The sequence below is a fragment of the Xenopus laevis genome, chromosome 3L (genome assembly GCF_017654675.1).
Source record: "Xenopus laevis strain J_2021 chromosome 3L, Xenopus_laevis_v10.1, whole genome shotgun sequence".
NCBI lineage: Eukaryota > Metazoa > Chordata > Amphibia > Anura > Pipidae > Xenopus > Xenopus laevis.
The window spans coordinates 34,723,843-34,868,021 of record NC_054375.1 but is presented as its reverse complement, the minus strand read 5'-3'; the positions used below and the strand labels follow the sequence as shown (position 1 = coordinate 34,868,021).

The window sequence follows — 144,179 nt, the reverse complement described above, 5'->3', positions numbered from 1 at the left end:
GCACAAGGAGGATATTGGCGCTCCTATCCGCAACAATATCCCCCACAACGGTATCCCTCTCAGCAGTACTCGAGCGATTACAGTGAACAAACGTCAATCGAAGAGCTACTAGATTCGTCAGCAGACCGAGGAGCGGCACAATGTGTTTCTTTTCCTTTTTTAGGTCAAAGTCAGGCGGACCAAGATGTGGGACCCGCAAGAGAGAACAGTACAAGAGGCAAAGGGCATCGAAAGAATCCCAGGGCCCCTCTTCAGAGGGAAGATTATCCACGCAGAACACAATCGTACAAGAGGTAAATCTTGTGGTGAACATTTCCTCATACAAACTGTCGGAGTATGAACAATCTGTTCTTAATAGGGGCTTAAGTTTTGTACCGACTTATTGTGGGGACGTGATTGATTGGGATATAGAGGTTAAAAAATTTGTACGTAGCCTAAAACTGAAAATGTATTTTGCCAATGTACCAACTGTAGAACAAACTAAAGAGGTGGTTGGAAAGTTTACCCAGCGGAGTGAATTTATGCCTGAAATAGAGAACGTTTCCCTGGATATGTTTGAACATATGGTTGGTATGGAGGTTAAGCATATTTGGGAACAAATGGAGCAAAAAAAACTTAGATACAACTTAACGTTAAATGAAAAAAAGGAACTTGATGGGTTAAAAAGGAATAAAAATATAGTAATCAAGAAGGCCGATAAAGGCGGTGCATTGGTAGTAATGGACCATACAATGTATGTAAATGAGGCCAATAGACAATTGATGATGCCTGGACATTACGAAAAAGTGGGTTATAATCCAACAGGTGAGATAAAGGAAGCGGTCGATTTAATGGTTACAGAGGCATTTGACAACAATGTTATTCCTAAAAATGTTAAAGATTTCTTGATTAATGCCCATCCAAAGATACCAGTACTGTATCTTCTTCCTAAAATACATAAATCTTTGCTCAATCCACCAGGGCGCCCTATAGTATCCGGCGTGGGGTCAGTTTTAGAGCCTCTTGCACAGTTTGTGGATGCCTACTTACAACCAATGGTTACAGATATTTCTACGTGTTTGAAAGATACGAATGATCTATTGTGCAGGCTCGAGGACCTACCCCCTTTACCTAATGGTATAGTTCTAGCCAGTATAGACATTCAGAGTCTTTATACTTCCATTCCCCAGGAAGAAGGGATTAGGTATATTGAGGAAGCACTATTGGATACCACGATCGATAACCAGTTGGTATACTTTTTGTTGGATTGCTTGACAATGGTGTTGTGTAAAAACTATTTCAGACTTGGAGGGGAATACTATTGGCAGAGACAGGGGACCTCGATGGGTGCCCCGGTCGCCCCCTCTTTTGCCAATTTGTTTGTTCGCAGATTAGAGGAGAAATTTTTCCTGAGACATAGGTTAAGTAAACATATCATATTATATCTTAGATATGTGGATGATATCCTGATACTATGGAATGGGACCATGGATGCATTAAATGAGATGGTTAATGAAGCAAATGGGTCACACGAGACTATACAATTTACGGTTGAAATGTCCGATAAGGAGTTATACTTCCTAGATGTTCAACTCACTATTTGTAATGGGGCGATTAGTACTAACTTGTATAGAAAAGGAACGGATAGAAATAACTTACTCCATGCCCAGAGTTTTCATAACCCAAGTACCGTTAAAGCAATCCCTAAGGGTCAGTTTCTAAGGGCCAAAAGGATTGCCTCTACAGATGATGATTATAGAAGGGCTGGCCAGTCCTTAAGTGAGCGGTTTGTACAAAGGGGATATGAGTCTAAGCACGTCAAAAAAGTAATGGAGGAAGTAAAGTCTATACCAAGGAAAGAACTGTTACAAAAAAGTCGGCATGTTAGACAGAAGGATAACCAGAGTATGTTTGTGTCCAAATTCGTTAGACATAGTAAAAATATAGAAAAGGTTATAAAGAAATATTGGCCTGTTCTCCAACGAGATAAGACTTTTGGGAAGTTATTTAAGGATCCCCCACGGTTCTGTTACAGGAAGGGAATGAGTATTAGGGACTTGCTATGCCCTTCAGAGTTACCTATAGAAAAGAAACAGATGTTCCTGGGAATACAGAAGAAGGGTACCTTTCCGTGCTTGAATTGTGTCTGTTGCGCCTCGATAATAAAAGGGTCAAGCATTAATCACCCCACTAAAGGCAATAAACTGAATTTGAATGACTATGCCACATGTGAATCGAAAGGGGTCATATACATGTTGAAGTGCCCATGTGGCCTAGTCTATGTGGGGCAAACAATGAGAAATGTAAAAACTAGGATTAAAGAGCATAAAGGGGACATAAGGAATTATAAACCAGGATCTCAGACAAATACGACTGTAGCCCGACATTTTAATGAGGCAAAACATAGCCACGGGCAATTGAAATGGGTGATCCTCGAAGTAGTACAACCATTAAGTCGAGGTGGTAACTTTAAGCAAAAGATGCTACAACGTGAAGCCAAATGGATTTCTAAATTGAATTCACTAGCCCCAGTTGGGCTTAATGATGCCTGGAGTTTGAAATGCTTTTTATAAGAATTGTAATATTGTACTCTTATTTATTTCAGATATTAAGTGGTGCCTATCCTCTCAGCTGGGGGTAAGGTAAGGGAGAAGCGATTGCTTTAAGACGTAAATCGTATTGTAAAGTGTAATAGTCTAATATGAATGTATCTCTAGAATAATTGTGGAAAGGCACAGTTATGCATGTATTCTTGGATTGTCAGGACAGGTAGATCCAAAAAAAGGATAGTACCACCTTTCTTATGTGAATATTTATTTTAAATGTTTTTAAATTAAATAGCGGTTGTCCATTTTTTGTGGACTAAGGTGATGTGTTTTTTTGGATTTTTTGTCTTTATTATAGAGTGTACCTGAAGATATGGAACTTTGGCACTTGGACACTACATGTTCACTGGAGATCACTGGGACTTTTAAACGTTTTATACGTTTTATGTTTTCTACCTGTTTTACACTTTTACTCTGGACTAATGAGTTAATTGGTGGGAGGAGGAGCACTGTTTGGCAATTAAGGTTATAAGATGTGGTTTGATCATGTGATTGTTACACTTGAGAAAGGGTCCATGTGACTCGAAACATGTCGTGTGTACAATAAAGCACTAACGCAGCAGAGCTCTGCAGTCTATGGCATCCTTTCACTATTCTTTTGTTGATGCTAATTGAGGTCTATACGGTGTGACCTTTGAAAGGAGTGCCTGCTATTGCAAAGATTGGGGATAAGCTGGTAATTAGTTTGTTGAAGATACTGTTTTAGTATTACAGAGAAAAAGGAAATAATTTTAAAAAATGTGGATTATTTGAATACAATTGAGTCTATGGGAGACAGCCTTTCTGTAATTCCAAGCTTTCTGGATAATGGGTTTCTTGATAACAGATCCCATTTCTGTAGCACCTTCGGTAGAGAAAGGAAACTTTCAGATAATGTTAGTGAAATTTCTGTTTATAGCAGAGCACTTAAAAGCACACTAACCTCAATTGAATTGTAAATGGATCAAGCAAGTAATAATGTAGAAAAGTAAAACTGAAACACTGCATGTCAAAGAAAATTTAACCTTAAACAAGATCCATTTATCCAACAGTAATGTTAGAGAATTGGAAAGATCTATTTCCATATTATTTGCAATACTATCAGTACATTTTTTAGCATTATAAAGTACAAGGTTTCACGTTTTACATCTGTGGGAAGAAACCCACATTCTTTTAGAGTTAATAGATTGTTTGCACTTATCAATTTAAAGGTGCAGTATACCCCTGTGCAGCTGGGGTGGAGGGCCCAGAGACTGAGGGGTTTTCGGCTGGGGCGGAGGGCATGGGGGTGGTGTGAGCCCCTAGATCTCAGAACCCCCCAGTCCAATGCTGGTCAATAGATGATGTCAATAAAGTCATGGCAACTATGTGGAAGAGTGTGTTTGGGTTCAAGTACCTTAATGAATTGCATTAGCATGTGCTCTCATTGCGTCCATTTTAGTACATAAATAATCAGTGTTGAGCCAAGCAACATGTGAAGAAACATCCATTTATAATGTGGTTGGATATGTCCATGTATATGATCAGGAGCCAAATGGGCTTCTGGGCCAATTTAACCTATGGCCAATTTGCCATTAAACTTGTTGGAATGTTGGTTTGCCATGCAGTAATATTCAAATGTGACATTTTTTGTGCATGAAAAAAATTATTTTAGAATCTATAGCCGGTCATCAGTTTAAATTGTCTATTAAAGGCGACCAGTGAAGTATTTTAGATCGAGTCCAGTTCCCAATGCGCTAAGTACGCTGTCATCATCTTTTAGTTACATTTTCTACAAAACATGTCAACACGTACAAATCAATAAGAAAGGTTTAATAACAACACGGCACCCTGTTATTTCTCCATGGAAGAAACAAAAATGTATTGCAATTGTTAATGTGCTGCTTATTTACTAGCTGCCATTGCAAAGTGAATATCAGTTGACAAGCCTATACAATCAATTCTATACATTTTTAAAGACGTTCCAGGCTCATATAATGCCGGGGACATTGATATTTGCATAAGTGTATGAGATGTTTAAATAAACGACATTTCCCGTTAGCAGTAACTCAGAGAAGGTAAGAAAAAGGGCAAAAGAATATGAATTGCTTTGTGCAAGAACTCATTAAGCACTGTGTGTGTGTATATGGACTGAATGTTCATTAAATATTTTTCCCCCAGGAATAGCCTGCTGCTAGCTAAAACCTCCTTCAACTCCACAAACCCCAGTGCAATAAAAGAAAAAAAGTTTGGACAGAAACAATAAAAAAGCAGTTTCTTTTTTTTCCTTGTTAAAATTACCTTTCTGCCTCCGATTACAAACCATTCTGGGTTGCTTCACCAATGACCTATCATCCTATCATTGTCTTGAATGCTTGTCAGTCATTGTCAGTCTTCCTTAAATCGTTCCATCTCAGTGATGCCTTTTTTTTTTATTTTCTCTTGGAGGAGATTATCAAACATGTCAACTGTTTTGTCTAAATGAATGAAAGGCGGAAAAAAGACATGGTCGATTCACAATAATTAAATCTGAATAAGGCAGGACAACATTAAATTTAATTAGAAGAGGGACCAGGAAAGAGTTTCTGTTTTTGCTTCTACTCGTTTTTTTTGTTGAAACTGAAGTCAACAACATTGGAATGTTAAAACACTGATCTGAAAAGAAGAATCAGGTCGGTCTTCATTGTAACTTGTGTAATGTGATGTGCTGTCTCTGCCTCTTTGGCTTTGGTTGGGTTTGTTTAGCAGCTTAAAAACACTGTTTTCAGCTAAGAAGGCTCCCAAGGGAAATGAGCAGTCAGAATGTAGGAATATGAGGAACTCTAAAAACAAGCAAAGTTGTTAAAACCAACACAAAAATGAAGACTATAAAATAATTAAAACTTTATTTTCATCTGTCAACTTCCTCAAAATAATGTATCCTTATAAAAAATATTGTATGTGAAGAGCAGCAGTTAGCTTGGAACAGGAGTCAGAGGAGGATACCTTGCACAATGAAACAGCACCAGAAAATGTGAATAAGGCTGGTCACGTGGAGACCTGGCTATTCAGAGAAAAAGTAGTCACTTATGGCACATCAGCAGGCAAAACTGTGGAACAACTATGAGGCTGAAGCAGGCGTTTACAACGTGGCTCTGTTCAGGAGTCCAAACCAGAAGAAGCAGCAAATCCAGGAGAAGATAAATGTTGACTAACAGATAATTAAGCATAGTGAGTGAATTAGTGTTCCAGTGTCTGAGCATGTGCTGCATTCCTACTTATTATTCCTACTTGACTTATGCACAGAATAGGGCATATGCAGTGAAGTATGCATGCCACTGACCCCCCTGAAAAGTGCATACAAATAACATTGCTGAGAAGCCACAAGCCTGAGAGGACCTGTCATAAACGTTTTCAAACTTTGATCTTTGGACTTTTTTTGTCAATATGAGGCCAAGATTTCCAGTGAGGATGCAAGAGGTGAACATGGCAATCATCAAGGGGCAGATTTATAAGTGAAAGTGAAAATTCTAATTTTTTTTGGTCAAAACTCTCAAATTCAAATTGTGAAGTATACAAACTCGATTTGAGTTTTAATTCAAATTTGAATTTCGATATGTATCATACACTGGCCCTTTAAGAACTCGAATTAGACTATTTGCCACCTAAAACTTGGTGAATTACTGTAAAAGTCAAAGTGAGAGGTCCAGGGATCAATTTCTTTGATGGATGACATTGTATGACATTATAAAATATGTAATTTGATAGCTCGGAGCAGAAAGTGGTGCTCTTCTAGGTCTACAGGAAATGTTGCAGCCACTTCCACTCACACCTTTTTCTAGTCAGGGAACCAAAAATACAAAAAGGGAGTTAGAGATGTACTAGCCTGGGTATTATACATGATCGCAGATTATTAGCATGTATTCCTCAATATTGTAAGGTCTGCTTGGAGATTAGAATGCAGTGATGAGCTAATTTATTCACCAGCCATGGATTCATGGCGAAATTCCAAATTTCGCCATGTGCGAATTTTTTCGTGAAAATTTGCAGCGGAAAAATTTGCAGAGAAAAAATGCCCGTAAGAAAAAACGCCTATTGACTTTTATGCATTTGGACAAAAAAAGTCTCCATGATAAAAAATGCCCTTTGACTTTAATGCATTATGAGTAAAAACAAATTGTTGGGCCCATAAAAAAAGTTGTGCATAAAAACGTCCATTGACTTCAATTAGTTTTGAGAATTTTTCCGCAGTTTTGCTGATTTATTTGCAGTTTTGTGAATTTTCCACTGAAGTGAAACGGGACAGATTCGATCATCACTATTAGGATGACAAAAACTTTGTAAGATCCCCCTTGCAGAGACTGATGTGATGATTATCCTGCATTACATGTAAGCACTATGTAAATAAAGTGTAATAATAAGTAGTAAAACCAATAAGCACTAGCAGTGCTGATCCATACATGAGTCCCTGGGTCCTCAACACCCAGTGAGCAAGAAATTAGGAAAATCTGCTTTATTAGGAGTCTCAACACAAAATAATTTCCTAGGAAGATGTTATGACACAGAGGCAATAAAAGTAAAAAAGCAGAGGCATTCTGTTATAGTACAAAGAAATAAATGAATATCTGCAGGTGTTAGAGGTGGGGATTAGGGAGGAGGACAGATGTAGTTCCTTGGCAGAGAGCTATTAGGATATATTTGTTGACAAAAACAACGATATTAGAAGAAGCTTTGATATTTAAAGCTTGGAAAAGTAAAAAGTTACACTAAATCTTGAGAGAAACAAACAGGCAGTGTAAGGATTTACAATATTTTTTTAGCTGTAGCACTACATACTATTGAAAGGCAACTATTGCTTTTAATTTATTACTTTTGTTTAAATTGTTTAGAGTTACTTTTTCAGCTTAAATATATTTCATCCAGCCGGTAACTTCAGAAAAGTAATATTTATAGATTCTTTATTGTTGCGATGAGAATACTCATAATATCTTAAAAACTGTAATTGCTACACTGGCTTCAATCCCTCTGATATACTTATCATTCCCTTTTAAATAAAGTAAAAAAAACCTAAAGTAGAATGCCTTTAGGCCTATGTCACACAAGGCACTTTGACTGCCATAGTTCGGTAGTCAACAGCAGATGTCAAATGGTTCTCTTGAGTGTTATGCATGCACCAGGCTGGGCACTTTCCACTAAAGAACAATACAATCAACTGTGTAAAAAATACCCCATGTGCCAAAAGCCTTACGCATTAAAAAGTTTGGATCAGACCAAGGGAGTCTACTGCAGGAGTAGGAATATTAAGTATTCATAGATGTTGTGGTTACAGACAGTATGTATGGCCTTTAAAAGTTTGGATCAGACTAATGGACTCTATGGCAGGAGTAGGAATATTAAGTATATACAGCTGTTGTGTTTACAGACAACAATGCTACTGGTAAAGATAGTTTAAAGTATGTATATAATTAACTTTTACAACAAAAAAGCCTAAAAACAAGGGTCAAAAAAGTCTGGAGATAAGAAGAACCATTAGTTGAAAGCCTTAAAGGGATACTGTCAAGGGAAAAAAACATTTTTCAAAATGAATCAGTTAATAGTGCTGCTCCAGCAGAATTCTGCACTGAAATCCATTTCTCAAAAGAGCAAACAGATTTTTTTATATTCAGGTTTGAAATCTGACATGGGGCTAGACATATTGTCAATTTTCCAGCTGCCCCAAGTCATGTGACTTGTGCTCTGATAAACTTCAATCACTCTTTACTTCTGTACTGCAAGTTGGAGTGATATCACCCCCAGCAGCCAAACAAAAGAACAATGGGAAGGTAACCAGATAACAGCCTCCTAACACAAGATAACAGCTGCCTGGTAGATCTAAGAACAACACTCAATAGTAAAAACCCATGTCCCACTGAGACTCCTTCAGTTACTTTGAGAAGGAAAAACAGCAGCCTGCCAGAAAGCATTTCTCTCCTAAAGTGCAGGCACAAGTCACATGACATGGGGCAGCTGGGAAATTGACAAAATGTCTAGCCCCATGTCAGATTTCAAAATTAAATATAAAAAAATCTGTTTGCTCATTTGAGAAATGGATTTCAGTGCAGAAGTCTGCTGGAGTAGCACTATTAACTGATGCGTTTTGAAAACAAAACACGTTTTCCGATGACAGGATCCCTTTAATGATCAATAAGGGAGACGAGGAGCATTGTTGTGTTGGTGGTATCTTCTTTGAGGTAAGAGTAGAGATTAGAGATGTTTATGGTGGGTTTGAGAGTAAAAGATACAGCAGAACTGACAATGTCTGAAAAGGTACAAGTTTACAAATTCTTGTTCGTACTCAGTGTGGTGTGCAAGGCAATACTGTAAAATGAATCATATGTAAAGCCAAGTCTATAGGCTTTATTGCATGATTAATTATAAAGTTACCCACAGAAAAAGTAATTTAACATTAAGTTGTTACAGTTTCAGTGGTCATCTACAAGCATAACGCAATGTGCAATTTCAGTCCAAATCACCATGGTCCTTACTCTGAAGATTTCTTCATAATTTAGGAATAACTGCTCCTGTGCTCAGATGGGTGTCATACAACTGCCCCCAATGTGCCAACAGATGCAACGATGCTTGTCTTCTGATGAAAATTAGATTCAAGTTGAATTTAGCTTTCTCAGAGTGGGGGCACTTGCAACGCACACTTTTTTGGGGTCAAAGACAATAGTGCCGGCACTTGTTCTGATTCTGGGCATGACTACTGAGGCATATTAAGGCTTGGCAAGGTATTCAAGAAGCTTCCCATTTTTCTCACCTTTGTCAAATGTGCATTGTGTAGCATATAAGAGCTTTTTTAGTTCTAGCCCGATCATGCGTGGACTGTGCAGATACATATTCCCAAACTGTAGGAGGAGTGGTTATAACTGTTTACGGTCCAAATGTAGTAAAATCAACGTACACTGGTGGTCCAGTGGTGTGGCAGGGACGCCTGCCACACCGCTCCGGGCACCATCTTGGATCCATAAGGGCACGTGCACCTCTTCGCTATTTAAAGGCGCCCTGGCGCCAAATTTGAATGTATAAAAGGCTCATTAAAGCCACATGACCTTGCCCATGATAGGATCTCTTTTCTGTGGTTCTTGAGCTTAAAGCTATTGTTTATCTGTCTGATTCCTGTTTTGACCCCTGCCTGACTAACTACTATTCTGAACTCCTGATTCCTGACCATTGCCTGTTATACGACTACCCTTTCCGCTGTATTCCTTACTCCCAAAGCCAAAGGCAGCTGCTACAGGCAGAAGCACGAGCCGAGGGTGCTTGCCATCGGTTCTAGATTAGGGTGCCAACCGTTACACCAATACTCCTTGAGGGATGCTGAAATATTATCTGAAATTATATTATAAAATAATATCTGTTTTAATTAGCAAAAGTGGGCTTGGATGCCAGGTTCTGCTGCCTGCTGCTGCAGGAAGCATCACTAATCTAATTGGTAGTGGAGTGTGGTCTGATACCATGCAGGGCAGATATTGCGCATGGTCAACCTAATTAATTAGTTAGTAGATCAACTACACACATCTAAGTGGAAACTGAAATAAGTGTTAAAAGTTTTTGAGCGACAATTTATCAGCAGATTGGCATCCATTTTCCTTGGCAAGCTGAACCTTTAAGAAGAAAACTACCGTAAACCCTGTGTTTCCACAAAAGCATAATAAAGACTTAAAATAAGGTTTTCATAAATTGTGAACTATCATACAATTTTGCAGTATAGAGAAATAAAAAGATCATGCTTTTACAATGCAACGAGCAAATGTAAAATGTTATTTTCCCAACTTCCTAGTTACATTCTTGCCAGCACCTATGAATCAAGCCAACTCTATTAACACCCTCCAGTATGTGAGTGATTTACTATCTTCTCTTTCAGCATCCACGTCAAATGTAAGAAATTTGTTTATTACATTTCATACATCTGATACAAATCTTTTAGTCAGATAGGATTACATCAGCCCAAACATGGCAGTTTATTTGATGCATGGAAAAACAAGAGAGATGATAGCAAGACATGCCGGAATTGATCAGCTCATTAATATAAAAGCACTAAATAAAACTATGTCGCTTCACTTAAAGGGCAACTAACTGGAAAGTCTAGGGTTTTTTTTTCAAGTAAATCTTGTTTCTTCGTTTATGCAATACAACCCAACAAGGACACCTGTCACCCCAAACATGGTTTCCCCCACCAGAGGTAAGTAATATACTGTAGGAGCTGTGCTCTTTTTTCACAACAGCATAGAAGTTTGCAAGTTACCTCTATTGACCATGATGAAACTTTTTGTACCAATAAATATACAGAGTAGAATATATGGCAGAACCAAAATACATAAAAAGGAAACAGTGGTAGACTGGGGAAACATGGAGATAGTGCAGTGTTTTGTGATGCTTTTGGTTTACCATTTATTGAATAGGGAAGGTGCTGATGTATAACAAATGCATAATTTACTGTCCTCTAACATAAACACAGGTAAGTCTGGTATGTGCCATATAAAACCCTTTTAATTATCTCATCTGAGTAAAGGTGGCCATTCATAATATGGGCACAATTGGGTAACACATATTCAGGTCCAAATCATTTCATTATTCATTGGGGTCTACGGAAACAGAAAACTGCATGTCATCCTTGATGGAATTGCTTCATCCACTTGTAAAGGTCAATGTCTAAAAGGATAACAACAATTCTTCTCCCATCAGAAGACATCGTGGATTAATCTTTAGAAACCAGCAATTCCCCCCGCCACAGGCTCAACCACCTCCTCAGTTGGCCTACCCACACCAGGCACAACCCCTCCAATGGCCAGAGCCCTGTACCTACCTTTCTTTCTTCAAGGCGTGAGGTAGTCGGGGCCAGGAGAAAAAATCAGGGAGAGGCACAGGGACCATGTCTGGGCCAGTGAGGCCTACAAAGGGCCAGGGACCACTGGGACATTTCCCTGTGCGTTGCCGGCCCAGTCCAACCCTGTAACCAACTAAATATAGTTATGGGACTTATGCAGAATGTTTTGGACCAGGGGTTTTCCGGATAAGGGATCTTTCCATAATTTGAAACTTCATAAGTCTGCTAAACATTTAAACATTAAATAACCCCAATTGTTGTTATTGATTATATCTTAGCTGGGATCAAGTACAAGGCACTGTTTCGTTATTACAGAGAAAAGGTAATTATATGTTTTACAATTTTGAATTATTTGATTAAAATGGAGTCTATGATAGACAACCTTCCCATAATTCAGGAACTTTCTGGATAACAGGTTTCCTGATAACAGATCCTATGCCTGTAGTAGAAAGCAGACAGTAAATAGTTTAAATAATATACATCTTATAGGCAGGGTATGGGACACATTGTTCTCCACCAAGAAGGAAGATGCATTAGCCCTTCAGCACTTTTTAAAAAGTAAAATCACTATCCCCAACACTTGTTGCACTTGAAGTTTTATACCCTGTCTGTGTGGATTAACATTGTCTACAGCTACTCATCACCTTGTGTGGTAGTCAGGCTGTGGAGGTTTGGCATTTGTTGAACATTGGTTAACTCAGAGTATTGATGAACTTTTTGATCTTTTTATTTATTGTTCCTTTGTAACACAGTGCAGGCTTTGCGTACCTCCACATTCTGATAATATATTGTACAATCTCTCTGATAATACAAGAGATTGTACAATATATAAGTGACACTAGGCTTTAATAGTTCAGAGACCATTGGCTATTATCGTCAACGTGTATAAATTGTATTAGGAAAAAAACTGCTAGATTTGCTTTGTTTGTTTCTTTGCAGACATATACCTACCTCATAGATATTTATCAGCTGACAGTCCGTGGAATAAGCCTCTGACTGCTGTCTGGAATTCCTGCAGAGATCCTGTCTGAAGAAATGTGTTAATATTGTCATGCTTGGCATAACAGAAGATAGCACTCTGCAATGGAATGGAATGAGATATGGTGACTTGATGATGCAAAGAGAATCAACCAAAACATAAAAGTAAGCCTGACTGGAAATTCAGTTTGCTCTATATTTACATTCATTTGTGATGTGCAGTATGTATCAGGCTTCCTCCCCCCCCTATATTTAAAAAAATAAACTCAACAAAGGAACACAGCAATAAGTTGATATATATTATATAGATAATATTTAAACATCTCTATGTCACATGTCCATGATGCTGCAGCATGAAAAAGTGACACGTTTTAGCCTCTCCAGTGTTTCATTGGGCCAGTCCTCCAAAATCTAATTCAGCAGTGCCCTCCTATAAATAAATTGTCAAGTTTGTCCAAATGTTGACATTCTGGGTACCTTGCACCTAGTTCACGTGTGATACCTCTTAACAAAATACTTGATATACCAAAGAAGTCCAGGCAACCAAAATTTCCTGTGGACCAGCTTTGAAAAACCTCTTTGTACCCTGCCATGGTGGAAGAATGAAGAACCACTGGGTGAAGACTCTTAAGAACAAAGAAGCAGATTTACTAAAGGGTGAATTGACCGTTTCGAACACTCTGCACCACCTCGCCAGACGCAAATTCATTACCACTATGATAAGTCATTAAAATGCGAAGTTGCGTCCTGGGCACAAACGCTGGCGACTTTTTGCTAGCAATAATTCTTCAGTGCGAGCATTTCATACTGAAGATTTGCAAGCATTTGTTTATGCCTAGCGAAAAGTCGCTAGTGATCTTACTCTTAGGTCAATTTGAATAGGGCTAGTGATGGGGGAATTTGCGGCGTTTCGATTTGCCGAAAAATTTACAAATTTCCTGCGAAATCCGTGAAACAGCAAAAAGTTCGCGAAACGGCACCGGTGTATCGTTTTTGATGCCGATGTCTCGTTTTTGATGCCAGCATCAGTTTTTTTGGACGCGGGCATTCCATTTTTGGCAAAATTGTGCCGGCGTCCAAAGAAACAGATGCCGGCGTCCATTTTTTTTTACACCGGCGAATTTTAGCTGGTGAATTTTCACTGCGGTTTCGTGAATTTATTCGCCGGCGACAAATCACGGGAATTCGCCACCAATTCGCACCTGGTGAATAAATTCGCCCATCACTTAATAGGGCTGGTACATTAAAGTTATATGGACTTCTTTATTAGAAATGTTGGTGCAAATGCTTGAAGTGGCCACTTTTTATTACAAATATCCAAGGAACCTTAATAAAGACAAAAGAGATCAGATAATGTCCTAGACATGAAACCACTGTAAAATGAATGTTCCATGGCCCTCAAATGTCTGGGGGAAAATTTAACCCAAAAAAAGGTTACGTTAGGACTTTTGCAGGCAATCCTGATTAAAAAAAGGCAAAGTCTTTAATAAATCTGCCCCAAAGAGTTGATCATTGTAAGAAAAGAACACAATTGCACAGATTCAAAACCCCATTCTTGAAGATCCTGCACCTCATCTAGACAAGCTCTTTGTTTAGTTATCACATAAATTCAAACATACAGTATTTTGTGGAAAAAAGAAAGTAACTCTTGTCAAATATGGAAATATTGACTTTCAGGTAATCTGGTCCAAGACTTGGAGTCCATGAAAGAAAATCAATTTTCCCATTCTTAATTTTAGGAGGGTAAAAACTATAAGTACAAAATTAAATCTAGAGAAAGAAATGAGAGACCACCTAGCTCTATTGATTTTAGATTTTTTTTATTAATCTAAATATATATTTTTATGGTCAGTCAGGGCCATAATAAGATGAAAACCTAATTTTAAAATGTGCAGCCATTCAAAAAAAGCATCTTTGATGGCTACAAGCTTTGTTGCCAATATCATAGTTCCTCTCTGTCTGACTGAGCTTACACGAAAGTAATGCATAAGGATGAAGAAGACCCATAATTCCTTGTCTTTGAGGAAGTACTGTAGGGCTCCAACAGCAATATTGGATGCAACAACGTCAACAATGAAGGAAGTTTAGGTGTTAGGGTGAACCACAATAGGGCAGAACTAATTATAGCCTTAAGTTTAATGAATGCAGTTTGGACAGGGCCAGTCCATCTAAATGGAGTATTTTTATGAGTTTAATTGGGCTGATAATTGTAGAAAATCCACAGATAAAACTTCAATAAAAGTTAAAAAAAAATTAAATCCTGCATTTATTTAACTGAGGTGGGAACTGGCCACTGACAATTGTTTCAACTTTGTCTTTATCTATAGAAATACCCTGAGAAAAAAGAATTGGATAGATAGGGGTTGTACCAGGAACAGAGGAAGTGATTATTGCGTTTCTGCTTTTATTATAATTAATATTAGAAATTAATAAGGTTGCCTTGACCCAAACAATTATAGGATTATTTTTAACCAGCCATAGAAATCTGAAAATGATATCAAGGGTTAAGGAAGGAAAGATATTAAGGATCAGGATACATTTTAGAATATTGTTTATTTTGTACAAAATGAAAGTAACACATCTCTGACTTCAGAACATATGGGGCCTGACTGGAATGGGAAGCCACCTGCTACTTTTCCAGATATGGGCCAAATCTTGAGACTGCATAAATTCAGATTATGCCCACTGCATAAATTCAGAAGAAAGAATATTCCCCACTGCACCAGAATTGATTAAAGCAGTTCCCTTAATGTCGTGGCTTCCTTGCTGCAATAAAACAACCACTGGTAAATATTTATTTTGAGGGTTTTTGGCAGAAAAAATCATGACTAGTAGAATTTTGGGGACTGACCCAAAGAATCAAAGGTTGGTTTATTTTTGAAATCTTGGTTCCTGTGCTTTTTCAAACAGGCAGCTGCAAAATTACCCTCTCCACAACAAAACAGGGAAAAAAAGATTGGGGAAGTTGTCTGGCAACTCTCCCGGCCAATTCATCTTTAATAGTCTTAGCCAAACCCTTAGTAAAAAATTAATTTCTGTGCAGCCTCCAGGCAGTATCAGCCCTATTACCATCTAAATAAGGCAGCATATTGTGCCTGCATAAGGTTTAAAAAAGTAGTTTCAACGGTTACACAGAGATTAAAATCAACTATAACTGACATAGCAGCCATAAATTCCCTATAATCATTTAATAAAGGACTTCTCTTTTCAAATAAAGGGGGAGCCCACGCTAGTTCATCACCCTGATGAATAAATCCAACCTCTGAAGCATCATTAGGGACATGATCAGAAAATGGAGTTCATACTGACTGATAAAGCCCCAAAATATAGCCCTATACATTTTAAAAGGGAAACATTAGAAACAACTGGGAGAGCAGCCACCACCCCCTAAGCAACGTGACCTTGTAATTGTTGCACTTGAGTTTGTAGACTTTTCATTTGCTTGAGCCAAGGTGGTAATTTGCTGCAGGAGGGTGTTCAGAATTTGTTTAAACCCAGTATGATCCATTTTCGAAGCAAAAATGTTAGGATTTTATGATCAGAATATGCAGTTAATCCCAGGACTGATTCCTTAGGGACTAGATTTTAGTTTAGAACAGCAGGCAGAATGTGCAAGTGATTGGAATTTATCCCCAACTGGAAAACACTGTAGTGCTACTATAACTCTCAAAAAACACCTCTTTAGCTTGGCAGCATGGATCCAGGTAGACATGGACTAGAGAAAGGTTGAGAGCACAAGGAATCACAGCCCTGTGTATAAAGGGACTGCTCAGTGTATTAATTAGCAGGGGTTGGTGTAACAGCATAGGAAGTATAATAAGGCAGAGGGGTAAGTCAGACAGTCTGGGTCATACATGGGAAGGCAGAAGTGCACAGTACCAGGGTTATAGCTGAGAGCAGAAACCAGGGAACAAAGCTGATCATACGCAGAGGAGCATATACAAATGCCAGTACCAAAGGATTTCGATTATACAATGCCAGACAGACACAGTTTAACACACAAATTAAATGACTCCCTCAAGCTAAATTGCAGGAACACCCTTCCTCTAACCTAAAGAACCTGTTTAATTAGGCAATGAGCTAAGAGGGGCAGGATCTATAAAAAGCCTCCTTCCGCAGCTGATTGGAGGAAACCAGCAGGTAGTTTAACCCCTATGCTTGCTGAATCTTTATCCTGACAGTTACAGACCTAAACCTCGATTGTCAATTGACAAGTATGTGGCGCAGGTGCCATATACAATCATACAGTAATAAAAAATAAAAGTGAACTATATACATGCAGTATACCTGCATGTTAATGACAGGGATGGGCGAATTTGACCCATTTCGTTTGGCCAAAAATTTGCCACTGACGAAATGTCACCGACGGCCATTAAAGTCTATGGGCGTCAAAATTTTTTGTTGTGCGGCATTCGATGGGCGAATTTGACCTGTTTCGTTTGGCCAAAAATTCACTGCTGGCAAAATGTCGCACGCCGCCATACAAGTCTATGGGCATCATTTTTGCGGCGAAACAAGGCGAAAAAATTCACCCATCCCTAATGGCTACTCTGATCCATTCATCCATAGATTAAATAGGTGGTTAACCTTCAAGTTGACGTTTAGTATTTTATAGAATGGCCATTTCTAGGCAACTTTGGCCTTTATTATTTTTTTTATTTATTTGCCTGTTTCTTCTGACTTTTTCCAGCTTTCACTGACCCCATCAAAAAAAAATTCTCTGTAAGGCTACACATGTATTGTTATTGCTTCTTTATTTTGCTTATCTTTCTATATAGGCCTCTCCTCTTCATATTCCAGTCTTTTATTTAAATCAATGCATGGTTGCTAGGTGAGTTTTTACCATATCTAACAGATTGGTGAAATTGCAAACTAGAGAGTTGCTGAATAAAATGCTAAATAAATGAAAACTCACAAATAATAAAAACGAAAACCAGGTGCAAATCTTCTCAGAACATCACTCTTTATATCATACTAAAAGTTAACTCACAGCCAAGCAACTCCTTCAATTGTACATCAGAACCAATTTCTCAAGTGCCCATAAAAGCTGTAGACTACATATTTTACAATAATACACAAAAGCCATGAATATCTTGTAAATTATATCCTTATAAACGGTGAGTAGTGATGTCATCAGTTATAAACGGTGAGTAGTGATGCAATTTCTGTCACATGACTCACTAAAATTTGTGTATTATAATTAATAAAGTACCCCCAGTTGTAAAATATGAGGATATTAGAAGTTACCTCGGAGTTCCATGACCTGTATAAAAACACTCGGCCTTCGGCCTCGTGTTTTTATATGGTCATGAAACTCCTCGGTAACTTATAATATCCTTATATTTTACAAGAGGGGGTACTTTATTCACTATTTATTCGTTATATGCAGGGCCGCTCCTGTGAAGAGGCAATGTGAGAACCTTGCCTCAGGTGGCACGGATCGGCCAGTTACCAGGGGCGGCAAAAAGAATGGTTTATGAAAACGGAAATTCGGCTCTGCTAGTGCAGCGAGCACACTATCAATGCGGCCCCCCCTCGAACCTCTCTGGCGTTAGAAGCACAGAGTGGGGGCGGCATCGGGGCTGCTGCCTCAGGCACCAGCAGCAGCCCCTAAAACGCCCCTAGTCATACTAACAGCAAGAAACATAAACATCCTATTTAGAATTACATATACAAATCTTGCATTCTTTTACCTGTGCATGTATGTCTGACATTGTCACGTATCTGCAATAACCACAGTTCAAACATAGTGATGGGCGAATTTATTCGGCAGGCGCGAATTTGCGGCGAATTTGCGCGATTCGCCGCCAGCGAATAAATTGCGAAACGCCCGCGAAAATTCGCGACAAAAATTCGCCGGCGTCAAAATTTTTTTTCTCTAAAAAACGGGCGCCGGCGTCAAAAACGCCAGCGCAATTTCGCTAATTTTTCACAGTTTTGCGAAATTCGTGAATTTTACAGCGAAGCGAAACGGCGCAAATTCGCCCATCACTATTCAAACAAGGAAAAACAAGGCCTTTCTGTGGTCTTGAATGGAAAGTCTCAAGCAGAGGTCTCTCGTTGTCTTCTTCTACTGTTGGTCAATGAGAAGTGTACATCAGTCACTACTTCTTTACTTACAACCTATAAATCACAATAGCTGACATTTGGACAAAATATCAAGTAAAGTGTACTTTTACCCAGTAGTAAATCTAAAGCAACCTGACTTGATATCCTCATCATATAAGATCTTCCAATAATGCAATCGCAATGGTGTAGTGTAACTATCCAAAGAGGTGACAACTGAAACTCACAGACAGGCCCGGGCCAAGCCGGCTGGGTACCTGTTATGGCTAGTAGTGTAGATAAGCCCAAAACTGCCGGGACTTACCCCCTACTCCGGAACTTTCTGCTGCGAAGCAGGCAGGGATCCTACACACAGCCAAGGTAGTCGGAAGTGTGGTACCAAAGGGTCAGGCAAGGTCAGAGTCGTTATCCAGGAAATGGTCAGTGGCAGGTTGGCAAGGTGCAGTAGTCAAAAACAGGTAAGTAGTCAAAAACTAGTATAGATGCAGGAAAATAGCTTGAGCAGGAATACTGAAGACCTGCTTGGGCAAAGAATGCACCATGTGTCAATCTGGACGAGACGCAAGCATCATTGCGCATGCGCGCACCTCTTGATCCGGATGCCCGCCTCAAGGAAGCCTGGGAACCAGAGTGACTAGACGTAAGTGCATGCGCCGGTCTCCTCGGGCTTCTTACAGTACCCTAGGCAACCCGGAGCGCTGGAGACGAGTGTGGGTGGGGGGCGAAGGCCAGTGGTAGGTGAAAAAATAGGTATGTGCTTGGCACCCCCTCTTCGTTGTGACCTAGGCACATTCTTTTTCTGCCTACCCCTAGTTCTGGCCCTGCTCACAGATGTTGTGAATGCTGTTTAGTTACTATGATAGAATTACCAATGTGTCATGCAACTCAAGAGACAACTGTTGAGTTGCATGAATGGAGGTGTGAAGTTTTGTAAATCCACTGGGGTAAAGAAGTTAGAACAGCATTTTATGTAGCAGACTAGTGGTGTTGAAGGCCCCCTCCTCTATTTAAGCATTTTTTCTCTACCTTAACATGAATACCTATTTTACGCCTCGTTCAGTCCTGTCTCATAATGAATTGGCTCACTTGGGATGATAATGATGGCTGAACATCAGAACATACTGATTATTGTAGTGACAAGGTTAGTTTTTCTCTGTAAATGCTTTTAGAAGTTGACAAGTAAATACGTACATATGTATTCATCAGATGCCATTCTCAATTTCACAATAAAGAGACTGGTGTGGTTTTGTTTGCATTCAAGCAGACTTTCTATTCTTATGGGAGAATGTAATAAAAGTCAGTAAGGGAAAAACTATTTGCAAGGAGAAAAGTTATGCCTTTGCACAAAAATTTTTCCTTTGCGCAGATTTAATCTAGCTTTTGCAAACCCAGAAACTGTTTAGCGACCACTTCCAACAGTGGAAGATAGTTTGCAAATTTTAGAGTTTGCGCCAGCAGGGAATGTAATAAAACTTCATACTGAAAAAGTTGTTATGTTTGCTCCTTCGAGCACTTCTTAAAAGTGGGCAATTGAAATTTGCAATGCAACAACATTTTAAGCATGAATACTAATTACATTGCAAGATGTGAATATTTATTCTTATTGGTGCAAATTGTTTCTCTCTTTGCAAATTTTGTTACCTTTCCCCATTAATGTCTTCCAGTGTTACCTACTCAATGGCACAAGGATAAAGAAGGTGGTTGTGAGGCATTCCTGATGGTGCATCCTCTTAATCTGATTAATGTTCTGGTTCCTGACACTCCTGCCTGATTTTGATAATTCTGATTTCTGGCTGTGCCTGAAGTTCAATTTAGAGACTCTTAGGGGTAAATTTATCAAAGAGTAAAGTTCTGCCACTAGAGTGAAATTCCGCAGCTCTCAATTCATTTCTATGGGATTTTGAAAGGCGTATTTATAAATAGGTGAAGTGAAAGTTCACCCTTTGATAAATACGCCTATAAAAATCCCATAGAAATGAATGGAGAGTGGCGGAATTTCACTCTAGTGGCGGAACTTCACTATTAACTTCACTCTTTGATAAATATACCCCATAACCTTTTGGACACAGTGAATTGGACTTTAACAACTTGGCTGTACGTTGCTTCCTCCTTGGTCTTGACTTATACTTTGGTAAGCACTGCATTGGCCTTAACAGACAGTATTTGGTGCTTTATTGGTGTATGCCCCTTAAATACATTTCTAGGTGTAATTCTCTGAAAAGACATTTCTAGTTCCATACAGACCTGGAAACTTGCAACTAGAAGCAGTGTCTGTCAGCATCCTTATTTTCTACATATAGTGTATTCCTTTAAGCAGCAGAATATTACTCCTATTTTTTGGGTCCTGGATAGGGATGAGCGATATATATTGTCACGTTTCGCTGAGTTTTACAGAGAGAAAAAACACTCATAGACTCAAATGTATAGTAAAAAAAAATGGTGCATGGTTTATAACATGTTGTATGGTTTGAAAAACTAGTGCCCACCCATTGACTTCAATGTGTTTGGCAATTTTTTTTGCCTTGCGCGAATTGTTGGCGAAAACTGGTCAGATTCTCCTGTCATTAGTCCTGGAGAAGTTTTTTTTTCTGGTGAAGGTATTAGGATGTGTCTAGTCCAGAACTGGGAACTTTGCAGATAATTCCCAGCTAAGGACCCTCTTCCTTTTCACTATGCTGGATAATTGAACTATTTCCTGTGATCAAGTCTTGAGCTCCTAGCTCCTATTAGTGAGTCTATTTTTCTTCTTTCCCAGTATTGTTACCAATAACCCCTAGCCTGTATCAAGGACTTTGTTTTTTTGCCACCTGCCTGACCTAATGCTTTCCCATGGACTTGTATTAAAGCCTGTGGGTAGACTAGCGATGAGTGAACCTTCTGCAAGTCTGCGCCATGTAAAAGTCAATGGGAAGGTGAAATTACACATCAATTAAGATGTTTTAGCTCCAATCTAATTGGTTGATGTAAAAGGCAAGGAAAATATAATAGCAATGCCTATTTTGGTTAAATTTTGGCTAAATTCTAGCATGGATTCCCCCTAAAAATTTCACAGCAGCGAAAACCATAAATTTCAAAACAAAACTAAACCAGGTGAAAAAGCTCATCCCTAGTAAAGACTATAATTTGTTTTTGAAAATTCATGACTGAATAATTATCACTCCAGTGACAAATGGCATGTGGTTAGTTGAACGTGCTGTAAGTGACAAACACATGCAGGAAACTTGCCTGAAAACAATACTGAATTGGTTGCAGAGAAGCCAACATTTAGTGTTTAAAAGCATTTCCTATTAAAAGTGGTTGCTCAGCATATTTCTAGGCAGCCCAGAATAGTTTTTTTGTTTACGTTTTTTGTAGTATTTTTGTGTTTAGTACTACATTCCCTAATGATCAAATGATGGGGTCCATATAATACTAGTTATTGTCAAATGAAAATGTAGATCTTTAATCAGCTTTGCCACCATGGTAAATAGTGGAATATAAAATTGTAAGCACAAAAAAAGGAGCTTTGAACAAATCTTTTCCAGTTTCTCCAAAAAATTGTTGTTTTTGGTATTCCTAACACGTAAAAACTGTGCACAGATTGACCGTTTTATGACAAAAAAAAGAAAGGCATTTGTAAAAAGGTTTTTTGATGACAAATTCTCCCTTATTCCAATTTCTCGAAGAGTAATGCCCAATGTGTGAGTTTTAAAATGTTTGCTTCAAAATCTTTGGCAACGAATGTTTGTGTTTCATGCTTAAAAGGGGAATGAAGAGCAAAAAAATAGGATGTGGATAACTTTTCATAAATTCTATCCCTAAAAAGGCAGAGAGAGAGGGACACACACACACTGGACAGAGATGTCAAAAACAAATGTGTAGGCTTATGGAAATTGGTGATAAAACAAAATCACAACATAGAGTTAATTTCTACTAAAAACATATACATGAAAGTAAAAAGATATTTGCAGCTGTCAGACTCTCTCTTACATCTTTCTTAAATAATGCATACACATCTGTCAGTTCTAAGGGGTTTTACAGAGAAATCGAGATGCTGGGCACAAGACCAACGTTGTATGTGACACCTAAAATCAGGGATTCTGCAAAAATCAGAGAATGTTACAAAGTGTAAATGTAAAAATACTTTTTGCCAAATCCAACTGCTTATTGGAAAGAGACAACATAACCGGAACATGTTGGCGATTTCTCCGTCATTACAAATATAGAAATAATGCAGGATGTGATTGTACTTATAGATAACACAAGACTGTATGAACAAGGTTAACTTGATTATTGAACATAATGACATCTGGCCTACTGGTACTTGACGGCATGGTATTTGAAATATAATAATGAGGAAAGCTCAATGTTTTGGTAAAACAGGGTTTTTATAATTACCAGCCCTTGGAATCAGCAGAGTTAATTTGTTGAGACATAATGAGCCCATAGTCTCAATGGACAAGATCTGCTTGGCCATATTTGTGCAATATATTGGCTCCCAAGTGGTGAGCCAGACTGGGCTGAAGTTACAGAGAGCAAAATCTATGTGTGTGTGTGTGTGTGGAAGGGGGGGGGGGGGGTCAGCAAATCAACAGCTGATGCATCTCCATGTTTAATAGGAAAGGTATGGGACCTGTTATCCAGAATATTTAGGACCTGGGGTTATCTGCATCTGTTATCTGCATCTGTACTTTGGATCACCATACTCTGCTAAAAATATTTAAACAGTAAGATTAATTATATCTTAGTTAGGGTCAAATGTGAGGTACTGTTTTAATATTACGGAGAAAAAAGCAAATCAATTTAAAAAATGTTAAGGATTTTATACAAATGGAGTCTATGGGAGGCATTCCTGTAATTCGGAGCTTTCTGGATAATGGGTTTCCACATAATGGATCCCATACCTGTAGTAGGAAATGATGAACATGATACAAAATGATAGGGGCGCACACCCATGCAGTAGTATATTTTTTCATACAAACCACTGAAGACTGGCAGGTCCAGCACAGTTTCTTGAACCCTACCAGGATCCATGCCCTAGTGGAACTAGTATTTAGCTGTCTTTCAACAATTTAAAAAATAATAAATTAACTGCAGGCTGAGCAATTTAGCACAGGTCATGGAATTCCAAGGTATCTACTAATATTTTAGATTAAAATACTATTGACATTATTATTATCATTGCGTCTTTTTAATACATCAGCATATTCCGCAGCACTTCAGAATATTTATACATTTGTTTTATGTAACGTTTATTTCAACAGGTTTAAATATCTACTTTTAGTTTCATTACATTTATCCAATATACCAGAGCTTCCTACTGGACCTAAACAAGCTTGTGATTCAAAACTGTTGGTTTAGTATTATTATTATCAACTTCTTTTTCTAAGTAATTAGCACACTCCATTTAGATTATGTGTATATTTTGTTATATGCTCCAGTAGGAAGGCATCAATGTGCACTTCCCTGATATAGTGGGTATTTGTATAAAAATGGTCTTGCATGTTGACTTCACCAGCGAATTGCATCATTAAGCAATTAATTGGAAATTTAGCCCAAAAAGCCCAGAGCCTGGGACAGGTGTGCTGCAGGGGCTATGACCGGGGAAGTGTATAAGGTACAGGAAGTGTAAAGGGAGGTGATGGGATGTCGTTTGTAAGGGGTTGGAGACAAGGAAAGCGTGCAGTTTATAGGCAGGAAACAGGAAAAGGTCTCAATAGACAGCAGCAGTGAAGACCACTTCCTACCCGTCTGCTCCCTTTTAAGTTAGGTTTGGAGATGGTAGGGTGGCTGGGCTCCCCTGGTGGGCAGCCAAAAGGGGGAAAATAGATTAAATTGCAAGTGTTTTCGCGAGGGGCAGGCCAGGGACTAGGCTTGGGGGGAAACAGGCACAGTACGTAGAGGAGGCTTGGAGGTTTAGAGGTGGATGCTAAGTCATAGGCTTGGTATTGGATTGTGTTAATGCTTATGTTAACATTAAATTATTGTAAGTTTGATAAATGTCATGCAGCTTTCAGTGGCTAATTGTTACATAATGTTAAATGACTACTAGTTGTGTTGATGTTAATAAATTAAGCTGCTGCCTTTCCACCCTATTGCAGTGTGTATGAATTTGTGCGGGGTATAACGGTAATGGGATGGCACCAAATATTGCAATCTCCAAGAGCAATATAATTTCACAAGAAAAGGGTATCTCGAGTTCCTCACCAAGATACACTTTTTCTGTAAACCATGAAACATAAGACAAAGGTCACAGTGCTGATTTACTATTGCAGATGCAACATATTAACCATAGAAATGAATTGTCAATGAGGTTAAACCAATCTACAATGAAGTTAGAGAATGAAATCAAACATCTGCCTTTAAGAGTGGCTTGGATGATTTCTTAGATAAAAATAAGGGCAAATTTACTAAAGGGCGAAATGACTAACACTGGCGAAAATTCGCCAGCGTGACGTCATTTCGGAACTTTGCCGATTTACTAATGGTCGCTGGCGTAATTTTATTAAGCGAAGGAGATAGACTCTAGCGGTACTTCACTCCCTAACACCAGGCGAATTTGCGCTCTGTGTGCGTAACTACGCAAATTTATGAAGATGCGGATTTTACTGAACGTTACCTCTTGTGCCAGACTTGCCTTCTCCACCTCGGACCAGGCGAAGTGCAATAGAGTAGATAGGACGTCCTCAAAATTTTCTAATTTCCAAAAAACGATAGCGTCTTTTCCTTTTTTGAGGGTGATAGGCTGCAAAAAAGCGTAAACATTTTTTGGGGTAACCCATTTCCCCCCTAAATTTCCTAACATATGGCACATAAACTATACACTTGGCTCATGTGTAGGACAATATAACAACTTTATTTTATTTTATTACGGTTTCCTGGGCTTGTGTAGTGTAATGTATTTGCTGCAGCATATACAGTACTGTACGTCCATTGAACTTTAACTTCCCGCCGTATTCAAATTAGGCAATGCTAGCGCAACTTCGCTTGGCACAGTAACGCTAGTGCAACTTCGCCAGCATTTCATGCCCTGTATGCAACTTTGGATTTCAGTTAATTAGCTTTGTCCTGGCAAATCTACGCCTGGCGAAGTGTTGCGCTGTGAATGAAGCCGTCGATGGCGAATTTTAAGAGGGTAGTGAATTTGCCCCATAATATCAAAGTCTATTGTGATACTAAGCTCTACAGTTAGTATAGATATTGGTATATATAATTTATGTGAAAGTATGGAGGGGTGTGTGTATGGATATTGGGTTTTCATTTGGAAGGGTTGAACTTGATGGACTTTGTCTTTTTTCAACCCGATTTAGCTATGTAACTATCTGCGATTTAACTATGTAACTATCTGCTGCCAAACCATCTTTAGAATTTCAAGTCATCAATGGAGATCCTAGAAGTCTGATGACTAAAAAATAATAAACAAGAATGTGATTTTTATCCTATAGAATTCCCCCTGAAGCTACTGCAGCACAAACATGGGCCTTCTGTGATTATACAGAGGTAATACAAGCAGCACATTGGGATGGAGAACTATTGGGATAACATGGTTAAAGTTCTACCCAAGCATAGTAAAGGACATCAAGTAAAATTCTTACATGTTAAAGTATTTTTAAAAGTAACCATTTAATCTACACTGAGTTATGACATGCCTCATATGCACATGTACCTCCAGGCTCTGTTCTCTCTCTCTCTCTGCAAACAACTCCATCTGGGTGGCACAAGCAAGAATAAAGGGATATCAAAGAGTGGAGGCACTGTAGATCTTTTTTTCTGAAATTAGAGTCAACTCATTCTAATCTGAAGTATCTTCACTGCTTCTTCTTCTATTCAACTCTTCTGATGGATACTCTTTCTTTAATATATTCACTTTGCCTGGACTTGTATCTGAGTCTTTCAGCAGAGATTCGGTCTCTATCAATACAGTAGTGATTGGGTCTATGAAATCCTGTAAATAGGATTATATTCAGACCAGGTGAATGAATTGGTTGAAGGACCAACTGTGATTATTTCTACAAATATTTCCATCAAATGACACTTCTGCTTCTATGTTTTAAAAGTGACATGAAGAGAACAAGCAAACTTTGTTTTCATCTTCATCAGTATCGTTCTTTTTATTTTCTTCCCACTTTCCTTTCCCCTATCCAGTGGTTCAGTACAGAAAGCAGTTAAGGCAGTAGCAGGAGCTATTTCTGGAGTATATTCTGTAAAAACAGAAGTTAAATTTCATTAGGGTTTTTATTAGTAACTAGAAACATTGTTGGTAGTGGTTCTAAAGCAGAAAAGTAAAAGATAAAAGTGGCTAATTTGTGAGAATTCTCTTATTGCTTAGTTTGTTTTCTTTGCCTTTCATAAATCCAAGCTGATGGTAAATTGAGCATTTTTGGGGATGTTGTTTTAATTAGCAACAAGTTCATGGCTGCAAATATCAGTGACAAACAAAGGATTCTGTTAGCAGAAACTTAATAAGTATTTTCTCTTACACTTGTACCAATTAGAACACACAGGAAAGGCGACATGAATCATTTTTGCAGCAGATATATTTGTACTGGAATACAGTAACATCCAGTTTGTTGAATACTTAATGGTGATACCATTAACAGTTTGGTTACTCGTAATACTGCAATAAATAACATTAGAACTCACCAATTCAGGTACACTTGTAGGGGAACATATTTTGGTTGCAAATAATCCATCTAGAAAGAGAAAAAAGGATGATTTTACAAAGAATGTATATAAAATACTCTCTTGACACTTCTATAGTGTCTGTAGCAATCTCATCGGGAAGCACATTGTTTTCTACTTACTCATAATTTGCTATTTCTTCTGACTCAACTTCCACATCTTTCTCTCTATGGGGCAAATTCACTAAGATTCGAAGTTGTGCCAGGCGCAACTTCGCCGCACTTCGCCGCACTTCGCCAGGCGTAGTTTCGCCAGCGCTCCGCAAATTCACTAAAATCCGAAGTTGCGCTCAGGGGTAGCGTAAGGTTGCGAAGTTGCGCTAGCGTTGATTCGCTATGTAAAGCGAAGTTACGCTAGCGAAGGCTAATTTGCATACGGCGCCAAATTCAAATTTCAATGGAGGAATACGTATCAGCACTACAAATGCCAAGAAAACCTTCAAACCTTCAAATCATCAAATAAAAATTTTATTTTGCCCTACACATGTGCCCAGTGTCTAGGTAAGTTGCCATGAGTCAGGAAATGTAGGGGAGAAGGAGGGGAGCCCCAAAAATTTTTTCGATCTTTTTCAGCCTATCACCCATCATGTAGAAAACACGCCAGCGTTTTTTGGGACTTAGAAAAAAATAGTTTTTTTGAAACAATCCCTATCTACTCTATTGCGCTTCGCCAGGTCTGAGGTGGCGAAGGAAGTCTACGTAAAAGGTAGCGTTCAGTACCCTGCGCAAGTTAGTGAATTTGCGTAGTTACGTCGCTAGCGAAAATTCGCCTGGCGTAAGGGTGCGAAGTAACATTAGCGAAACTACGCCAGCGTTCGTTAGTGAATTTGCGCAGTAACGAAAATGCCAAACGCTAGCGAATTAACGCTAGCGTTCGGCGCTTAGTGAATTTGCCCCTATGTGCATATTTGGTAACAGAACCGTAATATGGTATTATACAACATACATATTGTAATATAGGGATGACTGGGCATATCTGGAGCTGCAAGTGCAAAGGGAAGAATCAGCGGTGCAAAATACCTGAATTAATAAAAGGTAAGGATACCACACTAAATATATATATACAGATGAAGCCACTTGGATTTGTCGGTTAAATGCGTCATGACGAGATAAACTGAAGAAACTGTGTTATCTAAAGTCATCTAAGCTCATTTAATGCATTTAACCTTTTCATTAGCATACCAAACCACCATTGTTCTCAAATGGTAAATCCAACCAGAAAATTAGAAATAAAGGAAGTTCTCATAGTTCACCCCAGTCTAAGGGTGCAAACTGCCAACTGAAAAATGGAAATGTGGTGTCAGACTCCCAAAAATATACAGTATATGCAACTGCAAGAAAGATTGCTTTAAAATTAATTGCAATTAATGTATGTATTTTTTTTAAAATATAATGACAAAGAGTGAGGATCACTAAATTGGTTACTCAAGCTCTGCACTGTTTTATGGGCCCTGTAGAGATCAATGGATTGCCTGTCAATCATAGGGGCTTTTGAGAAGGATTGTTTGGCAAAGACATAAATCAGAATTCACCAAAAGTCCTGACACCAGGAATAAAAGAGAAATAACCACTAGAAAAATACAAATGAAAAGAAATCTACCCTAGTGTGACTGACAGTAGCCTTGTCGATCACAGGTTCATTGTGCAAATAAGTAAGAAATAAGTGTCAGTAAGAAATCTTCCCTTATACTGCTTGTATACTGCATCTTAGTAACAAAACAATATTAAAGATTTTCAGATAATTCAAATGTATTTGCTTTTATTAAAATAAATAATGTGCTCTATCCTATAAATTCATATAATTCATATTAGACCTGGCCATATTAATTCCATCTATGTGTAATTCATGTTGCAAAGAAAAAATTTCAGAGGCTTAACTTAATTTTACATTCAAATAGGTTAGGTTTGCGCATTATCATCAAATTCTTCTAAACAATGTTGGACTACTTATTGATTAACATTTACATTGTTATTTCCTAAAATTCGAATTTATCTCATCTATTTTTCAGATTTTATGCCCGAATCTCTCAATCTTTTCAGGTTATTGCCTGAAAACCAAACATTTGTTTCTGGATTATTGGAGGAAACCCTGCACAGATCAAATTGTAGAAGGGATATCTTCCATTAACTTCTACATGACCTTGGCAGATTTGAAATGGCAGATTTTCAGGTTTGGACTTTGGGGTATAATAAATTTAGAAAAGATTAGTTATTTTTTATCTAAAAATTCGAGTTTTTGTCAAAACAAACCTCAACCAGAAAAAAGTCAAGGTTTAATGAATAACCCCTTAATATCTAACTATTTCTTATACTGTATCATTTGGAAACAACATATGTGTTAAAATGGTACCTTCAAGTTAACTTCCACTTCAGAAAAAACATTTAGAGGATTAAAAAAGATAATTAGCAGTCTAGAACTTCCATGTCTCTACCCCAGCAGAACCCCAACCTCTTATTTGGTGGAACCGTTATTCCCAGTTTTTAAATTAACTTAAGCAATATTAAACACTGAGAAGCCATGTAGGAAAGAGTGGGAGTGCATAAATTCTCTCTGCCCCATTTCCCCAGAATGCTTTGCTTTATGCACAAACAGGATATAAGATGCCCTGCCTGTATTATCCAAATGCAGATGATAGCATTCCACATTACCTAATACAGTAGTACAGGAGAATGGTAGAATCAAACATGTCAGTACTCCCAGTTAGGAACCCCATACACAGTGTATAATGGTATGGGCGACAAGTGATGGATAAAAAAGAGGGCAGGAGTGTTCACACAACCCTCGGTGAATAGGCACATATCTTACCTGGTTATTGGTACTGCTTACAATATAGTCAATATAAGTCCCAACAACCTGTAAGCCGCTAGCACTGCAGCCTCTTGAATAAGGCCCTAGTATACAGTGAAATTCTTATTTTTAACAGATATTGCACCCATCTGGTAAAGCACAATTATGGTGGTACTAGCTAGATTGGTAGTATTCGCTGGTCTCGAGGAGTTTGGAGGTGGATTAATTAAAGTTGAGTCAACATACAGTTCATGACACATCGTGGCACCTGCATTTCATGACAGTGTTTCAAAACTGTATCACAGTTTCAAAATGTAGAACCTATGTTAGTAAATAAACTGAAGATATTGTACATGTGTATAGGCCATACACCTGTAGTAGATACAAAACAGAATATAACTGAGAAAAAGACAGGAGAGCAAGCCAGAGCAGCACATTCCAGGGGCCACAACCACATGGCACTGTGTCACTCTAGCTAGCCTGCTGATACTGCACAGGTATAAAGTTGTCCAGATGAGCCAGTTCCATTTGCTGTAATCGTGTCTGCTCCCCCCATAAGCAAAGACTGCAGCAGATGTTAGAGAGACATAAATGTTATTAGGAGAGAGAAACAAAGATCTAACTTTCACATTGTGTTTAGGAGCACTAGTTGTGTCTCAATTTTATCTAAGAGGTGCAAAGTCCAGGCAAAGCATATGTGTGGCACATAATTTATACATGCTTTCATCACGTCACCTACCATTCCTCACAGCCAGTACTACACCTGAGATTAATCCTGAGTGCTTTGAAGAATGTTTCCTTGTTCATTCTCTTTAATCAGTAAGGTATGGAAGCTCAGATGTAAGAAACTGAAAAATAATGTGTCTTTGGACAAACATTTTTTAGTGAGGTTGCTTCCCTTGGAGACTCGCCCTGGTAATTTGCAGCAGACTCCATTCCATAGCAAAGATTATCAACCAGTTAGCTTTGGCGTTAAGTCTAGGAATTCATCCTCTAACGCTAATGAATCTCATTTTGAAGCACACATTACTTTCCTAAGTATTTAACCTTTTTGGAGGAAGAGGACACACATTTTCAGTATTTACCTACCCCTAAACTTATGTTGTGGCTTCTATACTTAATCGTTTTAGGATGTTTTTGGGAAGACAGTTTACTTTCAAGTGGGATAAGCCAACCAAGTGACCTAGGCTACCCAGCCTGCCAACTCATTCCCTTTGTGTGCACACGCATAAGCAGTTATAAGGAGTGTGTAATGACAAGTTGGGGGTGCAGCCGCAGGAGCAAGAGATCCCGGACTAGGGATAGGCAGAAACTCTTCAAAGGGTACCTGTCCAGTGCCTCCTCATTGTTGCACTCTAGGCAGGTGCCTCTTCTGCCTACCACTAGTTCCAGTCCTGGGTGGCATCTTCATGCAGTTTGTTTTAGAGATTAATAGAGACCTATCTAAGTTTTCTGGTATAGGTTTCCCACCTCAGGACCTGCTGGTTACTTCACCCACATAATTAGTGCCAAGAAATACATGAAGGTGGCATACATGTCCTATGCTAAATGGATTTGATATTGTTTATTGAAAATTTTAAACAATTTGATTATCAGAGCTCAGGTTGACATGCGGATCGATGGTACAAATATTACAAACAATCACATGCCCCAGTCTACTGGCCAGAAGTCCTGATGAAGGACTGTAGATTCAAGACAAGAATCAAGCACGGAATTTTAAAACTCTTGAAGCTCAACAGGAGACTGACACCATGTATTGCAGTTTTCTACTTTCATAATGACGCATAAATCAAATATCACTGCTGCAATTCTCCTTAGAAGCAAAAAAAAAAGAAAAATCATTTTTATTTCAAGTTTCTTCTTGCCTGGCTTAACAAATTTACAGTTACATTCTTGCAGGTTGGCCTGATGCAGTATAAATGATGTAACTCAACGTTACAGCTGATACTTTAATCTGGCTAGATGGCACAGAGGTTATTTTACTTTCGGCGTTACTTGAAATAGTGATAGTGGATCTCTGCTTGACTGCTGCATAATATTAAGATTGAATACTACACATCGCTAGTCATGGAAACCTTAGTTGCTTTATACTAACAACTGATATAAATAAATGGCATTTCCAGCTTTTCGAAATTATAGCATTTTTCTTGTGGTTGTAGAAAGATATTTTTTGTTAAAAAAAATTGAATACAAAATTCAAAATTCAATAAATGGCTTGGTTGTAGCGATTCAGTGTGTATTCTAAAATCTGGTTGTTTCATTTACAGAATGCATCCTCTTTTCAAACGTACCCATTTCCCTTGCACAAGCAGGAAACTCATTATTATGGGTTTCTTCACCCCATAATGATGACAGTATTACGGGTCCTATTTATCAGGCTGTACAAACTGTTTTAATCAAATAAACAGACCAGTGTAAAAGGCACATATAAAAAAGTGAAAAGAGAAGTGAAAAAAGAAGTTCCCGAGTAAAAAATGGCAAAGTGCCAATGTATGGTGTATTCTACTGTATCGTTTTTACACAACCTTATAATTATGCCTTAATTATTGTTTTTATGGAAAGTAAATGCCTATTATTCTGGCAACAATATTTCTTTAATTCGTTTTCAGGCACCCAAACAAAAGCGGGAAAATCAGAACTTATAGCAAGAGATCTATTTTGCTTAAGAGGGTCATGGGTGCTTGGGTCAATCGGCATGTTGTTTTGTTGTTACATTAGCGCACTGGTGCGTGGCGTCAGCAAACCATGGTTTGGAGACAAATTTTAAATAAAAAGACACCAAAGACCAGAGTTCAATACCTGAATATAGGTTCTACTCCTGAGTGTTCCTGTGTGACATATAATTTCCAATAGACTGATTCCTGGCTTATGACCTTCTTGCTTTGACTCCAGACTATTATTGACAGATGCCTGCCCTGATCTTTTGCCTAGATATGACTACGAACTTTCTGAAACCCCTTGCATACCACAAATCAAACTATTTTGGCCTGTACAACTTCTAGGAGTTACTAAACAACATCAGATGGATTAATAGAGGAAGATGTAGTAAGGAGCTGTAGGGCAGCAATTAAAGACCTTTATGAGGAACTGGAGCCTTACCTACTACCACTATCACATTTTCATGATACCTTGGGCAGCTCCAGAATGCGCTGCGTTCTGTGTCATGGAATTATATTGTTTCCCAGGGAAAGGAATGACTAGAATACTGTATAAAGAGGCTTCTACTCTGCCAGTGGTATCCCGATTGTCTTAAGTGCTATAAATTGCACTAATTGTGTGTGACTATATCAAATGCCCTTAAATATCGCACAAAATAACGCATGCTATAAATAAATAAAAAAATATCACTTCTTAAGTTAGACAAGTAAACTTTTAGTGAATCGATCATTAATTCTAAAAATATGAGAATTGATAAAATTTGTACGCCATGCTATAAATAACACTCACTTTATCAACCTTTATTGAGTCTGCCCCATAGACTCCAATGGGTGCAAAAGATTGTTGCTTGTCAAAAAAATGATGTCGCCCATAAACATTTCGGCAAATTTTTGCCATTTCATGAATTTTTGGTGAAGTGATGGGTCAGATTCGCCCATCACTACTGGTCTGCCCTCAGTGGAGGGCAGAGGGCACAGAGTGTGACAAAGGGCGCAAAAAAGTGAAATACTACTGTTTAACTGGTCACAGCTATTATACAGTATATATTTGTTCTGTGTTGCATATATTATATGTATACTATACTTTATTTGCATAATATTTTATTGTATTAAAAATATTATATATTATAAAAACGTTTGTATTGATTAAGCCTTCACAGGTTTTAATCATTTTTATTTAAAAACAGCTAAAAAATTAAGTACTTTTTACTCTTTTCACTGTGGTCTTTGTAACCCTAATTTGCATATACTTTATTCAACCTAGTTTGTCAGAGTACTGACAGCGATGTTCTTTTGCACAAATGACTGGAGCTAATGCGGAACTTGGTACTTCTCAGAGCCCTCGTTTCCTGCTGGGTAGTCGTACAGGTGTACACTCCGATTCAATAGCCCCCTTAGAATTTGCTGTGTGAAGAAACCTATTAAAATGCCTTTGAAAGGGAAAAGAAGAAAGGGAATCTGAAGAGAAAAAAAGAGGAGCCAGAGCTGCTTGTTTTTCTAAGTCCTGCAGGAACTGGCAGAGTTTGCGCCTGGTATCTCACTGTGCACATGGGCTGACTTTATTGTGGAACACTCGGCAGGATATAAGTGGACATCAACATAATGCCATCCTGACAAATACATCCTCCCTTGAATTTCAAAAGCCGCTTTTAGGAAACAGAACAAAACATTAGCTGTCATTTTTCTTTAATACTTTCTATCACCCCCTTTTCCTCCTTTCCCTGCAACCCCTCCTTTTCTTCTTTTCTTCTCTCTACTGGTTACATAAGAGAGTTGGAAGAGCTTACACAAAGAATAATGATTAATTACCAGTGTGGATTCATTATTTTGTACCCCTGCTGCCTCGCACTTACTGGCCGTAGGAGGTGTTAGGCACTATTCCGTTGGGATGATTCTCAGCCTAAGCTTCTTGTGCAGTGAGCACTGTTGGAAAAGCTGTAATTGGCCATTGTCCAAGGCTTTGCCATTCAGCATAGAGACAAAATGGCAATGCCATTCAAGAAATCATGGCAATCTAACTTGGCAGCCACACAAGAAACCCCCCTTCTATGTTTGTTTATTTCCTCCCAACTGGTGTTCATTAATTGGTGCCTTTACGGTTTATATAGCAGCCTGCAGCAACCAAGCTTGTGTTCTCTTTTTCTTCTTATTTCAGTAATCCCTCCAATGAAAGTAAAATATTTTTGTTTTCTTCCGAGCAAGCTCGTCTTCATTTTTCCTTAAGGATTCGCTCCCTGAAGGGGCTAGAGATATGCATTCTTGGTATTATTTTCTCCATCAGTGAAGCACATTGGTGTCTTTTATGGACAGGAGAAACATTTGTATTTGAAATGTTTAATATAGTGATCAAATCAGCTGGTGCTCATCAATAAAAGCTGTGACAGTGATAGAGATACCTCCGTGATTGTTTTTGTTTTGATACATGAGAGATAGTAGTATATATACTGTAAAAATGTTATATAAAAAAAGTGTATGTGTATTTTGCTAAAACACATTGTGCTACAGTATTTATCTATCAGTCCTTATGGCAATGTAAATATGTAATAATTGAATTGAAGACCTATATCACCTTTGGAAAGTAATTTACTGAAGGAACAAGCTTTACTAATACAACCTTTGCACACGGCACATCATTCATGTCTTTCAGAGACAGGGGCCAAAAGTGAGTTGTGATAAGGAAAGCACATAGGCCCTTCTTCTGTTTTGTCTTGGGTGACTGGGGTGTCTTAACTTGCAAAAAAGTTAAAACTGTTTTGAAGATATACAAGATCTTTAGGTGTTAGGTCCAGATTAAGGTTCAGCACTGCATACATTTTCTATTGTCTTGTTCTATGTATATAAGGACACAATGCCAACAGGAAAATGACACAATATCAAGACAACAAACAGATTAAGAGTTATTCATCACTGGGACATTAAAATTATGATGTTGAGTACTGAAGTTCTTTTCATGAGTTACCCATTATCTGCAGATAAGATTTAACAAATCCTTTCAAATAGTGATGGGCGAATCGGTGCCGTTTCGCTTTACTGAAAAATTCACGAAACGCATTGAAGTCAATGGGCGTTAAAATTGTTTTGAGCGACAATTTTTAGAAGCACGGCTATTTGGTCCAAATGTATTAAAGTCAATGGGCGTCCGCAGCGGATTTTTCACCAGCGAATGGAAGCCGCAGTTTCATGAATGAATTTGCTTGCAGCGAAAAGTGAATTCGTGCCTGGCACATGTATTCCCCCATCACCGCTACCTCCTAAGGACTCTTCAATGCAGATCATGTTTGTGCAAGCAACACTGCACTGTGGAATATGCCGCACCACTCCTGCATCAGCCAAACTTTCCTGTAGGTACTTGAAAGTTCTATGAGGGGGGTTACCTTTACCTTTCTAGGCAGAAACAAGCAGTCCTTTACAGTTTTCCTACTTGTTCCACAGTTCCCCTTAACTGCCATTCTTTTGCACATCAGTGTAAAGCCAGATATATTCAGTTGAAAAACAAAGATGAAAGTATTTAGACAGTATAGTTAGTACATGTATCCCCTTTCATGAAACTTGTTAGACTCGTGCTATTTGAAACTTAGATGGATAGTTATTTTCCACCACATTTTTCACCAAAAAAAGACTGCAATTATTCTGAGCAACTGTCGATGTGAACCATTGTAACTAAGTAAATAGGATGCACACAGCAAGTGATTTTAAATAGTATAACTACGTCTAGGCACATTATTGTATTTGATACCTAGAGATAATGCCATTACAATTTTCAGGCTTCCACAACACACTGCGGTAAACCGATTAGGTGCTTGGCTCATGTCATCTTGCAAGCAAGCATTATAAAGCATTATCAGATAAAAAAAGGTTTATATGGAACGTATATATTGTCGCACACAAAGAGTCATTTGAAAGAGAATTTCAAGCAGTGATTTGTATTTTTAAAAATATTATTAATGCCAGAAGTGGGAAAAGAGACATTTTTGTGAACATGATGCATTTTGGCAATGATGAAAAACTAAAAACAATTAATAACGTGAAGAAATTCCTAAGAACTGTCTTACTTCATGAATTAACTAAAGCATTTTAGAAAGGTACCTTTTGCACACTTGTTACTTCAGTGTGTATTGCACATTTATGTGCAACGTGTTTCAACATTAGTGCTGTATTTGTACACTATAAGTAGTATGAGAAATTTTTTGTGGCACCAATATTTACGTGAATTTTTAAATGTTGTATTGCCAAGGCTTCATAAATCAACACCCACATATTATTATTATTATTATTATTATATGTGTGAGCCTTTGGACGTACAGTATATTGATTCCTCTCACCTTGGCATGTTGGAAGTGGCACCATTCGTCCAAATACCCCTTAGTGTTAGAAAATGAACCCTTAAGCTACAGGATCTAAGCACAGCGCTTTAACTTGGGTACTAAATTTGTCATGGTGGCAGACAATTGGGTCCCTTTTCAGTCCAATTAAACTAATATACAGTAGAACCCCCATTTTACATTTTTTCAGGGGACCAGGAAAAAATTATGTAAAATCCGGAGAAATGTAAGATTAGGGAAATGTGTTAAAGTAACTTTTTCTTCAAGTACTGAAAGTATAAGCACAGGAGTCCGTTTTACTTTGAGATACAATATTTACTGTGTTAATAACAAGGGTTAAACATTACCATGTTAACGTTACACTATGGGGGGCATGTGCAAGGCCTCTCTGTCAGTCACATACACAAGCTAAAGCAATAAGTGATTGGTGCAGGACTGTATAAGGGGCAGACTAATTGGAATGGACCATTTACAGGTAGAACTATGACAAAATATACATCTGGTTAGTATTTTAGTTAGTATTTTAAACCTCTTTATTTCACAAATAACATTCATAGAGGAAAAATCTGTTTTTGGTACACAATTTTGATGTAAAATCTGGGAAAACATTACTTAAAATCAAAATGAAATGCATCCATTGAAATACATTATAAATTGAGGGTACTATAAATAAAAAATGTAAAATGCGGGAAAACTTAGGGGCATATTTATCATGGGTCGAATTTCAAATTGAAAAAACTTCGAAATTCGAATTAAAAAAGACCAACTGAAATTAAGTCAACTTTTTTTTTTTTTGGTCGAATAGGTCAGTTTTTGATAGAATAGGTCCGTATTCCGCCGAATTAGAATCGTACGAATTACATTAATATTGCATTCGATTAAAAGTTTTTCCCAAAAAGAACAATTTTTTCAAAGTCCACCAATTGACTCCAAATAGGTTCTAGGAGGTCCCCCATAGGCTAAAACAGCAATTCGGCAGGTTTTAGATGGCGAATGGTCGAATTAGAATTTTTAAAGAGACAGTACATGATAAATTTCAAAATTCGAATTTTTGAATTTTTTGCAAATTCAAATCAAATTTGGACTATTCCCCAGTCGAGGTACACAAAAATAACTCGAAATTCAATTTTTTTTTTAAAATTCACCTTGACTTTTGATAAATCTGCTCATTAAAATCAAGGGACTTAAAATTGAGGTTTCACTGTAATGTTCCAACCGTCAGGCCTAGGGCCTTCCTAAAGCTTTTGAACAGCTGCATTAGCTAAACAAATAATTTATTCTTTATCAAGAAACTCTTTAAATGTCATTTTTCATAGTGTCATATTGAACAATTCTTCATTTATGTTTTCAGTAGTCTTATGGCATGATGCTTCACATTACAGAAGGATACATTTGCAAGAAAATCCCTGGTTCCAAGCATTCCTCATAATTTCCAAGCATTCCTCATAATAGATCACCTGTAGTACTGCATAATTAAATAATTACTAGAGCTATGTGCTTCCATGACAATAGAAGGACTGTGATGACAAAAAATGTTAAGGAAATACTGTATACCCCAGTAGAGATACCCAAAATGAGTCGCCAGACATCTAGTGGATGGACAGATCTGTAGACTTCATCCTAGAAGGTGAGAGACAGTGTAGGCATGCTAGCTGAGCAGCTTGGGCTCCAACAAAGAGCTCCATGGGTTACAACCACAACCAGGTCACCTATTAGTACAGAGACCAATGTGATAGGGCCAGGGATAGTGAGATGCTTATAAACTGGTTTAGACCTCTTAGATTGTGCCAGGTAGGACAAACACACTTTTAGACCAGTAGGGTCCCTGAGAAAGGAGCCTAAGGATCTGGTGAGGCGGCACCCCTTAATGGTTAATGGTGAAATACAAGGAGAGTGAGCCCCAAGATAGTACTGTGTTCTTGTGGATGACTTAGCAGTCATCTTAGTAGCATATGAAGCTATGAATGAGCTCTATGTAAGACAATTAAGAAAAGAAGTAGGTGAGAAAGTTGCCAATTGTTCATTAAAATGTTCATATATTCATCTGCAAGGAAAAAAGGTGGTACTCCAATGTATTCACCATCCAAGTGTTCATTAGCTTTCCTCTAAAATGATGAAGTATTTGCACTACCTTGCATTATACCATTACATAAACCTGAAGGGATCAAAACAATATGGAACAGTGAGTTTGCGTGATACTGGATTCAGCTGGAAAGTACCATTAAGGCCAAGCAGATGGAGATGGCAATAGTTTTGTGGCCTAAGCTAGGGGATTCAGTGAATTCAGTCAATGCACCCTATGAAAAGTGTGGTTGTGATGACAAGTCCAGCATAGTAATGACCAACGCAGGTTTACATAAACGTGGAGAAACATAGAGAGAGTAGCAATAAAAGTGTTAGAGGAAGCATGAGGTAGAAGTTCCCCTAAAGTTGTAGGGTAATAGGAACCAATCTGGGCCAGTGTGTTGGGCAAGAGAGCAGTTTTGGAAAACTGTTGTGTCCACTTGTGTTGGGTGTCAATTGTAAACAGGAGGTTGTAGACTGGACCCTTTCTTTAAGTACCCAAGAAGTCTTATGCCAATGTGGAGCATATCATTTTATTGGTGGTATTGATACTGAGAGATGTTAAATTGCACATATTTAGGCAATGGAGGTACAAACACTACATCCCAGTCTGGATTTATTAGCAATGGGACGCTGTGTATAAAGGTTGACTTTACAGTGACACAAGTAGAAAAAGGCAATACATCTGTTTTTTAATAGATGCATATTTCTGAAGTCATTGTTTAAAGAATATCCTCATGCAAATGCGATATCTACACCTTTGTTATGCTGAATATATTAACAGAGATTGATTGTAAAAGTGGATATTTGTGGCTTTAAAGTTGTTTATATTTTTCTACCTCCCATTTTGTAAGTCAGATGCATGCGTGGATTGCTTGTAGTTAGAAATGCAATTTTGGTCTGACTTACAATACTGTATCATAAACTATCTTGCCAGTGAATGCTATAACAATAAGTCACTGTCTTTAATTTAGCTATCCTATTAAAGTGCTTTATTATACCAACCAAAGTTGATTAACTCAGTGGGTATTCCTGAGTTTATGAACCTGAAGTAGTACAACTTTCTTTTCTGGGAAAGAAAAAAAAACAGCAGAAAAGTAGTAACTTTCTTGTTAGTAAAGCAATACATTTGTCTTACACTGTGTCCGGCACAGAAGCTGATAAATGAACAAAGGCCCAGAGTGCACCGAGACGGATGTATTTATAATGATCGTAGTACCCAAGCCAGCAATATATAAAGTAGCCCGCTAGCTGACAGTGAAACTAGCTTTGAAATATATGTTCCTTTAATTCCAACAGTATAGTTTTAAATTAGTAAGTACATATATCATAATTCCCTAAATGAAACGTTGGTATTAATGAATGGGCTAAATTTTATTAATGTCTAAAGCTCACTTTATAGGTTGAACCCCTGCAGTTGGGTGTGTTGGTGGGTTCCTAATCCACTGAGCAGCTAGTAGAGTGAACTCAGAGCTGGGGAACATATCTGCTGGAAAATTACCCCAATGGAGGCAGGTTGATAAAACTCCTTTTTAGAGATATTAGAGTTACATTAAGAAACCTAGATATGTAAGAAATATCACTATATCTGGATCTGCTGCACCATCAGAGAGGACCTCCAATAACTCCAAACTACTACTACAAACAGGGGTTCATGCAGTATTTGGCATACAGCATACTATCACAACTGGACCCAAATAAATATACATGGATCAGAGGTATCACTTGCTATTAGTCTTTAGGAAAAATAGTTTTGTCATTTAAGATTTACTTGACTGTTTCATGGTGCAGCAGAGCCCTTTCTATTGAATGTATAATAAAGTAATATAGAAAAAAAAAACAATTTGATACAAATTGTATTTGATACAATAATTGATATTTTGGTTTAAATTGTATCAATGTCAGGGAACTGGGAGTTCCCTCTGGGGAGGTTGTCTGGATCTAGGAGGAAGCCCCTCAGGAGGGATCAGGAACGTGGTATCCAGGGATTAAGCAGAAGGGGTAGTCAAGTTCGGGCAACTGGTCAAAAGGCAGGCAGAATACCAACAGAGTCCAAAGTCCAGGCAGGTAGTCAACAACAAGAGATCAATCAAGAATATCCTCAGGGATAACAGGAATAGCAACAGGGAACCCAGGAATCTACTCAGGAACAAGATCCTATTTTCGGGCGCCATCTTGGCGCCTCAGGCGTCCTTTTAAAGGGGTTTTTTGGCGCCCTTGCGTCGGCGTCAGCACGTCTGCGACCGACGCGCTGCGCCTGCGTCCGTCGCGACGTTGTGACGTCTTCGCGCCTGCGCACTTGCGCGCAGGCGTCTCTGGGCCGGCCGGCGCCGCTACCCACGTGGCGGCCATGGGCGCCGCCATTTTGGGAGCGGCGTCGGAAGAGGTAGTTGCGCCGCCCGGAGCTCCTGGTCCTGCTCCGGGCGGCGATCGTGACAGTACCCCCCCCCTCACAGGGGGCCTCAGGACCACCGGGACAAGGCTTCTGGGGAAACTTGGCGTGAAAATCCCTCACCAGACGAGGAGCGTGAACATCACGGTGTCCTTCCCAGGAGCATTCTTCAGGGCCAAAGCCCCTCCACTGAATGAGGTACTGAAGGGACCCTCTGGAGATCCTGGAGTCTAGGATTTTCTCCACCTCGTACTCGAGTTGACCCTCCACAGAGATGGCAGGAGGAGGAGACTGACCGCCAGAGAACCGGTTGGTGATGGCGGGTTTCACCAGAGACACGTGGAACACGTTGGGGATTCTCATCTCTGGTGGAAGCTGGAGTCTGACAGCCACAGGGTTGATTATCTCCAAGATGGGAAATGGACCCACGAATTTTGGACCCAACTTGGGAGATGGTATCTTCAACCGGATATTCCTGGAAGAGAGCCAGACATTATCACCCACCTTGTAGGGAGGAGAGGATCTTCGACGACGATCCGCGAAAGTCTTATGAACAAGAGCGCTCTTCTCTAGGTTCAACTTGGTAGCAGCCCAAATAGCAGACATATGGGCTGCGGAATCGTCAGCAGCCGGGACGTCAGATAACACAAAGTCTTGGGGAAAAGCTTGAGGATGCTGACCATACACCGACATGAACGGAGACATTCCTGTAGAGGAATGACAAGCATTATTATGAGCGAATTCCGCCCATGGGAGGAGATCAGACCAGTCATCCTGGCAGAGGGATACGTGGTTCCTCAGGAACTGTTCCAGGGCTTGGTTGACACGTTGAGCTGCCCCATTCGTCTGCGGATGGTATGCAGAAGAAAACTGAAGAACAATTCCCAAGTCTTTGCATAGTGAACGCCAGAATTTGGCAGTAAACTGGGTGCCTCTATCGGAGACGATCTCCACCGGGAAACCATGCAGGCGGAAGATGTACTGGATAAATAGCTGGGACAACTCCACCGCAGAGGGCAACTTCTTCAAAGGGATGAAATGGGCCATTTTGGAGAATCGATCAATGACAACCCAGATCACAGTGTTCCCACAAGAGGGAGGAAGTTCGACAATGAAGTCCATGGACAGGTGGGTCCAGGGACGGGAAGGAACCGGCAAAGGCTGTAGTAACCCACTGGGGCGAGAGTGGCTTGACTTAGATGTGGCACAAACATTACAAGCAGCAACAAAGTCCTTCACATCTTTGCGGATATCAGGCCACCAAACCAGGCGTCGTAAGAGTTCAAGAGTCTTATCTGGGCCTGGGTGTCCGGCTTGCCTGGAGCAATGGGTCTGTTGCAGGATAGGCAGACGCAGCTCAAGAGGAACAAATGCCATTCCAATGGGTGTATCTGAAGGAGCAGAAGACTGACCAGCCAGGATTTGGTCAGCAAACTGTGGATACAGGGAGGCAATAATCTTGATTGGAGGGATGATTGGCTCTTGTCTCTCAGGAGAGCGGTCCACTGGAGTGAAGCTACGAGACAAGGCATCGGCCTTCTAATTCTTGGAGCCTGGGCGATAAGACAAGATAAAATTAAATCGAGAGAAGAAGAGAGCCCACCTTGCTTGTCTGGGATTTAGCCTCTTGAGGGACTGGATGAACTCGAGATTCTTATGATCGGTGTAAATCTGAACAGGAAACCCTCCAGGAGGTGACGCCACTCTTCAAGGGCAAGTTTAACAGCCAAGAGTTCTCGGTTCCCGACATCGTAGTTCTGCTCCGCGGACGAGAACTTCTTGGAGAAATAAGCACAGGGATGCAACTTCCCATCAGTGGGGTGTCTCTGAGACAGGATGGCTCCGGCTCCGACTTCAGAAGCATCAACTTCGATGCAGAAGGGTAGTTCGGGATTGGGGTGTCGGAGGACAGAAGCGGACGTGAAGGCCTCTTTCAAGGACTGAAAAGCTTCAATGGCAGATGGAGGCCACAAGCTGGGTTTACCCCCTTTCCGGATGAGGGCCAGGATAGGTGCAATGCGGGAAGAGAACCCCCGGATGAACTGCGATAGTAGTTAGCAAATCCGATAAATCTCTGGATTGCCTTGGTACTCAGCGGGAGAGGCCACTCCTGGATGGCAGACACTTTCACGGGATCCATCTCAAATCCCTCAGGAGAGATAATGTATCCTAGGAAGGGGATCTTGGACACCTCGAAGACGCACTTCTCCAACTTGGCGAAGAGAGAGTTCTTCCTCAGATGAGAGAGTACCTCCTTCACCTGGGAGCGATGGCTTTCTAGGTCTTTAGAAAAGATCAGGATGTCGTCCAGGTACACGACTACGAACCTTCCTAGGAGATCCCGGAACACATCGTTAACAAACTCCTGGAAGACGGCAGGGGCATTGCAGAGGCCGAAGGGCATAACGAGATATTCATAGTGCCCGTCACGAGTGTTGAAAGCCGTCTTCCATTCATCACCCTCACGGATGCGAATGAGGTTGTACGCCCCCCGGAGATCCAACTTAGAGAATATCTTCGCCCCTTCAGCTGGTCGAAGAGCTCTACGATCAAGGGCAGAGGGTACCTGTTCTTTACAGTGATTTTATTCAGGCCCCGGTAGTCTATGCATGGCCGAAGGCCTCCGTCCTTCTTCTCCACGAAGAAGAACCCAGCCCCTGCAGGAGAGGTGGAAGGGCGGATAAACCCCCGCTGGAGATTTTCTTGGATGTATTCCTTCATTGCGGTAGTCTCAGCAGGAGAGAGGGGGTAAGTGCGGCCTCTGGGGGGCATGGCTCCTGGCAGGAGTTCGACAGGACAGTCGTAGGAGCGATGTGGAGGAAGGAATTCCGCAGACTTCTTACAGAACACATCGGAGAATTCTTTATAACAGGAGGGAAGATACTTTAACTCGGTTGAGGAGATAGTTACCTTCTTGAGGGGTTTAGCAGGAAGGCAATGCTGTAGGCAGAATGGGCTCCAACGAGAAACCTGCCCTGTGGACCAGTCTATGGTGGGATTGTGCAGGCGTAGCCAGGGGAGACCCAAAACAACTGGAACAGCGGGACAAGGAATAATAAGAAACGAAAGTCTCTCTTTATGCAGGGTCCCAACCTGCACAAGTAGTTCACCAGTGGTCATCGTGATTACAGACTCCAGGGGTTTATCATCTATGGCGACGATCCTCATGGGAGAAGGCAAAGGAAATAAGGGAATTCCCATGTACTTAGCAAAGAGAGCGTCCATGAAGTTACCCCCGGCTCCGGAATCGATGAAAGCATTCCCGAAGATGGTCTTTTCAGTCAGACGAATCTGGAAGGGAAGGAGAAACCTGTGTGAGTTTCCTTGGGTCTTCCCCTGAGACCTATCTCGAGACTTTTGAGTAGTGCCCCCTACATGAGTTACCATAGACATACCTCGGGGTACAAAACTCTTAGCCTTTGCAGGACAGGCATTGGCGAAGTGGGAATGTCCGCCACAATACAGACACAGGCCTGACATCCGTCTGCGGAGTCTCTCTTGTTCAGTGAGGCGAGTTCTTCCCACTTGCATGGGTTCCTCCTGGAGAGAAATGGATGCTTGAGCAGGTGGGGTGACAGGAGCCTGCAGGAAAGGCCTTTTGAAGCGGGGTGCCAACATGGGTTGAAACCTCCTGACACGATCTCTCAGGGTTTGATGCTCTCTCCGAAGAGTGTCCACCTTGACAGCCAAGGCGATGAGGTCTTCAACTTGCGTGGGTAATTCACGGGAGACCAGGTCATCTTTGATGCGGAGGGAGAGACCATTATAAAATGCAGTATGGTATGCGTCGTTGTTCCAACGAGTCTCAGCAGCAAGTGTACGGAATTCGATAGCATACTCCGCTACACTGCGACTCCCTTGGCGGATTTGGAACAGACGGGAAGCAGCGGATGTCACCCGGCCGGGAGCATCGAAGACGACCCGGAATTCTTTGAGAAATGCTTCTGCGTCATCCATCAGTGGGGACTGCTTCTCCCAGTGTGGAGATGCCCACTCGAGAGCTTTCCCTGCCAGACGAGTAATCACGAACCCCACCTTGGCACGTTCAGAGTCAAATTCAGTGGGGTGTAGGGCAAATCGAATCTGGCACTGATTCACGAATCCTCGACAGGCTTGAGGATCGCCATCGTAGAGAGGCGGAGCAGGAGTATGTGCACCAGAAGAGGAGGACTGGGTAGCCTTGGCAGCAGCCGCTTGCGGAGGAGGTGCCGGCAGGGGGGTCGCTGGTGTCAACAAGGAGAGCTTTTCCAGGATCGCCTCCAGTGTGTGTCCCACGTAATTCTGCCGGGCTTCATACGCCTCCATGCGGGAATGCAGGCCCCGAAAGGCCCTGCCGAAATCAGGCTGAGCTTCCTCAGTGGGATCCATGGCCCGAAAATAATGTCAGGGAACTGGGAGTTCCCTCTGGGGAGGTTGTCTGGATCTAGGAGGAAGCCCCTCAGGAGGGATCAGGAACGTGGTATCCAGGGATTAAGCAGAAGGGGTAGTCAAGTTCGGGCAACTGGTCAAAAGGCAGGCAGAATACCAACAGAGTCCAAAGTCCAGGCAGGTAGTCAACAACAAGAGATCAATCAAGAATATCCTCAGGGATAACAGGAATGGCAACAGGGAACTCAGGAATCTACTCAGGAACAAGATCCTATTTTCGGGCGCCATCTTGGCGCCTCAGGCGTCCTTTTAAAGGGGTTTTTTGGCGCCCTTGCGTCGGCGTCAGCACGTCTGCGACCGACGCGCTGCGCCTGCGTCCGTCGCGACGTTGTGACGTCTTCGCGCCTGCGCACTTGCGCGCAGGCGTCTCTGCGCCGGCGCCGCTACCCACGTGGCGGCCATGGGCGCCGCCATTTTGGGAGCGGCGTCGGAAGAGGTAGTTGCGCCGCCCGGAGCTCCTGGTCCTGCTCCGGGCGGCGATCGTGACAATCATTAATGAAAACTGTAGTTTAGGGTCTGCAAGTAGAAATAAGTAACTCACCACACTTGGGAAGTGGCTCAAGTGTGCCACCCTGAGCCCTCAGCACGGGGAGCGGACAAGCCGAACAAAAACTTTATGGAGCAGGAACTCAATGAAGGCAATCTTCAACAGGCAGATACATATCAAAGTGAAGTTTATTGGGTCCACAGCCTTACGCGTTTCGTGATAAACACAATCATAGGCTGATGAAACACTTAATCATAGCCAATCACGAAACGCATAAGGCTGTGGACACAATAAACTTCACTTTGATATTTATCTGCCTGGTGGAAGATTGCCTTCATTGAGTGCCTGCTCCATAAAGTAAATTGTATCATTGTTCTTGTTTATGGGACTGTGCATTTCATAGATTAAGTTTATAAAAGAGAACTATACACCAAACTATCCAACCAGATTTCAAGCCATTAGCAGATTTGTACAGCAAACATTTTGAATTTGAAACAAAACAAGAGAAACTACCTATTCTGTTCAGTTTCGCTGGTTGGTTGGCTGGCTGGACAGAATTTCAGAAGTAACATCTCTTGATGCTGAAAGTTTCTTCTTCTGCATCAGAAGATGCCTCCTGCATTAGTAACTAGAGATTCTAGAATTCTGTCAAGCTAATTGTCACGTTTGGCACCCTAAATCTAAAACCAGGGCTAAGATCCCCGGTCTTGGCTTTTGCTTCTGCCTAAAACAGCAGCCTTTCACTTCGGGAGGAGCCCACCACTAATTGGATGCCGCCAGGTCTTAATAAAAGAGGAACAAAGCAAAAGGTTCTGGACAAGCAAAGGGGCGCAATCATTTTAACAAGGATACTGGATGGAAGAAAACACAGCTCGGAAGACAGGCCAGACAGACAAGCAGAGTACAAGAATAGTCAGACAGGTCGGGTCGGTGCAGGCAGAGTTCAAGGAATGATCAGACAGGCCAGGTTCATGATTGGAGAGTGTAGAATAGTCAGGCAGGCAAGGGTCAGCTTGGAGAAGTCAAAGTAGTCAACAACAGGCAGGCAAGGGACAAACCAGGATAATCAGAAAGGATTCACTAGAAATATACATCCAGGAACCAACTAAGTTGAACCTAACAATGGGCAATGTCTACTAGCCGAATCCCCTTTTTATACTTTTGAATTACGCGCCATTGCGATATGACATCATCGTGCCATCACATAAACCCGGAAGCACGCGGTTGAACACCATAGGAGAACTGGTGCCAAAGGAACAGAGAGGAACCATGTGGCAGGCATTCCCCCCTGCGCTGCGGCGAGCATCCCCACCGGCCACTAGACCACCAGGGTATGGGATCCTTACACTAGCCAACCAGACAGACAGACAGAACAGCAGGGGGATCCTGTTCAAATTCAGAATATCATAAGAGAAGACAAATTGTACAGGCATTTCTTGTACAAGGCACAGTTCATGGATCCATCTTTGTTTTTACAGAAGAAAAACTAAATTTCGGGTTTGTCTCCATGTACTGAAGTCTAAGACTATGAAGAATAGGTGCACTCCATACAGATATGTATTGCACGTAGTCAGGGTCAAACTGGGGAACCAGAAGCCTACTGGGGCAACTGCTTCAGGGGACTCACAAACCCTCGGACCCACCACCCCAACAACAAAGACACGTTAGGCACCTCAGACCACCCCGCCCAAGCTGACAAAATGATAGGGCGACTAAACAAGGGTGTTCCTGCCACCCCACTAGACCACCAGGTATCGTAAAATGTTTTGGGAAGCTGTCGAGAACCTAAATTTTTGAGGCAATCACAAATTATCAAACAGAAAGTCTGGTTTGCCTGTCTTAAAAGCTGATGGTATAGTGCTGAGACTTTGTAGCTTTAGGTCTCCTTTAAGATAACCAGTGTACCCAAGTTTGGAAGAATAGGGACAATCTGCGAGTTTCACATTAGTCCACAAAAACAGCATTAAATGAGGGTGATTTTGTTCTCTTTTAGATGCCTAACTCAAAAGAGGCCCACAAAATAGTTCAGAAAGAGAAAGTAGCCCTGAAAACTATATACAGCATTTGTACTTCTGACAGCCGTAACCTCTACAAAAGAGTTTACATGCATCACACAACTGTTCCCTATTTAACTTGGCATTTTTCTAGGTTCATTTTTCTTTTGCATTGTCAGAAAAAAACTACTACAATAAATGAACTCACTCTCTGAAACTGCAAAAGTAAAGGTAAATTTGATTGCTTCTTATGGTACATTGGTTGTCTGTCCAATATGAGGCTACGGAAATTGGCTTAATGGTGCCTGCATAGCATTACAGTACAATAGGATTTGATTCTGAACGTTGACCTTTTCCATTGTGAGGTCGACTTTGAAGCCGACGTTTGATTTTTTTTTTTTGTGCACTTAAGAACTCACTCTTAAGAAGTATTAACAGTCTTTCCAGATACATTAATTGGGGGGTGAAAGTCAGCTCTTCAATCTAAAGCCTTGTAAATTGATAGAGTTTTCTGTAGGAGTGAACATCATATTTCTGACATAAATTTGACACTGCAACTGCTACCAACAGATCTAATGCCACTTCTGCTCTATCCCTTAACAAATGTGATTTCCAACCTCCAATTTGCGAGCAAAAATAGCTGGAATTTCATAGTTTTTTCACTCTTTTAATACAGCCAGCTGGGACTTAATATTTCCTACATTTCTTGTCTATGAAGTTAATAGAGATTTCAAATAGTACATTTTATTTACAATGCCAGCAAATCATTTACATAAAGAATCTGTTCATGGACAACCCAAACAAAGACCCTTGAGCTACAACAATAACTATAATGGGAATTTATCACCAGCCTAACATTTCTGTTGGTCATAGAATGTCAGAAATGTGTGTTAGTGTGATGACGACAATAGCTTTTGATGCTAAAGAATCAATAACATTTAACGAATTTCTAAATTCACCAACTCTTATTATCTACAACAGTGATCCCCAGTCAGTGGTTCATGAGCAACATGTTACTCACCAACCCCTTGGATGTTCTTCCAAGTGGTCTTAAAGCAGGTGCTTATTTTTGAATTCATAGTTTGTAGTCAAGTTTTGGCTGCATAAAAAACAGGAGTACTGCCAAACAGAGCCAACAGTCCAAATGGGAACTAACAAATGACCAATTGCAGCACTTATGTTGCACCACCCAGGATAATTTTCATGCTAGCATTACTCAACTTCAACTATTCTTACATCTGTATGTTGCTCATGGGTAAAAAAAAAAAAAGTTGGGGACCCCTGATCTACAGAGTGCAGAGACATCCAACATTTGATTCTGAACATTCACCTTTTTCCATTGTGAGGTCAACTTTGAAACCAATGTTTGATTTTTTTTTGTGCACTTAAGAACTCACTCTTAAGAAGTATTAACAGCCTTTCCAGATACATTAATTGGGGGTGTTAGTCAGCTCTTCAAACTATAACTATTATACCATTACAGTTATTATTGTATCTCAAGGATCTTACCTTCTAAAAAGGGTGGAGGATTTTAACTATGAGGGGAGACTGTGAAAGTTGGGGGTTATTTTATCTGGAACAAAATGCTTACAATGGGACATGATTAGATTAGAAGGCATTATAAATGCATAGCGGGGGGTTCCCATAAGAAGGATTACCGCACCAGAGGCCACCCCTTTAGACTAGAAGAACAGAACTTTCATTTGAAGCAACGTAGGCGGCTCTTCTCAGTGAGGACAGTGAGTTTGTGGAATGCACTGCCAGATGATGTTGTGATGGCTGATTCTGTTAATGGTTTTAAGAGGGGTTTGGGTAAAAGCTATTGTCATATAGGTATCAGATCCGTTATCCAGAAACCCGTTACACAGAAAGCTCCTAATTATGGAAAGGCTCCCATAAACTCCATTCTGAAAAATACAAATTTTTAAAAAGGATTTCCTTTTTCTCTGTAATAATACAGTAAAACAGTAGATTGTACTTGATCCCAACTAAGATATCACTAATCCTTTGTGGAAGCAAAACAATCCTATTAGGTTTATTTAATTTTTACGTGACTTAAGACTTTGACATGAATATCCAAATTATGGAAAGATACATTATCTGGAAAACCCCAGGTGCCGAGCATTCTGGATAAAAGGTACCATACATGTACTAAAATCTAAAATTAGTAGATTAAGTTTTTGTTTGGCAATATATGCCATCTCCTCTGGACTATAGCACTTTTTAATGAGTAAGATCAAGTGACGCAACATATTACATTATGTCATCCAGCTTGTGTACAAGGCACATAGTAGGTAGTGCCAGGCAACAAAATTCCAGATATATCCTATCCATACATCATGGTAACTTGATTCAAGCTTGTAATATCAGACAAGCAATATTTCAAGAATTATTAAGGATGTGACTATTTTCACTAGGTATAATGTGTTGCAGACTCATTGTGATATAGCATATGTACATAAGCCTGGGTCTATGGACTAGGTAAGAAGAAAAAAAATTAAATATACATACAAATAAATCCCAGTAGTAGGGTAATCACACATGGGATGTTTTATTTATGTGCTTACACTTGAAAAATATCCAACAAATGGATTGGTAAATTGTTGCTAGAAGTGTCTCATAAAGATCCTAAAACAACTAGTCAGCATGTCTGGAATTCTGATTTCATTTAAATAGATGAAAACTGCCAGCCGTTATATGTCTGGTATTGTTATCTTAACAATGTTAATTATTCTACTGTGGATGAATAGTAGACTATTTCATAACTCAGAAACTAAAGGGATAGTTTACTTTGTGGTTGCAGAGTTTAAGCAATGAGCCCCTTTTCATTTCTTTTCATAATTAAAGTGAAGCTGAAAAATATTCTTGGACCAAAGGAAGTAATTTTATAAACTGGATGTAGCATATATTTATGGACGTTTGGGATTCAAAACAACAGTTAGTTTATATATTTGCCTATTTCAGCAAAATACATGAAGTGTGTAGAATTTGCCCATCTTTTCTGCACCTAAAGAGTAAGTGAGGGAACGCAATGGCATCCTCCGCTGGGGGGGGGTACCAGACATTGCTACTGTTATGGTATACCCTTTGGCAGAAAACCTCAGAACACCACAGAAAAACTCACCCACTTTCTATTCATTCCTATGGAATTTTTAAAATCGTAGTTATCAATGGAGTTCACCATTTGATAAATATGCTTTTAAAAACCCCAAAGGAATGAATAGAAAGTGAGTGGGTTATCTGTGGTGAGCTCCAATTTCATACTTTGATAAATACAGTATTTATGTATATGAATAGAAAGATAAGTAATGAAGTAGCAATAAAAATTTGTAGCCTTACAGAGCTTTTGTTTTTTAGATGGGGCCAGCAACCCCCATTTGAAAGTTGGAAAGGGTCAGAAGAAGAAGGCAAATAATAAAAAACCTATACAAAATAAAATAAAAAATTGCAAATGACAATATGCTGCCTCTTCCCCCATTGAATTTGCTACCTTAAGTGCTCATGGCCAATATGAGCTATTTCTGCAAACATGACAACTAGATACTGTAGGATTCTGGGATTGTAGTTTAGTAAGAGTAAAAGTTTAGTATCACAGGTAACCCAACTTTTGTGTAGTTTTTCTCAACTAAAGATGCAGTATCATCACATGTGGTAAGGTAAGCAGTCCCTGGAGGTATAGGGGCCCCATGAGGCCCTAATTCATGTACAATTTCAATAAATATTGGTAAAACAGGTCAACCTCTAGACATTTTTGGGGCCTGAAAAATAAGTTGCTGTGGGGCCCAGTAATATCCAGTTATGCCACTGGCAGATTCCATTATTGGGTGCCACATCATGTGTCAACAAAAGAGAAGCATGTCTTATCCAATTATTGCCTAGTACCTGCATTAGCTATCAGAATCATGTAATCCTCCTGGATAATATAAAGGTGCTCAATAAACTGCTATAGGGTTAATCAATACACAATTTAGTGAGCATTTACCATGACATCACAAACATATCTCTAGTGTCTCTCTCTCACTTCTCACTTCTTGTAAACTATTATATCAATAAATAGTCATCAATGGATCAGCCACTCTGATCTATTTCTGGTGCACTTTGAATGATATTTTTTTTTCTTAGAGGTGTATAAGTGATTTGTCTACTATGCACATTTCTGATATTTGTTTTACACAGCCAGTGCATTATTTTGGTCCAGTACTAGACCTCAGTGCACCCCATCAGCATGTGAACATTATGAGAATGACTTAGGGGCAAATTTACTTATGGTCAAATATCGAGGGTTAATTAACCCTCGATATTCGACTGCCAAATTGAAATCCTTCGACTTCAAATATCAAAGTCAAAGGATTTACCGTAATTCGTTCGAACGGAAAATTGTTCGATTCGAAGGATTTTAATCCATCGATTGAATGATTTTTCTTCGACCTAAAAAAGCTAGCAAAGCCTATGGGGACCTTCCTATGGGGGACCTTCCCCATAGGCTAACATCGAATTTTGTAGGTTTTAGGTGGCAAACTAGGAGGTCGAAGTTTTTTTTAAAGAGACATTACTTCGACTATCGAATGGTCGAATAGTCGAACAATTTTTAGTTCAAAGTCGTAGTCAAAGTAGCCCATTCGATGGTTGAAGCAGCCAAAAAAAAAAACATTTGAAATTCAAAGTTCTTTTTCTTCTATTCCTTCACTTGAGCTAAGTAAATGGGCCCCCCAATGTGCATGAGGAGAAGTGACATATTCTGAGTGCATACTACTTCACTTCCATCTGCTATGGGCCAGCCAGGTACCCCCTACCCCCCTCATCCACCTTTGGCTTTAGTTGGGAAGTAACTGGCAGTGACAGGATTTAGGAATTTCTTTCTTTACCATATAAGCTTCTGTCCTAGGCACAGACCCTCGAATACAACCCTGTACACAACATGAGACTTCAGTATTGTGTACGTAGTGACATCAGCACAATAATAAACTAAAGAACAACATTAGTTTCAGTGTGACATTTAATATGACTGGTATTCATCATAGATATAAATGAAGAGATATCATTATATCCTTCCCCTCTCCTTCCACACCAACCAAAGGGATCTGAGCCATCCTACTGCCTATATAAGGACATATACATAAAGGACATATACATAAATATATGGTTTATTTATTTAAATGTGGGATACAAAGCACCCAGATATTATGTGTTGGTGGTCAGATGTATTATTAGTTGCTAGTTATAGTTATAGATACCATTACCAGTCAACCAGCGGTAATGTCAAAAATCAAAGACATGTTTTTAAAAAATTGGCAACATGAGAGCCTCTCTTTCTATTGAAAAAGCAGTTGTAGCATAATGAATAGGAGGTTCTCTAACAATGTAGGGCATGTGTGTAGCAGTAAACTGAGCGAAAAATGCATGTGATTTTGCCATCCCAAAGCAGAAACAAGGTGCTACAAAAAAATGGCCTTAGACTCTAAAGTAGTTTGCTACAAAAATTATGTGCAATATTGCGCAACAAAAAAGTTTAGCTCATTTTTTGCCTTTTCGTCATTTTTACGATGAAGCCAAATCGGACAGATTTGCTCAACACTAATAGAGAATTTCAGTGGTCAAGGACTACCTAATGATTCATATAGAGCATTTCAACTTCTTATAAACTGTTCTAAAGGCTTTCTAGAAGGTAAGCATCAAAGGTCCCACTAAATAGGGATTCCAGCTACATTTCCCTTGTTAAACTATTCATAAAGACTAGCCATTTTCTTCCATACCATAGATTTGTTGATCATCTGCATGTGCCTGCAACTGAGCCAATACAATGGTGCAGGTAGGGCAAAAGGCTAATGGCAGCATATGGGCTAATTCTTCAGCAGGACGATTTCAGCCCCTTTGTGAAATTAGCCAAAGAGTAGGGATAGGGAGGAAAGAATGTGGTCAAGTGTGCCAGATGCATCAAATAGCCTGTTTCATCTCAATGCCAATACAGGAGGAGTTCAGCTTAACCTAAATTCTGGAACATACTGCAACACTTTTTTACAGTTAATTAGTGGTAAATGCTGTCTCATGTAAGTCAAAACAAGAAAATAAAGTGAGATTAATATTTTCTGTAAAAGAATTGTGTGTAAGCGTGTAACCCCCTATATAATATTTTGGAATATTTTGCAATCAGAACCTTTAAAGCCCATCATAAATGTGAGTTACTATCTACCCCATCCTAATGGACAGTTCTTGGATAAGGAACCTCCTTCTATTAGATTATGGTGTGCAGAAGAAGTCATATTATACATTTTTATATGAAATTATAAACTACTCTTCAATGAGCACTTTATAGGTCATATATATCATCCGTATGATTCATTAAAAAATATTTACAGAAAAGTTTTGCCAGTTTTAGCCACAAAGTACCACAACCATTTCTGTATTAGTTATGGGCGAATAAATTCGGCATTCAATAATTAGCGGGGAATTTCCATGTTTTGCCGTCGGCAAATAAATTTGTGAAACTGTGGCGAAAATCCACTGTGGTGGAAAAATTTGGGCGCACGCTTAAATATTGTCGCACGTCAAAATTATTCGAACGCCTATTGACTTTAATGAATTTGACCAAAATAGGCGTGCGTATAACAATTGTCGCGGGCGCCAAAATTGATGGACGTCAAAATAATTGTAACGCCCATTGACTTCAATGTGTTTCCAAATTTTTCTCTGGTTCGTGAATTTCTGCAAAATTCGCAATTTTTTCAGCAAAGCGAAATGGGACACATGCTTCCATCACTATTCTGTATATATTCTGTAAATGCTTTGCTAGCTTGCCTTTATTGTATAAGACAAAAAAATCACCTTTCTTTAAAACAAAACGATTAACTATGATGACAGAAATAGAAGAAGTTGTATAAATGTATAGCACAAGAAATGCGTAAAAATCTGATCAAGACTTCCGTATCTCAGGAGCTCTTCACAAAGGTAAACAGAAGTTTATATCTGAGTCATAAATATTACACAAGCTGAACTTTTCAACCTACTCCCGACTGACTTCTATAGCCAATCAAAATCAAATAAAAGCAATGTTCACCAGATAATAGGATAAAAAACATCTTGAATTTAGACAAAGCTCTATTGTCTTTATCTGTGAAAGGCAAGGTGTTGCTTTCCATTAGAACGAAGTTGCCAATCATGTCATGAACAAAATAGATAGTAGTACTGTACACAGACATTATAACAAAGCCATGATGTTAAAATGAGCCCTACAAGAAGCCATTAATCCAATATAATGCTCAAAATTTTTAATGTAAAAAATATCAGAAAAAAAAGATTAAAGAGAAAAAAATTGTCAAAGGTTCTATTTGGTGGCTACATAACAAAGCAATGAAAATAAATAATATATTGATGTCTATTGTCTACAAAGATTGAAAAATGAGAATGGGCTATCTTAAATTCTCAGCTTTATCTATGTCTTGAAAGGACCAACATTTTATAGGATATGATCCAAACATGGGAAAGGGTGCTCCAAGTAGACTTCAAATAGATCTTTTTTACTGTGATTTGTAAAGGTAGAGCATTTTTCCTACATGGTATCAAATTACCAAATTTCTCAGAATTCAGTTTTGAGTTCTTAAGATCCCATGAGTTAATAATTATTCTGTATATTTGAACCTTAAAACCATTAAAACTTAAGCTATAGTAAGAAGGTTAAGAAAAAGGAACATTTTATAATGTAATGGTGAAAAAAAAACATTGTTACTTATGTACCACATGAGTTTTATAGGAGAACTATCGTGAAAGCAAAATATATACTATGCTCTATTTCACAGAAATATATAAATATGATCAATACAAATGTATGTTCTGTGTCACGGTCAGCACCCTAAATTCAGAACCAATGCTAAGCAGCCGGTTCTCAGCTCTTGCTTCCGCCTTTAACAGCCGCCTTTCACCTAGGGAGGAGCCCTCAGCTAATCGTATGCCGCCAGGTCTTATTAAGAGAGGTGCCAAGCAAGGGGTTCTGAATGAGCAAAGGGGCACGACGGTAAAGCAAAGTCTTTTGGGCAGACGGTCACGGTACAAGGTGTAGACAGAATCGTAGTCAGATCAGGATGGGTTCGGGGCAGGCAGAGTACAAACGGAGTCAGGCAGACAAGGTCAAACCAGGAGATCGATCAGAAAGGGATACAGATACAGCGGAGTTGGTTATCAGGCACGGGTCAGGACCATCAGTGGCAGGCAGGGGTCATCAGAAGAGAGTATCAGATCGCAGAATACAGAAGCTTAGATAGCACAGAGGCACCAGGAATTCACAATGAGGAAACCTATAATGGGCAAAGTTCTGCAGCCCAAATGTGCCTTTTAAACCATTTGAATTTCATGCCATTGCGCAATGATTCAATCATGCCAGCGTGATTGCGCACAGAAAACCCAGAAGTTTGCTCAGCGCACACCCTAAGGCAGTGTATCGCAGGACGCCAAAGGATCAATACCACGGGGCGGGCGTCCCCGCCGGCCCACTGGACCACCAGGGTGAGTGGCCCTTACATTCTGTTTCTGTTATAACCATGTTAATCTTTACTATCACTGTTTCTCTTCAAGAAGGCTTTGCAACACAGTTGGGGTTTTTGAAAGACAGCTTAAGTACATCATCTAGGCTAAGGGGACATGGACATTCAAACATTAGAGATAACTGTCCATCAAAACTGACTCCAAAGCAAAACCTTGATGTAGAGAGACAGATTGCTGAGAGGGGAATAGTGAAGAGTACAAAGCAGTGCAGAATGTTTAATTGAATTCATATTTCCATGAGCTGAACTTATATTACATTTTGGATTTCATGACAGATTCCCTTTAAAGCGTTGCTTAATGTTTGTGGCAGAGGCTGAAACTGTTTGTTCCATCGCTATAAAGAATATAAAGAAATGGAGAACCCATAATTCTACAACATGATTTGTGAAATCAATTTAACATATTCAGCATATAGATTACATACAAAAATACAAAGGAGAAAGTGGGTCCTGCTTACTATGTAAAAGGATTGACTGATGTTGAATGAAATAGCCAGTGAGAATATTATTGCTCATCCAGATAATAAATTACCTGAAATTCAATGGAATTAAAGTTGTTGTTAAGTCTATGGTGCATGCAAATCTATAAATTGTCCCTATTAATGATCAAAATAGAATTTTTTAGACTCATTTTAATTTGTTCCCCAAATGAGCTACATTACCAATTTCTATTCTAAATACTGGATATAATGTACATAATGCATATATCTCTTAAAGGTAAAAAAATGTTCTATAACTTGTGCAACCTTTCTAGAACCCAAATGAGGGATAAAAGTGTCCCACAAAAACTGATGATGATGGTACAGTCTTGGTAAATAAATGTGTGTGCTGATAAACTTTCTAATGGCACCTGAGACATTTAGTTGCCTGTGCTAAATCATGTAATCACATGAAAATGCAGTGGAAGGCATTCAATAATAGTGATAACAAGAGATATTTTATGGAATAATTTACAAATGGAAAACAAATAATTTTTAGCTTGGCTGTTCTGCAGGTATTAAAAACATCTAGAATGTCTACATAGGGGTCTTCTAGACTTTTGCATAATCTTTTGCCAAAGTGTCTTAGTTTTGAAACACAGAACCCTTCAGCTACCCCCTTGATTACAATGTTGCCTGCATTCAAAAGCACTATATTGGAGAGGGACAGACAGAGGCATGTAGGCATCCTGTTACCTAACTTGCAAGTCATTTAGATGTGCAAGTTTGGGAATGGTAGAAAATTTAGTTGACAATGATCTATTCTTTTTATCTAGTGCAGACCACAATCAGATTGGGTATAGTGCTGGCTAATTAAACACTAATATGTGCTCTATAGTGCCCCCCATTGGTCTGTCATTCTTCCCATGCTCTGAATTTTGGCAAAGTGCTTTGCTGTTCTCTTTGTTGCTAAAAGGCAAAGACATCATCCCAATAACAGTGCGTATTTGGTCTAGGTCTGCATGTTTATTAGGAGCAGTGTGTTTTATTCTTAGTCCTTTTTATCCACATTTTGTTATGTTTGTATTTCAGACTAAAATTACATTTGCTTTATATTTTAAATATTACTCCTGCTTTAAAGCTATGGGAGCAATATGAAGACAGCTTGAGTGAGTGCTTTAATCAGACAGATCAATAGGTGACAAATTGACCAATGTCCCATGGCTGCCAAATTAAGCTGTTTATGGAAAGTAACCTAACCAAACAAAATCATGTCAAACCCATAGCACTTGTGGCAGTGATTGATAGCTTACTCCAGGCCTTTAAATGTGATTTTTCTTGACAGTTTGCTTTAAAAACTGTGTCCTGCTTTGCAACATGAACTGAAGTCACATCAATCTGAGAAAGAAATAATATGCAGAATATAATTTTTTGTACCAGAAGTTCCCATACATAAGAAAGCAGTTTGCAGTAATTTGCTTGGAAAGTTTGCTTCCTTTGGTGTATGTAATAATGCAGAAGTCATTATAATATATTAGAATAATACAGATTTAAATATGTATGTGTAGCATCATCCTGTGCCTTCAAAGCTATTGTTAGGTCTTTATTTTACAGTGCTAATGAAAGAACATTTTTAAGAGTTTCAAAATATATTGTAAAAGAGTGTAGAGGCAACCAGTGCAACATTTGGTGAGTGTGAGCTGTGTTGCAGTAGGGAGCCACATGAATGCAGATGGGAGTCAAAAAATTGTTTAAAAAGTTGTTTTGCTGTTATCTGCTGTATACCAGCACTGTATGCAACCAGAGGTTGGACCACCATATGGATTTACCTCAACATAGAATGGTGGCTTGCCGATATTATGATCAGAACCCTTAAACTACTAAAGTAGTGAACCAAGAAATATGCATTGATCAATTCCCTCTTTTCATATTTTATATGGGGGGGGGCATTTTTGCCTTTATTGTAGATACCAAGGGGCAAATTCACTAAGGCGCGAAGCGCCGAACGCTAGCGTTAATTCGCTAGCGTTTGGCATTTTCGCTACTGGGCAAATTCACTAACGAACACTGGCGTAGTTTCGCTAGTGTTACTTCACAACCTTACGCCAGGCGAATCTTCGCTAGCGACGAAACTACGCAAATTCACTAACTTGCACAGTGTAGTGAACGCTACCTTTTACGCTAGACTTCCTTCGCCACCTCAGACCTGGCGAAGCGCAATAGAGTAGATAGGGATTGTTTCAAAAAAAGTCAAAATTCCCAAAAAAGCTGGCGTGTTTTCTACATGATGGCTGATAGGCTGAAAAAGATCGAAAAATTTTTGGGGCTCCCCTTCCTCCCCCCCTACATTTCCTGACTCATGGCAACTTACCTAGACAGTGGGCACATGTGTAGGGCAAAATAAATTTTTTATTTGCAGATTTGAAGGTTTTCTAGGCATTTGTAGTGCAGATACGTGTTCCTCCATTGAAATTTGAATTTCGCGCCGTATGCAAATTAGCCTTCGCTAGCGCAACTTCGCTTTATATAGCGAATCAACGCTAGCGCAACTTCGCAACCTTACGCTACCCCTGTGCGCAACTTCGGATTTTAGTGAATTTGCGGAGCCCTGGCGAAACTACGCCTGGCAAAGTGTGGCAAAGTGCGGCGAAGTGCGGCATCTTAGTGAATTTGCCCCCAAGTGGTAAGTTACATGGATATGACAAATTGTGATTTGATTAAGATTATGTTCTCTTTACTGTTGTAAAATAAGTATTCATTTGCTTCCAATGATGCCTCTCACCAACACCACTACCCACCCACCTTATGATTTACTTACATTACATTGCACTGATGAATTGCTCTAAATACTGTTAATAGCGTTATTGTTTTTGCAACCCACTATACAGCATTTTATTAACTTGCCAACACAGTACCATTTGTTCTCTCTGGGCTCATCTCACTCCATTTACCTTGAATCACTGCTGCCACTGATGATCACGTCAATCAAGTCAAGTGGAGAGAGTCCCTGGTTGCCAGCTTTTCCTTCCTTCCTTTTCTTTTACTGGCAGCTTCCAAGCATCCTTCCTCACTTTCCCATTTTGTGAGGATGAGTTTGAACTATGTTTATTAGTAGATAATCTGTTAGGCCCTAAATAGAAGATTATAGAGGCCTATAGAACTGTAACGTAGTCATAATTCAGCCATATTGTTATATATAGTTAACAATTTTTACCACATTGTGTGTCCTATTTTTTCCTCTCTAATTGGGGTTGTTAACCTTTAAAGGTGACCGTCACCCAAAAAATTAATCAAAATCCTATTTTATCACATTAGTCAAGCAAAATGAACTTTAATTACACTATATAAATTATTTGAATTTTGTTTCCTTCAGTCTGGATAATTAATAATCATAGCAATCTGGCAGGAGCCATTTTGTGGACACTGTTATTAAGGCAAGTCTTGCATCATCTCAGAATCTTGTTTGCGCTAGAATGGGGGACCTGATGTCCATCCCCATGCACTGGCTACACAATTAAATGGTGAAGAGAACTGGGAGAATGTGCGGAGAGCAGTGACATCTAGGAAGTGCTGAATGGAAAATGAAAGTAATTGCTTGCCCCACCTGTATGCCTAAGGCATAGAGGAGGGGCAGACAATATTTGATTGACAGCTGTGATTTTAAATGAGCTTACAACAGCTATGAATGCTTTATTAAAAATAGAAATTGGATTTCATGTTTAATTTGTAAAGGTCTTTCATTATACAAATGTTTGTGTCTGGGTGACAGGTCGACTTTAAGTTAACTTTATGTTTGTCTTTTTCTTCTGCCTCTTTCCATCTGCCAGACAGGGGTTCAGCCAAAATAACTATTGCTAAGTGAGGCTATAACTTTACTGTTATAGTTCCGTTATATTCGTTTTCCTCTATCCAGGCCCTCTTCTATTCAAATTCCTGTCTCTTTTTCAAGTCATTGCCTGGTAAAATGGATCCTAGCAACCAGATGGCTGCTGAAATTGCAAACTTTTGAGCTGTGCATTAAAAAGTTATTTGAAAATCATAAAAACCAATTGGAAATAGTCTTAGAATATGAATGTCTACATTATGTAAAGGTGAACTGCCCCTTTGATTTTTGAACATGTAATTTCTTAAACAGAAATTCAGCAAATTTAAGATTTTTTATTGATTCTTAGCTGCCATGTTCTTACTCTCCCACTTCCCCAAATATGGGCACACACAAACATACCTGTACCTCACTAACCTTTACTGATGATGATGACAAACAAGCTAAGAATGTGAAAATAAAGATACAGAAATGACTGTGTTGACCAAAAAGCAAAAGCCTGGAACAAAATATAAGTGACCTTTACCTCTTAGCTTTTAACTTTTCTGCACCTCGTCACCTAATTTAATGTCACTCATAGGTTCAGATCAGGTTTAGACTGGGAAATAGTATATACTCTACAGGTTGATCTTCATGTGGGTTATAAATGAAGGGCTACATTAATGATAGGGTTACCTGCCTATGACTAAAATTTAGGGCATGCCAATAGTGGAGAGTCAAGACAGTTAGTCAAAGGGACTGTTTTTATCTTCACATTAGCTGTTTATTTAGATATAGAAAAATGATCCCATCAACTGTGGCCCACAAACATTGTTTTACTGTCACAGACTTTTCATTTTCCAAAATATTTTTTTATAGCAACACTCTATCTATCTTAATGAAATATCTACAGCTACAGTGATTTTCAGCCTCTGAATGATCTGTTTCTTCTAAACTTTATAGTGGGACATGTTCCTCTACTGTAGTCTACGGAGAGTTTTCTAATTGGATCACAGGTCATTAAAAAGTATGAGAAGAGCGCAGGAGAAATGACCTGTTCTCCAGGAAAATGTAAAGTAAAAAGTTTTACTGATTCTAAAATCCACCCAATTTACAGTTATTGTGCCATTCAAAGAAATGTGACCTTTGGTTGAGTATCCAAAGAATTTATTTTAAAGGGCAACTGAAATTTATTTAGAAACTCTGTATCTTATACATTGGATTGATTTACTGTCTTGGAGGTAGAAGTTCCATATAGTCAACATCTATTGAATTATTGACTCTAAATAATAGCACTAAGCTCAGCTGTTGAAATCAAAGGCATTCACATTGTATATCGATCAAAACTAAAACATTTCCATTGTTATCTTTCACAAATAAAGGTCTGGATTCTGTTTCTTCCTGAAATTTTTACTTTAGGTCCTCTTGGTCTGACACTCATGTTCTAGAATAGGATATACCTGAGTGGCTCCAAGATGATGTGGAGACTACTGTAGGTATCTGGAAAATATCAATGTGATGTTATGTAGCAGTGAATACATAACCATGGCATCACTAGGAAAATTAATGGCATAACATACCAGTTTTAAAGCTGGCCATACACCTAAAGATCCACTTTGTCATAGCCTGACATGCCACCTTGAGCTGGCCAATATTGGGCTTATCCAATTGTTAGGCCCTAGGGCCAACAATAAGATCCTACTGGTCACCAATCCAGGCCGTCAGGAGAGGTCTGCATTATAGCATGGTCCTTGGACCGACAGGAAAATCAAACCAGCTTGATTGATATATGCCTGATTTCCAGACAGATATCGATGAGACAGACCCATTGGGGGCCCCATAAATGGATCAATAAACTGCCGACTCTGGGTATTACATCCATTATAATGAATACCTGGACATTCTGGTCAAGGAATTTTTCCATTGCATAGGCCACTGTAACTTACTTGTGCTAAAACACATTTACATTTATCATTACCTTAATCAGCATCAGTTACAAGGTATTATTTTATTATTACAGAGAACAGGCAAATCAGTCAACACTATTAGAAATGACTTTGAGATTATATTCATAATTAAACAAATATTTTGATGTTAACAGAATTAATAATCACTCTCTACGAATGTTTCCTGTTTTGCACTGTTGAATAAACTATACTGACTTCTGCTCGATATTTCAAAACCTTGGGATATTACTATAGACAAAAGAAAAAATAGATGAGATATGAGCTCACAGGAAATATAGATGCATAATATGTGAATATAAAAAGTAGACAAATAATTAGCACTCTGCTTTATTTACAACCTCTAATAGGCTTATGGTCATATACGGCAATGATCAAAGTATTAGAAAGATAACAAGCAGCACAAAGCACATTGTATGCCTTTGAAGTGACTATCACAAATAGCCCTTAGTGCTTTCCCTTACTGTGTTCATTATAAACAAGAGTCACATATCTTTCCTTGCCTTATTGATTCATTTGCTGAAACTAGAGTTCTAATGAAAAAGTGTTTTTCCCCCAAGCATTGGTGCCTCGTTAATAGCTGATCTCCTGATGTGCAGAAGCAAGAAAACTAGCCAGCCAGTTACATTTTGTGTCATCTAATAAAGCAATATTCCAAAGAACATGGATCTGTTCTCATCTGCCCAGTTAAGCTTTGCAATTGTATTCCAATGAGCCGACATTGCCAGATAATACCTGACTTCTCTTGCCAACTGGGAAAAGGTACTTTTTTTTTTTTACCAGGAAAACATATATTCTCAGTTTATATGACTGCTAACAAATTAAGGATACTTACTGACAGCAGAAAAATAAAAGTTCAATATTATTATTATTCAATAAATTGTTATTGTCATTCAAAGTGTAGTGGAGGCAGAGGTTAGCCTCCAAAACCAAACAGCTGTCAAGGACATTTTTCCTTATTTAGTAAATACAAAGGGGGTAGCTGGAAAATGCAGTTATCAAATCTCCTCACAGTTCTCACAGTTTTCTAATCCGTGTATTCTCCTAGATTTTGAGCTTTCACAGGTAGGGTCATCGGATCTTACTTCATTTATGATATTATTTATATTTGTTGCTCTTCTGTCTTTCATATGCTTTCATATGCTTTGTGTTTCCAAAATACATTGTGCTTCAGACCTTGTTGGCTCTTTATAATTAAACAATAACAAAAATATTTTGTTTCCATATTGTTGCTATGGCATGTGCATGGTGGTTGTATTAAGTCTATCTTCCATTATATTTTTCCATTGTGAAAATATGACAATGTATAATTATGTTTGCATTGATTTCTTTAGGTTCAGCAAAGGTTGACAAAAACTGTTCTATAGCCATAGCGTTTCTTTTCTGAACCTTTAACCTTCTAATACTATGATAATATCCTTTCAAGTAACTATTACTGCCATGACCAGGCTTCACTTGGTTCTGGGTCATGGGAAAAAAACATTTTTTCAAAATGAATCAGTTAATAGTGCTGATCCAGCAGAATTCTGCACTGAAATCCATTTCTCAAAAGAGAAAACAGATTTTTTTTATATTCAATTTTGAAATCTGACATGGGGCTAGACATATCGTCAATTTCCCAGCTGCCCCAAGTCATGTGACTTTTGCTCTGATAAACTTCTATCACTCTTTACTGCTGTACTGCAAGTTGAAGTGATATCAGCCCCTCCCTTTCCCCCTCAGCAGCCAAACAAAAGAACAATGGGAAGGTAACTAGATAACAGCTCCCTAACACAAAATAACAGCTGCCTGGCAGATCTAAGAACAACACTCAATAGTAAAAACCCATGTTCCACTGAGACTCCTTCAGTTACATTGAGAAGATAAAACAGCAGCCAGCCAGAAAGCATTTCTTTCCTAAAGTGCAGGCACAAGTCACATGACCAGGGGCAGCTGGGAAATTGACAAAATGTCTAGCCCCATGGCAGATTTCAAAATTGAATATAAAAAAATCTGTTTGCTCTTTTGAGAAATGGATTTCAGTGCAGAAGTTTGCTGGAGTAGCACTATTAACTGGTGCATTTTGAAAAAAAAACATGTTTTCTGATGACAGGATCCCTTTAATCCATCAAAAAAAGACAATTTATTGAAAATATCAACTATATTAAGGAGAGAAATAATCTACCAAGGGGATTACATGATATAAAAAAGGCAAGAGACATACTATATATGTAGAAAGAACCACGACGTACTGCGGACAGCCTGGCACAAAATATCCTTCTATATTTTTCATTTTACATAATCATCTCTAAATTAAAGACCAAGAAACCCAATTTACTCGTTCATATGGGTTCCTATACCTAACTAAATAAGTAAGCCTACCCTCTTTATTGCAGATTGTCAGCTACAATGTAACATACAGTATAAAGAGACAGGTACTGAGACTTTTATTTTTTTTAAAAACCCACTTGGGAAAAATCCTGCTCAGCAGAAAGCCAAGGTATTTGAAGGAAGAAACCATGTTAGAGTTTAGGAACTCCCATGTGGTTTTTGGACCCGAAGGCTCAAGCATTTTTAAATTGGACCTCAAATTCACAGTTATCATATATACTGTACCCCTATTGTTCATTTTATAGACAAACCTACAGTAAATGAAAAACCCCATTTAATTTTTTTAACACATATTTAAGGCCAAAGTATAGACTTTTTAGAATCATTTCTCTGTGACTGAACCAACACAATTCATGCAAAGCAGTTCACTTAGTACTAGTTATAAATGGAGTGAGATCAAAGGCTGTTCATTAGATACAGGGTGTGTGAAGTCCAGAAGTTTACAAATTAATTTTTTTTAGAGGAGATATGACTTACTCTGACGATAAGGAAAAAGTTCATTGAAGTTACATTCAGTCCTGTTTTAAATATGACAAATAATTTTATGCCTTTTATTTCCAAGATTTTCTGCTCTCTTTCAGTTCTTTTGAAAGAAGTATGTTTTTGAGGTCTTTACCCTGTGGTTAAGAAGCTGATCTAAAATCAACCATTTATTAAAATCCTATTTTTAAAATTTTACATTTTCCACTTATTTTAGCTGCATTTCTGTTTTCACCATTTTCTTTTTCAAATTGCCTCCAATTTAAATCTAAAATCAACCATTTTTAAGCTGGAAAAAAAATATAAATTTTGATAAAATGAGAAAAAAACATGCACAAAACATGCTTAGTCATTAAAAATATCAAAGAACCTGACATATTATAAAATTAATTTGGTTGCAGTAACATTTTATTATTTCAATGGCATTTCCATTCTGTTATTGACAACTTTGTCACTTTTTTTTTGATTTTGACACTTTATAAATAGCTAACATTCCAAAGTCCAACAAAGAAAATTTATATTCTGCCTTAATGGTTTAATAATAGGTAGTGATAGGCGAATTTATTCGGCAGGCGCGAATTTGCGGTGAATTCCTGCGATTCGCTGCTGGCGAATAAATTCGCAAAACCGCCACGAAAATTGGCCAACGAGAAATCGCTGGCCTCGAAAACAAGATGATGTTTCGTGAATCGAAACGCCCAAAATTCGCCCATCACTACTAATAGGTCTATGATGTATTTTTATAATATTGGATGGTTATCATGTTGAGTGGAAGTTGGAGGGGTCTAATGGGTCATTGTTTTCTTTTTCCCTTTCTACCACCCACCTAAAGGAATCTGGGAGCTAAACTCTGTATATTTCCTAATTTCCTCCATTTGCGGCCTGGGTCTTAGGTTTACAGATAATGAGGCGTTAATTTAACTGCTTTGAAGTACGAACGTCATACTTTCAATTGAATATTTCTACAGTGATTTGTATAGAAATAATAAGAATTTATTCTTTTCCTATATTCTATATTCTTTTTAAAATTAGATCAATTAGCAGAATGTATGTTCAACATAATAACATAACATAATTATTACTTTGATAACTGGGGTTTCCCCCCAGGGTTAGATCATAAAATATAATAGCCATTGATATTAAATTGGCAATACCATAAGAAAATATTATATCAAGAGACAGTTGTGCTATAGTTGTGCTTGTGCCTACACTTGGAGCCACCTTTGTTAACTATAATAGGAAGCTCACATTTCTTGTGAAGAAACAAAACACAACGTGCGATAAAACCCTTATACTATTTTCTAAATGTGCATGACTAGACAGTTGCTGCACTCAATGGGACTAATTATTGATGTGTGTTGTTACACAGAAGATGCTAGCAGATTTGCTTTGGAAAGGGACATTTTCCTTTCAAATTAACTTCATGTCAATATTAGGAATAATAACATAAATCTTAGTGACTGATGGCGTCTAACAGAAAACTGCCAAGGGAAAGCATTTTGAAATATTTATGAGGAGTTTTAAGTCTGAAGATTTAATTTGAAACCGTAATTCTAAATTAAAGGAATTGTCTGACTTTGGCCTGTTAACTCTATCAAAATGATTACTGGATATAATCTTCTGCTCCTTACACTGCATTTTCTGCACAGTTGGAAAAGAAGGTAAACTATAGCAAAATATTTAGGGGCAGATTCCCTAGCAAAAGGCAAAGTGGCTGACACTACCGTCAATTTGCCAGAAATCCCATCCACAGGGACAATCGTCAATTTACTAGCAGATGTAGAGGACATTTCTCTATCGAACGGGACCGTCGCTAGTTTACGTTTGCATCCTATCACCAGGCAACTTTTTGCTCTCGCATCTTCCTAAATCTTATGTATCCTGTATGCCAGAAATTAATTAAAGTTGTAAAAAGTGCTGGGGACTTTTACTTTTTTAAAGCAGGATTGTCTTCAAAAGTCCAAACTTTTAAAGAGTTTTGTGTTAACATTTTTTTCCCAGACATTTGAGGGGCATGGCACATTTGTTTTAGGGTGGGCTCCTGTGTAGAGCATTTGAGGATCTCTTCTGTCTTTATTATGGTTCTTTGGACATTTGTAATTAAAAGTGGGCACTTCAAGCATTTGCACCAACATCACTAATAAAGACGTCCATGTGACTTTTTATGTACCCACCCTATTCAAAAAAGCGTAAGTTTACTAACGAAGTTTTGCTAGGCAGAAATGAATGTAACCGAAACTTCACTATGAAATTCTCTCACTGCTAAAGTAATGCTTGCGAAAATTTGCCAGCATTCGGCTGCTGAGACGCAACTTCCCATTTTAGTGAATTAGCGTAATGAATTTGCGACTGGCGAAGTAGCGAGAAGTGTAGCGAAGAGGTTGCAGCAAAAATTTGCCCTTTAGTGAATTTTCCCCTTAGAGTTATGTTGTAGAACTAAATGATACACATGTGGGGGCAGATTTACTGAGCTCGAGTGAATAATTCGAATGAAAAAATATTCGAAGTAATTTTTTGGGTACTTCGACCATCGAATTGGTCAAATTCGATCAATTTCATTTGAATCTAATGATTCGAACGATTCGAAGTAAAAATCGTTCGACCATTCGATAATCGAAGTACAGTCTCTTTAAAAAAAAAAAACTTTGACTTCATACTTTGCCACTTTAAACCTACCAAAGTCCAATGTTAGCCTATGGGGACCTTCCCCAGCACTTTTCTAAGTTTTTTTTGGTTGAATAAAAATCCTTCGATCGATCGCTTAAAATCGTTCGAATCGTTTTGCGCTAAAATCCTTCTAATTCGATATTCGGATTCAAAGGATTTTACTTAAAGAAAACTATACCCCCCAAACAATGTAGGTCTCTATAAAAAGATATTGCATAAAACAGCTCATATGTAAAATCCTGCTTCATGTTAATAAACCATTTTCATAATAATATACTTTTCTAGTAGTATGTGCTATTGGGTAATCATAAATAGAAAATTGCCATTTTAAAAAATAAGGGCCACCCCCTGGGATCGTAGGATTCACTGTACTCACAAAAATACCAACAAACCGTACATGTTAGGTCACATGAGCCAATTAACAGACAGAGTTGTGTCTTTTGCTTCAACACTTCTTCCTGTTACAGTTAGAGTTGTAGTATTTCTGGTCAGGTGATCTCTGAGGCAGCACAGAGACCATCACGAAATGGTGGCTCAAGGCAAGAGATGTAAAAGGGCAATATTTACTTAAATATATATTCCAGTTTGGTAAGATTCTTTAATATGCCACTTAATATGATATGAACTATCTGTTGCTAAAGTGTTCATTTTGGGGGTATAGTTTTCCTTTAAAGGGTCGAATTCGAGGGTTTTTTAAATCTGCCCCGTAGTGTAATGTATTGGATTCATAGACATACTCTGAAAGGAAATTATTAGGGTTTAATAAACTATTGAACTAATTTGTACCACAAGAAGCAGAATACAGTTGGCCTCATTTATAATAACATGGCGAATTTGCTCCTGGGCAGTAACTCATACCATCAGTGATCAAAAATCAGTGATTCATTTTTTTAGTCAGCTGTAAGTTGAATACTGAAAGCAATCATCTGATTGGTTGCCATGGGTTACTGCCCAGTTGCAAATTTGCCTCAGTTGAGCAAAAAAAAACCCTGCCCATAGGACCTATTTTATCAATCTGTGTGTTATATGGTGTCCATAAAAATACCAAGCATAAAAGCCTACACCATTCCATTTAGAATCAGTCTAAATACCTTAGCGGGATTAAGCCATAGTGGCAACTATTGTAAAGGTAGTGCAAAGTGCAATAATATTATAACAACCTGCTTTTATGCACCTTTTAAAGGGATTGTTTACCTTTAGTGACTTTTAGTATGATGTAGAGAGTGATATTCTGAGACAATTTGCAATATTTACATTTTTTATTATTTGCGGTTTTAGAATTATCTAGCAGCTCTCCAATTTGCAATTTCAAAGCTGTAAAGTGTCAGAACAAGAAGGCAAAAAAAACTATAAAAAAATAAATAATGAAGACAAATTGAAAAGTTGTTACGTGCCAGAAATTTGCCTTGTGTTTTGTTTTGAGAAAAAAATGCTCAGTGACTTCAATTCATTTGGCATGAGAAAAAAAACTGGAGAAGTAACGCCCATTGCACAATTTATATCAGGATGCAAGATTAATGCAATAATTAACATAATTTTGTCAAGAGTTCAATATATTAAGCCACATTTATTCAAAGGTCAAGGAAACTGTTCCACTGAAGCTATGTGTTTCTTGGTAATAAAGTACAGTGGCACACACCAGAAGCAGACCAGGCTTCCTGCAATTCCCTCATGGTAGAACCATGATACTGTCAGGAGTAGAATTTGCATTTGTATTGGCACATCTGGTTTAAGCTGCAGCAGATACTGCCTGCTATTATGCAGACAATTAAGTTAACTCTATCTTGTTTAACCATAGCCAACACTGCTCAACAGTGCAGCTTAGGTAATGTTACCAAAAAATCTTTTTACATACTGTAAATTCATTTGGGTCATATATAAGTTGGGCTTATGTAAAAACAGGTGCATAAAAACTTAACTTAGCCAAAAGTAAATACTTGTTTGTTTGTTTTTTACATAGAAATACTTGATTTCTTAGATTTTGCCTCTTTATAGGTCCCTGGTAAGGCTTCACCTTGAGTATGCAGTGCAGTTTGGACCCAGTCCATGTGAATGATATACATGAGCTGGAGAGTGCAGAGAGTGCAGAGACGTGCAACTAAACTAGTAAAGGATATGGGGGTAGACTGTCATGGTTGGGGCTGTTTTCTCTCAAAAAAAGATGCTTACGAGGGGACATGATTACTCTTTATAAGTACATTAGAGGACATTATGGTCAGATAGTGGGAGATCTTTTTCCCATAAGAAGGATGGACACATCAGAGGCCACCCCTTTAGATTAGAGGAAAATAACTTTCATTTGAAGCAACGTAGGTGGTTCTTCACAGTGAGGACAGTGAGGTTGTGGAATGCACTGCCGAGTGATGTTGTGATGGCTGATTATATTAATGCCTTGGATGTTTTCTTGAACAAGCATAATATCCAAGGCTATAGTGATACTATATAGCTATATATATATATATATATATATATATATAGCTATATATATATATATATATATATATATATATATATATATATATATATATATATAGTATACTGTATAGTATTTATACCATATATACAGTAAATATATATATATATTGTGATGTTTTGGGGATCACAGCGGGGTTTTTTCACCAAACATGCAGGCCACTCCACATTAAGGGAAACATTTACTTTATTTTCTTCAGTTCAAATAAATCTCTCACAGACAAGCAGTGGCATAAAAAATCAAAACAGCTTCAGTTCAGCAACAAAATAAGTCCCAACAAAAGAGCCATGTACTTGCCATGAAAACTTGCAGTGTCCAGTCTGCCGGGAGTGAACTCCCTAGTCTTTTAGAAAGGAACTTTCTCCAACTCCACAGTGAGTAGCCACACATGAAAACCAAACTTTTCAGTTTAACACAGCAGTGAGTTTCCACACCTGAGAAAAAACTCCCACCTGCTGCTCACCTTCATTAAACACCCCTTGGATGTCCAGCCCACCTCTGGCTGGTTAACCCCATGGTGTCTTTTAAAGAGGTAATTTTAAAACCTAAAGAATGGGGATATATATCGGTCATCTACAATATATCCCCCCCAGCTTCTACATATCCCCCCCCTCTGCCTCAACTCAGGGGAGGTGGAGGCACCAGAAGAGCTCAAACAATGGACTCGGGAAAGAGCATCCGCATTCAGGTGCTGTTTTCCGGGTCTGTGCTCTACCCTAAACTTGAACTCCTGTAGTGCCGGGAACCACCGTGTTACTCTGGCATTTGCCCCTTTTTTCTGCTTCATCCATTTGAGAAATGATCAGAAACCAGCCTGAACCTTCTACCTAAAAGGTAATAACGGAGCGAGTCCAAGGCCCACTTGATGGCCAGGCATTCTCGCTCAACTATTGCATAGTTTTTCTCTGCTGTAGTCAACTTTCTACTGAGGAACACCACGGGATGCTCTTCCCCATTAATGACCTGAGATAATACAGCTCCCAAACCTACATCTGAAGCATCGGTCTGGACAATAAACTCCTTGGAGAAATCTGGAGCCACCAAGATGGGGTGATTACAAAGTGCGGACTTGAGCTCCAGAAAGGCCTTTTCAGCATCAGTGTTCCACTCAATCATAATTGACTTACGACCTTTGGTCAGGTCTGTTAATGGAGCAGCTATAGTGGCAAAATCGGGGACAAAACTACAGTAGTACCCAACTATTCCCAGGAAGGCTCGTACCTGTTTTTTTGTTTTAGGACGGGGCCAGTTCTGGACTGCATCTATCTTATTTAACTGGGGTTTTACTAGCCCTCTTCCAACAATATACCCAAGGTACCTTGCCTCTTCCATACCTAGGGCACACTTTTCTGGGAATCCTTCCTCTCTCAAGGAGTCGAGAACTGCCTGGACTTTAGGCAAATGGGACTCCCAATCCCTACTAAAGATGACAATGTCATCCAGGTAAACGGAGGTGTACCTGTGATGGGACCTCAAAAGCTTGTCCATTGCCCTTTGGAACGTAGCGGGGGCTGTTTGTAAACCAAAGGGCATTCTCCTATATTGAAAATGGCCATCTGGAGTGGAAAATGCAGTTTTCTCCCTTGCTGCCTGAGTTAGGGGTATTTGCCAATACCCTTTCGTGAGGTCCAAAGTGGTGATATACCGGGCAGGACCCAACCTCTCTATAAGTTCGTCTACCCGGGGCATGGGATAGGCATCAAATTTGGAAATTTCGTTGAGTTTTCGGAAATCATTGCAGAATCGCAGAGTACCGTTGGGCTTTGGTACCAACACAATAGGACTCGACCATTCACTCTGTGACTCTTCAATAACTCCTAATTCCAACATTTTTTTTACCTCCTCTGAGACAGCCTTCCGGCGAGCCTCTGGAATACGGTAAGGCTTTAGACACACCTTTACTCCCGGCTCTGTAATTACGTCATGCTCTCTGACATTAGTGATCCCAGGCAAATCAGAAAAAATATCTTTGTTTCTCTGCAGAAACTCCCTGACTTGCTGGATCTGAGCTTTTGACAATGCTGTTGCCACACGGACACTGTCAGCACCAACCTGAGACTCAAGTTTCCCACTAGCCAGTGCCGAAACTGGTTCTCTATCCCTCCAAGGCTTTAACAAATTTATGTGATAAATTTGGTAGGGCTTTCTCTTACCAGGTTTGTGAACCTTATAGTTCACCTCACCCACTTTTTCTACAATTTCAAATGGGCCTTGCCACCTGGCCAAGAATTTGCTCTCTACAGTGGGAATCAACACTGCTACTCTATCTCCCACCTGGAATTGCCTCATTTTAGCGGACCGGTTGTATACCCGGCGCTGAGCCTCTTGAGCACTTTGCATGTGTTCCTTAACCAGGGGCATCACTCCTGCAATTCTTTCCCTCATTTGAGAGACATATTCCAAAACACTTTTGTGGGGAGTAGCTTCACTCTTCCAAGCCTCCTTTACAATATCAAGCAGTCCCCGGGGCCTGCGCCCGTACACCAACTCAAAGGGGGAGAAACCTGTAGACGCCTGAGGCACCTCTCGAATTGCGAATAAAAGAGCAGGTAATAAACAATCCCAATCCTTACCATCTTTTTGCACCACCCGCTTAAGCATTGTTTTTAAGGTCTTATTAAAACATTCAACCAAGCCATCTGTCTGAGGATGGTAGACAGATGTATGTTACTGCTTTATCTGGAACAAGTCACACACACCGGCCATAACCTTTGACATGAATGGGGTACCCTGGTCAGTGAGTATCTCCTTTGGGAAACCTGTCCTTGAAAACATTAGGAACAGCTCACGGGCAATGGCTTTAGATGTGGCATTCCTTAAGGGAATAGCTTCCGGGTATCGGGTGGCGTAATCAAGGATTACCAAGATATACTGATGCCCTCGGGCAGATTTTACCAGGGGACCTACCAAGTCCATGGCTATACGTTCAAATGGTACTTCGATAATGGGTAAGGGCACCAAGGGGCTGCGAAAATGAGAAGCCGGGGCTGTTAACTGGCAGGTGGGACAGGACGCACAGTAGGTTTTTACTTCGGACTTTAAACCTGGCCAGTAAAACCGGTCTGTGATTCTTGCTTCGGTCTTCTCTGCCCCCAAGTGTCCACCAAGGGCATCATTATGCGGCAGGTCAAGTACCATTCGTCTGTATGGCCTGGGAATTAACAGTTGTTCAACAACCTCCTCACGGACCTTGGTGACTCTATAAAGCAGATCACTATTTACAGCAAAGTGTGGCCATCGGTTATCTGCACCTGGTTCTTGGGGAACACCATTTATCACCATCACCTGTTCTCTAGCATTAACTAAGGTGGGATCCTGCATCTGGGCCGTGCTAAAGGCTCCCCTTGACACATCCAGATCCTCGGGTTGCAGCCACTTGGTGGCCAAATGGATAAGGTCGTGCATCTGTGACCTAGGTGGTAGGTTGGTTTGATATTTCCACCTGTGTACCCTTTGGGCTCTGACTGCAGTGGTTACCCCTAGGCGGGCCAGGATCTCTGCCTTTAGCCGATCATAATACACCTTCTGTGGATCGGCAGACAGAAATGGAGCTATTAGGCCAGCCCATTTATCTCGGGGCCACCCTTCTCGCTCTGCAGTCCTCTCAAACGTGGTAAGAAAGGCCTCCACATCATCCGTGGGACTCAACTTTTGGAGAAAATGAGTTGCCCGGGTGGTTACCTGGTTCCCCTGAGCCACGGCAACGGTCTTCCGTCCTGGAGCACACTGCTGTACAGCCTCAGCCAATGCCCTGGCTTGGGCTATTGTAGCATTGTGTAAGGCGGTGGCTTGTAAGGTTACAGACTCTCTCAAAGCAAGCAACTGAGCATCTGTGGAGTGCTGTTGAGACACCATGGCCGATAGCTGGGCCTCCAGACTCTTTTGCTGAGCATCTGTAGCCTGCTGCTGCACGACCATGCTCTGCTGTAGCTGAACTGTTGCTCAAGCCAGTTGCTGCAACAGTTCCTCCATCTTAGCAAAATGGGTTACTGGCTCTTTAAATGTCAGTCAGAGAGAGAAAAAAAAAAATGTCTTTACCCTTCGGTAGTGCCTGCCCACATCCGAGCACCAGTTGTGATGTTTGGGGGATCACAGCGGGGTTTTTTCACCAAACATGCAGGCCACTCCACATTAAGGGAAACATTTACTTTATTTTCTTCAGTTCAAATAAATCTCTCACAGACAAGCAGTGGCATAAAAAATCAAAACAGCTTCAGTTCAGCAACAAAATAAGTCCCAACAAAAGAGCCATGTACTTGCCATGAAAACTTGCAGTGTCCAGTCTGCCGGGAGTGAACTCCCTAGTCTTTTAGAAAGGAACTTTCTCCAACTCCACAGTGAGTAGCCACACATGAAAACCAAACTTTTCAGTTTAACACAGCAGTGAGTTTCCACACCTGAGAAAAAACTCCCACACCTTTCACCTGCTGCTCACCTCCATTAAACACCCCTTGGATGTCCAGCCCACCTCTGGCTGGTTAACCCCATGGTGTCTTTTAAAGAGGTAATTTTAAAACCTAAAGAATGGGGATATATATCGGTCATCTACAATATATCCCCCCCAGCTTCTACAATATATATTGATAGATAGATAGATAGATAGATCTGCATAAGTATGTGTTTATATGTGCACTGGGGTAATCTGGAGGGTTGAAACAAAGTAAGAGGAAACCATGGTGGTCTGCTTCTGATCCACAAAGTTTATTTCCACACACCAGGCATTCAACAAAATATGTGCACCATCCGTCATGTATCTCCAGCTTACAGCCAAATGAGTCTAGCAAATGAGGAGTGAGGCCATAGGTGGTAAATGGACAAATGATTGGGCCAGACAGGAAGTGTGGTCCTTAACTGCAGGAGGAATGTAAGCTGCAGGAGACGAGTGACTTCAAGTGTCCCAGAGTCCATTTACTTTTTTGTGTTAACCAGCTAACATCAGTTTTGTATTATTCCCGCTCACTTGTTTTTCACCTTGTTTCAGTGGCCAAAGGTGGTAGAATGAAGAGAAAGGGGTGGTTCAGTAATTTCAAATGAAACTTTCCCCTTTACACACACATATGAATGCACACATGCCCTTCTCAAGTCTCCTTACCCTTCTCTATTTCTTCTTTACAAACTTTCCTCTATTCAGTGGCAGCCAGCTATTGTCAATTATTCTGCTGGGATGTCAGATATATCGTCCTCCTAAGCCAATGCATTCTGTTTATTATCCCGCCCTGCAGGTACTGGATTTCCATTGAGAAGCTATCAGACTCCATGTAGCTGCTGACTTCCTACCCTGGTGACATATCTTTAAATAAATATATAAATAACTGGAGTTCTATCAATGGCAATGACAAATTTCTTTCCTACGCACTAAATAAACCTGTTTTCTGCTGAACCTGTCTGAAGATCTCTTGAATCCTCTGCATCACAATATATCATCCGTGTGACAAGTGTATAATATTTTATGATGTCCAGAGTTCCCGTCCACTTGACATCTAACTCTAATGGCATCTGTCAAGTAGTTCCCCAGGAAGATATATATACACAGTCCAGCAAACTCAGTGTCACAGAGAAGCTTTCCATTTAGCTGAAGTGTTTCACAATCTTTCTAGAACAAGGGACAGGCTGGAGCTGCTTTCTGTATTAGGAGTTGATGTATCAGTCAGTAAGAGAGTGGAGGAAGGGAACCGATGAGGGAAGCAGTAGATCTCTCTGGAGCCTTTTAATAAAACATGAATTAGGTGCCAAAACACATTAAATTCAGTTTCCCCAATGACAGAAAATCAAAAAGTTATCCTTTTCTTTCTACAGGCATATTTCGGATTGATCTACAGAAACACAGAGCACAAGAAAGGAAAAGAGAATATACACACTAAAACATCTCTTTAATTTCTTAATTTAATATCTGACACGTAAAGATTCTCATTAAGCCAGTCAATGAAGCCTAGAAATACAATTTTCGTGCAAACTGTCGCTATCATAACTTACATGAAACTTCAGATGGTGCGCTGTAAGCAATGTGATTAAAACCATTCATCTTTGCTGTCAAACTCTTGCTTCTGTTATTAAGCGAAGGGGCTTTGTGGGATTCACCAGCTGACAACTCCATTTGGGAGGGAGGTGCAGTAAGAAAGAAAAAAAAGATTGGACATGCTGTGAGTTATAAAGAAACCCCCTGTAAAACACTTCACAGGAGCAGTCAGGAACATTTAAGTATTGGGTGGTGGGCAAATTGAAGGTTAAACAGAAGCAAGATCAGAGACCAGACCAACATCAAGGACCTAAGGAAAGTTGTTCTATCATTTATATAAATAATCTTGTACTAAAACAAAACCAACCACATTTAGGAATGGTTCCTGGTATTCTTGTAGTATTGTAATAGTTGTAGTCTTGCAGTATTATAGTATTGTAATATTTTGTAGGTAATAACGTTTTCTCCTAAGTGTCCTGTGGCTAGAGAAAAAATATCATACAATTAAAAAAACGCAGCTAAATGAGCACAGATACAGTTAGGTCCATAAATATTTGGACAGAGACAACTTTTTCTAATTTTGGTCCTGTACATTACCACAATGAATTTTAAATGAAACAACTCGGATGCAGCTTTAATGCAGTGGGTTGAACAAAAAGATGTGAGGAACTAAAGCTTTTTTCTAACACAATCACTACATTTCAGGGGCTTTAAAAAACTGAAAATAAATGTTCATTTCTAACACTTGGTTGAAAACCCTTTGCTGGCAATGACAGCCTGAAGTTTTAAACTCATGGACATTACCAGATTCTGGGTTTCCTCCTTTTTAATGCTCTGCCAGGCCTTTACTGTAGCAACTTTAAGTTGCTGTTTGTTTGTGGGCCTTTCTGTCAGAAGTTTAGTCTTCAACAAGTGAAATGCAGCTCAATTGGGTCCAGATCAGGTGACTGACTTGGCCATTCAAGTATATTCCACTTCTTTGCTTTAATAAACTCCTGGGTTGCTGTAAGTTTGGGTCATTGTCCATCTGTATTATGAAACGCCTCCCAATCAATTTGACTGCATTTAGCTGGATTTGAGCAGACCGTATGTCTCTGAACACCTCAGAAATCATTCAGCTTCTTCTGTCCTGTGTCACATCATGGATAAACACTAGTGTCCCAGTGCCAGTGGAAGCCATGCACGCCCAAGCCATCACACTGCCTCCACCATGTTTTATAGATGATGCGGTATGCTTTGGATCATGAGCTGTTCCACGTCTTCTCCATACTTTTTTCTTGCCATCATTCTGGCAGAGGTTGATCTTTATTTCATCTGTCCATAGAATGTTTTTCTAGAACTGTCCTGGCTTTGTTTTTTTTTTAACAAAGTCCAATCTAGCCTTTCTATTCTTGATGCTTATGAGTGGCTTGTACCTAGCAGTACACCCTCTGTATTTACTTTCATGCAGTCTTCTCTTTATGGTAGACTTTGATATCAATACGCCTACCTCCTGGAGACTGTTGTTCACTTGTTTGGCTGTTCTGAAGGGGTTTCTCTTCACCATGAACATGATTATACAATCATCCACCACTGTTGTCTTCCAGGGACTTCCAGGTCTTTTTGTGTTGCTGAGTTCACCAGTGCTTTCTTACTTTCTCAGGATGTACCAAACTGTAGATTTTGCCACTCCTAATATTGTAGCAATTTCTCAGATGGTTTGTTTTTCTGTTTTTGCAGCTTAAGGGTGGCTTGTTTCACCTGCATGGAGAGCTCCTTTGACCGCATGTTATCAATCATCCACATACAAGCCCCCCCCCCTCAAATCAACTCCATGGCTTTTATCTGCTTCATTGATAATGACATAACAATGGAATCTCCTACACCTGCCTATTAAAAAGCCTTTGAGTCAATTGTCCAATTGCTTTTGAGCCCCTGAAATGAAGTGATTGTGTTGAAAAAAGGCTTTAGCTCCTCACATTTTTATGCAATCTTTTTGTTCAACCTACTGAATTAAAGCTGAAAGTCTGCAGCTCAACTGCATCTGAGTTGTTTCATTTAAAATTCACTGTAGTAATGTACAGAACCAAAATGAGAAAAAAGATGATCTGTAAACTGCTTTTATTAACTGTATACACTATTACTAATTTTTATCCAGTTCCCTACACACAGTGTAAGCCTTACCTTATCACATAAAGCTACAATATATACACGTCATTCTAAAAGTTATTATTAATATGAATTTCATCTTTAACCTTCATCTCCACAACCCACCACCAATCAAGACAGATGTGGCAAAAAATTCACCAAATGCATTGAAGTCAATGGGCAGTTTTTGTGTACAACATTTTTCAAAAAGTGTGACAGGACTTCACAAGAGACATACTTCCTGTTCTATGACAGTGTGATCATAGAACAGGAAGTATGTCTCTTGGAACCGCTGTTTAAACTATTCCTGAACTTCTTTTTCCTGAATACATGACTGCTAATTGGCTGGCACGGAGACCAGCATATAAAGAAATGAATATCAGCGGGAGGTGCGCCTTAAGTGAGGAAGAGGGAGAACGGACACGTGAGTTGTATAGGAATAGTTTACCACTACCCAAAATCATTTATTATCTTACCTCAGTATTTAAACAAGATGTTAACCTGCCCCGAACTGCATCAATTAGAAGAAAATTTTTTGCAGACCATGTACTTTGTCTGCAAATGAAGAGCAGCATAGGGTAGTTGGCAGCTGCCATGTCTCACTGCATCATACTTTGGGAAGATTTAATATCTAGTGTAAAAAAACAGCATTGTGATTTCTGCCAGAACTTACTTACAAAGGTCTGAAGTGGTGTAAAATAATGCCAAATCTGTTGTTCACATGGCATAAAATGAAACACACCTTGATGTAAATTTTCCATCTATTCTACACACCTTTTCTTGGTGAATTTTACTCAGCACAATAAACAGGTCCCATTATGATATGATTCCTTGCAATCATCAAAAAGAAGGAGCATGTGCACTTGAATCCAATCTAGTATTAGCGTAAAGTTTACATGCTCCTGTAAACAGGTTTGAACTGGACCTGTGGGACACAGCGAATCACTTCAGTGGCCCTTGTTTGCACTGCTGACCAGACCAAATCCCATCCTGGCCTCCACTGTCGCTTCCCCACCTATCTAGGGGAGAGAGATAAAAATGCCAGGAGGACTAGTTTGATTGATTTCATTGGTTTAATTGATTTGTGAGGCCTTTGTCTTTTAAACATGGATGAATAAAGATTTTCGATTTTAAAGGAGAAGGAAAGGCTAAAATTAAGTAAGCTTTATCAGAAAGGTCTATATAAATACACCAGTAAACCTTCAAAGTAATGCTACTCTGAGTCCTCTGTCAAAAGAAACACTGCATTTCTTACCTTTTATTGTGTACACATGGGCTTCGGAATCAGACTTCCTGTTTTCAGCATAAACCTCCAGGGCAGGGCTTGAGCATGCTCAGTTTGCTCCTCTCTCCCTCCCTCCTCCCCTCCCTGCTGTAATCTGAGCTCAGAGCTGTTAGTGAGCAGGGAGAGACTCAGGCAGGAAGTTATGTCACACCAAGCTTACTGTATATGGCAGCTTCTATCCTAAACAAACAGAGACAGTGTCTAGAGCTGTTTACTCAAGTATGGTAAAGCATTCTGCAGAATAAATATAGCATTCTAGCATGCACTATTGTGGCTAATCTGTTGGCAATAAACTGTCTTGGAGCTTTCCTTCTCCTTTAAAGTAGTCCGGCGTGTGGAACTCTTCTTCTCTCTATTTTGTGCGGTGTGGAGTGCTAAGTGAATCCTGCACCCGGTCAAAGTTTACAGACTGCCATATTTTCACTACAGAATTGCTGCGAAATTCGCGAAACGGCAAAAAATTTTCGAAATGTTTTGGTTTCCATTTTTTACGCTGGTGAAATTTCGCTGCGGATTCGCGAATTTATTCACCGGGGGCAGAATTCGCGCCGGCTAATAAATTTGCCCATCACTAATAATGTCCTTATAAATAAGTATATTAGAAGCAAACTTGCAGTAATGTTATCTTAATATTACAGTATATTGGCATGTTGACCTTCCACATCATGCAAAAATCACAAAATTCATTAGTGGCTAAGATCTTCATATTTAACAGCAGAAAGTATACTACTGCATGCACATTATATGGGCTCTAACTATCAATATCATTTGAATTTTTTTTTTCATTTAATTATTTAACTTCTTTACATTTTTTGAACATTTGATTTGACTTTTCTTTAAAACAAACAGAAGCCAGCATAAGCTATTCCGATTTCATTTCAAATCACAAGCAATGCCTTTAATGCCACATGCCTTCTCAGTAAGGGACTTTTCAGCAATGAGTATGATCTCACTACAGAAGGGATATCATTTTAATTTGCTTTATTCAAGGCCCAAAGGGCTGCCTGTGTACAGATTCAAAAGAGAAACACTAACCCCTTTTAGTACCATAAATCAGCTTTGATGTTGATGTAACCATTAGAAAAACAACTATTTACCCTGTTAAACTGGCAAGTGAAAGCTATGAAAATATTATTACAGTAAATATAATAAAAATGAACAATAACTGTCCAGCTACTGAAGGATGCTGATATCAGAAAGAAATATGCCTCGAAGAGTGTTTTTTCCATCCGAAATGAAGCTCGGATGCTTCAGCTATCAACATTCCCCTTGGTAACAGACATGAAGTTAGGAGAATTACACAAACACTCCATTGTCAATGCTGTTTCCCTTTTCTATATTGTAATATCGGGATACCTTTTGTTCCATTGATCTCCAACAAGTCATTGTAGAACTTCTATTTGCACAGATACCTCATTTCTGGCTGCTGATATAACTGTTTATTTTTACGAGCTTTAAAATACCTCTACATTTAAAAAAAAAAGCCTTCCACTGATTTTATTTTCATTGATAGGGTCAGACAATTGTTGTTTTCCACTTTCTGCTCGGTATTTGTGTTTGTTAGATAAATATTTAATATTCAAAAAAACAAAGCAATTCAGAATGTGATTGCATACTCATTTCTTCTACCCATAGCCTGAAGCTTAGATAATATAACTCTATTACAGACAATCAAAATAAAGGTGCCTCATAGAAGGGAGAAAGGGAGAAAGGGAGAAATGGCGCTTTATAAACATAATTCATACCAAAGAAATTTGATTTATGGTGCCCATAGGCAGATACAGCCCTGGTTTCTCAGGTCAAAGATGATTGAAGGCCAGGGGTTACATTAAGGGTCATAGTCATGTAAACAAAGATAAAAGGTCTTATTTACATTGCAAGGAAAATGCCACTCATTAAAGGTACTCGTGTGAAAAAGGAACTTCTTGCACGTCTGTATAGTTGCACCTGGTGCAACTCAATACACTCGAGCGCAGTAGAGGAGCAATGACACTACCCTCCCTGGCTCTGGATCAGATGGTAGCTCCAGGATTTCCTCAGAGCCACATATCAATTGTCACAAAGCTCTTTGCATCTAAAGAATCAGGTGCTTTACTGCTTGAACACCAGAAAATATGCCAACTGACATTGGTAGACATAATTGTGTCCGGTTTACAGTGACCAAGGAGCCCCATGCTTATCATTTGCCTTGTATTATGTAAAGGTCTCTGTGTGCCTACCAAGACGAAATGGCATAAAGCACTAGAATGCAAATGTATCAAATGGAGCAGTGATTCACTGGTGGCCCACAAGCAACATGTTGCTCACCAACCCATCGGATGGTGCTCCCAGTGGCATCAAAGCAGCTGTTTCTTTTTGAATTCCTTACTTGGAGGCAAGTTTTGGTTACATAACAATGAGGATTATGGTCAAACAGAGCCTCTTGTAGTCTTGCAGTCCATTTAGGGATGATTGTCTTACATTTGAATGTGGCTCACGGGTAAAAAAAGGTTTGGGGACCCCTGGAATAGAGGATGTGAATAGGGCAAATAGTAAATGTGGATACGGAAAAAATTATCCTAAGAGAGTTTAAAAACATCAAATATTTGATGAATTCCTACATTCTGATACTGACCTTCTTGTTGAAAACAGACGTCACTTTAAATTCCAAATACTCTTCAGAATGAAAAAGTTGAAAAAATAATAAAATAAAAATAATTAAAATAAAAATAAGTAAGAAAGTGCTGAATGTCCGCTTGGGGTGGAATTAGAAATAGAATAGGTTCTGGGAGCTGCAGCAAGCAATGTCAAGTCAAGTCAAGAGTCAAGTCAAGAGTGAGTTTATTGTCATTTCATCCATATATGTTTGTACAGTACACAGTGAAACGAAACAACATTCCTCTAGGACCATTGTGCTACACAACACAACATAGATGTGTGACAACAATGTGTCTTTGTCTTTAAGTTATAAATTGTACATTCTGGCTTAAGAAAGCACTGTTTGTAGGGAATTAATTCTCCATTTGGTTTATTGTGAATTGTAATTGTTACCGTAGATTATATAGTGGATAATGCACCCCCTACCGTAATTTATAAAGATATTACAAGTCACCGAGGCCGGCAGGACAGAGTGAGCACGACACATAGATGACTGGAGATTTACCAATGGAGAGTGGCCATGGAACAAAACCAGAGTGAAGGAAGGTGGGAGGGACAGAGGGAGTGTGACGGGAGACGGAGGCGGGGAGTGGAAGAGAGATTGAGAGGTGAGACCGCAGATGAAATGGGGGGGTTGAATGAGGGGGAGAGACTCTGCCAGTGTAACCGGAGATTAAGGAGGGGGAGGGTGGAAGGGGGAGAGATACACAGAGGGAGCGTGCTGCGTGACAGGAAATGGAGGGGGAGCGTAAGCGGAAGACTCTGAGGGAGCATCACAGAGGGCGCAATACCTGGGAGGCAGTGAGAGGGAAGGTTAAACAGCCAGAGTGAAGAAGGAGGAGCAACCGTTTGAAGTAAGGAAGTGGGAGGGGGGAAGTGAGATGCGAGGCTGGAGGAGAAGCTTCAGGGAGAGAACGGCAGTAACAATTGCTGTCTCTTTAAGATATAAACGGGCGTTCTGACGAAAGAACACGCCGTTTATAAGGATATAATTTACAGTCTGGCCCATAGGGAATTAGCTGGTCTGTAGATTATATAGTGAATAAAGTACCCCCTCTTGTAAAATATAAGGATATTATTAGTTACCGAGGAGTTTCATGACCATATAAAAACACGAGGCCGAAGGCCGAGTGTTTTTATACAGGTCATGGAACTCCGAGGTAACTTCTAATATCCTCATATTTTACAACTGGGGGTACTTTATTTATTATAATACACAAATTTTAGTAAGTCATGTGACAGAAATGACATCACTACTCACCGTTTATAACTGATGACATCACTACTCACCGTTTATAAGGATATCATTTACAGGATATTCATGGCTTTTGTGTATTATATATATATATATATTATATATACTGTATATATATGTATTTGTATCAAATGACTAATTGAAAGTGTGTATTGTAAAAAATAATGTACCCTTTGTACCCATTGTAATGTACCCATTGTAATGTACCCTTTCAATCAAAAATAAAGTTTGCCACAAGCAAAGCACAAGCAACGTTGTTTTCTCTGACCTCTCTATATTAAACATGGAGAGATTCCAGGCAATTTCTTGAACTTGTCCCATACTGTTTATTTGTTTTACCAATTATTTATAAAAGCTCCAAAATTATCTACAGCAACACACAGAGGGATCAGTTAGCAGCGGTCATGTTATTAAACAGGGAAATTATTTAACCCCTGGAGGAACTTATAACAATTAAACTAGAGCATGACAACTTTTGTAATTTAAGTTGCTTAGCAACTCACTTGAACACTGATTAGTGTAAAGTTGATATTGTAATTTTTAATAACTGCTCTCGCCAAGGAAAACACTATATTTTAAATACATTTATAACCGGGGTTCCATTGTCTTTTTAAATGGCAGGCTCACAGTACTCAGCGTTGGGTTTTTGGAATATTATTATTGTTTATTAATGAAAGTCAACACTATACCCAGCACGTTACAAACAAAGAGCTTGGGAGATTTTACAATCTATTTCATAATTATTATATCCCCCCTCAGAAAGAAAAATCTAAATTATAATTATTATTCATCTTGATAATGTTAATGAAGATTCCTGTGCGAAACTACAGATATACTACATATACTACAAAGAGAGGCATTCTTGCTGTGACATCATCAGTGCTCATTTTTATGCAGGAGGGCTAGTTTGACCACATTTATAGCAATGAAGTTGCCATGTATTTTATGTCACAGTTGTTCCTGATCAATGGATTAAACATTTTAATTTTGTATAGTTGGAGATTGCCAATTGAACGCATCATTTAATTTTTTCTTCTTGCCCGTGAGAATATATCAACTCAGTTCCAATACTTGTAGAGATTAGGGGTCATTTGCAACCAACAATACAATGTACAAAGTGCAATTGTGGACACAATCACAATGTTTTTTACCCACAACCCAGTGTCACCCCCCCATATTTCCAGCAGTGATGCATCACAGTTGATACAGTTTCATTGGAACTGCTATGCCAATCGGAGGTAATTGAACAGAAAGTGTTTTAAGTCCAGATGATATAATTTCTGACATTTGTTGAGACAGTGACGTGTGACCCGATCCTTTTGACGAAATTGTGATGTGAAATTAACACAAGCCACTGTGGGAACCCTGAAGATACTGCCTGATTCAGAGGTGGTGGTAGCTCCAAGGTATCAATAGGCTCAACACATTTTATTCTGAACAAGATATTCACAGATCAAATTTTAAGACGATCTGATAAAATCATCTGCTTCTTGGGAGTTTCCTTTACTGAGAAGGATCTAGGGGTTTTTGTGGATAACAAGTTGTCTAATTCTGGGCAGTGTCATTCTGTGGCCACTAAAGCAAATAAAATTCTGTCTTGCATAAGAAAGACATAAACTCAAGGGATGAAAACATAATTATGCCTCTTAATAGGTCCCTGGTAAGACCTCACTTGGAGTATGCAGTGCAGTTTTGGACTCCAGAGGGAGATAAATGAGCTGGAGAGAGTGCAGAGACTAAGTGCAACTAAATTGGTTAGAGGGATGGAAGACTTAAATTATGATGGTAGACTGTCAAGGTTGGAGTATTTTCTCCGGAAAAAAAGATGCTTAAATGGGGGCGTGATTACACTTTACATTTATATTAGAGGACATTAAAGACAAGTAGCAGGGGACCTTTTTACCCATAAAGAGGATCACCATACCAGAGGCCACCCCTTCAGACTAGAAGAAAAGAACTTTCATTTGAAGCAACGTAGGTGGTTTTTCACAGTCAGGACAGTGAAGTTGTGGAGTGCACTGCCGGGTGATGTTGTGTTGGCTCTTAATGTCTTTAAGAGGGACTTGAATGATTTTTTGGACAGACATAGTATCAAAGGCTATTGCGATGATAGAATCTATAGTTAGTGTATGAGTATATATAGTTTATGTGAGGGTATGGAGAGTTGTGTGCATGAATGCTGGGTTTCATTTGGAGGGGTTTAACTTGATGGACTTTGGTATTTTTTTCCACCAGATCTAACTCTGTAACTACTTGTATGTAACTTCGCTACATTGATTGGGAGCCAACAATCATACCATTTACAGTTGTTCTGACCTCAACAGCTGATCAGACAGGTTTAAAAAATGATGACCAAAGCATTGTTAAATGCGCATTACTTGCACATTTCTTTATTTTGAAGAGTTGGGTTAAATGTGAACGTAAACAAAAGAACAGATAGCCATCATTTGATATATAGTATGTATGATCTTGCAACCAACATGATACGATAACAGATAAAAGTCTTCTCAAATAGCATTAATCTTTCATCTGTTAAAACTGTTAGCCACTCTTGGCAGGGTGGTAACAAAGTCTGGTTGTGTATGGTCAGCTTTACCCACCCTGTGTTGAACAGTATTTCTCTGCTTTGTGTTGTATCTGTGCAAGGAGAAGGAGAAGTCACCACTCCATCAGCTGACAGGAAAAAAGACCTGCAGATGTGAAGAAGAAATGCTGCAAGCAAAAACAAACAAACAAGGGGTTTCATTTTACACTAGACTACAATATACTGTATATGCGAAATAGGATATCACAGTGGCAGGAAAGTGGGAGGCAAAGGTGTTCTTATCAATGGGGGTCCCCCAGCAGATCAGAAATCAAACAAGTATTTGAAGTTGCTGTTGGCAGACTCTGTAAGGCTTATTTATCAACTTTCAAATTTGTGAATTTTGAAAGTTTTTGAAAAATTTTAAAATTTTTCAATTCAATTTAAATTCACTTGAAAGGCTACCAAATGTTTGCTTGTTTATTAAAACATTAGAATTTAGAAAAAAAAGTTGACCAAATGTAACCAAAGCTTGAATGCATTAAATTCATATTTCTTCATTTTCAATGGGTCTACAAACTCTCAAAATAATTCGAAACACTCAAATTGAAAAACGCCTATATTTTGCCTGGGGCAACTCCCATCAAATTCTACATGAACTCTCAAGCTTTTGGTTGCCAAAGTTTTATATTCAAGTCTTTGGGGCTCATTTATTAAACCTCTGGAAAAAAACGTGAATTTTTAGAGATTATCATACCCCAAAGCTGCAAAAAATCTAAATAGAAAATACGTCATCTCAAATAGTGTCAATCTTACAATACAAATTAACACTCGATTTTGTTTTGACTTTTTGTCAAGAAAAATTACTGATAAATGAGTTCAATTCATGGAAGGAAGTTAGATCGACTTTATTTTCAGAAAAAAAATTAGATAAATTTGAGTTTTTGTAAATCGCCCCATTTGAGATGTTTTTCTCTTATTTTAATTTTGGAAATCATTATTCGTAATTGAGAGTTTTTGTGCAATTTTTGATTGTGAATGAGGAAAGCTTACAAGGAAGGGACATTACAGCATAAGCTGCCCTGACCCATGTTTATGAAAAGTCTGCTACCATATACCCCTCATGAATAAAGCACTGTGGCAATTATATATGTGCAGAGCAGGGTCTAATGACCAATAGAATATGATTTTTTCTCTGGCTGAAACATTACTAGTTAATCAATAACTATTTCACAGTACTTGTATTTCATTTTTCACAGTAGAAAAGATTGTTTTCCAAAACACTCAATATAGTTGCCAAATTAATCCACACGGGTGTTTTCTTGCTATGTACCAGATGGCTACCTTGTTATGCATGCAAAAACATCTTTGTTACCTAACAACAAATTCTTATGGAACATGAAAATATAATAATAGAATGTTGTAAACACTCCACCGCATGCTTGCACATTTAGTTCTTTCTTTAAAGGGTACATGAGATTCAAATATTCATATATTGTTTTACTGTATATAATATATATTTACAGTAATAACAATATAGTAATATATATATTGCTAGAAGCAGACTTCTGCAATGAAAACCATTTTTCAAAAGAGCAAACAGATTTTTTTATATTTAATCTTGAAATCTGACATGGGGCTAGACATGTTGTCAGCTTCCCTGGTGCCCCCAGTCATGTGATTTGCATTCTGAAAAACTTCAGTCATTCTTTAATGCTGCGCTGCAAGTTTGGGTGATGCCACTCTCTCTCTCTTCCAACAACAGAACAATGGGAAGGTAACCAGATAACAGCCCCATGACTCAAGATAACAGCTCCCTGGTAGATATGAGAATAACACTCAGTAGTAAAAATAAAAATCCCACTGAGACTCTTCCAGTTACATTGGGTCGGAGCAACAATAGCCTGCCTGAAAGCATTTCCATCCTGAAGTGCTGGCTCTTTCTGAAAGCACATGACCAGGCAAAATGACCTAAGATGTTTGCCTACACACCAATATTAGTAGTCAGGAATGAACTGACTAAACCTTTACTATGCATTACATTGAGCCCCCTGATCATTCCCAGCCAAACACAGATCTACATTAACTACATAAGCGATCTATCATAGCTCTGGGACACACCTAAATACAAACAGTAATAAAGGACTCCACTTGGGCTATTTGGCCCTAGGAATAAAAAAAGGTCAATTTTTTTAGCAAAGTAAAATTTACTTTGATAACTGCAGTATATGTATAGGAATTGTTTCAGACTATGAAGACTATTTACAAACTTAAGAAAACTGACATGGTATTTGCAACCGCACTTTCTTTCAAGGGTTAAAACAAATAGGTAGAACACAGTAATAACAGATGTTACTACATATCATCTACAAAGACATGCTCATTTCACAAATCCCCTCCACACAGATGAGATCAGAGATGAGATGGATGAGCAAATGTCACTGTAATTAAAAGAAAACACAAATAGAGCTACAGGAAAGAAATGAGATCAATGTAATTGTCTTAAGTGTCATGTGCTTTGGCATTAATCCATATGACAATTTTATGTTTTTTCTCTCCAAACAAAAAAAAAAAAAGGAAAAGGAAAAAAATCACACTATTTTCACAATTTCTGCTGGCATTGAACCAAACTAGACCTGCTTTGAAGAGCTAAAGCTGAACGTGAATGGGTTCAGCAGAATTCAAACAAGTATTAGTTAAGATGGAGCTTGTAGACCAGAGTAAAGAAAGAGAGATCTTTCTTCTTTACAGAAACCCCTTTGTTATACAAGATGCAAAAATGTAACACAACAATGTGTTTATCTCAGTGTCCTTGTGACGGAATTAGATTACCTTGAGTTTATAGTACTCTCAAGGATTTAGTGAAAACTAACCACTTATAAAGCTGTCTGCAGTGGCATTTCAAATACTTCAATGTGGATGGATACATTCAGAAAATGTGGAGGACAAAGGCAAGATCAATCATTTACTCCAAGATCACACACAGTAAATACGAAAAAAAGTTAATTTTTTTCAATTGTTTTATCCTTCAGAATTGAACAGAACAATTTCCACACTAGCACTTGCCTGAGTTTTCCTAATTAAAACAAATGACATAATATATTAAATAAAGTCATGGAATCTTTCAACCCCTTCCCAGAAAACTGCAAAATATGGCAATACCATTTTCAGTGTTTGTTTGTTTCAATTTAAACAAACTATTGCTTATGTTTGACTTCATTAAAATCCACACTGCAAGATTCATGAAGATCTTAGCCAATAAGAAGAAGAAGAACATAGGACTCGATTCTTTCACTGCTTCTTTGCCCACCTGGAAGACATACACTGGAAGACATTGGCTAATTCTTTGGCATGGGTCAGCACTGCAATCTATTCATCTATATATTGGTCCAGTATTTTCTGCTATCTGATCAAAGGTATTAAGACGGTTGAATGGAAAATCCTGTAAGCTGAGGAGCTAATTGGACTGATAATATTGTTCATGATTGACAGCTTCCATGCTTCCCAATTGGATAAGAATATTGCATTGGACTGAGGATCGAACCTTCAGACAAGATCAAATTAGCCCAAAATTTGGATCAGCAAACAGGCATATACTGTATTTATTTCTTTAGTGACCTAATCAAGTAGTTTATGTGAATGGCCATCACTGATAATTTAGGCCCTAATATGTATCATTGGATATATCATGCGAGGAAAGCCTTGCTTGTAAATGCAGTTTTTTTTTTTTGTTTTAGAGGTTCTTGAAACCACAAATTTTCTCACAAATGCCATGTCATTTACTCAAAGATCCAATATAAAAAAAACATGAACGAAAAAATGCTGTATGATGCACAAAAAAATAAAACGTTGAAAAACACTAAAAATTCAAGTGAGAAAAACCAAGAAAATCTCTTGAAGTTTAAATGGCTGAAAAGGTCAAATAGGAGAAACACACCTCCCATTGACTTTTATTTAGCAAAGTTTTGTATTAAAGTTTTTCATGGTTTTTACAATGCATAAAAAACCCCACAAAGTTTAAGACAAACAATTTGATAAAAGGAAATAGAAATTAAAATGTTAGAAATAGGCCTCTACGAGAACACTTTCCCCCAAATGTAATAAAAGGCACTAAGTTTGCCCAGGAGCAGTAACCCACAGCAACCAATAAGATGCTTGCTTTTATACAGGTGACCAGTAAATGCTACATGCGGATTGGTTGCTATGAGTTACTGCTTTTGGGTAAACTTAGGGGCAGATGTATTAAGGGTCGAATTTCGAGGGGTTAAATCCCTCGAAATTCGACTGGGGAATAGAATCGAATAGGCAATTCGGGCGAATTTACGTGCTGGCAAATAGTCGAATGGGCGAATATTCGCTCGACGAATAGGCGCACGATCGAATATTCGCCTAGCGAATAGGTGCACGATCGAATCTTCGATCGAAGGATTTTCATTCGATCGAATGATCGATCGAATGCCTTTTTATTCGATCAAAAACTTAGAAAACAAGCCTATGGGACTTTCCCATAGGCTTTTACAGCAATTCAGTAGGTTTTAGGTGGCGAAGTAGGCAGTCGAAGTATTTTTAAGAGACAATACTTCGACTATCGAATGGGCGAATAGTCAATCGTTTTTGCGCTCAATCCAGTACTTCGACTATCGAATGGGAAAATAGTCGCAGCGTTTTTGCGCTCGATCTATTCGAATCATTCTACTCAAGCGAATTTATGCCAATTCGATAGTCGAGGAGCACAAAAAATTACTACAAGCTTTTTTCCCTCTATTCATTCACCCGAGCATGGTGAATGGGCCCCTTAGTGTCTTTTATTACATAACCCCCTTTAAGTCTAATATAAGATTATATATAAGAATAGTAAGCTTTCTTTTCCAGGCCAAAATGCTTTTCTGCAATAGTTTTGGTTACACATTTATCATTGTTTACTTTTTTTAGGGACATTATGGGGCTGATTTATTAAACTGCAACTTTTTCAGGTTGGGCTTTTTGATGGCAAAAATACAAAAAATTGCTAAAAAAAGTGACTTTTCCAGAATTTATTATGCGACGAAACTTCAACAATTCAGAATATGAAAATACTCCAGCTAAAACTGTCAGAATTATGTAGAAGTCAATTGCAAATGTCCTTCTTTCGACTGAAAGACCTTTCTATAATTTGTGGTTTTGGAGGTGTCCGGGTGTTTTTGATGCTTGCGTTTGTGCAACAATACAAAAAAAGTTGTAATTATTGTGCAACTTTTCCCGTTTGTGCTTTTTCAGTTCGGATTTTTTAATGCATTTCATGACATTCGTGGTTTTAGAGAAAGTGAGTTTAAATCTCTAAAGCCACTAGAATGACACTGTTGATAAATCGGACTCCACGTCTGGGTAAGGAAAGACTGAGAAGCTGTGCCTTAGGTGGTCCCTGTGTACAACGCTATTATTATCTTTCACGTCTCTACAAGTTAACTAAATATGAAAATGAAGCAGTTGGCATTTCCAGAAAATCACTTAGAATTCCTAATGTAGTTGTCAAAATACAGTAACTCTCAAACTTCCATATTTGAAAATCAGAATGTTTTCAACCTCTTTGTATTTCTCATGGGCCTCAACCACAGAACCAAGTAATATTAACAATGAACCTCGGGCCTTAGCTGTTTCTCCTGTGGTGTAAAATTATTTGGGATACCTATTTCTCCATCTGTCTGTATCACTTTTGTATTATAATTTATTTATATTACATGACTGATGCATTCATAGATTGTGCTGGAGTCAAAAATTTTTGCAAATTCTTCACAATGCTGTATATTATCTCTTCTCTTCGGTCATAATGATAATGAACAAATGGGGCATGTAATGTGAGCCTTTATGATTAGCATTAAAATGCAAAGCATACAAAGACAGAAAATGGAGAATTGTGCAGAAAGCATTCCAATATCCATCATAATCCATAGATATGACAAAGAAAAATGTGTGCTGGCTAAGCAAAGGCATCAAATAGCATAATAAACAAAAACAATTTTATGGTGATAGATTTTAGTGGAGGAAGGCAAAATAATCTGGTGACATCTATTGCATAACATTAATACTGAAATCAAGAATTTTTAAATAATCCAAGCACAATGGAATCATTTTTACAAGAGCCACAAATATACCTTTAGGTACAGGTGTGGGTTCTATTATCCATAGGGCTTGAAACCTGGTGTTTTCTGGTACTGTTTTATTATTACAGACAAAAAGGAAATCATTTGATTAAAATGGGTGTTGGCCTTCCCGGGTTTCCGTAAAATGGATCCCATACCTGTAGTCAAGCACCATTCAGTTTTATTTTCTCTTCTTAAAGGAAAACTATACCCCCAAAATTAATACTTAAGCAACATATAGTTTATATCAAATTGAATGACATATTAAAGAATCTTGCCAAACTGGAATATATATTAACATAAATATTGCCCTTTTACATCTCTTGCCTTGAACCACCATTTCGTGACTCTATCTGTGCTGCCTCAGAGATCACCTGACCAGAAATACTACAACTCTAACTGTAACAGGAAGAAGTGAGGAAGCAAAAGGCAGAACTCTGTCTGTTAATTGGCTCATGTGACCTTACATGTGGTTTGTATGTGTGCACAGTGAATCTTACGATCTCAGGGGGCGGCCCTTATTTTTTAAAATGGCAATTTTCTATTTATGATTACCCAATGGCACATACTACTAAAAAAGTATATTATGATACTGGTTCATTTACATGAAGCAGGGTTTTACACATGAGCTGTTTTACACAGTATCTTTTAATAGAGACCTACATTGTTTGGGGGGTATAGTTTTCCTTTAATAAAAGCATTATTACGTTGATGTGGTTTCACCAGAAGAAATTTGGTTTGTCATTCTATAAGAAAGAAATGGTGTTTGGCGTGAGCACATTGTTAGCCTACCAGTTAAATTTCATATACATTTCCTATAAATCCTCTTTTAGCAAAAAGAAAAAGTTGATTCCATTCAAAAACTGCTTTCGTGCTTCCTCGCTGTTACACTGGCTGCACAAAGGCAGATAGAAAAATATAATAATACATTTCATTAAGAAAAAAATAAAGAAATAAATGAAAATCTAAATGCTGGATAATATGTTAGACCCCCTAAATGGACCTGTTATTATCTTGTCACAGAAAGACAATCAATTATGAAGACATCTGGCAAGAATTTTGCAAGTCTTGAAAAATCAAAATGCCCACAGAAGCATCACTGAGAAATGAGTTAATTAGGCAAATCCTGGTATGACATGCATACTTCCTGCGCGCTTTGCCTTTGGCAACAAACACAGATCATTATATTAATGGTTAATTTCTAATGCTCAGGCTTCACTGGGTTCTTGGTGCTAAAACTCAGCGTGCAATGTATTTAAACATTGTTGAATAGATTGCTTTAGGAAATTATTATTTCTGGATCATCTTTTTTTTCCCCTTTTGTCTGTATATCTTGTATATGTCATCACTCTAAGATGTTCTTTCTGTTAGGTTGACACTTGAGGGCTAGGGTACCCCCTTGGTCTTTCAGTTGACAAGCCACGCTCAGCTGCAATTTCATGGTTGTTGAGATGATTAGGGAATACATGTGTGAGTTATAGAGGCTGTCTAACTCTGTAAATGCCTTGCCTGCACAAACAGAAGTTCTGAGTGCACTGTGGATTTCCCAACTCTGTAAAAAAAAGTCTGCCTTGTTTGTGTGGGGGAGATGGTTGTTTAGAGACATAACTTTATGCTTAGAGTCACAACATTATACAGCAACACCTTGGGTAAAATCAGAATATACCAAGAATATAACCAGTTTTCACCCATCCTATGTTCAATGTCTCCATTGTTTAATAAGACAAACCATGGCTGCTCTATTGGCTTCTGTGTGTTCTTAGCAGTTGTTCCATCCAGATGAAAGGTTCAAGAGTGGCAAAGAAAATGGTTTGATTGCTGTCCGGCATGTGGGGGTTATTCAGGATATACAACACGTCTTCTGGTTTAGCACTACGTTGTGGATTTTGCTCTGCACCATAATGTTCTGAAGAGAGAGACTATAGCCCACAGTTTCCATTAGTTATGGGTTTATAGGTGAGGGAATCATGACATCTAGTAAGAGAGAATGAGCATCTGAAACACCAAGGATTCATGTTGTTACCATCAGTAAGTAAATCCTGTGCATGGCAGTACATACAAATTACTTGAAAATGGAATTCTTTGCCTATGGATAATCAGATTTCATTTATCCAATAGCCAGTGTCTGACTGGGGTGTCCAAGGCCCACTGGGGCTATTACCACAAGGCCCTCTCGTCCCAGTCATAAACTCCCCCATGTGCCACCAGCCTACACCAAACTCTCTCCCTAACTCTCTCTGCTGACTGCATTGCATTGCATTCCTCTTACTTGTTGTGGTGACCCCGTTGGGAGAGAAGTGCCAACATTCCTGAAGGAGAGTGAAGAGTGGGGCTGGGCCTGTTTTTTTCCCGGTGTCCTAACAACCCAGTTCAACCCTGAATAGCCCTCTCCTTAATATATGCAACATTCCACTATGTACTCTCATGCTCAACAACTATTTAAACAAGTACTATATGCACTAGTTATACTAATCCAGTGTGCCAAATTGAATAGGTTGCATTCAGTGGGCACTGGGACACCAAGCTTAGAACCCCATGAATGAATCCCTGTGAACATAATAATATATAATAATACATATTTGAATGAACCAACAAGGCAAAGTTATTGGTAACAGGTTTTCATGCCCCTAAAATTTTATCTTTTTATCTCCACAAAAAAACAGTGCCATTTCTCAGGAAAATTGGCAACACAGTTGATGTACAGAAGTACATGATAAAGGTGATGTGGACCAGCATATGTGCAAATTGTAGAAGCAAAGTAGATTATCTGTGCTATATTGAATTATAGTGGTTAAAGAAAGTGCTCCTTTCTAACGGACATTTACAAATGATTCCTATTGATAATATTGTAAGAGATTTTTTTAACTACAAATTAATAAAGCTAACGTATACTGTATATTGAGCTGAGGTGTATGGAGTGCATTAAAACTGATGGAGGCATCCATTCCAATAACTTTTGAGCAATGGAGGTTCTTCCTACAGATGCACACTAAAACCCAGTGTAATACAAGGTACACGTTCACCCCTCTGTAGTAACCTATGAGTGATATGTTATATATTTCTTACTGTTGATACAGCTGTTTAGTTGGTTGCCCTATACCCCCTGAGTTATTTATACTGATTAGCTACCCAGTCCACAATTTCTGCCTTGCTATTAAATAGATCACTGAGATACATAGTAATAGTCATGTGTCTCTGCAATTCCACTGTCTGCAAATATGATTTAAACAATGTTTGGGAAGATCAAAAGTGAAGGCGCTGAATGAATTCTGTTGCTCATATCTTGATCCGGTGTACAGCATAGATAATTCCTACCAATTTCTACTGTCAAGTCTAAAGTTGACAGAAAGCAAGGATTTCAATAGTTTCCATAGCATGGCATATGTATTATTTCATGTATGTTGTCAAAGTTTGCCACCTGGAAGTGCTGTCATTAGAATGAATAAGCATGAAAATCAACAAAGTGTGTCTGATAGGAACCGGGGAGTGCAAGAACTGAAAGAAACTCTAATTAAGTCTGTCTTCTTCAGTAATCGGAAGTACTGTATTGTTTTACTGATTCTTTCTCAGTGTCTCATTGATGGATTTTTCCTGCTGTGGTTAGAAAAAGCTAGAAGTAGATAAACACCAGGACGTTGAGAATACTTTTGTTGAGAATACTTTTGTTGAGAATATAAAGTATATGTTACACGAGTCCCATAGTGTGTATATATATATATATATATATATATATATATATATATATATATATATATATATATATATATATATATATATATAATGAGCAGTCCTTTGTTGCATTTTGCTGTAAAGGTCAAGGTTTTAAGGTATGAAATGTTAGAAGAGATGAATATACAATTTGCCCAAGTCTATCAACCCAAAAGTAGCTGTGGAGGATTTTAAACCTTCCCAAAGAGTATCCAGTACTAATTTCCCTTCTAGTCAAACCAATGAATGAAATAGATACCACATAGCACTGCTGGTGGAATGGTACTCACTCCCACCTTCTCCAATATTTCTGTAGCCTTTTCTTAGTTTTTTCTGCAGCTGTGGCCTCCTCCCAGTATTGGATATCCCTAAAAAGCCCCTTGAGGAGATTTGTTTCTATCTTCCCTACCCATACAGTAGCTGGTATTCACTTTCAGACTAATTTACTAACAATGAGCAGAAACATATCAGTGCAGAAACCCATATATAATAAATCAGTAGAATTATTACACTTGTAGCAGTCGAATTAAAGCCACTTGCTGATTGGTTGCAATGGGTTACTGCACCTGTGAGTGTGGTCCAGTGAGACACTTGTTCCCATACTTTTCTCCTTGAGTTGTTCCATTGCTTCGCAATGAGCATGGAGTTTCTGTAAAGGGGCAGCTTTGAAGACAGATCCTTAATGACCTATAACCAACCCGATAATACTTTTTTTATTGCTACATGGAGATACTTCTACCTCAAATAATAAATATAGCAAAAGGTTCTTATACATAAACAAAAAAGTACATAAAAAAAACACACTTTGCAACTGCAATTCTTATTTTGCTATAGGGATAAATAGGAATGCCTCACCAGAGAAGACTGTTGTGCTTTTATCTATGTCTTTCTAAGATAGTGTTCAATTAGTTTCTACTTGCCACTCTAAGGTATGGCATGTCCTTTATTTACCCACTAACATAAGACGCTTGAGATAACCAAAGGATGTATTGACATTTATAACCATTTTCTTGATCTTTTCCAAGATTTCCCCACTTGTTTATAAAGTATCCACTTGACTTTTCCATTGAGCTTTCCAAGACAGGTATCCAATCACTTAACACAACAAGCTTTGTGTGGGATATAATCAGAGCAGCATATGTTCATTAACAGTCCTTAGCCTTTGCAATACGAGTCCTGCTATGTGGTCTACAGATGCTAGCGGATGGTGTGTGATGACATACTTGGTTTTACACAGCCTGAAATAACAAGCTTGAATGAGAGAGTTTGGTGTATTGGAATATATATTGAATATGTGTATTTATACAGCATCAAAACTGTATGCTGGAGTACAGATGATTACAGGCCCCCTGCCAGTTACAGGGGATGATTATGTATTGCAAGTACACCTGGGCCTTCTGCCTTTATATTTAGAAAAATCATCACTGTCTGACAAGGGAATTTTGATCAATATTAGGGAACTTATGACATTTTTTCATTTTTATCCGCAAACAAAAAGTGTTAGCACTTTGGTAAAAATGTGTTCATTGTGAACCATAAGAGAGATGAACAATGTTGCAAAATATTTTGCAGCCACATGACATAACATACAAAATCATGGGAAAACATACTAAACCCTTGTCCCAAATGGAATACTATTGTTCTTTTTCACAGTTCAGATTGGAATTGTTTAAATTCTAAAATGATATGGCTAACATGGCTTGAGTTCTGCGTCTGTTCACTAAGAAAAACATGATAGCTTATGTTTTATGGATTATCAAAGAGAATGAAAGCTGGCTGGTCCTGCAGAACCTATTTTATTATTAGAACTCCCCACATTATTCAAAAAGGCATACAATATTTGTACTTGTTCTAGGACCATCACGCCCATGCAAGTGCCAATGTCAGAGCATCCACATCACTGTCAGAGCCTAGTGGCATTTGAAGGTTGGAGTTGGACCAAAGAGGAAGCTGCTAAGCAGAATAGCAGGCAAAAGTCCAGTTTTCAGCACACAAGGGGTTAAACTCATAATCTAGGCAAAGAGTCAAGGGCAGCCAATGATCAGCGTAGTCAGGAACAAGGCAAAGGTCAAAATCCAAGAATCAGTCAGTAGCAGAATTATAGAGCACGCAGGAGTAGAACCTATATTCGGGCATTGGACCTGGGTCTCTGGCGTCCTTTTATTTAAAATTATGGTGTGGAAATGTGGCACAATGATGTCACATGGCACCTATGGGCGCCGTCATCTTGGAATAGTAAGTGTAGCGATCCATGTTATGTGACTACATTGAGTACTGCCACAAAATTAGGTAATTTCAGACTACGTTTCATGCCCCATTCTGGCACTTCATCACCTCTGATGAAGTGCCAGAATGGGGCATGAAACGCGTCAGGTGATACAACATGACATAGGGTAGGAGTACAACTGCTAAAAGATGCCTGTCAGTTGTTTTACATTTTTCAATAAAGCTGGACAATGATTTTTATCCTAAGTGTATGGATTGGCTTTCTCACCTAGCTAACCCCCTACATATGATGTCCACTGGATTGGAGACCAGTAAGAGGGAGCCTGAACACTATTGGGACTGAACACAATGGAAGAGTGGCCGCGTAGTGGACCTGTGAGTTTTTTTCTTTTCTCTCTATATCCTCAATGCGAAGTAACACTAGCGAATTTACGCCAGCGTCCGTTAGTGAATCGGCGAATTAACGAAAATGCGATACGCTAGTGAATTAACGCTAGCGTTAGGCGCTTCGTCGTTTAGTGAATTTGCCCCATAGAGTGCAGTACCTACACTAGTTATGTCTAATTTTAATGTTATATTATCTTTTTAAGGGTGTCTCTGGGATTGGAAGGGATGTTTTGCACACAAGACCGCTATACACTGAGATGCCTATGTAATGGAAATATCATGTTGTCCTAATTATGTATATTATCACTTCTTCTTTTTTTTGTCACATATATAAATTTGTTGTAAATTTATATTTAATGCAGCTTTTGGAGTTATAATGGTTACCAATAATGGTTTCTCCTGAAGCATTTTAAAAGAGCAGTGTGACAGAGCAATACAGTGGCAACTTAAGAGGATTGGTTGGCAAGATGGCGCCTTTTCCCTCTTTATTATTGGCAATATGGCGACGGCTGCTTCTCCACAAAACGAATTGATTAGTGATGTCACACACACATTTACATTTGATGTCAGACGCCATGGTCATGTTTGGGGAGGTGGATCTTCATGGTTATTTGAGGATTATTGGGTTGGGGTTTACACTTGTGTACTACATCACTGACAAAGGGGGCAGGTGGCCCCTGAAATGTTTGATTTTGTACTCCACACAAATACTTGGAGGTACTTTTTTGTAAACCGCATCAAGTGTGTTTCTTTTTTTCTACAATTGTTCCGCATAAATGTTTATGTTGAGTCACGTGACTTAAAGAAAGCTGGCACCGACCAAAGACTGCAGGAAGTTTTCAGCAAAATTGTGAATGTATTGAATATCTCTATTTTGTAGATAAAATAAGTAAACATTAGTTGTAGAATCTGGTATAGGATATCTTTTAGATTAAAAAAAATTTTTTTTGGACAAGCAATAATGGCCTAAAAGTGGTTTGCAACTAGCAACTGTTCTTATTCTTCAGAATACAAAAACACGTATTTATTTTGCTGTGAAGATTGTGTAGAGATGCAAAAACAAGACTTTGACCCCATTGTCCTAAATACTAGAAGAAGTTATGGACCTAATATTACTTTTCCCAATAGAGAAATTACATCATATAAAATCTACCATCCCCACCAATATTGTTCTGTTCAGGACATTTCTGCTCCAGATTTCCTATAGACTCCACTTATATTTTATTTTTTATTAAAAATGATTTGTCAGTAAAATCACACCAGGGAAAGAAAACATGTTTCCTACTTGGCTTCCCACAATATTTACAATCTCTCAACAGCTGTTATGAATAAATAATACTTGATATCAAATTTTGATCAAAGATCAAGCACGTCAATCAACATTTAAAAATAAATAAATAAACCTGTCACCCCAAATTATCCGAGACGGGTTGGCAATGAAAAGAAAACTACCTATGGCATCCACATTTCTAGAAAAAAAATGTCTTTAATAGGAAATCCTTGCTGTGTAAGGATGACAAGCATGTTCATGTTAGAGATGTCTGAATAGTCTGGCATTTACTTCACAAGTCATATCAATTTGAATCATGCTACTTGTATTGATTAGATACTAAATTAGTAATATTTCAACCACTTACGAGCATCAGGTTTCATATTAACATATATAAAAATGTATATGATTCCAGCCCGGCACAAAATGACTAACCTAACTATAGTTGGTGGCTTCTATATTTGTTTAGCAAAGCAACAGTGGGCAGTATTTTTCAGGAAAGTCAAATTATATTACTCTTGTCTTCACATGTAAAAAATCTTTACATGTGAAAGATGAATTTGATAGAAACATCAAAATAAGAAAGGACAAATAATTACCCACCACCGCCACCTCCAGTTTCCAAGAAGATGTTATGTACATAGCTTGAATAGATGATGTAAATTTGGTTGGACTTGTTTGTGAGCCATTTGACCCAACTGGCTAGCTGAATTTGCTTCTTCTGCAGGTCTATCCTTTTTTAAGTTGCCATTATTCAGGTTTCATTGCCTCACCACTCATAATAATTTAAATTATAAGTACCCAGTACCCAGTACCCAAAGGGAGTTGTACCTTAAACGAAGGAAGCCAATTCAGAGACAATTGCATTGAAAATTATGAAAATCTGATTGGCATAATTTTTGGCATTAGATCGGCAAGTGGTGCCTGATTTTTTAGCACAACTTTGGTGGTAATTGACACAAACCACTCTGGGAACCCCGGAGCTACCACCGGGTTTGGACACTGGGTTTGATTCAGACCAGAGGGTAGAAAGGTCAAAGGGGCACAGACCACAGCTAGACTGTTTTTTTAGCACAACTCAGGTTTTGTGGCCTCACCTCTCATTATAAAAATTTAAATAATAAGTACCCCGAACCCAGTACCCAGAGAGAGTTGTGCCTTATATGAAAGAAGCCAATTCAGAGACAATTGCATTGAAAATTATTAAAATCTGATTGGCATAATTTTTGGCATTTGATGTGCAAGTGGTGCCTGATTTTTTAGCACAAGTTTGGTGGTAATTGACACAAACCACTCTGGGAACCCTGGAGCTACCACCTGGTTTGGACACTGGGTTTGATTTAGACCAAAGGGTAGAAAGGACCAAGGGGCACAGACCACAGCTAGACTGAAGTGCAAGAACCTTTTGATGCAAGTACCTTTAATGAATTGGATTTTTTTGCACAACTGACTGCAGAGACATTGGTGTGTTATCCAGAAACCCGTTATCCAGAGAGCTCAGAATTACAGAAAGGTAGTCTCCCATAGACTCCATTTTATCCAAATATTCCAAATTTCTCAAAATGATTTCCTTTTTCTCTGTTATGATAAAACAGTACCTTGTACTTGATCCAAACTAAGATATAATGAATCCTTATTGGAGGCAAAACCAGCCTATTGGGTTAATTTAATGTTTTCATCATTTCCTTAAGATATGAAGATCCAAATTATTGAATGATAAATTATCTGGGAAACCCCAGGTCCCAAACATTCTGGATTACAGGTTCTATACCTATATACTTTTCTTTTTCAGTTGTTTCTCTTGAAAGACAGTATTTTGTTTCTGCATTCCAACAGACATAAATCAGAGACAAAGAGTAATCACCTGATTATCTGCTGATTATTCCTGTCTGCTGCAAATTGCAAGTATCAAGAGTTCTTTGGAGAATATTGGCCCCTGTTAAATAAAACATTTTCTAAAAATCTTTTTCAAACATCACCTTCATTAAAATGTGCTTATACTGCCTTTTTTGTACTCTGGACTCTATAATAGGCAAGAATACACAGTTTTCTAATGTGTGCTAATCGTGGTCTCTACCACAACCAATTTAGCTTGATCTGGCTCAAAATTATGTTTATTATGCATAGGTTTGTTATTATGCATAAGATGACTATGAAGATTTTCATTCATCCAGGTCATGGTATATCTAGTATAGGTAAATCTAAAAACAACTGGACTTGCTGAGTAATCAGTGGACTTGCTGAGTTCATTGATTACTCAGCAAGTCCATTTATTTTTAGATCTACCTATACTAGATATATTATGCATAAAGTTTTGTAGAAAGCCAAGTAGTAAAATTCCAGCTTAGTTTCTTATAGCTCCATATATTGGTTTGGTTGACCCCCTCTTTGATGTAGGTGTCACTGCACATGCCTAGTGTGATTCTATATGCACTTATCTTTTGCATGCTTCTCGACGAAACCTACTAGTCATTGTAGGGTATTAGACAAAAACTGCATGAGATATTGAGCTTCATGGAATTATTTCTTCCACTGTTATTAGATTGTTGACTCTCCAGGCTTGTGTAGGGTGTTGAAACATAAGCAGGGGAGTGTTATAAAATTCGGTAACGGAAAAACTATTCGCAATGCGAAAAGTTCTGCGTTTGCAGGAACAATTGCAGGAGTTTAATATACCTTTTTCAACTCCAGAAACTGTTTAGCGACCACTTCCGACAGTGGAAGACCGTTTGCGAATATTATAGTTTGCACCAATGTGCAGCAAATATAATAAAACTTCTTAATGAAAAAGTCGTTATTAGTGATGGGCAAATTTATTCGCCAGGCGCGAATTCGCTGCGAATTTGCGCGATTCGCCGCCAGCGAATAAATCCGCAAAACGCCCGCGAAAATTCGCTGCAAAATTATTTTTTTTCGAAAAAACAGACGCCGGCGTCAAAAACGGGCGCCGACGTAAAAAAAACGGATGCCAGCGTCAAAAACGCGAGACGCCGGTGCCGTTTCGCAAATTTTTCACCGTTTCGCAAATTTCGCGCGAAATTCGCAAATTTTTCGGCAAAGCGAAACGGCGCAAATTCGCCCATCACTAGTCGTTATGTTTGCTCCAAAAGATAATGACACCTTCAAGGACGTCTTAAGAGTGCGCAATTAAAATTCGCAATGCGTAATTAAAATTCGCAATGCAAAATGTAAAATATTACATTGCTCGATGTGGATTTTTATTCTTATTGGTGCGAATTGTTTTGCTCTTTGTGACATTTATAATATTCCCCTGAAGGTGCCTTACATCTTTTTTTTGGTTTAGGGGCAGTTATAATATCGAGCTCAGAAGTTTCAGTTTTTCTGTGATATATTTTAGTCAATTCTACATGTGCATAAACCCAGTGTTTTGGGAAGAGAGGCAGAATGCTGTTTCATTTACTATCTCTTGTTATACTGCAATTACCTATGTTACATCACTTATGCTGTAATCAAACATTCTTTATCTGTATAAAATACTTTCCGGTGCCAAAGCAACAGTGTAATTGCACTTCCTTGCAACAAACTGCTAAAAAATGAGTGGTGATCATTTCAAAGTAAGATGATTGTTTCATTTATTAGTAGATGCTGAGAATGCACTATTATCCGGGATCAGTTTGTACTTTTGTGGGCAATTACACAAAATATTCTCTGCAACAGGTAAGGTACCTTAAATATAGAATATTAGGGACAGCGATTAATAAAAAAAATGTCTTTTAGCACAAGGTAAAAACAAAATCATTTGTAGCAGAAAGAACAGAAAAATTAGACAAAATCATTCCTGCCCTCTACTGGGGGACTAGGAATCAATATGTATTTGTTTTTCCCCCTGCTGGATGATCATTGGGGGTGTACTGGGGTAAATTGGTGTACCTTCAAACTCAAGGGTGATAGTTGCATTGATTTGTGTAATTCAGGTATGGGACTTGTTATCCAGAATGCTTGGGACCTGGGGGTTTCTGGAAAATTGATCTTTCTGTTATTTGGATCTTTACACCTTAAGGGGCAGATTTATCAAGGGTCGAATTTCGAATTGGAAAATACTTCGAAATTCGACCATCGAATAGAATCCTCCGACATTTGGGGGCACATTTACTTAGTTCGAGTGAAGGATTAGAATAAAAAATACTTTGAATTTCGAAGTATTTTTTTGGCTACTAAAACTCGTTTGACTATTCGACCATTCGATAGTCGAAGGAGCGACTATTCGACCATTCGATAGTCTAAGTACTGTCTCTTTAAAAAAAACTTCGACCACCTACTTTGCCCCCCTTACACCTACCGAGCACCAATGTTAGCCTATGGGGAAGGTCCCCATTGGCTTTCTAGCCAATTTGGGATCAAAGGAAAATCGTTTGATCGATGGATTAAAATCCTTCGAATCATTCGAGTCGAAGGATTTATTCATTCGATCAAACGATTATTCCTTTGATCGTTCGATCGAACGAATTGCGCTAAATCCTTCGACTTTGATATTCGAAGTCGAAGGATTTAACTTTGAGGGTCGAATATCAAGGGTTAATTAACCCTCGATATTCGACCGATAGTAAATGTGCCCCCAAAAGTCGAAGTCGGAGGATTTTATACATAGTACGATCGTAGTACGATCATACTTCGAATCGTACGATTCGAACGATTTTATCGTACAATCGTATGATTTTCCTTTGAATCTAAAAAAATTAGAAATATGTTCTGGCAGGATCCCATAGGCTAACATAGCGCTTCGGCAGGTTTAAGTTGGTGTAAGTATTGAAGTCAAAGTTTTTTTTAAAGAGACAGTATTTCGATCATCAAATAGTCAAATGATTTTACTTCGAATCGAAGGTCGAAGTCGTAATCAAGTACAAGGTACTGTTTTATTATTCCAGAGACAAAGGAAATCATTGTGAATTATTTTGATTAAAAAAAGGGAGACGGCCTTCCCGTAATTTGGAGCTTTCTGGATAATGGATCCTATAGCTGTATAAACAAACTTTGAAAAAGTTTGCAGGCATATCCAGTACATGCATCAGACACAGAAATACAGATATCATCATAGGTTATGTGTATTTTATAAATGTAAATTGTATTGAAAGATATTGCAATATTTCTTTAGTACTTCTTTAATCACTGACGTTGTTGTATATGCCTTGATCTGGCCTTTTGTGCCTTCTAACATCACAGAAAGACAAATACCGGGCATGTTTCCCTTCCTGGTGAAACAGAAATTCTCTGGCCTTAAAGACAAGTTCATAAATTGAATATCAAACTATAAATTACAAACCCAAAAAAAGTATAAGAGAATATACAGTAAGTCTTGTACTACTAAGTCACCGAGGAGTTCCATATGCATATGAGGGTATGCACTTTATAATCTTGCAATACAGGTATGGGACCTGTTATACAGAATGCTCAGGACCTTAGGTTTTCTGGATAAGGGATTTTTCCATAATTTGGATCTTCATACCTTAAGACTACTAGAAAATCATGAAAACATTAAATAAACCCAATAGGCTCCAATAAGGATTAATTATATCTTAGTTCAGGGTCAGAACTAGGGGTAGGCAGAGTAGGCACGTGCCTAGGGCGCAAAGCTGGAGGGGCGCCAGGCACATACCTTCCATGCTGCCTGCCTACCCCTAATCTGGTCCCCTCTCTTCAGCAGAGTCGGCTTGCGCGTCCATTTGAGAATGTACGCCAGCATCCATTGGCGCATGCGCGCCAGCGTTCTGTTAGGGCATACACGCTAGAGTCCATTTGCGCATGCGCGCCTGCGTCCATTCACGCGTGCACACGTCAGTTTGCGCATGCGTGCACCAAGTCGGCACTGCGGCCAGCCAGGTTGCTTTGGGTGGCTGGCTGGGCCCGGCTCTGTCTTAGTTGGTATCAAGTACAAGGTGCTGTTTTATTATGACAGAGAAAAAGGAAATCATTTTCAAAAATTTGGATTATTTGGAGTCTATGGGAGACGGCCATTACATAATTCAGAGCTTTATAGATAGCGGTTTTCAGATAACGGATCCCATACATGTATAATAATAATTAATACATTTTAAGAAATAGTAATGAAATTCAGATTGTAGATTATTGATTTTGTTTTCAGTGCACATGCCCATAGATGCCATCTTGAGGACCCATCCACATTGGCGTATACAGAAAGAATCCAAAGGAAAAAGGTCAGACAGCACTGAGCATCTGCCAAGGCTTTGTCATTATCCCACCATCATTACCCACAATGGCTCTGAAGCTCAGCTCCCACTGACTTTATGTAGGTCATTATAAATCTCTGAATTTTAGCCTCCAGAAATTAGATTTTGTCTAGCAGATTCTATATTATTATCGCTATTTGTGAAATGGGACATTCTTATAGGACATATGGATGCTTTTCACTGTTACATCATAAAATTAAAAAAAAAAATAACTTGTTCGATTTGCCTGAAAGATTTTATTCCTAAATAGAAAGAAGGCAACATTTCCTTGGTGTGCCGATATGGCTCGTAATTCCTATTCTTTATGTTAATGATATTTCTAATGCTCCATAATCGAAGCGTGTTCCACATGGCATAACTTACAGTCATATCTCCAACTTTTTTTTTCCAGGCTATAATTAATTCAGAATATTATGCATTGTGCTGCCTAATGATTTTATCTACTTTGGTACATTAGTTACATTATGCAATGTATTTTTTTTTTTAAAATTCTGTTAATATTCAGCAAATATCATTTTTGTATCATAGGAGTGTCCGAACACTTTCTAATGGGCCGACCAGAAAGAAATCAACTAATTAGCGGCTGATATTAGTAAAAAATGGTAAAGGTATGGGATCCGTTATCCAGAAAGTTCCGAATTACAGAATGGATGTCTCTCATAGACTCCGTTATAATCAAATAATCCAAATTTTGAAAAATGATTTCCTTTTTATCTGTAATAATAAAACAGTACCTTGGACTTGATCCCAACTAAGATATAATTTGTTACTTATTGGAGGCAAACTAAGTATATTGGGTTTATTTAATGTTCAAATTATTTTTCTGTAGACTTAAGGTGGTATGAAGATCCAAATTACAGAAATATCTGTTATCCGGAAAACCCCAGAGCATTCTGGATAACATGTCCCATACCTATACTCTGTTACATAGGACATCAAACTTGATTTTACTAACTTTAGTAAGTAAATGCTAACTACAAACTTGCTTTGAATCTGTATTGGTGCAGCATTAGTTACTAAAGGGAATAATACACTTTGTTGTTCTTTATTTATATGATGTCAACATATTCTGCATCACTATACAGTAAAGATTACAAACTAAGGCCACAATCACATTCACACATGTTGTGGTCAATATTATTATGGCCGAGTGAGTGAAGGAGAATATGCAACTCCTTGCACATAATTGAACCTTGGACCACTATTATGCCGCCATGCTGAGTGAGCTATATTAGCCTTTTTTTGGTAGTTTTTAGGTTTTCTAATTTTGGAATTTAGAGATGTATGCATTTCACATCATTTACTAACAATCAAATTCTGAATTTTTCCGTGAATTTGTAAAAAAAAATTGTGGATTTCAGATTATTTTTAAAAAGCTCGAAAAATTTGAGATTTATTAAGGGGAAGATTTATCAAGTGTCGAACTGTAAATTTTTAATTCAAATTTTTGAATGTCAAAATTCACACATTCGATTATAACCCCCCCCCTATTCTAATGTAAATTCAGATGTTAGATTTATCACACCTCGGCCATGGAAACAGTCTTAATTAGAATACTTGCCACCTAAAACCACCAAGTTCATGTATAAAGTCAATGGCAGAGGTCCATTGAGCCATTTGAAGATGTTAATAGCCTTCCTGACATTCCGAAGAAAAACTCGATTCATAGAATTGAATACGATTCAAATTTTTGGGTCGGAACCATTCAATCGGATATTGCATTCTAATTTTTTCTTAATTGACCTCCCATTCGAATTGCGCATATATTCAAATTAAAAAATTTCACATGAATTCGAAATTCAAACTTTGATAAATGGGCCTCCCAGTGTTAAAACCACGAAAACCTCTAATACAAAACTTCGCCAGGTAAAAGTTGTCACTGACTATAGAAGTCAATGGGAGCTGCACTGATCCATTTGGACTGATTTAAATCAATTCAGACTTGAAGGATTTTTCAGATTTATTTTTTTCACTAGGAATTGTCCTAAAAACAAGGATTTCCAAAGTTTTTTGAAGTACTCATTGTATAGTTCCATTTGTACTTTTTTCATTCAGATTTTTTAATAAATGTCATGACATTCGTAGTTTTAGAGTTTGTGAGTTTAGTTGTGGTTCCAAAAAACGCTAAAACCCCTAAAATCCAACCTTTGATAAACAGGCCCCCACTTGTAGGGTTACAAAACAGAGAAGACTCATCCTGCAGCACTGCTTGATGTACTGTATTTTTCATGTGTGCAATCATCAGATATTATATCTTATATATTTTGTCTTTGGTGAGTATTGGTGCTTGGTCCTATGGGAGCAATTTGGCCGGTTTCGCTTCGCCAAAAAATTTGCGAAACGACAAAAAATTTGCAAAACAGCACCGGCATCTTGGGATCAGCCATGCTGCACCAATCACAAGGGCTCTGCCCCTTAGGAAACCCTGTATATACCATGAGGCTCCGACTATCCCCCTCTGCCCTCTGCTGAAATCACAACAGGTAATTCTGAATGCTACAAATGCAAAGGATCATGGGATTTAAATGACCCCCACGAGAGCTCTGTTAAAACTGTCTATAACCCCAGTTATTACAGGTGATCTTTGTTTAATAAGGCAAATTGCTGTCTGAAACCCTCCAGGCCTAAAGTTTACCAGGCCCCTACTTCTGTACTGCCTCTACCTCCTGCCTTCAAGGTCAATTGTAAAAATGAATTTGCCAATTTCATGGAGACATGTTAAAAAATGACACAAATTATATTTATTCTGCAAGAACATATTTTAAAAAATTTAAGTATAGAACATATTTCTTTGGAAATACCAGTGACTTTTTTTTTTTCACCCAGTCTCAGCCTCAGGTAGACTGTGCTTAAGAATTCAGCTCCTACATCTGTTCCCAATCAAGCCGTAATTTAAATCAAATCAGTAAGGACAGTCTCTTATTATTCTACCAAATGTTATTGTTTTTTCTTGCATTGGGTATTCTCTAAGCAAATGCATCAGGATTTGTTCTTGTCTCTCTGCTGTTCCCTGCAGAAAATCCGGGCTTCTGCTAACCACATTGTGCTTATTAAAAAAAAAAAAAAAGGCAACAGAAAAAGGTAAGAAAAAAACAGCTCATTTTCTTTGCACAGTTGAATAAAGTTCATTAAGTAGAAATTACAGCAGCATAAGCAACTATGATTCCCATTGACAGAAATGACAGCTTGCAAGCATTTTTAGAATATTATAAACAGATCAAGCCGGTGCTACTTTCTCCTGTGACAAAGCAAAAATATCTCACAACTGAATTTGCTGAAGGAAACAGCCTAGAAGAAAAAAAAAAATACAATCATTAAATACTGTGAGTACTATTATAAATCAGTATTCGGCATTTCCAGGAGTTGTTTTTTTTCACCATTTGGAATACTCTATACCTTCTAAATACACACTGCATTTTTAAATAACATATACAGGTTGTGGTTTAAAACTGATTTAAAACAGCGAGGGCATGTACTGCAAAATAGTGGCCACAACTCCACCATTCTCGTACAGAACCTGTTAACCAGAATACTCAGGAACTGGGGTTTTCTGGATAACAGATCTTTCCATCTTTTAATTTGGCTCTTCATACCATAAGTGTACTTGAAAATCATGTAAAAATGATATAAACCCAAAAGACTGGTTTTGCTTCCAATAAGGATTAATTATATCTTTTATCAAGTACAAGGTAGTTTTATTATGATAGAGAAAAAGGAGCTTTCTGGATAATGGGTTTCCAAATAATGGATCCCATAACTATATTTGCATCAGGAGTCCTATTTTGTTTCTAAATTTTAAATTGTGTTGGAATACCATATACCTATTTGAAATTCAAACCGGATATCTATTTCAGTTTTAAATTGCAGCCCTGGTTGGGGGTTTAAAGCCCGGTGGGCAAGCTTTAACTTATAGGGTGTCCATGATAATTAAAAATGTGGCCGCTCATTTGCTGATCAGAAACCCAGTGTAACTCCTAGGAGATAATCAATGTAAATGGGATTTTATGACTATCATAATTTTGTGTCCAATTGTTTCCCCATTTTGGATGCCAACAGCTCAGTGGATAATATCAGTTCAATTCTTTTGTAGTTCAGTATTTTTGTGTTTTAATTATATTTATTACATTAATACATAAGTGAAATTGAATGCTCAGTATGTTATAGACAGCCCTATTCCTAGTAGCTTTGCAATTGATCATTATTTATTTTGTATAGTTTAATTCTTTGCCTTCATCTCCTATGTCTAGTGATGGGCAAATTTATTCGGCAAACGCAAATTCACAGCGAATTCCCGCGATTCGTCGATGAATAAATTCGTGAAACCACTGCTAAAATTCGCCGAAAAACGGCCGCCGCCGTAAAAAATTAGATACCGGCGCCGTTTCGAGAATTTTTGGCCGTTTCGTGAATTTCGTGGGAAATTCGCTAATTTTTCAGCGAAGCAAAACGCCCCAAATTCGCCCATCACTACCTATGTCTTTCCAGCAGTGAAATGGGGGTCAGTGACTCCAGCTGCCAAAAACGATTAAGCTTACAATGTTTTTAATATTGTTACCTTTTATTCCTTATCTTTCTTATCAGTCCCTCTCCTATACATATTCCAATCTCTCATTTAAACCACTGTATGGTTGCTACGGGAAATATGACCCTAGCAACCAGACAGCTGTTTATTTAGCTGCTGAACAAAAAGCTAAATAACTAAAAAAAAAAAAAACACAACAAATAAATAGTGAAGACCAAATGCGAATGGTCTCAGAATATCAATATTTATGTCATACTTAAACATTATTTTAAAGGTAAAAATGGCAAATTACATTGTAGTTTTAAGCATATTTACCTTTTGCTTCTGCTTACCATGGTTATGACTTTGTTTTACTCAATTAAGATTCCCTGAATTCACTCAGCTATAACTGCCCTTGAGCATTTTAGCATTTATATATAGCTACAATTACAGGGAAAACTAAATAGGGTTTGCTCTATACAGAACTCCAAATCCTTTTCTCCAGCTTGTATACAATTGTACAATTTCCATTCTGCATCTTTGTAAATCTTTTAGGCTTTCGAACTGCCTCTGCACTGATAAAAATTTTCAAAAGTGTAATTTTCCCTATAAATTACAAAGACCTTGTATCTGAAAACAAACACTATCCCACTATTGGCCTCCTTTCCTTCAATCATTTGTTTTAAAGCTGTCAGTAATTGATGTCCCACATTGGCAGCAGATCCAAGAAGACTGATGCATCTGGTCACTGTTTGTTTTTTCATGCATGCAAAATGACAGCTATTTTTAGGGGTCTATGTATCAAGGCAATTTAGACGCATTCCAAATCCCAACACACAGAGCAATAAGTGAAGGCCTACTTAACAGCACTGTCATGGGATGCCAATATTATTAATACTTCCACTTGTCATTGTGCACACAGATGATGTAGAAAGGCAACAGTCTTAATGTATTATTTTAGCCCAGTTCTATTTTCTGTTCTGATTAAAGCTGTTTATCAAAGTTTCAAACACATGACAAAAAGCCAAATATGTGTGTGTGTAGATATATATCTATATATATATATATATATATATATATATATATATATATATATATATATATATATATACACACACACACATGTACAGGTATGGGACCTGTTATCCAAAATGCTCGGGACCTGGGGTTTTCCGGATAACAGATCTTTCCATAATTTGAGTCTTCATGCCTTATGTCTACTAGAAATTAATTTAAACATTAAATAAACCCAAGAGGCTGGATTAATTAAATCTTAGTTGGGATCAAGTACAAGCTACTGTTTTATTATCACTGAGAAAAGGGAAATCATTTTTTAAAATTTTGGATTATTTGGATAAAATGGAGTCTATGGGAGCCATTCCGTAATTCGGAGCTTTCTGGATATCGGGTTTCCGGATAAGGGATCCTATACCTGTACACGTATACATTTTATTTGCCTAGAATAGTTTAACATGCCCCCATGTCATTCTATTTAAAGGGAACGGTCACCTTAAGAAATGATTCCAAATCCTATTTCAAGATGTTAGTCAAGCAAAATAAATTTCACTTACACTTTATACAGTACATTATTTAAATAATGTTTCTTTCAGTCTTGGAAAGTACAATCACTTCAAGCAGGAAGGCGCCATTTTGTGGACACTGTTATTAAGGCAAGCTTTGCATCATACCAAAATCTCAATGGGACACATGATATCTACAGTATGTACAGGCTACACAATTAGATGGTGAGGAGGGAGGGGAGAATGTGGGGAGAGCAGTGACATTGAATTGAAAGTGAAAGTAATTGCTTGCCCCGCCTCTATGCCTAAGGAGGGAAAAGCAAAATATAATTGACAGCTCAGATTTTTAAATACATTTTTAACAGGTATAGATGTTTTAATAAAAAAAAAAGATCAGTTGGATTTCATGTTTAATTTGACTTGACCTTTAATTTGAAAAGTATACAACTTTTTATGTCTGGGTGACAGGTCTCCTTTAGTAGATCATAATACCACTTTTCTTCATCTGCAATAATATGGTAGGGGCCAATAATGCAATTTCAGTCTCACAGACAGTTGCAAGAATATCCCATTCTTTAAAGGCAGAAGACATTGATTGTACAGGCATGGGACCTATTATCCAGAATGCTTCAGGCCTGGGGATTTCCGGATAAGGGATCTTTCCATAATTTGGATCTCCATACCTTAAATCTACTAGAAAATAATTTTAACATTAAATAAACCCAATAGGCTGGTTTTGCTTCCAATAAGGATTAATTATATCTTAGTTAGGATCAAGCACAAGCTACTGTGTCATAACTACAGAGAAAAAAGAAAACGTGAATTATTTGATTATAATGGAGTCTATGGGAGATGACCATTTTGTAATTCAGTGCTTTCTGCATAACAGGTTTCCGGATAACAGATCCCATACCTGTACCTACATATAATTGCCCTGAGCAGCACTCAGTCTGTCCTGCCTCCTGTTGTCGTAGTTAATTTAGCTTAGTTGCACCTACAGATGCAGGGGAACCCTGGAGCTTCCACCACTTCCAAAACTGGACAGTATCTCCAGGGTTCCCTCAGAGACCTGCATCAGTTTGTTCAAAACAGAAAGGATAGGGCACTCAAAACACTTGCACAACGAATGCTGGAAATGCAAGTGGATTCATTTTACCACATTGGCAGCAATTGCGTTAGACACATCTGGTGACCACAGGGATGCTGGAATCATGAGGGAAATGCTGCACTGTGGGTAACAAAAACATGGTGGTTATGTTCAAAACCCCTAGTGATGTGTTGTCCAGTTGGGTGATGGGCTGTGTGATGTCAGAACAAGGTTTGCTCCACCTTTTATTGTTGGAGAAATAATATGACCAGTGTCGGACTGGGACACCAGGGGCCCACTCAAAAATGTTTGATAGGGGTCCACCAATTAATCTTAGACCAGGGGCCCACTCTTAGTACTATTATTATTCCTCTCCTCACTCAACCTCTATTCTCCTAGTCTCTTTTTTTTACATGCTATAATCTATTATTCTATTATTATTCTATTATTCTATTTAGCCACTTTGTTCTCATAGAAATAGGAAATGGCCATCAAATAGGCCAAACGTCTAGCAGCATAAGGGCCCACTGACACCTTGGCCCACCGGGACTTTTCCAGGTATACCATAGGGCCAGTCCGACACTAAATATATCCTTTTATAAAATACAGAATTTCAATAAAAATTCTAGTGTACATGTAACAGGGGTATTAATAACTTGTGCAAGGGCACAAGAAGTCATCAACCTCAGACCCAACCTCAGACCCCAACCTGTCTAAGGAAAAGTCATTGGCCAGGTTCTTAGCAGTTCACCCTACATGTCAGTGAACTTCAAATGAAGGTAGATATCAGGTCTTAATTATTCTAAATTATGTTGTTATATATAGTGATGGGCGGATTAGCGCCGTTTTGCTTCGCCAAAAAATGTGAAATTTCCCCACGAAATTCACGAAACGCCGAAAAATTTGCGAAACTGCGCCGACGTGTCATTGTTGACACTGGTGTCCATTTTTGGCGACCTTTTTAAGTCAGAAAATTTTTGTGCCCGTTTAGCAAATTTATTCGCCGGCGGTGAATCCTGCAAATTCGCCGCAAACAAATTCACCCATCACTTATAACTTATATCGCTTATATCACTTATAACACTTATAACTTATATACCTCTGTATTATGTATTAACATGTGTGGCCTGGAATTTATTGGCACCATCATTATTAGAACCCAACAGCTTGTAGCAACTCTACATTGTCAATATGCAAATTGTTCTGCCCTTCACCCTGAATGTTTTTTTTTTTTGAACTATAGTTTTTTTTAATTTATCATAATAATTTCCCTGCGAGTGACCTTTTTGTTCTGAAACTATCTTTGCCTAATGATCACTGAACATTTAGCTATAGTCAAGAGATTCCGTTTAGCAGAAAAAAAAGAATAATTGCCTCTACCATCTCCTTGGCAGTGCATTGTATTGGCTAATTTGCTTCTAAAAAAAAAAAATATCAAAAGATTGTAAATGTACAATTAAATAATGAAGTGTAAAGCTAGGCATTTGTTTTATGTTTAATTATCCTAACTACTCTTAAGATTTTCTTTTTTGGGTCAAATAATGAATGCTTTCATTTCCACTAAATCATTTGCAGACCCTCTCAGGAACGTGCTGCAATAATGATACAAACTGATGTGTTAAATGCGTATCAATCTGAGAAATTAGGGCTCATTAATTAGAATTGTGCAATAAAGTGCAGCATGTTGGGGAAATCTTTTCTAAACACAAAGCAATGATTTTAGAGATTCCTATACATACTCATACTTACCCAAGTCAGCTGTAACCATCTCTAGCAAGGTGTAATATCAGCAGTTGATGGCAACAGCCCCCACTTCCCTTTCCCTTACATGTCAAGGCCATTGATTATCTATTGCATCAGAGCCTTAACTGATATCCTCCAAAGCACTGCCAGATTGATTGCTGTACTAGAACTAAGGCTGCTTATATGGCACTTAAAGCCTGTTTAAAAATATAGGTTATTTCAGTTCATTTTATAGGATTTGATTTATATGCAACCAGCAGCCTCATGTAATGAAACAAAAAACTGTAAATCTGCTCCCATTTGCCTTGCAAGTTCAGTATAGCCATAGGCCATATTTTTAATCTATTATAAAAAAAACTATTGTTCCCCACCCAACCGGAGTGTGGGCTTTATTAGCACACCCCCTCTGGTGGAGGAAACAATTTCAGGTCAAAGGTGTCCTTTAACAAAAGGAAACCCTAATAAAATGGGTTGAAAAACCCTAGGGTTAGTGATGGGCCAATCTGACCCGTTTCCCTGTGCTGAAACTTCGTGAAACAGCAAAAAATGTGCCAAATGCATTGAAGTCAATGGGCAGTTTTTTGTGGCAAAATATTTTGCTCAACCCTATCAATACAATGATTTCATATATAATTTCATATATAAAATCAGTACCTGAACTAATGAGAATCTTTCTTAATATATAAATATATATATATATATATATATATATATATATATATATATATATATGGGGCAAATTTACTTACCTTCGAAGTTGCGCCAGCGTTGGCTTTGCCGCACTTCCCCAGGATGCCGCTAATTCACTAAAATCCGAAGTTGCGCTCAGGGAGGCGAAAGGTAGCAAAGTTGCGATAGCGTTAATTCGTCAAGCAAAGCAAAGCTACGCTAGCGATGCCTAATTTGCATACGGCGCCAAGTTAAAGTACAATGGACGTATATGTAGCAGCGAATACATTACACTACACAAGCCTCGGAAAGCTTCATAAAATAAAGTTGTTATTTTGCCCTACATATGTTAGGAAATGTGGGGGGAAGGAGGGTACCCCAAAGAAAATGTACAATCTTTTTCAGCCTATCACCTATCGACTCTATTGCACTTCGCCTGGTCTGAGGTGGAAAAGCAAGTCTGACGCAAGAGGTAACGTTCCGTAAAATGCGCAAGTTAGTGAATTAGCGTAGTTCCGTCCCTTCGCCATAGCGCAATTTCTCCTGTCGTAAGGGTGCGAGGTAGTGCTAGAATAGGTCCACTTCGCTAGCGAATTTTCGCTAGCGTTAGCCACTTCGCCCTTTAGTAAATTTGCCCCATGGACAGAGAGAGAGAGAGAGATGCTGATAAAACGTCTATGCAAATAAAAAAAAATGAATACACAGGCAGAGCATTTTAAATGGGCCATTGTTAAGGGTCGTAGTGCTGGTGAGTTCTACAGATCTGAAATAGGGGTAGAATTCATGAAATGCCAGGTTTTACCGAGCTTGGCTTATGCAGTTCTTTTTGTCGCACCTTGTCAATTCTTCCGGTGCAACTGAACTGCAGCAATTGACACAGAACACTGAGGGAACCCTGGAGCTAGCACATGTTCTGGAGGTGGCAGAAGCTCCAATGGCACCTACTGCCACTATACTGAAGTGCAAGGAGAGTATTTTGACGAAGGTGCCTTGAGGTCCAAGGACCTCAGCTACACTTGTAAGCATGCATGAGCCTTCAAGTCACTACCTTAAAAGCATCACCTATCAAAGGTACATTGTTCAGACATCAGACACACAATACAGCCAAATCTATGAAAATAATGTGCCATCCATTCGAACATTTAATGTTCCCTCCATTTGGGGTTCCAAACTGTCTCTTGACACAATGATTGCACAAGAACTATTGATCAAGGGTGTGCAGGTATTATGGATGAGCAGCTGCACATAAGCCTAGCATTAAGCATCACCAGTTGGCAGATGCCAGGATAACATAACCCACCTGAATGCATAATACCAACAGCAAATTTTTGTAGAGAGGCAACACTGATCTGGGGCAGTTCTCCATGGTTCCATTGATAGCATAATGTAGGGCAGTGATCCCCAACCAGTAGCTCATGAGCATCATGTTGCTCTCCAGCCCCTTGGATGTTGCTCCCAGTGGCCTCAAAGCAGGAGCTTATTTTTGAATTCCAGGCTTGGAGGCAAGTTTTGGTTGTATAAAAACCAGATGTACTGCCAAACAGAGCCTCAATGTAGATTGACAATCCACATAGGGGCTACCAAATGGCTAATCACCGCACTAATTTGGCACCCCAAGAACAATTTTCATGCTAGTGTGGCTCCCCATCTCCTTTTACGTCTGAATGTTGCTCATGGGTTCAAAAGGTTGGGGATCCCTGCTGTAGGGTATAGTGATATTCTTGACAATTCCGCAACAATTTGGGAAGGGCCTTAAATGTTTACAGGGTAAAAAAAAGGGGGAGGGTAAATCATTATTGTTGTTAATGGGTTAATCTCCTGTTTACTTTACTATGTTTATTGTACTTTGGGCATTTTTTCTTTTGAAATGTCTATTTTTTTTTTGTTGATAATTATAAAAGCATCTACAAAGCATAACTAAGATTGGTAAAGAGTGACAAAATCCATTATGCAAATGGATAGTATTTGTCTAAATGTGACCTAAAACAGACCATATTATAACACTGATTCATCAAGGCATGACACTGATGAATCTACCCCTTATAAAAATGTCAGACGAAGAAATATGATCTCATCTGAGATAAAAAATACCATCTGATACCATGATATATCTGAACTGGCTTGAGTATTGTGAAGTATTAGTCAGAATACACACACTTAAGGGATCAATTTATACTTTTATATACTGTATATGGGCCATGCGGCTTGAAACGTTGTTGCGCTTGTTCAGATAAAGCCATGAAGTTCCAATAAAGGCTTTTTTAAACAAATCTTCAAGACTGGTGCTGTCTATTGTGATTGTGGGATATTAAAGCTGGTGGAAGTGGACACCTATTGACGTGCACCTGGTCGTTACAACCAAAAATCAAAGTGGTGAGTGCTGGCTGACTATTCGTATATGAACTGTATATGGGCATATCATACTTTCACATACCATGCAACTAAAATAAAAAAAATCAATCTATAACTGGGATCTGAGTAGAACTTGCATTTACTTTGCTCTGTGGCCCTCTGAAGCATTTCCATGATATTCAAAAGGACAGTTTATAAAGGACAGTTTATATTGTAGCCACAGTGTCCATTGTGCATTGATGTTGTAAATCATACCAGGGTCGGAGTGGGGGGCCCAGGCCCACCGGGACTGCAGCCTCAGGGGCCCCCCACATCATCCCCCAGCCTCAAAGTTCTCCCTACCTCCAAAAGGGAGGGAGGGAGGTAAGGAGAGGGAGTAGAGGGAGCGGGTCTGGGCCGGCCACCCAGTCTAACCAATCATGCAGAGACATTTTTACCACTACTGAAGTAGGGGGTTTTCTCCAATGGGAGAGTCCTGCAATGGGTCAGGTACCTGTGGAATACCCGTAAAGCAATTGGGACTCGATTATACTTCCTGTCCCCACCGAGTGGTTGACCCGCAGGTACACAATCTACTGAATTGAGGATGTCACTTTCGGTATATGTGCCATTTCTGGTTTATGTGACATCACTTCCAGTTGCTGCAGTGATCACTGTTGGAGTGGGTCAGGTGGAACTTCATTGGCTTGAGAAAGTGGGTCAGGCTTAGGGAAAGGGTATGATTTGGGTGTGAGTCTAACAAAACATACCCGCACAGGTTTCTATTTTGCAGTGCACTCATAGCTAAATGTTTCATATTCTACAAGATATTTAAGCAGTTACACAGATAATGAATAAATCAGGGTTAATGGTATACTGCCTTATAAATGGTAAATCTATCAGTGCTACCCTAATTAATGGGCAACACCCCCCCCTACCCTTTCAGACCAGCACCTGCAATGAACAGGTACCCTTCCGCTTCACAAACAACATCAACAGGGTTCCCAGAATTTGCCACCTTCCCCCTATACCTCTTGGGCAGGACAAATGCAGAGCAGAGTTTGGCTGTTCCAAATCCGATTCCCAGACTCCTTATCATTGATCACCAACCATGTACACTAGAAGATGACCTGGTCCTGGCCACTAAATATGATTCAGCCAAACATGGTGGCTTCCAACCCACTGCACTATGCAGCTCTGCATTTACCCCAGCAGTAGTGGTGCAGGGGCAGTGTGTGGGAGCCCAGTTGAAGCAGATTGGAACGATGTAGGGTCAGGGGTGCTTCGCCAATGAGGCGAGTTGAGGCTGTCGCCTCAGGCGGCAGCGCCCCACTAGGTACCAGGGGCAACAAAAATGCTCCTCCTGGTACTTTAAGAGCAAATTTCCGGGGGAGGGGGGGGCAGCAGCAACTGCTGCTGCCTCGGGTGGCGGAGGGGCCAGGATCGCCCCTGTGTAGGGTGATTCATTCAAGGGAGTCAAGGTACAGGTTGAAGATGGAATCTGTGCCAGTGCAGAAACCCATAGAGACTGACCACCTGTAAACTTTGTTCATTTACAATAATGAAAGCAAACATCTCCTTCAGTTGCTTTTTGGTTACCGCACAGGTGCACATTTCATACTTCATTAGAGTTTTTACCTTTGTTTTGTCTGACAGTTATTAAAACGGTTATTAAACAAAGAGCTAAAAGACATCCTCAATTAATGAGATGAATAATAAATATATTCTGAGGGAAGATTATGCAGTAATAGAACTATATAACTTGGCTGAAGTTGTTATTATTTTTGTTGACGATGCTTGATTCACGAATAGCTTCTAAATGAGCGTTTACTGAACATACAACCCCTTGGGTCACATTTACTAAAGTCTGTAAGTACATTTATCAAGTTGTTATACTTAATTAACATCATCATTTTAATCCTGGATTAACTAACATTAAAACACAGTAGTGTAGAGTTTATTAAAAAAAAAAAAAAAAAAAAGTTATTTGAAAATCATTCTAAAAGTGCATTAAATGAGCTGAGAGAACATATACATATGCATATTGCTTTGAAGAACAAAAGCTATGGCTTTAGCCAGTGGCGTAACATGCACAGGCTCCCCACAAAAAAATGAGGAGCCCAGGGTGCACAGCCACCCCCTACCTGCTTGCCCACTACCTGCCTGCTGGCTTTCATCACTCCCCACCAGTCTTAATTAGGAAAGCGGCTGGGGAGGGGAGATTTCCATATAACTTTAAAGAAAGCAGACCCCATGTCCAGGCCCTGCTGTTTCCCCCCTGGTCTGGGGGCTGCTTCCTCAAGGGTCGGACTGGGCCGGTGGGACACCGGGAAAAAGCCTGGTGGGCCTACAAACTAGGAGACTTACTACCTGTGGATGATGGAGATCCTCCCCCACCAATTCTCAGGCACCAAGGAGAAGGAGGAAGGTATAAGGTATGTAGCATGATGCAGATTGGGCAGGGGAGGAGAGAGGTGGATGCTGGGGGATGGGGCTCTTTAGATCAAAAGGGGGACCCTTCAGATTCCAGCCACAGTGGGCCATGCACACCCCAGTCTGACACTGGCTTCCTCTATAGTTATGCCACTGGTATTAGCTCTTACACAAAGTTGAGGCAACCCATTATAACAGCTCTGTGTAAAGATTTTTTTTCTCCCTAGGTAGGCCCGGACTGGCAATCTGTGAGTTCTGGCAAATGCCGGGAGGGGCTGCTGTAATGTCCCATAGACAGTCACTATTTAGTGGGCTGGTGGAGGACTATTTGGGCCTCTGTGTACTTGTAATGCCAGGGCCTATTTTGACTCCCAGTCCAGACCTGTGACCGTAGGCCTTTACCTCACTAATCCTAGCTAACACTTTTCCGTCCCATAATATTGATTTCATGTATGAATATGTCAGTAGTACAGTACCTTCTGAAAATAGCCTTTTTTTTGGATCAATCAATTTCACACTGATTCCACTCGTTTTGAATTCCAGTTGACCATTTTGTGGGTTCCTCATCATGAAGGGATATGGGAGTGGAAAAGCAAATGGTTGCAAGCAGAAATAACCTAATCAGAAATTGTTTACAGAAGGTCAACCTCCAAATATCAGTATTTAATTAAATTTGCTTGTGTTTTTTTTCCATGAGTAATATGATTTTTTGTGCATTTTTCCAGTGATTACTAATAATTTCATTTAATTTTGGCTTGTTTGCCTGTCAAATAAACTCCTTCTACTTATTTATGAAACTCTGAGCACCTTTTCTTAACTGCTTCTGCTAAGCCTTTTGTTATACCCCTTGGCTTTGCACATGTTTATCACATGTATCATATTAATTACCTTTCTGGGTTTTCTAGCACCACAAATGCTTTATATTAGTCCATGTCCCGTGTGGGTTAAAAAAAAAACCACAGGAAGAGAATGCGACCACCAACCTCATTCCATGAATATTATCATTTGCTTTCTACTTGGGTGTATCACTGTATCAAATGAGAAAACAACCCTTCCTTTATAGCCTTTTCCCAATACAGGTATGGGACCTGTTATCGAAATGCTCAAGACCAGGGGTATTCCGAATAATGGATCTTTCTGTAATTTTGATCTTCATAACTAAAGTCTACTAGAAAATCATGTAAACATTAAATAAACCCAAGGTACTGCTTTATTATTACAGAGAAAAAGGAAATAATTTTAAAAAAAATTTGATTATTTGGATAAAATGGAGCCTATGGGAGACTTCCTTTCCATAAATTTGGAGCTTTGTGGATAAAAGGTTTCCAGATAACTAATCCCATAGCTATACCAACTAGTGAAAACGTCAATAGGCGTCAAAATAATTTTGGTGCGAGTGACTATTTTGTCCGAATGCATTAAAGTCAATGGGTGTCTGAATAATTTTGACGCTTGTCAAAATTGGCACACGCATTAAAAAAAAAACGTGCAACAATTTTTTTTTCACCTGAATTTAGACCCTCACTAATACCAACTATTGCTAGATTTGCAAAGTTTAACAAACACGATTATTCAATTGCAGCAGTGATCCCCAACCAATGGCTTTGTTTTGCCGCCAATAAGAATTCCAAGTACCAAGTACAAGGCACTTTTTTATTATAACAGAGAAAAAAGGAATCATTATCAAAAATATGATTTATTTGATTAATATGGAGTCTATGGGAGACTGCCTTCCTGTAATTCAGAGCTTTTTTTGGATAATGGTTTTCCAGATAATGGATCCCATACTTGTTGTCTTGATATTCAGTGTTACCACTGCAGCCTTTTCCCCAAACTGAGACAGGGAAACAAATGCTGAACAACAGGACCTTGGGTGTAAATAATGAAGCCTTGGGTTTCCCCAACCTAAAAACAGCTATAGACATGCTTCTTTGTCTTTCGAAATAACCATCATTATTTACCCTAATCTGTTTCCAGCATGTTAAAATATTCCAAGCAAACCGAGCATTTATTCTCTGCCGCCGCTTACAACTATCGCTGCCCATCAACGGGACTGCATATCACCTTCTACGATTCCCACAAAAACCCATTAATATTGAAGAAACAATCGAGCGAAAGTGGATGGCTGTAATTAAATGTGAAATGGAAGCAGTGGTCTGAAATCTTTAATGGAAAGGTTGGTCGGAGACAGTTGCCTGACGGGAACAGAATCCCTGGCCATATTTAGCACTAATATAAAGGAAAGAAGTGGAATTAATAAATCAGCAATATATATATATATATATATATATATATATATATATATATATATATATATATATATATATATATATATATATATATATACGTATCATCTGATCACAGGCTGCTGCTTTAGTTCAACACCATTAATCACCACTGAGCTTTCACATCCGAGCTTCCATCCAAAATATTTGTTCTGCTTAAACTCCCTGTCTAACAGGGAATATTGTGTTTGTTTCAGTGAAGAATAATCCAGTCCAGCGGCGAACAAGTGGGATATTTTGGCCGTGAGTTTTTGTATTTTGATTCACCTGTGTGTCTGTTTTATGTTTGTTTACATTGTCTGTTTGCTCATAATAAGGTTTAATTGTGTCTAAATGCTTTCCCAGCTGTGCGTGTTTCCTGAGAATCATAGCAGGCTCTTACTGCCAGTTGCTCAGTTCAATATGGTCTTCTGGCACTTTGCTTGTCTTTGCGAGGCGAGTGAATGGGAGCAATAGATGAGAAGGGATAAGCAATGGTCTGAAATAAATATGCACTGCAGTCTGATTAAAAAGGCCAGCAACATTTTATTTTTCTCAATAAATGTAATAATAAAGTCATGATATTCTGATTCCCAATTTTACCATATTGTAATAACATACCATGGTGGTCTAGTGGGGGGGACGCCTGCCACCCTCTCGGGGGGGACGCCCGCCGTGCCGGTCCTCACTGCCTCAGGCGCCGGTTACTTAGGGCGCGCCTCTACGTAATTTAAAGGCGCAGGCGTGCTGGCTTATTGACGCCAGCGTGCATTGGCGTGAGATTCAAATGTTTAAAAGGGGCCTTCCAGGTGTGAATCATTGCCCGTTATAGGTTTTCTCCTAGTGAGTTTCCTGGTGGTTTCTGTGCTGTTGAAGCTTCTGAATTCTGATTCCTGTTGTGACCCTTGCCTGGCTTTTTGACGATTATGACTTCTCTATCCTGACCCCTGCCTGATATCCGACTTTGCTTATTCTATATCCCAGCTGATTGATCTCCTGGTTTGACCCTTGCCTGCCTGACTCCGTTTTGTATTCTGCCTGCCCCGACCCGGCCTGATCTGACTACGATTCTGTCTACACCTTGTACCGTGACCCTCTGCCTAAAAGACTCTGATTTACAGTTGTGCCCCTTAGCTTGTTCAGAACCCCTCGCTTTGCACCTCTCTTAATAAGACCTGGCGGCATCCGATTAGCCGAGGGCTCCTCCTGAAATGAAAGGCATCTGTTAAAGGCGGAAGCAAGAGCCGAGAACAAGGTGCTTAGCATCGGTTCTGAATTTAGGGTGCCAACCTTGACATTTATATACTGTAACACGTCATCTGGTTGGAACAGAAAGTATTAAATATACAATACGAGGCTCCCCAACATGGCCCTAGGCATGATTAATGAATTAATGGCAAGCACCCCTGTCAAAGTATGTGTTGCTAGGCAATGCAGTCTACCCATTGTAAAGCAGAAACGTAGCTAATAATAAACGTATCTACAGCACTGTCACACTGGTAATTCCGTGTCAGGGCCATCGATTCTGTGATCTGCGGCTCTTAAAGGGACAATAGCTCATTATTTGAAAGGAAATAATATGAGACAAAAGGCACAGGGGTATGTTTATCAAAAAAGTGAAGTTAGAGATCGCCACAGTCCTCTAGATTGAAATTCCGCCACTCTCCATTCATTTCTATGGGATTTTTAAGTAATTGTCAATAGGTGAAAGTTCATCCTTTGATAAATATGCCTTTCAGAATTCCATATAAATGAATAGAGAGTGATGGAATTTCACTCTAGAGGACTGTGGCAACCTCTAACTTCACTCTTTGATAAATATACCCCATAGAGGCAAATTTAGTAAAGGATGAATTGACTTAACGCTGGTGAAAATTCGCCAGCGTGACGTCGTTTCAGAACTTCACTGGCGGTACCTCGCTCACTAACGCCAGGCGAATTTGCGCTCTGGCGAATTTGCGCTCTGGCGAATGGAAGTAACTACGCAAATTCACTAAGATGCGGATTTTACTGAACGTTAACTCTTGCGCCAGACTTGCCTTCACCACCTCAGACCAGGGGACGTGCAATAGAGTAGACAGGAATAGATTAGGATAGGAGTAGATTGAAAAGTTTCAAGTCCCAAAAAACGCTGGCGTCTTTTGCTTTTATCAGGGTGATAGGCTGCAAAGGAGTGTAACATTTTTTGGGGGTAACCGGCTTCCCAGATTATTGACAATGAGCACTGTACTTCCAATGGTGGAAGTGGACTAGGATGAGTCAGGGTGCTTTCCCTCCACTTCTTTTTGTTCTCTGAATTGTATCACACTCTTTATCTTACAATACCACAGCTATCCATTTTCATTTTTGTTTTTCTTTATGCCTTTAATTCTAGCTTGTCTAATATGTTGTTGTTGCCAATGTGTCTTGAAATGCTAGGGTGCAAGCAAACACTGTGGTTACTGTGTCATATACTGATCAGAGCTTTTTTGTTTCAAAATACTGTGGTCACTGTGTTATGAAATCCTGGGGTCACTGTGTTATGAAATCCTGGGGCACTGTGAGGCATATGTGGATTCCCTTACTAACTAGAACTATGTAGCCATATGCATTTTAAATCTATATTAACATGTGGATGAAATTCAGAATTTTATGGAAGCAAGCTACAGATGGAGTAAACAATATGTAGGCATGTATCTCGGGTACTGTAGGTAACAGTGTCCCACCAATTTATTTAAACAGATTTTAGGGCTCATTTGTGAGTGCAAGTGCAGTGGGCAATATTTCGTGCAAGTTGCCATGTTTTTTATCCTCTGTGCCATGTTTTGTTTTTTTTCCTACAATTCCAGCATGATAGCGGTCTAAAGTTCTTATATAGACATGTTTTTATCGATGCACCCTGTATCGCAAAGCTTTACTCGCTTTATATCATCAAAATCAGGGGATACTATTTTATATAATTCTATTTCTGTGCAAAAAGATTTCATTCTTTCTAGTATTTGGAGTAGTCTGTAAACCATATCCTAAAAAAAAAGTAACACCATAGGTAACATATTTTTCTATAAAGTTAAAAAGAACTGGAGGCTGTTTCTTGTGCAAATGAGTTGGGAAAATGAAAAATGAAATTTAGCAGTGGATTTGCAAAGAATTACTCACAGCAAGACAAGTCTCTGAAAAGTGCAACAGATATCCCTTTATATCCTTTTAGACTGTGCACAATCCTAAAGAAAAAAATATATGGATTTGTTAGGAAACCTCAGTCAATTGTGATGAAGCCGTATGCCTTGGTAAATTTGCACTCAGATTCAAGAGTGCATTGGACAAATTTTAGCAAAATGTGGGTGCCAGGGATTATTTGTATTCCTCGGGTTTCATACTCTTGAGACAACATAAATAAATACTGTGACTGGTCTATGTTATCAGCTCTTTTGCAAAGAACAGAATAGACCTTGTTTTAAAAAATGTTTTTAAATAATTCTTGCCCACGGCTGCGGCTAAATCCATTCTGTGCAATGCGGTAAGAGAAACACAGAGCTGCCATTGGAGTCAAAGGCTTTAATTAGCTACAGTGAAAAATGAAGGGAATTACAGCATGCTAGAGAAACAAGGACAGAGTAAAAGAAGTGATGTATAAAAGATAGGAATAAACAAAGATTAAGGGTAAACGCTAAATTAGAACACAAGATAGAGGGCAGGGTGGGTAAGGGAGGAACGTGTGATAGTTGAAAGCAAAAAAAGATCTCTTGGGACAAAGCTGAGCCAAACAAAGATTATTTCATTTGAAAGTTTTTTTTAATATTATTATGTTTTCTACAGTAAAGTGTAAAATGCTGAGTGAACAGAGAGAGCACAATGTAATAAATATGGCATGAAGATTGCTTATTTGAACAGGTATAGTTTGTGAGCACCGAAAATATATTTGCCAATTAATGAGGCATATCAACCCTTTGAGGTTGAGTGTAACCTTAAATTCCATTGCTTAGAACTCCTGAAAATCAAATGTGTTCAGCATGTTGATATGTTGGTCTCCACCTGACACACACAGAAATGGAACATTACCAAATTATTGTCTGTATTCAAAAAGCTGCATAAATATTTAATGTCGATGTGTATCCAAGTGAGTAGAAAGAGGTGTTACCTTGAAAAACAGTTGCCTTAAAACCAGTGCTGAGTGGCACCACTTTTTACAAAGCATCATATACAACTTTTCATGCTTGAATTTCTCCCAATGTCCTAAATGGGTTATTGCCAGGTATCGGGTGGTGTAAGTTGAAGAGTCATTTGAGGAATGCTAAAAAAATTCATACTGTAGCTCTTTACACCTTTTCAGCAAAGACAAATATATTACTAACGTATCATTTTCACCAATATGTGAAACAGGTGGCCAGCTATACAAAAGAGTATCAAAAGAAAACGAGGATCGGAAAAGAGTTCTTTCTTTCTAATCTCATTCCAGGACCCTATGAATGATCCCCTAAAATAAAAGCAATGGCGCAATCAAAAAATAATTAGCTTTGTCCCATTATTTGAAAGCATTGGTTAACGTGTCCTTACCTGGCAGTGAAATGCAAAAGTGATAATATTGTAAACAATGGAAGCAAGGTAAAAAGGCTGTAAGCCGGTAACAGTTATCCTCTGGAGAATACCACTGCCATCCAGTGTCCCCTGCAGCACATCACACACATCAGTATCTGTTCTGCAAAGAAAACAACAGAATGAAATGTTGCTTTTTTGCGTTCAAAAGATTTGCATTGAAGAGAAAAAGGCATTTTGAAAGCAAGCATCTAATCGGTTGCTTAGGGTTACTATACCCCTTTTTATTTCTTTACCTGAAACTGCTTTGAAATGAGAGTACAAAAAAAAATTGTAAACATATGTTCTGGCATATATGTGTATAAACAAAATTATATTTACCTAACAGACTAACTGTGGCAGCTCTGAACTTGTATTATAAGGAGTGGAGCCATGGCAAGGAGAGGAAACAGGGTGATCACAAGCATGAAGTTGTAGGAAGGCTAGAAGGACATGAACAGCTTAGGCTCCTCTTCATTTCCAGCTCAACTATGGTAAGGAGAAGTAGTACTCATGTACTATGGTCCAACTGCAGGTTTTAATGTGATGTACCATGGATGCTAATATCTTTTGTATTAAATGGCCAAATTAATGATTTAGAGCATACCTCTGCTAAAGGCAATCAGAGACTTGTAACTGAACACTTAGATTGGAGGCCCACATGATCTTGCAGATGAACACAATAACAGTTGTATTCGGTTTTTTTTAACTGCATCATGTTTTTTTTTCCTGACAAATTGGGCTCTTTTCATTTGGGGGTCTCTGGACATCACATAGGCTGGTAAATCTATGCATATTGGGCATCAAAGTGTTCAGCAGACCCCTGACATGCTTAATTTAAATATTGCGTGTTGGTACCTTATGAAATCTGGGTTATGTAATAGGGTAAAGTGAAAGCTTTGTGGTGATTTTCAGAAATTTCATAAAAACCACTTGTTTAGCATGGAAATGTAATTCTACAAGCACTACACCCTGGAAGTTTTACCTGTGGCTAAATTTGCTGGCTGATGCTACTATATGGACCACCTTCTTAAAAAGCAGCTTCTTTCACCACTTCAACATCCAGCTGGTTGCAGCAAATGGCAGAAGATTTGGATTCAGATGCTCCTTGATCTGAAACTGTCAGCAAACCACTGATTAAGAAAGCAGTATGAGCTGAAGCTCAAGCTTCTCCATATCAATCCATCACTCTAAGGCCTCTGCCACCAAAATGTTTAGCCGACTAAGACTACTTTTGGAATTTTTGGTGTCATCCACTCTATTATAAAGAACCAGGAATAGAGTCAGCTTTTGAAAGAAGGGGGAATCAAACTCATAATGTTCTCCTTAACAGGCTGGGGCTTTAACCAACCAAAGCACTTGATAGTCTCTGGCTTATATTTGGTGCTCTGTGCTCCTTTATAAAGAACCAAGAAAGCACCAGCAATCTACAGATGATGGAAGAAGCGGGATTCAAACTCTCAGTCTTCTCCATACAACGCCAGCACTTTACCACCAATGCCACCAATGCTCTTTGATGAACTTGCCTAATTTTGGAATATTTGGTGTTTTGTGCTAATTTATAAAGAAATTTTCCTGAAAGCCACAGATGGGGTGGAGAATTGATCTTGCAACCTTTTCCCTTTGCACCTAAGCATTTAGCTACCTTTGGGTTATTTGGAAATATTTGTGTCAGGTGCTGCTTTCTAGCACAGAGCATTCTTTACTACTGCAACCTTTGACCCTTGCGTTAAAAACAGAACATTTGGTTCTGTCCCAAAATGGGTCAAACAGTTGGCCTAGTGGTTAAGGCAACTGCCTGTGGTGCGCAACATCCGGAGTTCAATTCTTGCCAGTCCAGCTACTTAGTTACATAGTTACATTAACTATGTAACTAAGTAGCTGGACTGGCAAGAATTGAACTCTGGATGTTGCGCACCACAGGCAGTTGCTTAAACCACTAGGCCAACTGTTTGACCCATTTTGCGTTAAAAACAGAACATTTGGTTCTGTCCCAAAATGGGTCAAACAGTTGGCCTAGTGGTTAAAGCAACTGCCTGTGGTGCGCAACATCCAGAGTTCAATTCTTGCCAGTCCAGCTACTTGAAAAAGTTAAATCTCTGTTATCGACTGGAAAACGTGCCCCCACCATTGCCATCTGAAAGGAAGTCAGGTCCCAACTCCATAAAGGTTCTGTCATCAGCCTGGAAAGACAAGTGCCATTGCTACCTGTCAAGGAAGAGTCCCTCACCCCCAAATCAGGACTCTCTCGTCAGACCAGAAATTGATCTCCACACCTGCAGAGACCCCATCCAACAAGTTAACAGCCACCCCATGGACTGGAAAGTGATCACGCTGTACCACCATGCAATGTGGTGGCCCTGGGATGCTAGGGTTATACTGAAAAGAGATGCATGCCCAAGGATGGTACCATAAGGGCAGCCAGGAATGAACAATAAGCCCCCAAAATGGGGTTTTTGAAGAATATATTTCTTAACATTTTCCTTTTGCCTTGTTTAACTGCCTAGCACTTGTGAAATGTTAGCACTAGTGCCATCCCCCTGACATGAGTGCCATTCCCTATGCTGCGCCTGAATTTATTTGCAGCTGTTTTGAAAAACCAGACCCTGATTGACTCATTAAGCAATTAATTTGTCAAAGCAAGCAGGCTGTGTAGGAAAGGATAGAGTTTTCAAAATTAAATAAAACCCACTAGAACTAATTGGTGGGGTTGTAAAAAATATCTCTTGCTCATTGAGGAATGAGACACAAATGTGAGTTTGAGATAGCTATGGCAAGTACTAAATGAAAACAAATGAGAGTTATTGGGCAGATACAAGATAAAACTCCATTTCCACAGTTTACAAAAAGCTGCAGTATAGTGATGTATATAGAAAAATATAGTGTAGGTGTATGCAGATGAGCAAATTTGCCAGAATTAAACTGTATTGAAATGTAATCCCAAAAGTACTACTCCGTGGATGTTTTATGTGTGGCACGGCAAATTTGCTGGCTGATGCAACTATATGGACCTTAATCTAAAAAGCAGCTCCTTTCAACAGTCTAGTGATGGGTGAATTTGCGCCGTTTCGCTTCGCTGAAAAATTCGAGAATATCCCACGAAATTCGCGAAATGGTGAAAAATCCGCTAAACTGCGCCAGCGTCTCGTTTTTGATGCCGGCGAATTTTCGCCAGCAAATTTTCGTAACCGAATTTTTTGCACCTGGCGAATAAATTCGCCCATCACTATTCAACACTTCAACTGCCAGCTGGTTGTTGCACAATGCAGAAGATTTGGATTCAAGTGCTCCTTTAGGAGAACCAAGACAACTGTCAACAAACCACTGATGAGGAAAGCAGCAGAAAACCAAAGTGCTTAGCTGACCATGGCTAATTTTGGAATATTTGTTATGATCCACTCCATTATAAAGAACCAAGAATAGAGCCAGCTTTTGGAAGAAGGGAGAATCAAACTCACAACTTTATCCACAGTATCACCAGTGCAATGCCCCAAGGGGCCAAAAAACTTTAGGAACTCTGTTGAGTGTGATAATTATTGTGTTGCCTGATTAACTAAGGGAGAAGAGAGACCCACTATTATCCTGCAAGTCGGGCCGCAGCACCAATGACGTGAGTTGAAAAACTAACTTCAAATGCCAAAGCAAAGCAGGGTACCAGGAGCAGCAAAAAGAAAAACAACCTCTTCTGGTACTTTTAAGAGCCAAATTTCTGTTTTTTAAACTGGAAATTCAGCTTTTATAGTGCAAGTGACTGCAACTGCACTCTTTTAACTAGTGATGCGGCCACCTCCAGCGCAGGAAAGGTAAGCGCTGGGGAGGAATAGCAGGAGCTGCCTCAGGGGCTCCTTAAGAAGAATTGGATCTACCTGCAGAGATCCACTCTAAATATTTTATAATCCCCATAATTATCACATGAGAATGTCCGTTATTAAAACATAAACCCCATCCATCACTTCATACATATTTCTGTATAAAAGCTGAGAGCCTTACCGAGTAGCCTTAACAGTGGAAAAAACTGAAGAACAAGAAAGTTGTTTGCAAAGTACATGTGGATTCCCAGAATTCACTGCTTGCACAGAGTCCTGAATGAAGCTTCAAATCACAAACTTCATAAATGTATTGTCTTCTTCAGCATCTCCAACTGTATATCTTTACATGTTTGGGAATATATATATTTTTATGAATATGAAAACTGTATCACAGAGTGCATAATTCATGTATATTTTACTTTGCCTGCCTATGAATCTCTAGATATTTCTTTTCAGTTTTTGCTTGAAATTTGTGCTTTGTGCAATTTATTTCATTTCCCCGAATTTTATTTTTCCACTGTTGCTTCTCACAAATCCATTTATCTCTCTATTATACATTCACTTGGTGCCCTTTCCGCAGGCTCTCTGTAAATCTTTTTTAAATATCGTGCCACACATATGCTTTGCCTGAGACGTGCAACTCTTAGATAAAACTGAGACACTTCTGTAAAGCTCAAAGAGCATCTGCTCTGATGGCAACCAGCTCTCCTGAAGCACAACGTGGGGCAGACTGGGTGATATATTGTGGTAAAACAATAAAAAAAGTGTCACACAACAAATACCTGAACTATGCAAATATAGCAAATGGGCATCAATCCCCTGCAGTTTTCCCTGGACCCCATAAAGGAGTCTAATGGACAGGCTGCAGGCTGAACTGACTCACAACCTGGTCAAAGTGGTTATTTTTCTTTTTTCAAAGTTTACATATTTTGGGGGTAATTCATTTTAATGTTCTTTATTTCAATCAAATAATTCCAATTTTAAATAATGATTTCCTTTTTCTCTGCAATAATAAAACAGTACCTTGTACTTGATCCAAACTAAGATATAATCAATTTATATTTGAGACAAAACAATCCTATTGGGTTTAATTAATGTTTAAATGATTTTTTACTTAAGGTTTAAAGATCCAAATTACAGAAAGATTCCTTATCCAGAAAACCCCAGGTCCTGAGTATTAGAGATTTTTGAAACCACGATAATGAAATATGTTTTGGTAGCACAAAAAGCATTCACAAAGACCACTGCATTATTTTGCAACCGTTTGTGCCCTTTTTAACCGACTACAGGCTCTAGCGACTTCCTCGCAAAGTTTGCCACCAAATGGCTTTTGTAAACATGTGTAGTGTATGTAATAAAAACGATTTTATTTTTTTTTACATTTCTTTATATTATTTTGAACAACTTTAAAAGGGAAAGGGGGTACAAAAGGCAAGAAAGGGAAGGGTTTGGGGTAGGGAATATAATTGCATAAACCAAAAAAAAAAGACAAAAGATAGAAAATCCATATTAAAATAAATGTCTTAAATAAGGATTTGTGGCCCAGCAGTATAGTTAATTACAGCTTTGAAATGCCCTAATAATAGCTCTGTAACCCGTATAAGTTTCATCTCTTATCTCATAGACACCTACTTTCAAAACACCTGTCCATTCCATATGGATATTCTATTTTATATATGATATCCATGGTTCCCATATATCCCAATATCTGTCACTTGTGTCATATCTTATATGAGTGATCTCTTCTAATTTCCTATTCTCCTCGACCAAGGTCTTCCAATCGTTATGTGTTGGAGGTAATGGTTTTTTCTAATTTCTTGGGATCAGAGTTTTTGCTTCATTAATCAGTTGTATGGCAAGTAAGTCTATTAATAAGCTATTCTTCTTCTATTACCATATTGAGCAATATTAGAGGTGAATCTGATTCCTTAACCGTTATGCCAGTGACTATTTTTATGACATTTAAAATCCTTTGCCAAAATGGTTTTATCTTGGGACAGGTGAGCCAGATATGGGCATGTGTACCTCTATCCTGGTCGCATCTCCAGCACTTGTCCGAACTGTTTGAATACATTTCCTTTAATTTTACCGGTGTGTAGTGCCACCTAGTGAATAGATTATAATTAATTTCTCTAGTTCTCATTGCGCAAGAGGTTTTATGAATTAAAGCCAGAGACCTCTCCCACAGAGACAACGGGATTATGCAGTTAAGTTCTCTTTCCCATTCTTTCTGTGAAAGATGTCCTGGGCGAACACAATTATATAGTAATAATCCATAAAACCTCGAAATAGGTTTAGTAATAGCGTCCGCTTGTTTAAACATATTTTCCCAAACTGTCATTGGTCTACTCCAGTCCACTTCCTTTAACTTTTGGATATAACAGGTTACTTGATTGTAATTCCAGCTATCTAGTGGATGAGCCCCCCAACTTTTTTGTAGATCAGCAAGCAGGATCACTTTATTACAGCTTATAAAGTCAGTTATTTTTGTTTTGTAGGTCTGCCCAAACTGAACTGCCATCTCTTGAATAACCCCGATTCTAGACTAGGCTTAAACAGTAAATTATGAAGTATAATTTACTGAAGCTGAAGTATATAGGGAAATTTGATAAGAGAGCTTTTATCCCTAGTGCTAAACCAGACTTTAAACGACGGCCCAATAAATGGGTGTTCCATAATTACTTTTTGGGATCTCTCCTGGTCTTGACCACAAAAAGCTCTTTAATGGTATATCCACTATGGATCTTTCTAATTCCAACCAATCTTTGCTTTTCAATTGGTATGCCCATGCATTTATACGGGTTAAGTGTATTGACAGATAGTACATATAGGCATCAGGAAGAGCTACTCCACCCCTGTCCTTGGGTAGAACCAGTACATTGCGTTGTATTCTGTGGGGCTTCTCTGGCCAAACAAATTTATTTAACAGAGTTTTTATGTTGCGAAAATAGGAGGCTGGGAGTAATATTGGTAAAGTCTGCATATAATATACCCATTTTGGCATTAGTACCATCTTTATAGCCTGAATTCTACCCATCCAGGATAGATTTCATTTTCTCCATGACTCTATTGTTTGTTGCATAGAATTGAATACAGGACCATAGTTGATTTGGTATGATTCACCCAGTTGGGCTGTAATTTTTATAACAAGATAGCTTTCATAGTATTTTGTCCATCTAAACGGAAAGCTCTGTTCCAATGTGTTCTTTATAGTATTTTTAATGTTTATATTAAGAATTTCTGATTGGTGTAGTTCAGTCGAAGAAGGTTGGGGAGAGATCTTATAGGATTTGTTATAAACATTAACAGATCATCTGCAAAAGCAGCAATTTTATATTCCTTATTTTTCACCTTAATTCCTGAAATATTGGGATCCATCCTTATATGGGATAACAGAATCTCCATCACCATGACAAAAAGTAAGGGAGACAGAGGGCATCCTTGTCTGGTACCATTGTGTATATAAATTGGAGACGATAACGATCCATTGACTCTAACTCTTGCATAAGGTTCTTAATATAAAGCTAGTATACATTCTATTATACCTGATCCAAGACTAAACCCTTTCATTACACGTTCCAAAAAGGTCCAGGACACCCTATCAAATGCCTTCTCGGCATCTGTGGTAAGTATTAATGCGGGATATTTATCTTTTTTAGCTAGATGGATTAATGATATTACTTTATATAATTGTCTTTTCCTTCTCTTTCAGGTATAAAGCCTGTTTGATCTATATGAATTATTCCTTGTAGGTATTTTTTCAGTCTATTTGCAAGTATCTTAGCATATATTTTTAGATCTATGTTTATTAATGAAATTGGTCTATAGCTGGCGCATAATTGTGGGTCTTTGTGAGGTTTTGCAATAATTATAATATAAGCTTCTTTAGCTTGTTTGGGAAACCCTTGGGTAGAATTTATGCTATTGAAGTAGGAACATAACAGTGGAGATAAATCTTTCTTATATAAGAACAATTTTAGCATACAATCGAACGATTTTCCTTCAATGTGTAAAGACTTAGAAAATGGTTGTAGAAGGTCCCCATTCGAAGTCGTAGTATCCTATTCGATGGTCGAAGTATCCAACAAATTACTTCGAATTTCAAATTTTTTAACTTCGAAAATTCACTAATTCACTTCGACCCTTGATAAATCTGCCCCTTAGAGGGTTAATTACCAAAACTTGAATTTATCTCGTCTTTCTATTAAACCAAGCTCTACCAAACTTCCATTCGCTACTTCATCCTATTTATCAACAGAATAACTTGAAAAACTCGGTTCAGGAAAAAAACTCAATAAAACCATGTGAAACGCCAAATCAATAGAATGTTTCGGGTTTTGACGCTCAATTTTTTCAGGTTATAGCCTGAAACCCCCAATTTTTTTTAATAATCAGACAAAACCCAGAGCAGATCATATCTTCAATTTGTAAAAAGGATATCTCCCATTGACTTATACATAACCTCAACAGTTTTGAGATGGCAGATCTTCAGATTCAGGCTTTTTGCAGCATCAGAGTATAATAAATCTTGACAAATTTGAGGGTTTTTTCCACAGAAAATGCAGTTTTTGCCCAAAAAACCCTGACCAGAAAAAAGTGAGGTTTAGTAAATAACCTCATTAATAATTCTTGAATTTTTACAGTTTTAGGGAATTTTTTTTAATAAACACAATTTTTTTAGAGATATGATTTAAGAAAAAAAAGGAAATCCAATTTTTTGTTAATCGGCCCCATGACAAAAATATTTTGAGTGAGTTTTATCTAAATGCTTTGGCATCTTTTGCCCTTTACAGAATTAATAAAAATATCTGTATATACTACTAGAATCTCACCCTCATTTTCTATTTACCATCAAGGATACACAGAGCCTATAGATACACATGCTCATACCTAAAGTTCTTTCTGTAGCGCCATATACTGTATGTGCCTATCCTTGATAACAATATAATTTACATTTAAATTTATATTTATATCATTCATTCACAGGTTCGGACTGGGCCTGTGGGACACCGGCTCTTGTGCTGGCCCAGATCCGCTCCCAGATCCTTCAATTTACCGGCTCCTTCCAGTCTTGATCAGATGAAAAAAACATAGTTTGTGCAACACGTCTGTGCACAAATGCACGGCGGGGAGGCGGATCGATCTTCTTCATTACTTCTTCGTTCTTCAAATTTCCCGGGCCACACGCGTGAGCAGTAGAATGAATTATCCGTCATTTTCTATTGTGCATGTGCAGCAACAAGAAGAAAGAAGAAGCAGGAAGAAGATCGCTCCGTGAAGCTCGCTGGAATAACCCCGGCCAGGGCAGTTTTTCTGCTGATAGAAGCACCGGCCTGTGGTGTCAGGTAAGTAAATACAATAACTTGGGGGTGCCTAAATTTGACACCCCCAAGCTAAAAAATACTTCCCTTCTCTTTTAAATATACAACATACTGGATTTTACTGTATTGCAGTACAAATATATCTGCTGCAAAAATGCTCCATGTTGCCTTTCCTGTGTGTTCTAATTGGTACAAGTATAAGAGAAAATACTTATTAGGTTTCTGCTAACAGAATCCTTTTTTTTCTCGCTATAAACGTGTTGCTTATTAAAACTACATCCCCAACAATGCTCAACTTACCAACAGCTTGGATTTATGAGAAGCAAACAGAACAAATTAAGTAATATGAGAATCCTCTCCAATTAGTCACTTTTTAGCTTTCTTTTATTAATGAAATTTGTAACAGACTATATAACGTGTCTATAGCCGCTTTCTGCTCTAGAACTTTTACCCACTATATGTCTAGTTATTACCAATAAACCAACTGGAGTATGTTTTTTTTTTTTTTTTTTTACAGAATATACTCCATAAATGGCCCCAGCTACTGCCTTAATTGTTTGCTGTACTGAACCACTGGGGAAACAGGAGTGTGGTCAGATAAAAGGGAAAGTAAGGTTATTTATTAAACAAAATAGTAAAACCTGAAAAAGATTAATAATAGATTTCCTTATTCTGTTCATGTCTCTTATCTTAAGAAATGCTACCATGCAGGGTGGTGCCAGCCTTGAATACTATGACCAGTGGTAAACAGTTAGTGACCACCATATGGGGTTTACCTTGACATGGTATGGTGGCGTATCAACTTTATGATCATAACTAGAAACCCCTGTTTTTGTACATAAATGCATTTTGCAGAGATATTGGATTACTTATGAGACAGGGGACCAGGGAATGTGCAGTGATCCACTTCTTTTTCTCTATTTTTGTAGTTAATTTGACTAGATCAGTAGCACTTCCATTGTACAGGTATAGGGTCCCTTATCCGGAAACCCGATATCCAGAAAGCTCCGAATTAAGGAATGGCTGTCTCCCATAGACTCCATTTTATCCAAAATAATCTAAATTTTTAAAAATGATTTCCTTTTTCTCTGTATTAATAAAACAGCAGCTTGTACTTGATCCCAACTAAGATATAATTAATCCTTATTGGAAGCAAAACCAGCCTATTGGGTTTATTTAACGTTTAAATGAATTTCTAGTAGACTTAAGGCAGGAAGACCCAAATTACGGAAAGATCCATTATCCGGAAAACCCCAGGTCCCGAGCATTCTGGATAACAGGTCTCATACCTGTATTTAAATATATTTTTAGTTAGCCTTGGAGTGCTCCCACAACCCCCCTTTTTGTTTGCATGTAGGGCTTGCTATGACAGATAAATCTTTACCGTGTTCCGGTTATGTTGTAGCTTTCTGATAAGCAGTTGGATTTGGCACAAGTGGTTTGTCATTTACACTTTGTAACATTCTCTGATTTCTGCAGAATCCCTGATTGTAGGTGTCACATACAACATTGGTCTTGTGCCCAGCATCTCAATTTCTCTGTAAAACCCCTTAGAACTGACAGATGTGTATGCATTATTTAAGAAAGATGTAAGAGAGAGTCTGACAGCTGCAAATATCTTTTTACTGTCATATAAATGTTTTTAGTAGGTATTAACTCTATGCTGTCACTAGTTTTGACATATCTGTCCCATGCAGGGATATCCCTCTCTCTTTTTGAGGAGGGAATTTATGACAAATTAACCGTATCTTCATCCTTCCGTTTTTTCTCATCCTTACCACAACAACATCATCATCCTAAAAGAAAATATTTTAAAACCCACAGATGTGGGGGGCTATCACAAAAGTAGTCTAAAGGGTAAAGCTGTTTGACAAATTGGAATTGGCTTAGTATTTTTGTAAACACACCATTTATCATCTATTTAACATAGAAAACTACCTTTATGACAAGTCTGATTCAGAATTATGAAGATGTGAATTTTGTCATTGAACTAAAAACATTTTTTATATAGTCGCCATATTTTAAGTCTTTAAGTAAAGGTATGGGACCTGTTATCCAGAATGCCCCGGACCTTGGGTATTTCTGGATAATGGATCTTTCCATATTTTAAGTCTTTGAGTAAAGGTATGGGACCTGTTATCCAGAATGCCCCGGACCTTGGGTATTTCTGGATAATGGATCTTTCCATAATTAGGATCTTCATACTTTACACCTACTAGAAAAGGAAAATCAGTTTTAAAAAATTTTGATTATTTGGATAAAATGGAGTATGATGTAGAAAGTAATATTTTCCAATGCAAACATGCATTGATTTGAATAAGAGAATGAAATATGAATATGAGTAGTTCTGGGCAAATTTGTCCTGTTTCGCTTCAAATAATTTGCGAATTTCCCGTGAAATTTGCAAATCGTAGAAAAATTTGCAAACCACAAATTTTGATGCCTGCGTCAATTTTGATGCCCGCATTAAAGGCATTCAGACGCACGTCCAATTTTATTTGTAATTTATTCGCAGGTGGTGAAATGCGGGAATTCGGAGTGAATTCGATCGAACGATTAAATCCTTCGAATCGAACGATTCGAAGGATTTGAATCCAACGATCGAAGGAAAATCCTTCGAACAAAAAATCACAGGCAAGCCTATGGGGACCTTCCCCATAGGCTAACATTGACTTCGGTAGGTTTTATCTACCGAAGTAGGTGGTCGAAGTATTTTTTAAAGAGACAGTATTTCGATTATCGAATGGTCGAATAGTCGAACGATTTTTACTTCGAATCGTTCGAATCGTTCAAATCGTTAGAATTCGAACGAATTTAACCAATTCGATGGTCGAAGTACCCAAAAAATACTTCGAAATTCGAAGTTTTTTACATTCGAATTCTTCACTCGAATTTTGTAAATCTGCCCCTAAATATGAGAGGACCTGAATAGAAAGATGAGTAATAAAATGGAGCAATATAAATACATTTGTAGACTTACAAAGCATTTGGTATTTTAGATGGGGCCAGTGACCCCTATTTGAAAGCTGGAAAAAGTCAGAAGAAGAAGGCTTATAATTAAAAAAAATATAAAAAGTTAAAAATAATAAAAAATGTAAAAGTTGCTTAGAATTAGCCATTCTATAATAGTTAGTTAAGGTGAAACTTTCCATTAAGAGATGGGTTGCAGGAAGAGACTTCTCACATTTTATCAGCCTACTAAAGCTCAAACCATATATTTTTTTTCTATATTTAATTTAAAAAATGTCATGCCAGATATGATTTCCATTTCTGGTCAGTAAATTATTAATCTAATCCTAAACTCATCTAATTGACAGCAGCCAGAGGGGTATGATCATGTGCTATCACTGAGCAGAAAAGTAAAATGGGAGATGGGATATGACCTTTTAATTTCTAAGAGGTTATGCATGTTTTGGATGGTACAGAAGAAAAGAAAATTTTTTTAGTCTAATTCTTTGTAGGCCTATAGTTTCCCTTTAAATTGAGGTTTTCTAAATGTTTGTGTTTTTTAATTTGCCTGTTCCCTAAAACACCAAATCTTCCATTTTATCATTTTATCATTTTATCATTTTATCGTTGAGGACTTCACATTATCTGTAATCGTTTGTGACCAAGGGAAAGGTTAAATGAAATGACTAGACATTAAGGCACTTTATTGCTACATATGTTCTTCTAGGAGTAGAAATGGTCTTGTGCCACATTGCAAAATAAACTCATTTCATACATCAACAAACACATATCTATATAACTGACATATCTGCTTTTTTTTATTATCCAGTAATGCAGTATTACACAAAGATTTATTATCTGCCCAGAAGAGCTTGCAATCTATATTTGGCGCCAAGGGCACAGAAATTCAGCATCTGATTTAAACAAAGGAAATAATCCAAAGACATACAGTAGCTAAGATTCTTCGGTACATTTTCTAGCCTGGGTAGAATTTCGTTATACAAGTATGGGATCCATTATTCAGAAACTCATTATCCAGAAAGCTCCAAATAATCCACATTTTTAAAAATGATTCCCTTTTATCTGTAATAATAAAACAGTACCTTGAACCAAACTAAGATATAATTAATGCTTATTGGAAGCAAAACCAGCCTATTAATATTTAGATGATTTTTTAGTAGATTTAAGGTACTGTATGTAAGTCCAAATTACGGAAAGATGTTACTCAGAAACCCCAGGTCTTCAGCATTCTGAGGATATAGATCCAATAGAAACATTGCAGATATTTAAAAGAGAAAGAAAGCTACTGAAGCAGTTCATTGCCAATAGATTAGCCACAATAGTGCAAGCTATAACACTATATTTATTCTGCAGAATACTTTACCATACTTGAGTACACAGCTCTAGATGCTGTCTCTGTTTGTTTAGGATAGCAGCTGCCATATTGGCTTGGTGTGACATCACTTCTTGCCTGGGTGTCTCCCTGCTCACTCATAGCTCTGGGCTCAGATTACAGCAGGGAGGGGAGAAGGGAGGGGAAGAGGAGCAAACTGAGCATGCTCAAGGCCATGCCATGGAGGTTTAAGCTGAAAACAGGAAGTCTGATACAGAAGCCCATGTGTACACAATAGAAGGAAAGAAATATGGTGTTTTCATTTGAGGACTCAGAGCAGTATTACTTTGAGGGTTTACTGGTGTATTTATACAGACCTTTCTAATAAAGCTTACTTAATTTTTTTTTTTTTTATAAATTCTTTATTTTGGTTTTATATGCAACACCAGACATATATGAAAAAAAAAAAAAGATCACCATGGCAAAGAAATACAGCAGATGTCACAAATCGGCAATCCACATACAGCAATGTGCAGGCCCAATACATTATTCTTGGAGCCTTGTCAGCTGGTGTCAAATGCAAGTAGACAGCATTAATATGAAAACAAAAACAAAAAAAAATAGAAAATACAAAAAAAAATAGAAAATAGAGAAAAAAACCAATTAAGCAAATTAGTTAGCTAATTAACTAATTAACTAAGAAGGGCAGACAAGTCTTGATTTTACCAATATTGTGAGAAGGAGAGGAGTGAGCGAGTTCCGCTGAATGATATAAACAGCAGTAGAGACGAGAATGAATGAGAGCAGAAATGAGTAGATGTATGAATGTGTGAATGCCAGGGGTCTCATTGCCACATCTGTGGTAACTATAGTCAAATCAGGATATTAAAGCAGCATATTCTGGAGATTCGACATATTGCACCCAATAAAACCATTTAAGAGTTAGATTCTGCCGCTGCTTCCGTTGACTGCTATCCGACTTGTGACGTTCAAACTGGTAAATCTCATTCACCTTGAGTGCCCAGTCTTTGAGAGTAGGAATTGACGTTGACTTCCAATGGAAAGGTATTAGCATTTTAGCCACAGTTACTAGAGTTGAGAGAAGTGCATTTTTATATCGTTTGTCAGACATCTTGTTGTGATGTAGCAGGAAAAATTGCGCCGAATCCGGTATATCCAAATCAGTAAATCGAGGCATTATCTGTTTAATCTGGTCCCAAAACGGTTGTATTTTAGGGCAACGCCATAAAATATGTGTAAGAGTTCCACAAGGCTGGCCACATCGCCAGCAGACGTCCGGGACAGTTGGAAATATTTTGGAAAGCATACTAGGTACCCTATACCAATGAGATAGTATTTTGAAATTATTTTCTAGCATTCTGGCACATCGAGGATTTGTACGACTTTATGACTATCAGCTCCCATTCCTCATCAGTAAAAGTACACTGTAATTCTTTCTCCCATTTCTTTTTGTAATTGTGCATTGGCAAAGGAGCGTTGCTTAATAATATTTTGTAGATTTTGGCAATTTCGTGAGGGGCACGGTCTGGGGTAGTGAACAATTGTTCAAATAAGGTATCGTCTGGTCCGGTGTCGTCAATGATTCTTTTTTCATGCAAAGAATTTTGTATTTGGCAGAAACGCAAATTGTCAAGCGCTGTTATAACGTCAGGTGATACTATATCCGCCATAGGTTTAATTGATCTTCCATTAAGCAATTGGTAAGCCTAAAGCGTGTTCGAGCGAGTCCAGTTCCTAAAGCGGATGGGTGTCAAACCTGGGGCAAAGTCCATATTATGTAATAGTGGGGTGAGTCTAGAGTGAACATTTAAGAGTTGCTTTTTGTATTTAAGTGCATCCCACGTGGTAATGATCTCACGCACAATCGGTTCCGACTCATGTGACAAAGGACGACAGCGTTTGGGCAACCATATATAAGTATCTAACGGCATCACAAAACCATCTTGAACAATTTCAGTCCACAATTTAACATTTTGAGATTTCTGTAAGTCCAGCATTCTTTGTAGGACTGTGGCCTTATGGTAGGCCCAGAAATCAGGTGCTCCTAGGCCTCCTGTTTCTTTTGGCTGAGTGATGTAAGCAAATTTCTGTCTAGCTCTTTGGTGTTTCCAGATATATTGAGAAATAATAGAGTGTAGTTCGATAAAAAACGATTTAGGAATCCGGAACGGAATTGTTTGAAATAAATAAAGGAAGCGGGGGAGAACATTCATTTTTACAATGCCAATACGTCCAAACCATGAAAATCCCGGTTTATCCCAGTCTTGCAAATCGGATTTCACTTTTCTAAGAAGTGGAAGGATATTCAGGGATACCCCCTCTGCCATATTGGTCGATATCTTAAGTCCAAGATAGATAAAGGAGCTAGGTTCAATTGCAAATGTACACGATTGTCGAACATGTTGCACTTCTGACTGTGGTAGCGATACGTTAAAGAAGCTAGATTTCTGATGGTTGATTTTTAAATTGCTTAAAGTCCCGTATTTATCAAATTCCTGTATTATTGTTGGAAGAGTAGTTCTAGGGTTCGTAACAAAGAATAGCATGTCATCGGCGTATGCTGCCGTTTTATGGAAACGACCGTGGATTTCTACTCCCATTATTCTTTGATTTTGTCTAATCTGCTGTAAGAACGGCTCCAACGTAAGGACAAATAACAAGGGGGACAGTGGACACCCCTGTCGCGTACCATTGTTAATCCCAAAAGAATCCGACAGTGAGCCATTGACGCGGATACGTGCCTGAGGATGCGTATATAGACTCTGTACCGATCGTAGAAAAGTAGGGCCAATTCCCACCCATTGTAAGCATTTGAAGATGGTTTCCCATTTCACCCTATCAAACGCTTTCTCCGCGTCAGTGGACAGTAAAGCCAGGGGGATGTTGTGCTTCTTACAGAAATGCATAATACTATAGACCCTGAGTGTATTATCTCGTGCCTCCCTCCGAGGAACGAAACCCACTTGTTCCGAGTTGATAAGTTGTGGTAGAAATTTTTTTAACCTCTCTGC

General features: G+C 38.6%; 1 long non-coding RNA gene across 1 annotated transcript; it reads right to left on the bottom strand.

Moving 5' to 3' along the window:
- Positions 1 to 25,702: 25,702 nt before the first annotated feature.
- LOC121401442 lies at positions 25,703 to 128,583 on the bottom strand. Its single transcript, XR_005966249.1, has 3 exons — positions 127,718 to 128,583; positions 27,058 to 27,107; positions 25,703 to 26,615 (listed from the first exon to the last, which is right to left on the bottom strand). It is a non-coding gene; the product is annotated as an uncharacterized LOC121401442 (long non-coding RNA).
- Between the last annotated feature and the right edge of the window lie 15,596 nt (positions 128,584 to 144,179).